Consider the following 136,684-nt stretch of genomic DNA (forward strand, 5'->3'; position numbering starts at 1 on the left):
TACTGCAAAGAATGAAGAAAGAGAGTGAGCTTAAAAAAAGCAAATGGTCATTCAACATTTATCCAAATGCAGAGTCACAGTATGTATTGAAACATATTTAAATCTTCCATCAAGGAAATTGCATCTGCTTGTTTATGTTTCATTGCTGCAACAGAATATTGTGTCAGTGATGTGAAGCGGCACAATGTGAGAGTACGTGTGTGTGTGTGTGTGTGTGTGTGCACCATAACACCTATGGTGCGCACACACACACACACACACACACACACACACACACACACACACACATGTATAGTGTATGTATAGTGTTGCAGACTGTAGGTAGGAGCACAATGGGAAATGTATACAGTGGCATCAGGTTACAATAGTTGATGCAGCTTAGGCTGTTAAGTTTGATCATGTCAGGCTCAACAGAACTAAATTTAGCGAGCTTTGCCAGTGACAATGGAAGAGGCAGGTATCATTGCAGTGGTGGGTGTGCCTATGAGACAATGTCATACCTTATCAGGGAATCCATCCTGATAAGGTATGACATTGTCTGTCTGGTTGAGCTCAACACATCCCTGTGTTGGATTTCCCAGTGGCACCTCAGTGGAAGTTAAAGCTGTAATGTTAATTTAAGTACTTTGGAGGAACACAAATATAACAAACATGATTTAAAACTTTACACACAAATTACACAGGAGAAAGGCAAACAGAATATGGGTTTAATATAAAGTTTTATTACGTTGTAAATACAGGAAGTATACTTTGAACAGTTCTTGTATAAAAAGACAAGCTCAGCAGAGAGTCCTTGAATGTATCCCTGACAGTGGAGACCAATATGGTGTTACTTATAAAAAGACTGGTCATGAAACTGACATGAAGACAGAGTTCAGAGCCTAACACAACCTGCTCGTTAATTGGGAAAATGATAATGGGCTGTAGTGAAAGAATGAACATGTGATGTTTGTTGGAATTCAATGAAAATTCATACGGTTAAGGCACAAACAAGACTATGGTTAATTTGCTGATCCAACACACACTGCAACTCCACAGGATCCATGTCGAGAGGCACTGGCCAGAGGAACATTTATGAAGCTGCTGCGTTTGATGCGCACTTGCTCTCGCTGACGGAGTTGGCCACGTAACCAATCAGAGACATGTATTCTGAGAAGCTGATGTTTCCATCGTGGTTTTCGTCCAGTCCCTTCCTCATCTCCTTTATTGCGGCAGAGCTGTCTGTATCCTGAATGAAATGGCGAGAGAAAGAAAGAGAGAGAGAAACAGAATAAGACAGTAGATGATGTAAGCATTAGGCTTAATATGATGCTTCATTTTGAAACAAGGTCAGTAAAATATGTGCTAATACACTGTTGGATTCCCTGTGTTAGACAGTAAGAGGAAAGATGGATTTAAAACTCTCCACAGCAGAGGACAGAGTGGTTATGGAGGTCCTTACAGACAAGATGTTGCCGAGCTGTTTCTTCACCAGATTCTGGAAGTCTTTCTCTCCTAGGTTGTCCTTCCCCCGGGAGGACTTCAGATACACAGTCACCAGCGACTTGATGGCTGACTCCATATCTAGGCAGAGAGAGGCAAGGAGAATTGAGCAGAGGACTGAAAAGGAGAGATAGGCCCATATCTTAGGCACTCACACTTCGTGTGGTCGGGGCGCTAATTCCTTAGACTAACATTTTTTTTATATTAACATGAGCATATATTTAGATTGGACACATGGATGGGTAAAACATTTTATTTTCAGACAGTTACTGAGCACATAAAATTGCTGGATGGCTAAATCCACTCCTATCTTCAAACAGGGTACTGGAGTCATAACCTGAAAATGTATTTGGATCTGTTGTATTTGACTGGCTCAGATTAGAGCCTCACCATTAATTGTATGCAATAATACTTCACTTAGGATGTCTGCTTTGGTGGTAAATAGCTGAGATCACAAGCAAAAAAAAAATGCTGTAAAATTAGATTGTTCCTCAAGTCATGAAGACTAACAATGGTGAGTAGAAATCATGACAACAATATCTGAAAATGCACACATGGACGCATCACATCAGCATCGATATGTGAGAAAGGTGAGACACGGGTGATGTCAGAATAGAGAAGAGGAAAGGGAGTGAGGGAGAGGAAGAGGCCTAGCCTGGAGGCTCTCAGAGGTAAACAGTGTGAGAGAGGGAGGGATGGAAGGATGAAGAGGAGGGGAGTCTCTGCAGGAAACACAATGGAGGCTGTGATCTTTGACGGTGGACATCTGATCCCTAGAAGCCAGCAGGAGGCCATAGGTTCAGATTACTGCCTGCTGCCCGTCTGCTGCCACACATGTCCCCTCACCTTGCGGGGATGTGTGCACATGGCACTAAACACATATTTATACTGCAACCTGAAAACAGCAGTCAGCACATCAGCCTATGTGTGATGTCTGCATACAGGCGCATGCACTGCAACAATGTCATTTTGTCTCACAGTCTTGACACACATGAAAAACCTGCTAGTGGAATGAGATTATTCCACTTATTACCAATGTTGTTTCAGAATATTTCCTGTGAACCAGCATAAATATGTTGAAACATGGCATAGTAATGCATATCACTAGTATGAAAAATACACTTGACTGAAAAAAAAATTCTGCAGATAAATTGATTAGTATTGGAAACAAGTGGGATTATCCAATCCCACTGGCAGACTTTTTCCATTTGCTTTATGAAAAGAAGATTTTAACCCTGAATATGAAACTAAATGGCTTATTAAAATGGATTTTTTTTTTCAACATACACCCAAATAAGCAAAATATACTGTGTAACCACTGAGGTTGTAGCTGTGTGTAACATTTTGCAGAAAGCCCATTTCAGAGGAATGCCAAGTCACTTCCTTGACTGCATCTTTGAGACACCCAGGTTTGAGTATTGGGATTTCTCTGTTGGTTCATTTCACCCACTGCTTATTGCCCACTGGACCTTGCAGGGACGGTAGGAAGGCAATGTAAACACATTTGTGCTTTCATCAAATGTCAAATCTAGCATAAAAATGGAAACCATGTTTGTGTCCCCTGGGATAGAGTTGAGGTTAAGCCCTCTGTTTCAGGAACTTCATGTGCCTGGAAGCTACCCTGTGCCTCCACTTCTGTCTGCACTCTGTTAGCTTTCTCATTGTCTCAACAAGCAAAAATGCTGCAGCAATTGGGCTACATGCAAAAAAAATAAATAGCAAAGAGTCTAGTATATCCCTTGTTATCTATGCAACAGTGTGTGGTGAAGCCTTGCTGCGGGTTTTCCAGTGGATATTGGACACTGTCCGTGGGTAGGCAGGAACGGAGGTAGGTACAGAACGGGTGGCGATGATGGGTGCCGGGGAGATGTCAGGGAACATTAGAGTTACCGTAGAACACAGTGAATCTCTTATCTGACACAGATGTCACACCTCAGTGCTCACAGTATGCACCCACATAAGTCCATACACAGAAACAGACAGGCAAAAACACCCGACCCCCACTCCAACACACACGCACACACACACACACACACACACACACACATCTATGGAAGGCCAACAGCAATTAGGACTTCTGTAGCATTAACCTAATTACAGGGTGAGTGAGAGCAGAACACACACACAGTCGGGCACCCGAGCCCAGGATTGTGTTTCATATGCCTCCCTGCGATGCCAGCACATACTCTCTCTCCCTCTCTCTCTCTCTCTCTCTCTCACACACACACACAAACACACACACTTCTCGACCTGCATACAAGTATCTGTCTTACAAGTACCTGTCATGAAAACACCTGTCATCATCATGTGTTATTCATCATTATTTAATAGGTGACCAGTTGTCCCAACACCTTCCTAACACCCTCAACATGATTAACACCGGCACGGGAGCAGGTGTGTGTGTGTGTGTGTGTGTGTCTGTGCCAGAGAGAGAGAGAGAGAAAGAGAGAGAGAGAGGCAGAGAGAGAGAGAGAGAGAAGAGACAGTGTGTCTAAGTATCTATATGTGGAAATGACTCGCATAAGTAAGTAGTCAAGTAAGTGTGTGCGTGTTTATCTGTGCCGGCAATACATCAAAATGACTGGCTGGTCACCGCCCATTTGTGTGTCATGCCGCTGTGAAGCTGTGTGTAATGAGATGAGCGTGAAACCAAGTCGGCTTCCGACAGAACTGGAGAAAACAGGAACACGGAATTACAAATGGGTAGGAAGGAGGGTTAGTCAGATAAGAGCAAGAAGGGTGCAGTGTGCACAGAGGCTCAGCCTAACAGCCTATCAGCAGATTCAATGCATGGAGAGCTGCTTTGTGATTGAAATGACTCAAGCGCTATGAATACTAACTAGGAGTTTATGTGTGGTTTGATTTGTCTGTTGGTCCATTTTACTGCATGTGGATGCGTCATGCAAAGGCGCTGGTTTCACTGTATAAACAAGAGTCAGTGCTGCAAATGGCTTCAAGGCTTTACATGTTTGAACCAGTTTTCAGGCAGACAGGTAACTCTTCCCCCCTCCCCACGACAAGGTGTGACAAGCAAGCTGAATCAAGCCAGCTCGTCCTCAGCTGAATCAAAAGTGTCCCCTCCCAATTTATGGACGTCCTGGAAAACGTGGCCCTCCGTTAGGTTGGCACAAAAAGCTGGCAAATCTCAGCCTCTAATTTTTGAATAGCTTTGGACAGGAGTGACTGCTGTCCAAATCACTGACATCATTGCGGCGCACTGGTCCTGACAGTCACACCAGCGGGTCACCTCGGTTCATGAGCACTGATTAATCCCTGCGGCCAATCAGCCCGGCCATGAGGTGTGACTGACTTCACCTAACGTCCCGTATAAACCTGTTACCTGTCATCGCCCAGGCGGCTGCTTCTCATTAACGTCATTAACTACACCAGGCTCGCCATTCGATTCGTGCTACCGGAATCTTATCATAATGTTAATTATTCAGACGTGAAAGAGCTGATTTGCGCGCCCCGACAATGCCTATGTGTGTTATTGTTGTTTATGGTGCGATAACGGCCTCGGCGCATATGCCAAATCTTGTCCACGCCGTGCGTAACGGAGAGATGGCAGGGGCTTGCCCGTGTCCCCCCGTTTACATTCAGACCTCACTAATCCTGACAGAGGCAGGGCTGACACACAGCAAATAAATAAGTAAACGTGACGACTCCGGTTTCTCCTGAAGTGTAAAGGGAATGGAGTTAGATTACCAATAGGGAGAACCCGATACCTGTGACCATCAGGCTGGGTAATGTTGATAGAGCTGCTCGCGAATGATACAATATTCATGGCACAGTGGAGGAAATGAGCTAACTGACACACATTTTCAAGAGTGTGGCCAGAAGACAATTTGGATCCATCAGCGCAAAGAACTAATGAACTATAATGGCCAGTGTCCAAATTCACTCCTAAGAGCCAGGCAGAGAGTCAGAATAAAATCTACTCACCGTTAGTGCAGGGAACAAAAGGCACGAAAAACTATCTCGGCAACTGTTGTCTCTCTTCGCCTAGCGGATTCTGCTCTCAAGGCTCAGACTAGATGAACCAGCAACACTTATCTTTTCCGTGATTTAATTTCTCTCTCCAGTGAACTTTTTTTTTCATTGTGTCATAGGGCGTGTGCCTGGGAGAGAAGGAATGTGGAAAGAGGTGCAGCTGCAGAGGCTGCTGCAGCACAAGTTTTTCAACCACCCTTCGACTAAAGTTTCAACAGTAAACAAGTGTGATAGACTTTCTCATCTTTATTAGCCTCTATTTACACATGCATTATGCACGTTAACTTTGTTTTCCTGGCGTACTGTCCTGCTCAACACGTAAGACCCAACGCGCGTGCATGCGTAGGCGTGCGCGTGCGGGCGTGTGTTTAAAAGCTTTCCCGATAGACACACGTTTCCAAGCCACACCCTGAAACTTGACTCAGTTGAGAAATGGTGAGTGGAGACAGTGCTCGCCAGTGAAGAAAACTTGTGAGCAAACTAACAGAATAAGAGCTGATCAACAACCACAGGCGTGTGTCACATTTTATCAAACATTGTGTCCACCCTTCAACATCAGAGTATGGTTTACCAGTGTTACAGCTCTCTCTCTCTCCCTTGCAGGGACTGATCAAACACATGAGACCAATTTTCCAAGAATAAGATAAACCACAAAGCCAAGAATACATTCTGCTCACACACACATTCTCAATTTTCACAGACAATGCATTCCAAGTCCAAAGCAACAGTACACACACCCCTAGTCTTTTAGTCTTTCAAGCACAAGCAGCCATCTGTGAGTGTGTGTGTGTGTGTGTGTGTGTGTGTGTGTGTTGTGAAATAGGTTTAGTTGCTATGGCTGGTTTGGTGCAGTGGCTGTATTTTGTGGAGTCAGTGTTGCTGCCAAACAGGGAGTTGTTTCTGGTGAAAGCGTGGAAAGGATGAGGTTAAACAAAGTACATCAGGACTGCATGCATCATATACAGAAAGTATAATGTTTCAAACTGGATGACACACAGAAAAGTCAGTGGTTGTCATGGTGGGGTCCGACGAATCTCTATTGGCTGAATCCCCCGTGCTGGCTTGCCAGACGTCCAATGAGCTGCCAGAACTCCAGGAAGGTGAGCTCCCCGTCACTGTTCTCGTCCAATGAGCTCATGAGTTGGTCAATAACAGCAGGATCACCAGCATTCTACAGGAAATTACAGCAAATTGTTAGATTAAGACACGTGGGAATCTACTGTTCAGTGTTCCTTGTACTCCTCCTCTTCAAATAATTGTCATATTTCAACTATGATCCAATACTTTGAGATTTCTGGCAGTGGACCCATCAGGGGAGGAGGCAAGCCCAAGACCAGCTGACACCACTGACATGTAGACCAGTTAACCAATCCATACAACATCAGCAGAGGTGGTTTGGCACGGGGATCTGCACCTCTGTCACCATCTAGCGACCGTTATGGCTAACTGCAACCTTTTTGTGCATGTGGAATTTTCCACATTTGGAGCAGTCATCCTGCCTTGGGCCTCAAGACTTGTTTATTGCCAGTTGTACTCTGGTCCAGCATGCAGAGTGCAGAAAACTCCACACAGAAACAGGATTAGATAAGACTGGAGCTAAAGAGGGAAGTTTGCACGTTGCCAATCCTGTTCTCAGACAGACTTGTGCATACTTAGTGCCTTATGTGTAAACATCAAACATTAAATTATGAATTTCACGCCATCGTGAAATGTAATCACTTATTGTTTGTCGGGCACACAGGGGGCTGCAGCCTATTACAGCGCATCCTGGGCAGAGGGTTTGGGGATGTTGGGATGAACCTCCACTCCCCAAAATGTCCACTGAAAAACCTTATCACTTATCACTGCAGTATTACCGTTCATTAAACCCAGCAGATCATACCTTGACAAAGTTCGGCAGCTGTGATGTCACCAGTTTGTGAAACTCCTCTCTGCTCAGCGTGTCGGAGGAACCATCACACCCAGCGTACGCCTTGAACTGGGACACCAGCACACCAATGGCAGACTCCATCACAAGCCTCAAGACAGATGGGAAGGAACTGGGGCCAATATTTCAGGAAAGTCGAAATGAGACATATTTTTAGTCGTGATCCTGAAGTATTTTGAGCGAACACAAATTGAGTATGGATGGTGTTCATTAAGTTTGGTTTGCAGGGAGAGGAGTGAATTAGATGTATTGTTAGATACATGGCATAACAAACGATGGCTCAAGGCAAACCAGAACTGTCATTACTTTCAACCACACATATGTATAATGCTCTTTGTCTTTTTCTATTTCTGTATTTGTATATTTATATTTGCACATAATTACATATATCACGTGTATTTTTGTTACCTGCCTAGGGATTACAGATGTAAATTAGAGTTCTTCCTAACGCCAGCATATTCACATCTTGTACTCTATGGTGATGCTCATTAATGTTCTCTGTCCCTATGAAATAAATACATAAATAAAAACGGCATGTTTTTAATGCAATATAGTCAGAGACAGAGACTCACCCACTCAGTAATGTCTATGAAGTCAGGAAGATGTGAGTGTGTAAGCCACCCTAGTTCTTTTTATACCTCTCTTAGTAACAAAATAAGATTATTCATTTACTTATTTCTCCTTATATATTCACAGCTTGTGTGTCTTTCTCTCCGTTCATGGCAGCCAGTAATAGTGTAAGCCATGTTACCTAAACCCTGCTGGAATACACACTGCTGACTTCTTTATTTCCTCTTTTTCTTTTTCTTGCAGAAGTTATTGATCACTGGGTGAATCACCTCCTTCAGGAAAGCCCCTGTCAAAATGTAGCTCAGACCGACCATTTGAGATGGCCAAAGGCACTGCAATGTGTCTGCACAAAGACAGTTTAATGTTTTGCTCATTTAATGCCATTCATTTTCCATTCCCATTTGTTCCCATTCAGGGCCACAAAGGAAGTGGAGCCTATCCCAGCATGCACTGGGCTGAAGGCTGCAGTCCATCACAGGGCTTTTGTCCTTTCACATAGAAAGGACCAGGGCACCTTCTTACTGTGAGACGACAGCGCTTAACAACTGAACCACCATGCCACCCTCGCTTAATGTCAGTGCATGGCAAGTAGCTTCACAGTTTTCATTTGCTCTGTTTTATATTCAAATCTGCAGTCTGATGCCACTTAAACATGAGGACAAAACAGTGCAGCGAGCAAATCAGTTACATGTGTACCAAATTTGTGATGCAAAAACAGACTAAAACTTTTTTTTTTTACTTGTCACCTACATTTGAGAATAAAGCACCACATAATGTAGCTTTGGTTTTACCTGAGAAATGTCATTATTTAAAACTCTAGGAGGTTGTGCACAATCAGCATATTAGAGCAGTCGACGGTCGTTGCTGCAAGCAGGCACAATGGCTTTATCATCCTAATATTCCCACACCTAGCCTTCTTATCTCAGCTATATAACAATGACACAGGCACATGCACTTACCCCCACACACCCCTCCACACTCCTCCACACTCCTGCATGCCTGATACAGCAGCCTACTGTTCTTCCATTCCCTCCGTCGTCATTGAGCGAGGAGAGTGTCATACAGCTTCTGTAATATGAAATAAATGGCTTACAGAGTGAAATCATGGTATTATATACTGCACATTAGTGTGAAAACAGCTGAGTTGTTTTCTTTCCATGTGGCTATTTGTGTGTCTCTCTCTCTTTGTGTAAATATCTATCTGTCTCTATTTTTAAAACATAATTCATAATCCATAAAATGTCATGATTCAGCAGCCCACAATCTCAACATTTGAAAGTGCACACATCCTCTTCAGCTGGATGTTCATGCGGTAAAATGTAGCTTAGTTTTTTTTTTTTTTTTTTTTTTTTTTTACAGTATAATAAAAACATAAGTAAGTAAGAATGCTATATGGATGGTTCTAGCAGATTTATTGGCAAGGTATTGGTTAAGGGGAAGTGGTAAATACTGGTAAATAACTAAACAGAATTTTTGATAATGTCTAGCTTGCATAATTAGATGTGTTTCTGGCCGAAACAGGATGTTGGAGTGGGACCTAACTCATGGATGGGCTGCTCAGAAGTGTTAAAAAATGCATTGATTGAGCAGTCAGAAACTGTGAATTTTTCCAAGTGAATAAATTCCACCACCTGGACCACAACCACTGTCCTAGAAAAACAAAAAAATGGCCTTTTACGGTCAACACCAAAAAAAAAAAAAAAAAAAAAAAAAAAAGAAAGAAAGAAAGAAAAAAAGCACTGCCATAGCATGTTGATACTTCTGACTTTGACACTTGCAGTTGCAGGTTTAATATGATAATGTCAGGGGTGGTGGGGGGGAATGCTCAAAAATATAAATGGCTTTGGGGTTGAAATATTTATCTACACATGGAAGCGATGCTAAAAGCATGTTTTTTCAAGAAATAAAAATGATGGTATTCTGATATTAAAAAATCTGATAATATAAACTGTCTTTTTTTATTTCACCTTTATTGTTAAATAGGTTTACATTATGACACAGAGAATTAGTGAGCAAGGTGAGAAGTCAATTTTCATTTCACAGAGACTTCTAAGTACAGAGTGGATGATATTTACAGATACTCCGCTCATCAGTTCATCTCAGACTCTCTCTGTGATGTTACAGTGCACACACTCCCCGGCATCCTCTCCCCGACCAACTCAGCCAGTCTGCAGCACACCACGCATTATTACAATTCACATTTACAATTCCAATTCGCATTTGGCAGATGCTTTTATCCAAAGCGACGTGCCATAAAGCTCTGGTTCTGGCATTATACACACCCAGCACACAAGCCACACGAACTCATTTCATTTTTGAAGTGCACTTGTCTACATATATGGATAGATTAAGGAATGTAATAGTGTGTACTTGTGTGTGTGTGTGTGTGTGCTCATACATGTGCCTCTCCATGACTGATGGAAGGCAGAGAGCTTGAATGATGAGAGGTGTTCCAGGAGGATGAGGATGAGTTCATGCCAGTGCTCAAAAAGTATGCTGTGTTTGTGCTCACCTTCAGCTCTAGACAATACAGCCACGATGTAAGTAGCTTCTGCTGAGCATGCACACTTTCTCCCTGCCACTGTAGTTCCTCTCAGAGATGTTGTCCGCAATGTCCTTGCCTACCAACTCACAGCGCACAGATTTACATCTATTTTCAGTTAGTGGGCGGATGGACAAATGAAGCAATAGATGATGGAGAGATGAATGTTTTCAGGAGTCAGAATAGCTTTTATTCACCACGTGCACCAGGGGCACAAGAAATTTGAGGTGGGTGATAACCAGTTTGTGATTACACTTTCAGGATTAGCAAACCAGATGTAGGGCAAGACATGACTGGATTTCACTGACAGCATGACAGCAGGATAAAAAACAAACTCAAGCATACATTCAGATGGAAAGAACTGTTCGTGTGAAGTGCCATGCATGTAACAGTGGACTGATAGGTGGGTGTATAGATGGTTAGATCAGAGCGAGAGATTTACACACTAACTCACTGGAAAAGAGTGAAATTAAATTTCTACTAGTGTTGGCTGAATATTTACTAGCCCAGTTTTGAAAACTAATTTTAAAAGCTTTGTAATGGGAATCTGTATCCAAAGTCCAAACTGTACAAAGTACAAAGTCCATTTTGTTCCATCACCAGATGCCTCCTTCCTCTCTTCTACTTTGAAATTAGATGTTGCTGTTTCCACTGGTCTCTTCTTGACTCAACTTGACTGGTGTGCTCAGCAAGCTAAAAAACATTTTATCAGACTGCCAGCTAGTCCTTCCAGAAGTCAACAAAATACAAACTCCAGTTCAGGATGATTTTTTTGGTGGATGGGACATGCTGGCCCAAAACTGATACAAACTGTTTTACAGTTCTTTGAGCAAATACAAAACGTTCACTGTCCCAATGCATTCACTTGATTTTTCCTCAGCTGAACTAAGCTGATATTCTCACTGAAGCTGCAGTACAGCATTTGGATTGACTGACAAAGTTTTTCCCACTGTGGGATTTTTTTTTTTTTTTTTTTTTTTTTACATTTTCAATCTCACATACATTATTTCAAAATACAAATCAAACTCCCTTGAGGAGAGCTTATGTATATATAAATAATATGTAATGCGATGTTCGTTTAATGTGATGTTCTGTACCTTCGGTTCTATCTTCTGTCCAATTAGACACTCAGGTGTTGGTATTCCAAGGTGAAATCCGGTTTCTTGTGACTGAGAATCACTTTCAGTTCTATACAATTTACATAAATATTGATTTAAGTTAAGAAAACCTCGCTGGCAGGCTGGGTTACAGTTCTATTTCTGGACTCAGTCTCACCTTGAAGTCTCTGTGGTGCAGAGTCAAAGTCATGGCTCTCCCTCCACCTCCAGCCTTGGGACCACCTCTCCCTGCACCGGGGCCTCATCACAACTACTGAGTGACACAAAACATCAGAGCCCCTTGTCTCCTTCCTCCTCTCCCCCCTCTCCTCCTCTTCCTCCACCACTTCCAGCCCAGATGTCACTTGACTTAGCCACACACACAGAAAAAGAGAGCAAGGAAGGGCCAGCAGAGGAAGCAGTACTTCAGGGAGGAACAGAGGAGGACAAACGTGGCTGATGCAGAGAGAGAAGTCAAAGTCAGTCATGCAAAGGAGCTCCTTTGTCGAGAGGAAGCTGATTCTTTGTTAGCAACACACAGTGCTGATGCTGCAGGGACTAGACCTGGTAACTAGTGAGTTATCATCAAAAGCAAACGTCATTAATAAAGAATAAACTGCATTTTACTTGTACTTATGTGGTAAACCTATGTACCTTTAGTACATATTAAAATTTATTTTCAATATTTAGGAGGAGTTTTACACATCACTGAGAACATAACTCTTTTGGCATGTTTCTGACATGGACCTTTGTACAGCAGACTCTCTCACACAGCTGATCCAGTTTGTGTCCAGGAGACTCGGACTTAACCTGGACAGGATCTGGACCACAAACAGAATCAGACTCTGGACTGGGTTTCCCTGCAGATCCAGATTATAGCTCCTGAAAATGACCTCAGTGAGCCAGACATCTGATCCAACCCTTGGTTTAAAAGGATAGGATAGGACTAACTTCAAATGTATATTATTAAATTGCCAATGTTTTACAAAATGGCATATTGGACAAGCAAGAATGCCACAATAGACCCCTAGTGAAAACATCTTAGGGTACAAAACTGTTTAGAATGTAAGACAAATGGAGTTGTAATACTTCAAAATACTAAATAGAAAATACTAAATGTATAGGGCTCTCATTCTTGCTAATTCTGATTTCAAGTCACAATAACTTCTTAAGTCAGCTTTTCAAAGCTATCCATCCTGACCTATATTGTCATATCCTTCCCACACAGTCCTAGGGCCAGGCCAGAGACACCAGACCTCATAATGTTCCCAGCCAATCCTCCATCCAAGCGTAGCATCACCAATAAGGGGAGGTGAGAGAATAGTGCCTGAGGCAGTAATGGGTCAGAGTGATGGATTCACAACATCTGAGGGTCAGGAAACACTTGAAACCAAAAGTTTCAACTGATTCTGAAACATCTAAGAATCAATTTACAAGAATAAAAGAAAATTTCATTTTAAGTTAACCCAAGTGTTTGGAAAAGCAGAAATGTGAATGTAAGGAAAAAGGATAGCTATGACTACACTTTTTAGGCATACACTATTTTTATTCACTGATTTAAATGTTGTTACTGAAAACTCAGCCCACTTTAAATTTGCATAGATTCCCCGGCCAGGCATGTGGTGACAGTGAATGGTGTCTCCAATGTCCTTCTGAACACTGTCATACGCCGAAAAATTGTCTGGAGAATTGTCAACACACACACTACACAGACAGGAGCAGCAGCACACTCACACATTATTTATAATATATAATAAATTCTTGCAACCATTTTATTTTCCTTGACTCTGGACAGAATCAAGTTTATTTATGAGTTGGACCTGGTTTATTTAACTGTCAGCATTTTAGCCTATCTTCCTTTACAGATTCCACTGAATTTCCAAGTCAACAGAAAAACTGTTAAGACTATTCTTCAAACAGCCATACCATTATCATTAATATTCAGTATAACGTAAGATCTCACCAGGTCTGTAAAACACATAATAAACAGTATACACCAGCTAATGTTGAAGGCTTGCAGGTGAGTGACAAGAAGACAAAATACAACATTTTTAACTACAGGGATATGCTAAATTTATTATACTGCTTTTATCACAATCTTATGGTCAAATATGAACATCCTAATGTACAAAGTTCTCTATGCTGCCATGAAGCCCATATATTATGCGATTTTGCATCAATACCCCCTGAAAAATATCTAAATGGCTATAGACTCTTAAATCACCAACTTTTTTCAAGTTAGCATGTAAACAGGGAACAGACAAATGTTTGCTTTAAGAAGTACGTACCATAAACAAAATGATTTGCATCAACAAATGCTGCATTTATAATACAAATTAAAGACTTTTTAGTGCACAAACATCTGTACCTGAAATGTCTGATGCATAACGAACAAGGTAATATTTTTGTGCCCAAAGAGACCTTTCTATATCTGTGATGCTGACCTCAATAAGTTAACTATATATTTATTCAGCATAGTTGTTTAACAAATGTGTTTAGTGCAATATGTACAAACATTCAAAAGGAAATCAATGCAGAACTTTCTACTTTCACACAACACATTCACTAACCCTTTAAAGTAGCCCAGGATTACTCCACCCTTCATTAAAACTATTCTTTAGTAATTTCAGCATCATCTGTCTGAAATTAAGAGTTAGGGATAAATAACAGAAAGTTGACAAAGGTACAGGTCTTGGCAGTGAAAAGGGGGACTCCTCCAGTGCACAGTGCTGTTTGAGCATGAAAAGTAAGACTGTACAGTGCCTTTTCTCAAATAGAGAATCAAAGCAAAATAACATCCAACTCAAACTAACACATTTGACCTCCCACTAGGTAAATATGTAAGGGAGACGGAGTAACCCTGCCTGCAGAAATGTCTGTCATGTGCGGTAATATTTTCACCATCAGCTGCAGGTACTCAGTCATGAATGAAAAGTTGCTGAGTTTGAGACTGGACATTAGAAGAGAAACCATGAAGGCTATGAGGATGTGTTGTCCTTCCCTGGTCTCTCTACCCTCTCATCATCCTCTCTCTGCTCCCCATCAACTTCTCACGAAATCATCATTTACATGTTGATGACAGTGCTTTGTGTATCAATGTATATAAACGTGCATGTATCTGTGCAGGTAAAATATAAAACAATGAGCACAGTGAAATAAAAATTTGAGCTGAGTGTCTCTATCAGGTTGTGGAGAGAACAAACAGAAAGACATAGGCCATCCTTTTTTAAAAGAGATAAAAAGGATGATACATATATATTTGCAAGCAAGTGTGGTCCAATATGAAGTGTCCCCACTCATGAATAGCCCCACTCATCCATCATTACTTGTCTCCTATTCTTTCTTTTGATGACAAATCCATCCATTATTTAATTCCCATCAGCCACGTCCTCTTGCACTCTCCTTCCTCCACTCCCCTTTCTTTCTCTCTTCCCTTTCTCCAGCCCCTGGCACTGCAAATTTATCCATGACCTCTCTTTCAAACCCCTCCATTTCTTCCTCTATGGCAGAATCCTCATCTCCCTCATCCTCATCTCCCTCTACCATATCTTCCAAAATGTCACCCACATCCTCCACAAAATCTCTGAAGCTCATCTGGTCATGAACAAAGACTCCATTCCTGAAGAACTCTGTGGCGAGCTTACTGAGCTCTTCGCTCTTTGAAGCCTCCACTCCTGCCTCCTCTGCCTTGGCCAGGTAACTTTGGAGGATGGCCTCGAACTCAGGTAAGGGGACAGGGAGCAAGCCCTCAGCCTGGGCGCACATCTCCACTGAGTCACAGCTGTCTGTCGGTCTCGGGTTGTGCTGCAGCCTGTCCCTCTGGTGGACCCAATAGTCCGGCTCCTCCAGCGAGGGTTGGTGATGCACATGTGATGGCTTCCTGTCTCCCGGGCCCTGCCACACATGCTCTTTATGGTGGTTGTGGTGATTCTCTTGTTGGCTATATTTGCGCTCACCTTTGTGCTTGTTTCCTCTATCCTTTTTCCAGTCTCCGCCATTCCTTTCCTCTTTCCAGTTTCCATCTTTGGACCACTCTCTCTTTACCCACTGTTTCCTCTCGTCCTTCTCCTTCCACTCTTTACCCTGATCTTTGCCATTTTTACTCTTCCGGTCAATGTCTCGCTTCCATTCATTTTTCTCTCCTTTCTCCTTCCAGTCTTTCTTCTCCCATTTCCCTTTCCGTTCATTGTCACTTTCCTTGTAGGCATCCTTCCCTTTCCTCCATTCTTTCTTTCCGCTCCAATCCTCCTTGCCTTTATGCCACTCTCCATGGTCTTTCCCTTCCTTCAAATGCTCCTTGCTTTTATGCCACTCTCCATGGTTGTTCCCTCCCCTCCACTGCTCCTTGTCTTTGTGCCTCTCTCCATGGTCATTTCTTCCCTTCCACTCCTTTTTCTCCTCCTTACCTCTCCACTGTTTTCCATCATTCAATTTCACATGCTTTCCTTTTTTCCAATCTTTGTCCTCCTTCCATTCTTTTCTCTCACCCTTTTCCTTAAATTCTTTCTTACCTTCCCTATCCTTCCATGGCTTTCCTTCATCCCCTCTGCTAGCCTTGTCTTTCTTCCAGTCTCCTCTCTCCTTCCATTCTTTTTTATCTTCACTTTGCCTCCATTTCTTACCTTCCTTGCCTTTCCCCTGGTCATATTTTACCTGCTCATGTTCCCCCTTTTTCCACTCCTTCTCCTTCCGTTCCATTTTACTTCCCTCTTTGCGCTCCTTTTTGTCTCCTTTCCACTCAGATTTCACTCTCTCCTTCCACTCCTTGTCACCCATGTCATATTTCTCCTTCTTCCACTCTTTCTTCTTTTCCACTTTCTCTTCCTTCTGTGGTTTCTTGTGCTGTGCCGCTGTGGTTTCAGCTGGGGCCGGCCTGCTATCCTTTGCCTGGCCAGGTGGGGGTGCTGCAGTAGGATGCACAGTTTCTGGAGCTGCTTCATTGGCTGATGAGAGAATAGAGGCAGAGTCAGTAAAAGAACAGAAATGGGAGGTAAACATTAAAGAGGGAATTAAAGGAAGAGGAAAAAAGGAAGAAACCTCTGCAATTCTCCTAGCTCTCCTTCTACCAACTATTATCTTTATGATCTTTCTACACCTCCTCTTTTCTTGCACCATTTTCCCTCCTCCATGTCTCCCTCCCTACCTCCCTCTGTCACTTTGTACCTGTGGGGAGTTTTAGTTCAGTCACAGTGGCTCTCAGTGTTTCTAGTTCTTTCTGAAGGGCCGAGACAGACTCCAGCTCTCTCTTCATCCTCTCGTTCTCTTTTTGAAGGACAGGGACAGACGCCATCTCTTTCTTCAGCCTACCGTTTTCCTTCTCCAACTCCTCCCTCCGCAGCCGCTCCTTTGCTCCCTCCGCTGCCTGTCCCTTGGCTACTTTTAGCTCATCTTTTTGTGCCTGATTAAAATAAGAGCAAAAAAAAGACAAACTAAGATCCTGTGAGAATAGCACACACTCAGTGACACGTGTTTAAGTACATGCTCATGTATCTGTCTGTCTATACACACAGAGACAGACAGACACGCACACGCACACACACACACACACACACAAAATGGAGTCATACCTGGAGTTGTGCTTGCAGCACGGCAATCTGCTGGTTTCCTTTGGCTAACTTATTCAGAAGCTCTGTATTGTCAGCATCTGCTGGGGGTGGGGGAACCTCCGTATTAAACCATTCCTGTGAACACACACACACACACACACACACACCACAACACAATAGCAAGACTGCCTTATCAAGTTTATCATTGCCAGACAGGATATTTGAGGGCTGAGCTAAGCTGAGCTAAGATTGTATGATGATGAGACAGGAAACAGTGAGGATCCCTGCAGCTCAGTGTGTAGTCAAAGGCACCAACACTGCGGCTGCCATGCTATCAACTGAAATCAGCTTTCTACAGCAATATCGTATCGACCCACCATTATCGCTACTGTCAATGATGGATGATTGAGAAAACCTTTTTTCTTGGTTAATAACACTGTAAAACTAACATAGTCTTTTGTTTAAAAATGATTATCTGAAGACATGTCTGTCTGAAAAGCTTAACATGTTTTGCACCTGCATTTGTATTACATTTCTCACACAAATCCATATCAGTATCAGCAGGTGGGCAGATATCCGTTTCAGCCTATGACAACCATATCAATGCATACTAGGATCATCATGCTCAAGATTTTTGTGGTTGTTTTCTTTGCACTTTAAAGTGGGTAACAGCATCCACACAATGTATTTTATTAACTAATATTAACAATAAAATTTAGAGTAGAGGGAAGAGAAATTGGGAGGAGAAAGTGAAATGAGGACCTGACTTGACACTGACCTGTTTTACAGGCACTTCTGCATCTCTGACCTCCCTTCCACCATAATCACTCTCTGCAAGAGATTATGCAAACTTTTACTTCCATGTGCATAATTCACTTGTCAAAGAACATGAGCAAAAAGCATGACACTGCAATGCATATTACTGCCAAATAAAAACAAAAAAGATGCACATAAATATCGAAGTGAAATGAGCAGAAATGCATCACAGCAAGCAACACTCAAAGCCCTTTTATTCCAAAAATGTGTATTTTTTAAATGAACACATAGATGGCATGCAGTATATATTACTCCAAAAATGAAAGTTTAGGTAAAAAATTGTTGGTGAATACCTTGTAGCTTCAGTATTGGTGAAGTTTAACATGAAACCTGAAAGAATAATTAAAATGCTCTAGCTGCTAGAGGACTATGCACCATATCAGCTGCTAGAATCTAGCAGCTGATAAAGTCTTTGGGCCTGTGGGCTTATAAAAAAAATTAAAACGCACTTGACAAAATAAAAAAAGTGTGTTCATCAAGCTAAAAAATAGGCTGTTTTTCTGAGTTCTTGAAAAGGTGAAATTTTGGAGATTTCACCTGACAACAGCAATAATATTAAGAAGAATCACTGCGTTTCTCTCACTCTCCCTGTGCCTCTCTCCCTCTCTCAAACACACACACACACACACTGAGTGTAAAAGCATTCAGTGCATACTGGGGAGGATACAAACAAGTGACAGATGCATGCAGAGACTCAAAAAACATGCATATTTTCACAAGCACAGTCACACCAGTTCCCCCCACCCGCACACACACACACACACACACACACACACACACACACACACCCTACCCTCATCCAGGTCCATGAAGACACCTGTAGGTATAACACACCTCATTTTCAGAGTGCCCTTTCAACTAAGGTACCTTAAAATAACAAAAGAAAGAAAGAAAGAAAGAAAGAAAGAAAGAAAGAAAGAAAGAAAGAAATCTGTCTTCTTAAGAGCACACATGGTGATGCCTACCTGAGAAGAAGATGGTCCCGAGGCCCAACAGAATAACAGCCCCCAGGATGCACTTGTTCACAGAAAACCCACTGTCTTCCTCCCTTTGTGGAGGCTGAAATTCTTCCTCTCCTTCCTCTTCCTCCTCCCTCCTTCCTATCCGTTCCAGAGCTGCCAAGAGAGACCTCCTCCTCCTCACCTCTGGCTCTCCCTCCTCTCCCTCCTTCTCAGTTCTGTCCTGTCCCACCTCTGAATCCACAGGAGAGTCTGGAGCAGGAGAAGGCGAGAGCTTGAACAACTGCAACAACAAGTCTATTTTAACAGTTGCTTTTTGTATTTTAGAAGTGGAATCTGTTTTATGGATATCATGAAGGCAAAGTTGAGAGAAACAGTGACTCACACACTTTTGAGATATGCATACATTTAATTTTTTGACGCATTTATTATTCAAAAAAAGGTACGGCACTTTATTAGAGCACAAATTCTTACACTTTCACTGCTTGTGTTAGATAGCACAGCTGCTGTGGCTAACTTTGGTCTAATGCTGCACTAAGAGACCAAACTCCTCATGGGAGGTGAGACTCGTCTCTTAATGTTTCTGCTGCGGCACATCTGGTTAATTTGCTCAATTGGCACACTGTAATTTACACCAATCTATGTAAGTAAGGATTAAATACCCGGTCTCGGAAGTCTGCAAAACGATTTAGCTCTCAAGTGCATCATTTTTGGAACGGCTAGCATCTGGAAACAACAATCTTTATAAGACATATTAAAGAGTCCAAACTACTCTCATCAATTTTTACCATTCAGGTGAAATGGTACTCTAAACAGGCACTCTTAAGAACCTAGTTACACTGGATTTTAGTGTGAAAATAAAAAACTAAATGGGAATGTTATGCACAATAGAGCAAAAGAAGACCATTTCAATGCTGAAGCGAGGCATAGAGCTGTAGACCAAAAACACCACACTGGAAAAAAAAAGAAACACTTTAGAGAAATGTCAGTCCCTCTGAAGCCAATTTATGCTGCAGGGTGTCATGCAACTAAAGAGTTTCTCTGTCACTTCATGCTCCCTTCCTCATACCGACCACAGCCTCTCCAGACAACCTCCTGGCCCAGATACTGAACAAGTCCATAACCAGCTGGTCCACCAAGTAAACTTAAAACACAAACATACAGTACAGAGCTTAGTCCTGGGAAATACACACAAACTCCCACACCCACAAACCATACAAAATTATGCATGCACTCTCCTGGTGTGATAAAAATCGCAGACAAGATATAAATTATAGACCCGCAGTCTCATGACCTTTGCCATACACACACCAAGATCATTACCAGCCATACAGACAGTAAGACTGATGCTGCAATTAACATAACGTAACGTAACTGTGCTCTGGCCAGAACAAGCTTGTCCTGTATGTAAAATATACTGGACTTCAGTTCCACAGAATTTGATTTAAGCCCCCAACCTATGGTAAAGTATTTAAAGTTTAATGTCCGAATCTCTTTTATGGTTCTTATTAAGGTTAAATAGGCTAAACAGACAATCACCAGACCAAAGTCACATGTTTTGGATTCTTGCTGTCTTACCTGCTTGCTTCCCTAAGTCAGCTGCCCGCTGAGACAGCTCTGACTCCTCCCCTTCCTGTTCTAGCCCCTCCTCATTTGTCGGATACAGCATTTCTTCCTGTGCATGCCTCTCCTCTTCCTCTGTGAGCTCCAGCCCTCCCAGGGTCTCTGTGGACAGCAGTGAGGCTGGCGGCTCATCAGGGGAGGGGCTCAAGTGGGTGTAGGAATCAGAAAAGGAATCAGGGTCAGGGCTATGTGGTGCTGGATCCTCAGGCAGGCCCTCTGATTGGCTGAGTCCATCACTACCAGGGACAGAGTGGGCGGAGACATCTAAAGTAGAGGGAAAGGTGACGTTGCCGGCAGGTGCAGGTGTGAGCATGGAGTGATCGGATGGACCACTGCTAGTGTCCCCACTATGCTCTGCTGTTTTGTCTTCCGATACCTGGAGACAGAAAGCAGGTCATTAAAATTCCTTGGGGTATTACATTGGGGAGGCACTGTGAGCAGTCACAAAATAATTCCTGAGGGATGGGAGATGGAAGGGTCTTGATAAACCTAAGGAGGGCTTTTATTTGCAAAAATGACTAGCCCCCTGTAAATACATGTTACATATTACATGGGACAAACAAACTGAGGCCTGCCAAAAACAGACAAAACAAACAAGCAAAACAGTTAAGCAGGACTGCAACCATAGAAATGTTGGCAGCTTAAATTATATTCTTGGCCTCCACTGTAGCAGAACTGCAGCAACAAAGCAAATCTGGTAAGACTGTGTTCAGCTCCTAACCAGCAATCCTTATTTTTGTGCTCTCGTTGAGTAAATGAAAACTAATACAGCAACATCTTCTTAAGTGTTGCTATAGTTAATTTGAGTATATTAACTGCACTTCTAGACTGCAGAATGATGTGATTTGATATGAAACATCTAAATGGAGAATTTAACAAAACCATAAAAACAAATAGTGCTACTATATAGCAGAAAATGATGTATTAGTGTCTGACCTGGTGGTCCTTCACTGCAGACATGGCAACCTCTGCAGGCTGGCTCTCTGCCCCACTGCCTGGCTCATCAGACACAGGCACAGGATGAAAATCGACAATCATTTAGCGCATTCAAGATGCTGTGAATTTCATTGTGTGTATTAGTGTGCATAAACACCTGTATGCTCTGCTGTTGATGTATTGCTTTCTTCGTGGTGCTCTGTCAGAGGCCGCAGGGTTTCAGCAGCAGACTCCTGAGACAAACAGACAGCAGTCACATGCACATACAGACAAGCACACAAATATAATACTATTCCGGTAGGCCTATCTGGCCACGTGGTGCCTCAGGCCATTGCTTAAAGTGAGACTTTTTAAGCCAACATGCCTGGTCAAATGAGATTTACATAAGAAAAAAAGAGGAGAAGAAAAATAGAGTAGCATGAATTTCAACTAATTTTCAAGTCTTATGTCAGAAACCTACTTCCTATTCAGGTGACCCAAAAGATAATCAGCTGGGACAAGGAGTTGTCATTTTTAACAACAATGCTTTTTTCTTTTGGTTCCAGTATAAGGGCAGTACATATTCTTGTGCTGTTTGGAGTCAGTGACATCCCCTCCCTAATAAAGACAGTTGGACACATGCATAAAGAATGACTTGATACCTCGGAAGTGAGGATGGTCCAGCTGTTGTTGGCACCGCTGCCTCCCGACATCGCCCCCTAGTGTCTCAGCCCAATTCCTGCAACACAAGAACAATGGTGAGAACAGTCAGTATAATGTATATTCATGTGAGTGTCCCTGGCAAGGTGATGCAACTGATGAAGGTGCTATGAAATCCTCCTCTTTCTATAGATAAGATCCTATATGAAATACCTGTCTGGATCAAAGCCTGCTGTCTGACTTTTCAAACATGGAGAAAAGTAGTTTTTTTTTTATGTGAAATTGCCTTCATTACCATGAAAACATAATCTTTCAGTCTTTAGATTTTCATCATATATATATGGTTTGAAAGAGATTCAAACCATATACTGTACATGAGCCCTTACCTCATGAGTGTTGGCCACAGACAGTGACAGTGACACACCCAGAAGAGCAACTAACCTACTACCAACCTACACAAATCATCATATGCTAGCACAATTAAGAATAGGAATGAATCCAGCAATGCAATCCAGAATTAATGAATAAATAAATAAGTTGTTGGAAAATAGCACACATGCATAGACTGAGTAAAAACCTGAATGAACAAATAAATAAATAATACACTCTTATAGAGGGCCTACTCTGGCAAGACCTGCATCAGTGCTGATATACTGATCATAAAATCAATCATAAAAATATTTCCAAAATAGCCAACATGATCAAAATCCATCCAAAGTATAAATGGATATATTATACAAAACATACACAGGAAACCGCCATTGCCACAGTGACTTTCCAACTAACTAAATCAAAGATCCTTATTATGGTAGAGTGGATAGAGCTCGTTTTTGGTACATGCACCACTCATTTACCAAGGAAGAGGCGGGCAATTGTAGTGAGCCCTGTATTGTGTAAAGGTCTGCCACTGGTTCGCTGTTAGAGTGACGCTGTCTATTCTGCAGCCTAAAGAAATTTACATCCTCTGTTTACACATGCACAGGATTTGCATACATGCCTGTTCTGCTTAGCCTCAATCATCCTGCTGATAAAAGATCTACTGTAATGTGTTGTTAACACATTACTCTGTGTGTGCAGGAAGTCTCAGTCTCAGGGAGCATTCAGTTCTTCATTAGTAGTTAGAGGGTGTTGTGGGCCTTTTGGTCACCCTGGCTTTTGACTAGCGGGGGGGATTCTTTTGCAGAGACGTGGGTAACTAAGGCTGGCGCCGTTCTAGAGATACAAGCTGCAGAATGGCCTGTACATCCCAAAGCTACTATTAATGACTGCTTAATGAGTGCCTACAAACCACCTATATTAAATATGCACACAATACAAAATGCACATTGCTTGGGAATAACAAGTTTTTCAGCTTAACTACAACTGGCAGGATCATTTTATCCTATTTACTCTACTTCTATGGTAATCTACTTGGCCAAGAAGACTCCATTTAGACTGGCATCACTGGAGCGGAAACACGCTTTAAGTGATTGACCAATGGATGCTCTTATACATGCACAGAGAAAAAACGCTTCACTTACTATACTATGCGGAAAGATACCTGCAAAGTGCAAGCTCTTAGCACTTTATAAAGCCTTGTCTTTCACAAGGTAGATAATGACACGACAAATATACATATTTATTGTGTGCTGTCTGACTCTCTTCTGTGGACGCAGAACAAACTAACCACTTAACTTTAACACCACTTTTCTATGTGTAACGACACACTTTGCTCCCCAAATTCAATTCTCTTCCAGCTTGGCAAATTAGGTCTTCTAATCGAGTGCCTCCCAAGAGATGTCTACTGAATGTAGCCTGGGGCCCGAGGAGCATTGTGGAGCATATAGCAGAATGGCTTAAATAGATACTGGCTAAATTTAGCAACGATGAGATTGACTGGAGAGAGGAAGAGAGCATGCAGAATATGGCCTTGGGGAGCACAGCAGAGGCAGCAATGTACTCTAACGACAGTTTTAAACGGAGGTTTTTGCAATTGCACCGTAAAAAAGCGACTTTCAGCTGAGAGAAAGAATAATTTTAGGAGGTTTTTTTTTTCTTTAGCGAGGAATCACTTAAACTTATCTTCTGACGCTGTAGTTTTGGTAGGCTGAGTGAGGTAGCTTGCGCATTTCATGCCTGAGTTTAGGTTAAACAAGTTAAATGATTGGTGTCCTCCCAGACTATCTCAATACATTGGACGCTCAGTCTTTGAACTAATGTTAGCAGCCAATAATAGTTTCTGCCATTAGTCTAAATTACATTAGGCAAATGATGGGCGCATGCTTTCTATACTGTTCACCATTAAATAGGTTATAGGGTTGAGAGTGAAAGCCTAATCTTTCTTATCTTGGCCACGGCAGAGAAAAATTTCCAAAAATGGTCAGGCAGTAACCCAGAGTACAGGCCATTCGGAGGGAAGTGTTATGCTCTTAGCTGTTGAACGTTTTCCTGTAAACAACACATTACTCAAAGCAGTTCACGGCATCATCGGCAAAGGCAGTTGGCAAATATTATTTGTGTGCAGTCTGTTTTGTGTGAAGGGGTGTGAAGCCTCTGACAGGAACCGTCAATGTGCTGAGAAGCTTTAAGCACGAGAATACGAATTACCTCTGAAGCACGAGTAAGTTAACCACATTAACAGCAAAACACGTCAACTTTTCAGGATTTTTTTTTTTTTTTTTACGGTAAACCTATTTGCTTCCCATTTCAGGTGAAAAAGTTACAACAGTAACTCGAGAAACCAGGAAAAGAGGGAGTCAGACGGAGTAGTTGCGACTATATAACAACTCATGTAACAAAGCAGTAGTTGCTACTTTGTATTAAACATGATTGTGCCGCCAAGTGCACGTCAATCTTACCTTGTTCCGTCGCTTTTCTTTAAACCCCACAGTCTGTACGGTGACACTTTCCAGCAGTCTGTTCTGCGTCTTTCCATCCAACTTCAGGACAACTTGAAACGTACCTCCTAACTTGCATGATCCTCGTGCTCCTCGTCCAACGACAGGCAACGTTTACGGTTGTCCCGCCCCTCGGCCACATCTCGGCCAATGGCAGTGCGACGTCACGCCAGCCCCACTGGAGCGCTTCCAAATTGATTGGCACAAGCAGGTGAGAGTGAGTATGTTGAGGGGCTGTCTCATATACGTTGTGTTGTTAAAGTCAGTAAGTGACACCGTGACTCACAGACATGTATGCTGATCTGCTGCAGGCTTACGGAATATCAGATGAAGTCCAGGCTGTGTAGTAGATATTTTTGGATAACAGTATGTAGAGCTCAGACAATGTAAATCTTAGATATTTTATCCAGTGGACTACAGTATAGACAGATGACAAGCTTTCACTGCAAAATTGGGTGTATTTTTTGTAATTAAATATAGGAAAGTAGACTATAGGTTTAAATGCCAAGAAAGGCACGTGAAAGCTATCACTGCACATGCATGACACAAGAGCTGGTGTCCCCTTCTCTCCATTTCAGTGGTTGCATCTAGACGATCAATTTTTGCCTCAGATCAATTCAGCTGAAATTAAGTTTCTTTCCACTTGAAACATTGCTGAGGGATTATAGCTCAGCATGCGAATACATCCAACTCCACCTGAGGACTTGAAAATGGTTTGAATGCACCTCTCCATCTTCAGGCTGGGGACATTTTGTAGTGCACACCATTTTCTGCAAGATTACCACAGCTTAAACTACAGCTAAACTAAACATGGTCAGAGTTTCTATAGCCTAAAGTGTAATCCAATAACACTAAGCTCTAATTAAATCAAATGGGAAAAGAATTCAGACATAAAGCTGAAACATTTCCATTCACTTGTTCTTTTATTCTTCATCACACCAGTTTGTCTTCTCAAGTCAACATCACAATCAGGGTTGTCATATCCCTGAAGATCTCACATCAACTGGGTTGAATTGAACCAGTCCCACAATGAACTTCTACGGCATCTGAAAGTACAACATTTAGGACTCCATGTTTGTTTCCTGAGAACCCAAGAAGAGCGTCTTAGAGGCACTGAAAAACTGAAAGAGATAATAATTTGAGTTAATCCATAAATTCATCACATAATAAACTTGTTACTCACTGAAATTGTAGCTTTGCAAAAATGTACTTTTGCCTTTAGGAATCAAAAATTGTTACATTGCTAATTATTATAAAGTTATAGCTTACTATGTGCAATAAGTTTGTCACGGAAGAGAGGAATCATACTTGCCAATGCTTTGCCAGCAATGCTGATCAAATATTCCATGTCTGATGAAATAAAAGCTGGAACAACCGTGGGTAGGAATTACACTAGAAGCTAATGGAGGAACATGGAAAAATTTATCTGTGATCATTTGATCTACTCTTGCTCTCAGTCTCTCAGTCCAGGATTTCTTTGATGCACCAGCAGCAGAGGAGGAAGTAAAGGCATTCCTTCACAGACTGGATAAAACCATAAGCGATGTTTCCTCCCAGGAAGTTCTTGCCTCGTCCCAGGCCCAGGGCCATGTCACGCAGATTCTGCCCCAGAGAGGAGGGCATGGCCTGGGGAAGAGGACGCTGGGGGTGCATGGCTTCACAGAGGAAAAGGAGTAATCTGGCGGAGGCAAGCAGGATGGCAAGCAGCAGCAGAACAAGAAATGGGACAAGTGAGGAAAGGAACCCGGGAACGACAATCAGGATTGGGCTAGGCCCGTGTAACAGTTGAGGTCTACTCCGCAAACCTGACACAGTCAGCTCCCCTACTTATAACCTCCTATACAAACTGCAGGCTCCATCCTTTCACATCCTGCTTTTTCTCTACTCTTCCCTGCTTTCAAACATAGTCTGATTGATTAAGGGCCTTGTTTACCTTTGCTGTACACTGTTCCCCTCTATTCTCTGGCTATCTGTGTTTTGCAGCCTCCCCCTGTCTCTCCCTGGGCTCTAATAATCCCTGAATCAGCCCCCTACTGTACAGACTCCAGCTATTCACAAACAGGAGAGTTCCAGCAGCTCCACTGCTCCCTCCCTCTCTCACCACATCTCTCTCCCTCCCCAACCAGCTCTTTGTTCAGGACAGTTTGGGCAGGTGATTGTTCTTACCTTCTAGCAGTGCGTGCTTTGTTTGCTTCAAAACAGGTTTTTAAAATGCACTTATATAGAAATGAAAGAATGCTGCCAGATCTATTAGACAAAGTCATTACCGGGGCTACATGCCAACAACATATCAAAAGACAAAGTCACAGAGAAACATTAATGATATATGTATTTATATATGCAATCTATATTTTCAGATACAGGTGTAAACAGAAATGTTTCCCTAAAAACAAAACAAGTAGTAAAACAGAAACATAAAAAGTAAAAATCAATATCTGTGCAGGCAATCAGAAAGGAACCTTTGGCTTCCAAAAACACAAATTAAAAAGTACAACAGCATTATCCACAATATCACCACCAACAACAACAATAATCTAGAAATTTAGAAAGGATTTTCATGCAACAAAGGCAACTGTGATGAACAATGATAATGCTCGACCAATTCACTAACGATACAGAGAGACAGATGGGTCCTTTTTGGGCACACATATTTTCACATACACCAAGCACACACACACGCACACACACACACACACAGGCTCAGGTTTTTCATCTCTGACCTGCATGACACACTAACACCTGAACAGACAGACAGTGTGAGTTTCTGTTCGACCCAACTGTCACTCTGCTGTGTATGTGTGTGTGTGTGTGCATGTTTGTGTATGTTGTGAGCCCACTGACAGGTCTTAAGACCTGGCGGTTATTCCACACAGCAGGATTAGCACATTAGCCAGATAATCTTATTAAGTGTTACAAAAAACAAACAAAAAAAAAGGCATATTTTAAAATTTTATTTTTTGGTAGCACTCATCAATATGGAGTGAATCATATTCCTTAATCTAGTACTTTGTCAAATTTTAAAAGTTTTGTTCTATAGATTCTATCACTTTCTCCAGATTATAGCGTGATACTTTCACCGTTATCTGGCTTATTTTGTAATCATGCTTTGTGGAACCCCGCCCTACTTAACAATTAAGGTTTAGGTTGAGAGATCCCTTCCCCTTGTCATACATAAAGTTTGGCCTCAATGTCAAATACTTTAACAAGTTTAACAAGTTTGCTATAAGAGCTACTTCAGTGCTGTGGTGTCTGGCTCTGTGTCACGAATCACTTAGTCATTAAATATACAGCTATGAAAACAATTATCCAGACCCGATATCAAGGTGACCAATTACGATGGATATTATTTACAGGTGGCCAGGAAATATTCCCCCCATAGGTGACATCAAGTATCTGTGATAACAAGCTAAACGCAAGAATGTGCATCAGAGGAGATTGCCATCACTGTATCTGTTTTTGTGTGTGTACTGGAGTGTCATTTTTGCAGAGTCTTTGTTTAACTGAGAGGCTTGTGTAGGATTCTCCTGTAGTCGACTACATTTGAATTAAGTACATAAGGTGACTGCAATGAAGTGACGTGACTGCATTGAAGAAACAAGGCACAATTAAAAGATATAAAAACCAACACCATGAACTAGAGGGAGGAGGAAGAGGAAAGGGGGAAAAGTATTCTGAATCTCTTCCCCAAATCCTCAGTTTGTGAAGACAGGACATCAGGGAGCAGAATTTGGCTTAACATTTGAATAATGTTTCAAACGCTCCAAAATACACTGATGCCAATGTGTTCAGTTGTCCCCACCCCTCTTCATCTGATACAAGGTTTTAGAAAAAGGATGTTATTCCCTCAAATGATTAAAAAAGCAACATCTTACATACACTAAAACTAATCAGCTACTCACTAGAACAAACTGTGCATCACATTTGCAGAGGGAAATTCATTGCTTAGACTGTTCAACATGTCTCATATCACCAGCATAAGGAGGGCCACCATATAAGGGGGCGTCCTTCAACTCTGCCATATAACTTTCTATCAAAATACTCTGGAAAGACATTTAGCCATAGATTGTCAATGCAAACACATACTAAACTTGACAGCCATTGAGAAGCAATAGTAGGTCTATGCTGCTCAAAATGTACTAGTTGCTGTGTTTTTGAATGACATCATTGCACAATTTGCTCTCAACTCTCCTTTTTATCATGTTGTATTCAGGCACAATGCCTAGATTAATCCTCTCTGAAACGGGCCTGTTTTTTCATTATGCATTTCCTTCCCTCTCAATTTGCTCTCTATGCAAGCACATAAGACAGATACACAAACATACAGGTGGCATTAAGTCTTTGCTGATAAGCCGTGTGGCTTCCACCCCACCTTAAGCAACCAAGTTCATGTTCTTTGGCATGATGACAGGGGTGGCATGTGTGGAGTGTAGACTGTGCCCTGTATAAATGTGTGTGTGGGTGTGTGACTGGATCTGTGTTTACAGGGAGATACAACTGACTGGACCATCCTCAACACAGAATGTCCAATATGAAATGAGTCCCAAGCCGACAGACAGACAGAAACCTGGATTAATGTCCTTCCAAAAAAAAAAAAAAAAAAAAAATTCAACACAAATGATGGTCATTGGCATAGCAGTCCCAGTTTTGCATACAGGCATACAGGCTGTCCTCCTTGACATGACCAGATATCACTCTTGGGGTCAAAGTTCAAAAGTCGTTAAAGGAGAGTGGTTGTCAGGAAAGGGTGCGGGTCCGGTTTAAATTGGAAGCATATTCACCAAGCAGATTGATTTAAGAGTCATGTTTGGCTGCTGAATTACTCCAGTGATACTTGAGGGGAGAATTTATATTTGAGCCAGATTGAGTCTTTTAAAGAAAGAACCATTATCATTGAGTTGAGATGTTGAGATGAATTGATTTGCTCCAGCAACAGTCCGAGGAGAGAAATCATTGTCCCAAATGGTGGGACACGCTCTTCAACACAGTGAAAATCTCATTCATTGTCCCATTTTTGTGGCCCTTTCCAAAAGCTCACTGTTAGCTCTTCAGCTCCAGAATTAATTTCTGCACGATTCCACGTATTCGTAATTGTTCTGTTATCATTTCAGAATCGCATGTTAAGGTTTTTCTTTTTTCTTTTTTCTTTTTTTTGCATTTAAAAATTGCATTTCTTTTCTGCCCTGGTCTGAAAATAGCTAGGGCTCCTCCCTGGTTCACAGTAGGCTGTTGAGAAATTGCAGCAGTGCTTCTCTGTGGTTGAGGGATGGTCTGATGGGATGGAGGAGGGATGGGAGAGGTCACAGTTTGGCTTGCAGAAGGGACAGGAATATGTGGCGACAGCAGCAAGCGAGTGATTTGGCAGAGTGACTTTTTTTCTTTTTTGGCTTTCTTTGCTGTGGTTTGTGTATCCTGTGTGTGAGTTGAATGTGTGATTGTGTAGTGTTGCTATGTGTACTGAGCGGAGCATATGACGGTGTGTATGTCTTGTTTTGCATTGGTGTACAGACATGGATTTGTTTGGGAGGGTTTCATAGGTGTATGAGATTGCATGTTCGTGGTATGTGTGTCCGTGTTTTTGTGTGTGTGTGTTCAGGCCCTGCGCTCCACTGGCTGTTGCAGGCACACTTCACTCCCCGCTGATACGATGGGCAGTCTGTTGTCCATGTGGTAACTGATCAGGTGGCTCACACTTTCAAACCGATGGTCTTTGGTACGGACCTAAGACAAAAAAAAAAAAAAAAAAGGAAAATCACTCATTAAAACAGTCCCTGTATAAGCTATTTAAAACTCTCCTTGCGTGATCTCTGACTCACCACTCCTTCTGGGTCAACCAGTAGCAGGTGTTTAGGCTGGCCCCCCTGCTGTCCGGTGAGGACGTACTGCCCAGGCGTGGTCCCAGACTCCCGCACTAGGAAGTCCCCGTCCCGGGTCAGCAACCTCTCGGCCTGTCTGCGGCTCAAGCTGCCATGGAACCAGGCCTCGCACTGTAACTGCTCCACCAGCGGGGGCGCTGCTGTTGCCAAGCTGGGGCCCACGGGCCCAGACACACCCAGGGCATCATCAAACGGCTCTGAAATAACAGAGGGTAATGGTAAGACTGCCATTTATCTGAATCCTGCAATTCTGCTTAGACCATAATATGTGTAGACAATTGTTATGTTGTAATTCTCTGTCCAAAACCCCAAACACTTAAAAGGACAGTATTTTTAGTTTTTTTTTTTTTTTTTTTTTTTTTTTAGGTTATATACACTTAGATGTTCTTTGTTTATCATATCAAATTGAATAAAAAATGACCTCTGAAAGGGAACATGGTCAGTTTGGTGGATATTAAGTTTTATGCAGTTGACCAATAATCTTACTTTTGGCACAGGAAGAGGGGTTGTACTGCCAGACAATCAAAGCAGTGGCTCTTTCTGGCTTCTAGAAACAGCCCTAAAGCTGGCAGAAGGCACTTTTGTTTCCTGAGTGAGGTCTGAAAGGCAGATGCCTGGTCCACGGCTGCCAGCAGCGGGCTGCCTCACTCTTCACTTAGTCAGTCATAAATGATGTGCACACTGTGCCTCGTTCATCTGTTCAGCCAGTCACTGAACCTTATTCTCCCCACTTGGTGAAAGAGTTGCATGTCGGAGTGAAAATTAACTCCATGTTGGAAGATACCCACTAATCATGTATATGGCCATTATTTTCTAATAATTTACCTTCCCAGCAAGCTAGTTGGCTATTAGCCTATGTATTTATTTATTCAGCCTTTACTGTACCTAGCTGGTCATTTCTTGTTTAGAATGACTACTGGGTGGAAAAGGGAAGGGATAAAATGAAAAACTCATTGAAGACATAGAAGCATTCAACATTAACGGGCATCACAGACAGACAACACTAAACCACAAACAACATTACCATGAAACAGGGAGTAAAAAGGAGAGAGTGGAGGTCAAAAAAACAACCCCCCCCCCCCCCACCCCCCCTCCACCCCCTCATTTGAGCTTGATTTATCAGGTTGACTTCATTTTCCCAACATAATTCATTCACTTCCATAAAAAAACCACTTTGGGGAAGTGTGATGCATGCAGACCAAATTGGCAAGAAAGGAACTCACTCATGTCAAAAGCATCTCTGTGAGCATTTCCATTGGTTGCAACTGCTGGGGGGCGGGGTTTATCCACATTGACATATGAAGGGTCATCAAAGAGTTCTCGTCCCCCTTCCTTGGCGCCCACTGAAAGAAAAACACACTCTAGAGATCAGTAACGCCTGCCCATCTCCTGACTTCCTCTGAGCCATGCATATTAAATGGCATTTTATCCGGTCAAGACAATGGACGTGCAGTTTAAATTGTCCGTCTTCTCTGTAACAGAAACATAAACCTCAGTTTGAGGTAAGGCTGTATTTTTGCGGGTTAAGACTGTTTCACCGTGCTGTTCCCGACTGGAGAGAAAAACATGCTGTGAGGCTTCTGGAGTGGCAGTGCTAACCTCAAGTACCCCTCTGTAATTGCCTAGCACAGACTCACATATGCATGCAGACATGGCTGAAAGGCAGAATGAGATACACTGACTCAAAATGTAAGACTGGCAGTTAAACAAAGATCCCTGCTGAGTCAGATTATTTGTTAACCTTGAAAGAGAGGCAGTTTTGTAATCTGCTCATTCCCTGTTTGAATGAAAAACCGAGGCCTTTCTTCAGAAAGCACATTGAATAAAGTGCAAGGAGAACAGAAACAGCGAGAGTGAATGAGAGAGAGACAGAGGGGGAGGGAGAGGGAGAGGGAGAGAGAGAGAAAACTCACCTGGTAGAGGAGGCAGTGGCTGCTTGTGTATGTCATTCTGACCTGGCTGTCCATAGGGCTGCAAATAAGAGCAAACACACACATCATTAGTCACTGAAACTCACCCCGGGTACATACGCATACACACATATACACTCACAGACAAAAAATTCACAGTGTTCCAGTAAAGGGGTGAGTCAGTGACTGCTGTAGGGGTTAAAAAAAGGTCAATGATTATCCACACCTTAAACAGAGCTGTGGAGAGCTACAGCTGGGCTATGTGCTTCAAAATTCTTCTTAGCCTTTCTCAAGATGTTTGAGCAGATTCTAATTCTAGTTTAAGCGTATCAATTCTGAACAGCAATTACTGCAGTATAATATCATATGTCTTCCTGCTACTGTGTTTATGTATACTTGTCTCACCAGCGTGGCTCCAGGGCGGGTCCTCATGTCGATCAGTCCACCAGGGGGAGGCTGTTTTCCAGGAAAATTATTATAGTAAGGAACCTCGGGAGGCGGAGCAGCCTCATCATCCTCTTCCTCCCACGCGGAGCCGTCAAAGGGAGCCATTCTAGTAGAAGATGGGGAGATACACACAAACATATACACATGATAGTTCGAAAGCATGGTCCTTGGAGGTGAAAAAAACAAACACATGCTGATGTTATAGCCTTACCTGTCATGTGGTGTGACCAGTTTGGGGGGGTTCTTCAGGTACTGTTTAAACCGCAGTTCAAAGGCCTGGCCGATGGTGCTAATGACTTCCTGGGCTAAGCCCTCTGAGCACTCCAGGATATGACACGCTGCAGGAGCAGAGGCAGCAAAGACAAATGAGGAAGCAGCAGCAGCATGTACTGGAAACACGCACACGACCAGATGAATGTATCGACCTGCAGGTAATGTATCCAGGGGAAGCTGACTGAGCATGCATGTGCATTTTCAGCCACATCACATACACCCACATTTGGAAACTGCCCAATTCAATCACAGCCCTCTACTGCTGGCTACAGAGTGGCTCCCCTGCAAACATGCCCCAGTGGGGCCCACGCAGGCTTTTTGCGGGCACTGTGGGCTAGGGCCAGCCAGACCAAACCTACACCGGCCCAGTGCTGGCTTGCCCAGGCAAGGCCCAAAGCTCTGAGCTCACCACGGGCTCTCCGTAAGCAGCCCATAATAGCGGACTGCCCACAGAAAGCCCATGTTGGCCCAGTGTGGGCCAGCCCATTTGGGTCCAGAGCAACTTTTGTACCGTTGGGCCCACGCAGGCTTTTTGCGGGCACTGTGGGCTAGGGCCAGCCCAGACCAAACCTACACCGGCCCAGTGCTGGCTTGCCCAGGCAAGGCCCAAAGCTCTGAGCTCACCACGGGCTCTCCGTAAGCAGCCCATAATAGCGGACTGCCCACAGAAAGCCCATGTTGGCCCAGTGTGGGCCAGCCCATTTGGGTCCAGAGCAACTTTTGTACCGTTGGGCCCACGCAGGCTTTTTGCGGGCACTGTGGGCTAGGGCCAGCCCAGACCAAACCTACACCGGCCCAGTGCTGGCTTGCCCAGGCAAGGCCCAAAGCTCTGAGCTCACCACGGGCTCTCCGTAAGCAGCCCATAATAGCGGACTGCCCACAGAAAGCCCATGTTGGCCCAGTGTGGGCCAGCCCATTTGGGTCCAGAGCAACTTTTGTACCGTTGGGCCCACGCAGGCTTTTTGCGGGCACTGTGGGCTAGGGCCAGCCCAGACCAAACCTACACCGGCCCAGTGCTGGCTTGCCCAGGCAAGGCCCAAAGCTCTGAGCTCACCACGGGCTCTCCGTAAGCAGCCCATAATAGCGGATTGCCCACAGAAAGCCCATGTTGGCCCAGTGTGGGCCAGCCCATTTGGGTCCAGAGCAACTTTTGTACCGTTGGGCCCATGCTGGTTTTGTGCAGGCAGCCCAAAGTCATTTCCCACGCTTTGGCGGCTTTTTTTTTTTTCTATGTAATTTGAAATTCAGAGAGACACAGCATTTATAGCCTCTGCACAGAAAGCATAAAACATCCATTATTTAAATTGGATTGTGTCTGCACATGATCACTTAAAAACTCATGAACAAATATTACTCTTTGTTTTTAACAAGAAAAGCCTATAATTTTTAATAGATAATTGATGTTTTAAAAGGTTTAGCAGGGTTCAAAATTAACAGTTTACCATTTTACAGTTGCTGGTAAAAATATGTCTGGCTTCCAACCATTGGCTCATAGTCATAAAAGAAAGAAAAAGAGAAAAATAAATAAAAAATTGAATTAAAATCAAAAAGACTCAAAGCTTTAAAAGAAATATATGACCCTGCATATTAGGAACAAAATTAAATGGTTTATTATTTTATTATTTTTATTTATTTATTTATTTATTTATTTATTTACGCTACAAATGTAAAGTTCAATGACTGCGACAGAGCGCTACATGCTTGGAACTATTTTTTGCTGAAGAGGTGCCATATATCACTACGCACTTGAGCCTCTTCACAACATGCCTCACCGGAACAGAACGCAACTGTTACGTCTCCTGGCTGAAGGTGGTGTTTTCCCGAGGTGAGTTTTAATTGTAATGTTTCATCTTAAAGTTTAATGTTACAGCAAATATTGTCATAGTGTGTGTTCTCCTGGGATTGTATTTGAATATGGTTTTAGTTGATTCCGACCATTCGCCATTTTTTCGAACTAGCTAGGTGACTGAGCAGGTGACTTCACTGATCACCTCACCTTGTATCAGAAAGGAGGAGCTAATCAGTGAAATCACCTGAGGCCTGTACCATAAAGCTGGATCTCGGCTTAGTGAGCTAACTTCAGGCTTAACCCTGGCTTTTCTGTACCATAAAGGTGGCTTACTTTTTATCGGGCTACGTTGCCGTGGTAACGTATGCTGAACACCTAACCTGCTCCGGAGCAGGCTAAGTTCAGGATAAGAGCTCAGCAGGTAGAAAAGCCCCACCTGCTGACCAGTCAGCTCTCTTGGAAAATGGCCTGCCCATTTTCCCTTTCTTCTTCTTTTATAAAATTCAAATTAATACATTTTACAATTCTTCTTGTATTTTTTTTAACTTATGACTCCGCACTGCCCAACCAATAATTTATCTTGTAGACTGATGTAATATTTTTTTATTTAAAAAAATGTTTTTGAAAATAAATGAGGAGAATTTAATTCAGAGGGTTAAATAAAAGTCTGATAAAATACACGGCAGCCTCTGGTCTCCTTTAGATTTCCATTAGTTTGCTCATATTTAGTATTTAGGGTGTCTGCCCTGAAAAGTCCACATGAGAGTTGGTGTCAAATGTTTCACAGTCTTTAAGTGACAGTGAAATAATATTTTAACCAGCAGAATAAACACGAGGCGTCAGATGGTTCATAAAATGAAATATCAAAACCAGTTGAATCAAAGTGACGATTCTGACGAAACTCAAACTGAAGGCAGCGGCCCAGCGAGGGTCGCCCCTCACTATGAGAGAGGGCCAGTTCCTCTGCAGGAGTGTACCGCTGAGTGGGAGACACATTCATTTACTGAACACACAAATGTTACTGTAGTCAGATCGACTCGTGCCGTCATGGTGGGGAAGTAATATTATAATCGCACTAATTTACGCATTGACACAGTCGGCGATTTTTGCCAGCATTCCTTGCGTCTTTTGGCTACTGCAACTGTGTTGCTTTTTGCCTGGATTATTGATGTCTGCTCCGCCGTTGTAAGGTATGCGGCTCAGGTAGATTTTTCCATGTCTGCGATTGGTCGCATGCAGCAAACACCGCCCTTTTTATGTGAGCGCACACAGATCTAGATAGGAAAAGCCTGGGTTGAATTAGCGAGTTGATAGCCGGCTTTATGGTACCGAAAATCTGGAGTGCGGATGTCTGGTTAAGTGAAGCCAGATAAGTAAGAGAAAGCCCGGCTATGTTAATCCAGCTTTATGGTACAGGCCTCTGGTGGAGGTCTTGGTTGGAATGAAAACCTGCAGCCTCTCGGCCCTCCATGGCACAGGATTGGACACCCCTGGGTTAGTGGTCCTTATTATCCTGTTTCTCACAGGGTTTCCGCTACATGTAGCCTAATTCATCGTGGCGAGCCGCCACACCTTCGGAATGATGATTTTTTTTTCTTCCAGATGTTAAAACAATTTTAAATGGATATATATACACAGATCTAGGCTATGTAGCCTTTATTTGTGCAAATATACTTATCATAATCAGTTTGAAATGATAATTTAAATATCATGAAATGTTACATTACACTGCAATTAACTTTAGTCATCACCCGCCTGTTTGATTATTACTGCTGTGCGCTCGCAGAGGGAGAGAAAAGGGCAAGAGAAAGGTACCTGGGCAAGATTAAATTTAATCCAATTTTTTGGTCAAGCCTGTGAAAACGACCCTAATGTTATCGTTAATGTTAACATTGTAGGGCCTATAATTTCCGTGATCACGAAATTTGCCAAATAAAAGGCAATCTATTTTTTAACGCGGAATATCACCGAATTTGACATAATTTGAATGAAATGCTATTTTGTGTGGAATATGGACGCATGTCTGGAGAAAATCACATGGAGGGAAGCAAATCTGGGAGGCACAACCCCTCCAGTGGTTTCACCTGTACCTGCACCACCAAGAAAAAAAACATTACAACAACTGCACCGGCACCGTACCAGTCCAACAGCAAAGAAACTTTCCAGCTACAGCAGCGCACTGACATAGATGTAACAAAGCAAAGAGTTCCCACTCCGCGCTATTTTCACTGGCTTACAGCAGCACACTGGCTTAGCTTGTCTATTCAGAGAAGAGGTATCACTTCGGCTTATTTTTCAATCTGTTATCACATGCATACTACTGCTTATTCATTGGTAGCTGAATTGTTAGGTCTGTTTGATAAGTAATTTACATTTAAAAATAAAATAATAATAATTTAATATATTGTTCAGTGGTGGGTGGGGGGGGGGGGGGGGGGGGGGTCAAAAATCCTAGAGGAAACCCTGCATATGGCATATAGATACTGCTTACTACTCACAGTATTTTATATAGGCCCCTTTACTTTTATGTTTCAGAGGCTGTAAGAAAATGCTCCCTCCAGCCAAGTCCTCAGGATTTTGAAGTTGAGGATGAGATTAAGGTGTGGCTACGGAATTCAAGAGACAGTGGGTGGACGAATGGAGCGCTACCATCGTCGGCTGACTACCCAAGAGACCTTGGGGGAAGAGTGAGCTTTGCCAATCAACACATCACCTCAACAGAAGTATGGACATGTTAGCAGCACACAAGAATATATTTTCAGCATCAGAGGTCAGAGTTTTTGCAGTTTTTGCTTTTTTTTTGTTTGAAGTATGGGCTGAAAAATGTGCCACTAGTAACTGAATTTGAATCATTCATATTTGAATTTTGACTGCAGTTCCTCTGATGTTCCGTTGACCATGTTTAGTAGGAAGAGTTAGGGGGTCACCAACAGTATGTAAGTCTCTACATATTCACCTTACTACCCCCTGCTGTCTGACACTCTCACCCCCACTCCCGAACGGACTGCAACTGCAACTGTTACACTACACAATACACTACTGATAGATAGCAACACGCAAAGACTGGAGGGGAAGGGCTGGATCAAGTCGGACAGTTCCTGAATCCCAGTACCGGGCGTCAGGTTCTGCCACTTGGTTCATGGTGTCATGCTGACCCTGGACCTCCGTCGGAGTGAGTTTCTCTTCATTGTATTGGCAGCTCAAATGGATGTGGGTCAGTGCCTTCACGTTCCCATCCATCCATTCATTTTCTATTTCCTTTCTTACTTCTATTTATTACTAATGCACACTTATGTTCATAATTGTAATTGTATATTGTATATAGGAGTTTATATATATTCTTTCTATTTTTATTTCTTTTTTATCCATTTTACTTGCACAGTGCTGGAGTTCTCACCGTTGCATTTCACTGCGACTGTACTTGTACATCAGGCATGTGACAAATCAAACTTGAACTTGAACGTGATGATGTCTTAAATGAATAAGGCTGTAATGTGCAGAGGAGAACATTTTTCATTCAGTGTAATGTGTTTGTATTTAATAAATGAATTGATTTGAATCCTTTTGACTATTGTACATTTTTGACAATGCATATATATCAATGATCGCATCCATTTTAGATGTATGGAACTCCCAAAGGAAACTACACTAGTAGCTGAGATACATTTATGTGTGGAACTGATTTGTTGTTGTAGATTAATTTAACTGCAAAATCAGTGTGGGCCTAGTGAGGGCAGTGAGGGCTTCCTGAAGGCTAGGTAAAGGCTGCCTGCTGTGCGCCCTGTAGCCAGCCCTAAGTGGGCCCATACAGGGCCAGTGCAGGCTTCCTTAGGGGTTAATGAGGGCTGCCCATGCGGGACCAGCACTGAGGGGCCAATGTTTTGCCAATGAGCAAATTCTCAGGGGGCCTGCGCGGGCAGCCCACTGGGGGCCCTTACGACTGCCCTAAGTGGGCCCATACAGGGCCAGTGCAGGCTTCCTTAGGGGTTAATGTGGGCTGCCCATGCGGGACCAGCACTGATGGGCCAACATTTTGCCAATGAGCAAATTCTCAGGGGGCCTGCGCAGGCAGCCCACTGGGGGCCCTTACGGCTGCCCAAAGTGGGCCCATACAGGGCCAGTGCAGGCTTCCTTAGGGGTTAATGTGGGCTGCCAATGCGGGACCAGCACTGACGGGCCAACGTTTTGCCAATGAGCAAATTCTCAGGGGACCTGCGCGGGCAGCCCACTGGGGGCCCTTACGGCTGCCCTAAGTGGGCCCATACAGGGCCAGTGCAGGCCTGTTTGCTGGGTCCACTGGATCTCCTGCTCAATGTTGAGTGCCTTGTTCATGGACACTTGGGCAGCAGTTGCTGAGGGAAGGGGGAATGAGATTCTCTTGCATCCTTAATTTGATGCTGAAGCAGGTGGTTGGGGCAGGGCTTTACATGGAGAGGCAGCTTTCAAAATTCCAAATAAAACCAATGGCGAATCAATATGGAAGAAAAAAGGCTGTTCAATTTGATGGGAGAGGTGTGACTGCTCAAAAGTATGCCATTTTTATTAACTGAAATTTTTGTTCACAGATAGTTATTTAGCACAAGATACACTGTGGCAAAGTAAGTGGCAAAGTTGAAAACTATTTTTGGCAGTTTTGGCAGGCCAAAACTGACAGACGTTGCCTGAGTGAGGGTGTCATTTTGCTTGTCCTGCTCACCTCTCTGGTTGACTGGGTCTTTGGCCACATATGCTACATACTCAGCCGTATCCTGAAGGAAAGAGGGGAAAACAATGAGGGGAGGAGGGGAGGACAATCAACGGGAGGGAAATATGAAGGGCAAGTTGAGGATAAAAAGGTTGAAAAGAGGACAGACAAAGGGAGAAAATGACAATCTTTCAGTTATAGGAGGTGTTAAAAACACACAGCGAGCTAAAAAAGAGAGATGACAGGAAGCAAAGATAAAGCTGGGAAGAGAAGGACAGTAAACCAGTGAAAGTGGTGGGTTGAGTGGCACTGGTTGGAACAGAAACTGACAACAGACAAGAGGGAAGGATGTGCAGGCAGAAGAAAGAGAGTGGAAAGACAAGAAAGAGAAGATCATGGGTAGAGAGCAGAGTTGGGCAAAGAGAGCGTTGGGTGACTCACTGGGTCTCCTCCAGAGGCGAAGGAGATGGACTGCATGTGATGATTGGCGATTATCTGTGGAGAAAAAGAAATGACAGAGAGAGGGAGATAGAAAGAGGAAGTGTGTGTGTGTGTGTGTGTGTGTGTGTGTGTGTGCGTGTGTGTGTGTGTGTGTGTGTGTGTGTGCAAGAGAGAGTGAGAGAAAGAGTGAGAGAGAGAGAGAGAGAGAACATGTGGGTGAAATGAAGGATGTGGGAAGTGAGATGAAAGCATGTGGATGGAGATACAGAAACCATGGAATCATTACTGAGAAAGGTGCTTTTTCCTCTATTTCACAACCATCGACAGCAGCAGAGATAAAAAACTAAGTAGGGAGGACAGATGGAACACCTTTTTAACAGTCTGCAATAACAACCCATGTTGGATCAATAACAACATCAACACTTGCTAATGCTCTCTGCACAATGTGTGGTCTGTATCTGAGGCTTTTTTCTCCCCTTTGCAATCGGGTGTATGTACTCTGCTGTATGTTTCTACGCGCCACATGTTAATGTGTGCATTGCCCTGTATACCTCCCCACAGAAATGCACATCATTCACCAGCCATTAGCTCATTAGAGGACTAGCAGGCAGAGGATCATATCTTGCCCCATGGCATTGCGGGAATCAGAGAGATTTGTGCAGCACCCGTGATAAATGAAGGCAACAAAGTTGAATGGTTCTGTGTTTATCTGGGGATGCCCTCAATGTCTCATAGGATCCTTATTCATTAAAGCTGCCTATGCACAGATTGTGTGCTGATGACTGAATCACACAAATGTTGAGCTTGTGATTTATTAAAATGATTCCCTGATGTAAAAATCAAGAGTTCAACTGACTCCAATTTTCTGCGAAATACCAAAAGGTGAAACTACTTTATATCATTGCTCAGACGATTAATGCACAAGCGTTTTTAATCATATTCTTTTAAACAATCACATAATAAAAACTTTATAAAATGAATCCCCTGGACCCCAGGTTGACAACTGCTGGCAAACCATTAGCATGGGAGCCACTAGCTAACGTTTGTCAGACAGAGGAAGCGCAGGTTAGTAGATGGACCTTTAACCCCTTAAACTCTTGATTTTAAATGTCCCCTTAAGGACTTTCAAAGTTAGGTTTCTTTTTTCAGTACTGAACAAGACTGGCACCTGCATATTGTGTATCTACCGGTTGCAACACTTCATTGAAGCTACCTCATGCTTAAATTGAGTGGAATAATCAAACCCAACATGCCAATGTTTTACGGCTGTCTTATTATGTTGAAAAGAAAATATTGTGCATAATAATGCGCATACACATTTCCCTGTAATTCAACAGGACATATGTGGTATCTTTGGAAACCCTGGGACCTCTGCTATTCAAAATAACGTTCTGGGTTTGGACAAAGCCCAGCTGCACAGCATTTGTAATGATGAACCCACTGATGGGACCAATAGAGCTGAGGAGATTTAATAACCTTTAATAACACAAATTTCCTCAAGCATGAAGATTTGTCCAAGTTTATTCTACTTCGACAAACATAGCACAGACTACCCGACCACACACTGGTAAATGGTCTCACCTGTTTGCAGTCTGAGGCCAGCAGGTTGAGGCTGCTGGTTGAGACAGTAAGGCTGATTGTCATGCCAGCAAACTGCAGATTACTCTTTCCAAGGATAGATGACAGACAGCGAGAGGAAGGCTGTAGAGGAGAGCAATGTTTGGAGGAATATACAAGCAAGGTGTACACACAGAGAACAATAAAGCATTTTATTTCAGAAACTAGGACCTATTGTCTGGTGTAAGCACACTGTCTACAAATCTGTGGGTGTGCGTGTGGAAATGCCTGTGTGTGTGGGAGTCGGAGAACAGCTGCGTGGTGAAAGTGATCCTATCTCTTAGGCCAACTGTGACCAATGGAGACTTGAGAGCACAGTCCGCATACTACTGGCTTGGCCAAGAGCATCACACTGACCATGCCAGTGTTATTGTGCCAGCCAATTAGTCCCAGTCCTCCTCCTGTTCTCATGACTACATCTGAGCCATGGCTGCTACAGTATATTTGGAGTACACAGTGAGAACAACAACAGAATGAGGACAGGAGGCAGACATCCTCAGTCGTGTTAACCTCAGTCCAGCCTCAAAATGGCCAGACTAGTTTGGTCTATTCTAGTCTCAATCCTATGACTGTATTTTGTCTAGAGTGTGGCACAGCGAGACATTCCTTGGCCAACCCCGCTACGGCAGGAGGCTGCTGGATTTAGCCACCTGTTTTATGGACTGTTTGGGTGGATGTTTTTAGTTTTACAGGAATACTGTGTGTGCGCACACAGCCATTGAATGGCAGATTGGAGGCACAGTCTACCAATCTGAAGTGGCTATTTGGCCTGACATAGGCTCCACACAACCTACTGCTCCACCTCTTCTGCCTCCCCTGTGACAAGAGGGAGGGAGAAGAGAGAGAGGAAAGAGCGACTGGTAATTACCTGCGAGTAGCCCACTAACCACAGGAGTGTACAATCAACCTAAATCCAGATCTGTGTGTGTGGGTGTGTGTGTGTGTGTGTGTGTGTGTGTGAAAGCGAGAGTGTGTCTGAGTAGCCAACTGACCACAGAGTGGACAATCAAGCTAAAACTAGCTCTTATCCAGAGAACCCTTCCAACTGCTGCCCACTTAAGCTGTATAAATAAATAATGCCCTGTAAGGGTGTGTGCTAGTGTGTACCTTTCTCCTGCGTTGGGCTCCTTTGGCTCCGGGCACTGCCTCGCACACCACTGAGATAGCCTCTCTGAAACATGAACAGTACATACAAATGTTACAATAACCTGTCTTTAACCCTCACGCTCCCTCCTCTCAGGATTCACACTGTGAATCAAACGAAATCGGGCAGCAGATGATTGAGTTTATCGTCCCTGGCAACCGTACTTGTCCTTGCCAGAGACAAACATCACTACGGAAACCAGAGGAAAACCACCAGGATTCCAGCACATTCTAAATTAGGGGCTGCGAGAGCAGGAGAAGTGTATACACACACATGCCCATATGAACAGACACACACAGACACAAACCACACAAAGAAAAGTGAGCAGGCAAGCAAAAGAGAGCGGAAGAGGGAGAGAAAGCGAACAAGAGGAGAAAGAAACAGATTAGAGGTGGGTGGTGTGTGAGCGTTTGTGAGCAGCTTTCCTAATTCTGCACCACACTTTCGCCATCCTGCCTCCACATGCACAAACCCGCGAAGACGGGCTGTAACAAAGAGAATGGCGAGTCAGGAGATGAGTAGTAAATGATCTCACCTGGTGACCTGAGTTCTGGTGTTGAAGTCCAGCGCTCGCATTGACTGCAGCACCTCCACACAACCCATATACTGCACAGGAAACAGGAAGGCAACACATTAATGACAGACATTTCCTACATTGCAATCCCACTGGTCAGATGAAACACAATACTGACAAGAGGAAGAAAGCAACCGTGCTTTCCCTCATTTCAGTTTCTCTCTAAATGTATGTGCAGGGGGAGGTAAGCAAATTTCTTAAATGCAACACCATAGACAGTGGTGTTGAAGTAGCCACGTACCCGTACACTGTAGGAGACGCCGGTGGTGCTGACTACGTTGTCGGAGTGCAGCCAACCACGGATGGGCTTGTTGACGAAGGAGCCATGCCGTGTCCATTCGTCCCCCCCTAGCTGCCCTCCTTCCACCCGTGCCCTCCTGGACGCCCCTCCCAGCCGGTTCATGTCCTGCAGGGGAGGTCGGGGAGGAGGAGAAGGAGCCGTTAGACGGGGAGTGAGGTGATGAGGGGGAGGGGAGGAGCTGGAGCTGCTCCTTTCGTCCCCAGACGACTCAACAGGGGCCTGAGGCTGCTGAGGCCTGCTGGAGGCTTTCAGACCCGGGAGGAGAGTGGCAGATACACCCAAGCGAAGTGCTCCCATCCTGGGGAAGAAGGAGCAGAGCGTGGTGGGGCTGTTCTCGGCCGGGCGAGGGGAAGAGGGGGGCAAGATAGGTGTGAGAGAAGAGGAGGAAAGAGAGGATGGTAAACCAGGGGAGGGAGTGAGGGGGCTGACAGGCGTAGAAGGAGGGAGTGATGATGGATTAGAGTTTGTCTCATCAGTTGAGCTTAGTGATTCACTCCGGAAGTGGGTGTACTTGGTTTTTGGGACAAGCTCCATGATAAATCTGCAGTGTCAGTTTTTGTAGCTGCACAAGTCCACACAGGCTCTAGTGATTCAATCAAAGTCTCTTTGTCTCAGTATTCAAAGTTCCTCTCTGAAAGGACACACAGCCATCTGACTGTCTCCCTCAGTGTCAGGCCTGCATCCATCTGTGTGGCTGTCTGTCGTCCACTCATTACTAGGCAGCCAAAACAAAACTGCTTCAAAAACGGCTTCGTCCACAGTGAAAGTAGAATAGCAAAAAGAGCACAAAGCAATGGAGTGTCCCAGTTAATGGCAGAATGCATATGGACAGAGTTTGCATTTAGTGCACCAGAGCAGATCATGTTGTCATCAGTTCAGTTTTAATCTGCATCGATGTTCATTGTGTTCCCAGGGACTGATGATGAGATGTTTTCTTAGCTCTCCAAGAAGAATTCATCTTGGTATAGTGTTTTTTTCCATGATGTAAAACAATATCTGTGAGTTTCTTGTCTCAGCTTGCTAACCGCTCAGTGAGGGCCAGTCAACCAGCTGTCAGGAGCACCATGAAGAATCAACACAAGTGGCTGTCCCTCAACGACCCCGCACACGTGTGTTACTGCATTGAGGGGTGCACTCGTGTGTGCTGTGTGTTTGTATGTGACTGAGTATAAACCTTTCTTGCACACACTGGTTCTTTTATGTGTATGTGTGTGCTGGTGTGTGCACATGTGTGTATGTCTGTAGTAGCTTCTTTTTTCAGCGTTTTCCAGCCTGACACAGGCCCATAAAAATCCTATTAGCAGCCAATGAGAGTATCACAAGGGGGCTGCACGCAGTAACACAGCAGCAATACACACAATACAGACACTAGCACAGCTCCAACCGCTCAATACTCCAGCAAGCACCTGCAGAGCTCTATGGAGCCCTGCACTGCTAAAGAAGAGAAGGCTTTGTGATGTATGGCTAGCCTGCAACTTCTGGTGGCAACACACTTTCTCAAACACCTACTTTTAAAGCTCACCCTATTTTGGACTTTTTTTTGCCGAGTTCCTCTTTCACTCCCTCTGTCTCTTCCTCCAAATGATTTCATGTCCTCTCTGAATACTCGCTCTGTCCCTCTCTGTCTCTGCCTCCTCTTCTCTCCTCCTCCAAATGACTTCTGGCACAGTCTCCTTCCCTTTCTCTGTACTCCTGTCTCCCTTCTCTCTGTCTCCCCTCTTCTCCTGGAAGTCCTCTCTCTTCCTCCACACAATGTACTCCGCCAACCTCTGTCTCTCCAGGGCCTCCGCCCTCTCCCGCTCCACCACTTCCTCTCTCCTCTTCCAGATGATCTCTCGCTCCCCCTCTCCCCCTCCCTCGTCTGCTCTACCGTTCTCCAGGCTGTCCTGTTTAAGAGTTCCTATCTAATATATTAATGGTGAGCCCTATCGCTCTTCCTCACTCACTCCAACACTAGCAATGGCTAGAGGTTAGGCATGGTCACCTATTTAGACACCAGTAGAAAGAGAAAAATAAAGTTAGAAGTTAAGACTGGGCAGGCGGAGTTGGGCCCGTTCCTGATATGGCTAAAACAAGTGAGGCCGCCCTGGTTCAAGTGTGTAAAAACGGCCACCTCGGTTTAAATATGTTTTTTTCTAGAGCACCATTAGATTGGTTGAGTCTGAGATGTTGTCTATGTCTCGTACAGTGACACACACTGCAGTAGCACGGAGGTGATGTAACACTGGAGAATGTAGGTCATTGGCTGATGACGACTACCGGTGGGCTTGTTGTGACGGTAATGAGCCCTGATTGGTCCAGTTTGAACTCCTAACCCAGGGTTCCCTGAATGGTGCTGGAGGCTCATGAGAGCTGAACATGAACTCACTCACCCAGCCACAAACACTCAATTAAAACTATACTCTATCATGCTGCTGATCTTTGTCCACCACTGGTATATCCCTGTTGCTTTATTACTGCCACACAAACAAACAGTCTAGTGAAAATAACAAGCCCAAATTATAGTCAGTTACCTGAGAGAAGAGCACTAATGCAGCCCCATATGATAGTCAAGCCGAGCCATATGGTAGACAAGCCAAGTGCTGTATTCTGGATCTGCTTTCTCCCTTATCTAAGGCAGGGCTTATCAAAACAGCAGTTTGCAGGTTAGCTCTCAGTTCTACTAAAAACTACTGTGTAGAAACACACATACACACACAAAAATCTTGTATTCTGCATAGTCCAACCTAAAAGGCAAACAAAAGCCTCTTTAACAGTCTCCGGCTTCCAGAAGTCCCACAAAAACAGTTTCCAATGATTCAACTCAATAGGAGGCACGGCTTAATCTACACCTCTGTAGCTAGCTAGCTGGCCCAAACCTCAGTGTTATTGAGGCACTTGTCATATTTACACTTTCTTGACCTTTACTCTCTCTTGGAGGATAACAGTGTTTTACACACACCTGGCCCGACCTGTTTACATAAGGTTGTACATTTGGCACCAATGTTTAAGTGATGACAAAAGAGAAGAGTTGATTTTTCCACATGCAAACATTTCAGAACTGAACTGTGTCTGAAGTACAGAGCACCAGCTTGTAGTGGGTGTTGGATGCATGGCAAAGGAACAGTCGCCTACACCAGTCTAGCACCACAGTGGGATTGTCTAGCAAGGCTAGCTAGTCATCCAACTGGTCTTGGCTAAAAAGCACCATGGAGGATCCAATCGTGCTCAAACACTGCCAGACAGCTTGGATAGTCTCCAGAAAGCTGTAAGTATGCTCTAAGAAGTATGGCTAGAAAAGTCACATTATGGACAATCAAAGACCATGCAGAACAAACAGAACAGTCTGGTGCACCTCTAATAAATCCAAAGGTCTGGAGGGAATTAGCACTTATAAAAAGGCAAACAATCCAAAATAACTGGACTTCTGAAAAGTAGAGTGGACAGTACAGGTGTTGTTCCAATGCACAGGGGTATTGAAATATTTGATTAGCAGAGTTAACCCTTGCCCTGCCTGAGGGTGATTTTGGTGCACAGCACACAGTGTAGGTCAGGTGAGTGCACAAGAGATGACCCTCTACATGAGGAGAAATCCTGAGTCACCTACACAGACAATAAAAAGAACAGACTGTCACAACCATAGCACTCAATAAATCTGTGATTGGTGACCTCAAGGCTGAGCAGCTGCACAGAATGATATGTAAAAGTGAAAGCAGTATAATAATCTGATTTATCCAGTCATTTCTGATAATGGCACATCAATTTTTTTGACGGAGGTGGTACTTGCCGGTGATTAGAGCAGACGTTGCTGAGCTGGCTGGCACAAGACGAAAAAACAGAAGGGGTAGGGGGGGGAGACAGGTGACCTGAAACAACCCTGATTCCCTCAGACAACCCCACTCCAGCTAGACCGAGACTGTCTGATACGAGAACAAAGAAATAAATAATAAAAAAAATCTAAAATTACACACAAACATGGTCTAGTTCAGTCTACTGCTTCTTATCAACTAATACATATAATTAACTAATGGAACAGCACCAATTTTAAAAGATTAGGAATGAATAAAGAACTTTTACATCTTGCTCTGTCTGCAGCTGCCGCCCGTTGCTATGGTAACAGACATTAAAAAGGATGCCTGCAGAAGATATATACTGAGAAGTCCTGACAACGGCAGAAATCTTCAGACAAAGAGATAACAGCTTCCTCAAATCACATGGCAACAGTGCCTTGCTGCATCACAGACTCCACATTAGTTTTTTTTTCAAGCAACAAAGGGAACAAACTACACACTCCTGGAGAGATCAATAGGGTTCAGGAAATGATCAAAGTTTGGCGTGCGTCGCGCCAGCCATAAAACCCAATCAATGTTGACGTCCCATGCTGGCTGCATGCACCGACTCCAACTGGGACACGTGAAAATTTACGTCAGATATTATTTCACTCACTTTGATAACAACAGAATAAATTACAAAACTGCAACAACCATTCACTAATAGCTAAAGAACAATGCTGATGTTTAGAAAACTTGCATAAAAACAACCTGATTATTCTGTACAGCAGCTAACATCAAAGGTTATGATTGTATAACATCCTGCAGAACAGGTCTTATGTTTATAAAGAATAGAAAAAGCATAAGTCACAGATTAATTTTATATTTACAAACAACATGTATTTCTGATTATTCCGGGTGAAGAAAGTCTGATCAGTTCCCTAGGTCTGTCTTTTTTTTTTTTTAAATGAGACACAAAACATTAATAGTTCCTTTTTTTGGTTTAAAAAGCATAAAGTTGATCATCGTTGCTGATCCATCTATAACTGGGCTCCAAATTCAAGAGAACCATATTACTGTTTAAACAGCCACAAACTGTCCGGTCATTCCTCCTCTCCTTCCTCTTCCTGGCTCTTCCTCCGTCCACTCCCTGAAAAACGTGCTTCTGTGATCCGCTCTTCCACTCGATTAATTCACAAAGTCACTGCCGGCAGCTTCTCTCCATCTATGCTCTCCCCTGTTTGGCTGTGTCCTCTTCTTCCCTCTTCTCTCTCTCTCCCTCCCTCTCTCTCTCTCTCTCTCTCTCAACAGACGGCGAAATGGCAGAGCTGTGGGGTTGGACAGCGACACTTCTTCATTATGCTCCTCTCCTCCTCACGTCTGTCTCTCATTGCCACTTTCCCTCCACCTTTGTGTGTGTTGGAGGGATGAGCATGCTGTCTGTCCTCCCCTCCTCCCCGTCTGGGTGGGTGATGCTGCCTCCCATTCTCTCTCTCTCCCTCTCTGTGTTTCTCTCTCTCTTACACACACACGCGGTTGCTGGCTCTGCCCTCCCTGCTCCTTTTCTCCCATGCTGCCTCCTTCCTGTTTCCTCCCCTTCCCCCCTCCTCGCTGCAGCTTCAATCATTTAACAGTGTATATGTGTATGCACAGCAAGCTGCCTTGCTCCAACACATTAATGCACATACTCTGGGGGAAGACGGAGATATGGAAGAGAGAGAAAGCAGGGAGGGAAGAAGGAAGTGGGGGGATGCATGCGTCTATGTGTATATGTGTGTGTGTGTGTGTGTGTGTGTGTGTGTGTGTGGAGAGGGTGAGGAGGGGGGGGTCCATGAGGGCTATTCAAGGCTCCTCCCTTATTCATGTTTAGTAACCTGAGAAACAGGGTGGAAGAGAAAAAGAGAGGGAGGATGGAGACAGACAGAGGAAAAAAGCGAAGGGAGGGGAGAGTCTCCCCTCACCTCAAATCCCCCCTCTCTCTCTGGGCTATACAGATGGAGTGTGATTTGAGGGCAATGTGAATAACCTTCATAGAAGTGGACAAATTAAAAAAAAAAAAAAAAAAAGAGAGACAGAGAGAGAGAGACTGGCATTCACACAATAAACCATTCCGATGTTACTACATCGGCAGAGCTCTCTGAGGGGGAAGGACAGGTTATTAACAGACAACAGCACAATAACAACTCAGTGATTCTGGAGAGCAGACAGAAAGCAGAGATCCAAGAGATTGGCCCCGACGTTCGGGAGCATATCTGATGAGAAGGCAGCGTTGCAGAGAGCAGACAGAACCACCCAAAGACAGCCAGAGGAACCCAGCAGAGTGGATAGTAAGAAGTCCTCAAATGACACTCCGCGTGCTGCGCCGTGCCTGCAGTGCCACTTTCTACCACAATGCCACCATCATGCACTCTCTAATAGTATAATCCAAGAGGGATGTGAGGGATCAAAAGGAGGAAACTACAGAGAGCTAGGGTGCCATTTAAAAGACAATAACCATCACCAGACACCAGAGTGATAATATAGATTGGTGAACACACACCCCCAGGCGCCCACAGCCTACCCTACAACATGCCCGCGACCATAACCAGTGAAACACATGACACACTGTGGCTTGGGAATGTCAGCAAGACCTTCTTATTTCTTTAAAAAAAAGTTTGAAGATTGTTAACTTGTGAACATATTCTTTCTGTGCTGTCCTTTCATTAAAAAAGGTCTGGTGCATATGGTTTATAATAAAATTTATAGTCACCACTCACAAAGCACAACAAATGTACATAGGGCTGCGCAATTAATTATGCATAATATTGTATCTAGGGTTGTGAATGTTTGTCTTGACGGAGATTTAATGAAATTAAATCTTTTCCTTTTTGTAATGTGAACAATTTGAGTCAACAATATAGTGCTTTTTAGCCAAAATCTCCATTCAGTAAAATAAGCATGTGAAATAATGTAAGGCTACCCTGAAACATGAAAAAGACAACAGAAATACTTAAATATTACTTACTGACCAAACGTTTCTAATATTTTATGAGATCATCACAATGTTGACAATGATGTTATTATCAGCATTATTATTGTTGTTGTTTTAGAATCATGTATAACTTGATTCACAGCATTTCATATCAATTCAGGACGTCAGATCAATTAATTTCATGAATTTATTTTAGCAGACAGTGCATCAGTGCAATAAATGAACTGCTGAAGTCTTAATTATATCAGAATTTTAGTTTCCACTACTCATAACCGTAGAATATTGGATATATTTACATGATTTGTCTGCTAAAGGTGAAAACATTCAAAATGCCAATATAAGGTGCTAAAAGTAAATAACTGGTTCCTAAAATCACCATGATTAATAACTATGTGATAAACATCATGTTCACAGTAATAGAAAGATAACTGATTGTTTCTTGCCATAATCATACAGCCCTAAATTTACAGTGAACTCTTCGAATAGACCAAGGTTTTCGATTATCCTGTTGGGTAGTACTTTTGTTAAATGATTGAGTTCACTTATTTTATTCTATTTTTCAATCAATTTCTCTTTACGCCATTATTTCACACACAAAGGTTTACAGATCTCAGTTTTGACCGTGCTATTTGACATTACAGTGAAGGTAAATTTACAGTGTGGTCAGAAGAATCAACCCCTTGCCATTGTGTCATTGTGTTTTGTGATTAGATGTGTGTATCATCTGAACTTCTTACCACATATTCCATTGGACAACACTGGCTGTCACAGTCTGTAACCCTAAAAACACCAAAGTGCACATCAGCACGCTGTACACTCACACACACAATCGCACACAAATACATACACACAAATCAAGGAGCCAATCACAGTAATGCCTCCCCTGCAGCCAATTGACTCCCAGCAAGCTTTGCTCCCAGGATCAGCTGCAGAAATCGTCATGAGATCTCCTTGATATAAAACAGTCCAGTCAATTAAGCACACAGAAAACACAACTGTGACTTTAGATGTGGAGGGAGAGAAGGGGAAAGTAAAAGAAAAAGAGATTATAAGAGAGCATGAGTGATACAGAGAGAATGATCCAGTGTACATGTTGAAACACACACTATGGAATGAAAGGAATTAACTGAGGGGACGGCATGTGTAGGATGTTTGTGTTTCGGCTTGCCCGACACAAGTTAGTGAGCATGTGTTTCCTTTTCTTCGCATGCAGTAGATGTATAAATCTGAACACAAGCGGCACCTAGTCAGGACATGTTGAACGTAACAGTAAGAAACGGACTGAGGCAGGGCTTGAGATCTAATGAAAAAGCTGCAGGGCCGCATCTGCTGTCTGCTCTTATACTAGCTCTGTGTGTGTCTATGTGTGTTTGTGTGTAATCTGATTTGACCCGCCTTACTCACCCACTCACATATGCTAGGCCAAAAAATTTAGTGTAGATGTGTAGATGAGTGACGGAACCCAGCGAATGACCTTTTCCCTACTGGACTACTGCCAGCCTGAAGGCTGTCTAACATCAGCTCACATTATGAAGACAAGGATGACGATAATGAGGATGATGACTGTAGAAGGAGCAGTGGGAGAAAGCGTAACTGAGAAGGGATCACAAACTGAAGCCTCTGAGGATTTAGGATTGTAAAGGCACACACAAACAGACAGCCACAAGACAATCAAACCCAGACTATGTCTCTCTAATGTGGTGGGACAGGTCTAGAAATAGGCAAGGAATTGAATTGGGGGTAAAAATCAATGTGATTAAGGGGTGATAGTGAGCATTAGATTAGCTAGGCATTCAGCAGTGGGCTGGCCTGCCTGTTTCGCAGCTCACCACACACACAGCAAACATGTGAGCCGGCTATTTCGGGTTGCCCTCCTCCCTCCCTCCTCCATCATTCCCTTCCTGCTGTCATTCTCTGCCTCTCTCTCCCTCTACTTGCAAGTTCCCCCTGTCTGTAACATTCTTATTTGTCATAGAGTGGCTTCCTCAATAACCAGGCTGCTCCCACATAGCTGATTATCACCCAGTCTTTCTGTCATGGGGCTGAGGTGAGCATTAACCCAACTCAAGACCTGTTACTGCACAAGGAAGACCTGCAGTAATAACCAAATGGAAGTCGTCTCACACAGACATATAACAGCTCAATCATCATGACTGGTAAGAGTGGACAGTCCTATCTCTGCTAGCAGAGCTGCAACTATTTTATGAATGTCATTGTTACTGTACTGTTTTGCCATTTTCCACAATGTTGTTCTGTAGAGCTGTAATGATACCAGAATTTTTAGTAGCTGATACCAATAAAAGTGAAATTCCACAATTCTTGATAACTGATTCAATACCACGGCAAAAACAGAAATCCCATTCAGTGCACACTCCTTCATTAAAAAAAAAAAAACAAAACTTTGTATGGTTAAAAATGAACTTTGTGCATTTTCAAGTATTTAAATGGCTACATGAGAACATCAACACTGAGTTACATCAGCCTGTAGCCCTCAAGTAGGAAACAAAACAGCCCAGCAAAAGAGTATTTTCAAATTATAGGAACTATATAAAATGTTCTTCTGTAAAAATAAATATAATGGCATGATTAAGTGTTCTCATTCTGATATACAGTTCTGTTAGCATGGCTGCAGCTTTAAGTGTTTCAGTATTTAAACATACAGCCTAGGGCTACATTAGAAAAAAGACTAAGTTACAGAGTCAGGAATCAACTTGTGTCAGCTGTTTCAAAACTTCTTGTGTTGACGTAGCACCAGAGTAGTGATTCATGCAGCATCTAGTTCTTTCGATCAATTAAACTCTTTACTGTGCATCTAAGCTTGACTTTTTTGTTTATTTTGCTTCCAATTAAGATGTCCCTATTTTCCTCATCTGTACAAATATGTAATAGGTGTTAATTTTATCTAGGTGTTTCTATGCATTTCAATATGGAAATAAATTAAACTTACACACTTTGTCTAAAAGTCCTCTGATGTCATTCACTGCCTTCTGATCAGTAAACTGTATGAAAATCTCTCTTTGTTGAAATTTGTTTCCTCCAAAATCTCACTGGGAATGGGGACAAAGCAAAGCATTAAACAACTATAACAGCTGTTAGACGGACTCACCAGGAAGCGAGATTTACTTCAGGCCTGATATTTACCTGACCCAAACGTGACCCTGCTTGGCAGAGGAAGACTTTTGACCTCACCCATACCACACAACCTCAGGAGGAATGGAGGGGGTGGAGGGCCCAGAGCCGCTGCAAAACTAGGTGAATTGTGGCTTTTTTTTTTTTTTTTTTTATCCTTACTGTCTGTGGAGAGTGGATGACCATGACGGCGACATTTTCCAAGTTTCAAGCCTTTTAAATCTGATAAGTACATTATATAACTTTATTAGGTCCAGCAGCCACTTTATTAGGTCCATCTGTACAATCTAATGCAGTTCAATGCAACAGCTCTGCCATAAAGTCAGCTTTTACGAATGTTCATAACGCTCAGTTTTGTTGACACTGTCGAGAATGTGTAAATTTAATTCTGTGTTTATTATTGAGGTTGTAGTTTGGAGAGGTCTACATTATATTGAGAGGTGTTTCAATTTTTTTGTCCTCCCTATTTATATACATGAGAGGGACAGAATAGTAGATACACCTCTCAGTAAAATGCAGTCGAGTACAACAGCACCACTAACTATGATCTCAATGCCAAACATAGAATTCAATGAACACCTCTATTACTGTGACAAAAAGAAAACCTGAGCATTATAGGGATCATAAAACAAAACTTTAGGGCAGAACGGTTGTATTGGATTGTGCAGGTGTGCATAATAAAGTGGCCACTGAGTGTATTTGTATGCTGATATGCTAATTAATTCTGATGTATAGCCAATGTATTGTTCAGGCCTAATTATATAGAATCCAAAAATAATGTTACTGAGATTGCAGGGTGTGTACATTATACTGAAATCTAGCCTCATTTCTCATTTGAACATGGTCAAGCACTTGGCTGTCATTATGAGTGAGCGCTGCGGTTCACTACAGCATGTTGTGCACGCTGCATATGGCAGCAGTGCAGGAGGAAACACAGCTCAGACTCAGTCCCATTGTGTGGAAACGGACAACCACACGCTACGACCTAGAAAAGAAACTCCCACAGTTTGTTTCCAGAACACAGACACACAGGCACACACACACACACACACACACACACACACACACACACACACACACACACCAGACACAGACACAAAGGCGCAGGCAATCACACCCCCACACAGACACAGAAAACTGCATTATGTTCTGTTGATGTGGGCCAACGTCTGAGGTAGCCTTGACAAGTTCACAGTAGCTGAATACCTTGCTGCTGGTTTACAGCAAAGTTTCAAGCATTATGCTGCTACTTCACTAGATCAAGCACTAGTGACAACAGAAGATATTAGGACTGATATTTAGTGCTTACAAAAAACCTACTGTAAGTTTATGTCTATCATGACTGTGAGTGTGCAGATACGGGTGTGTGTTAGCACCTGTCAGAGTCAGGATGTGACAATCACAGGTGTCACACTCCCCTGTCACTCAGGACTAAAGCTTTCACTGTTGAGTGATAGGGTTTGAGTTGGATTGGACAGATCCAATTTTAATCGAGTGGATTTTGGATTGTGCTGCGCTGTGATAGAACGGCTGAGATGCTGCGCTTTGATTGACAGATTGTTTCTTGGACTGTCCACTTTAATGTGTCTGCCTGTTTGGGTTTTTGTCCTTGTATGTGTGTGCGTGTGCGTGTGTGTGTGCGTGTATGTGCGTGTCGTATTTGTCTGGCCTCTGACAATTTGTCCAAATCTACCATTTCCCGGATCAGTTGCCGATCAACCCCTCCTGCCCTCCTCTTCATCAGTGGAGATAACTTCGCCATATAATACCATGTCAGAGGCTGCTGGTCTGAGGAGTGTGGCTGACCCTGATAAGAGAACTGAGCACACGACTCTCAGAGCCCTCAATCATCTCACAAACCCTTGAGTCTGTTTCCATCAGTCTGTCTGTCCTTCACTCTTTCATGATGAACTTTCATTCGGACACAGTGACCCTGTCTCACCAGATCTGAGGTTGTTTCACTGATCAGCTAAACAGTCTCCATGGATATGCCTGACACACAGATGAACTGGTAGACCATAACTATAACTTTGAGTGTGTAAAGATTTGAGTGTGTCTGCGCTGATAAACTCCAGTCTTTCCTACTGGCAGTCAACCTGAACCATTAACACATATTAAAGAAAAAAGAAAGTTTAGGAGTACTCTGTCTCTCATGGGTTATAAAAGACACATAAAAAGCTGTTTTAGTGACCTGCTCTCTATTCAAAAAGGCATCTGCCTGGGGCTACTGGGTTGACTGCTCACTGACAGGCGCTGTAGTTCCTCACTGTTTCTCAACTTGTACTTTCTCGCACTTGGAGCGTCAGCGCAAACAACAGAACAACAAAAACTTCCACCATGTCGACTGACAGCGCGAGCACGGCAGCCCACGGCCCTGACAATGTATCGTGACTAACATTTGTGTGTTACAGTAACCAACAGCAGTGTGTGTCGTCCCAACATGAGCAGACAACTGTTCACAAGGAGAACAATGCTCCCCGCTGGCCACGGTGAAGACAGTATGTGTGTGTGGCCTATTTCCTGAAAGTTTGAGAAAATGCTACAGCGTGCACAACACAGAAAAAAAAACACGAAACACTGCGGGTATTGCAGCACCGTAGAGCTCCCAGGCCAAACCATGCCCCCCCAAAAAGTGTGGTCAACTTTGACGAACAACTTACCAGCTCTCTTCCTCCCCTCCCTTGTGCTGCCCCTCCTTTCCACACAAGCTGCTAGTGAACAAACTTCAACTTTATTTCACCTAGCAGGACCAGTGTCGGTAGTTTTGTCCGCCTGCCGCCTCCCAGTGTGTACTAACTTCATAAGAAATGGGTCTAAACTTCTCTTCTTCGTCTTCCTCTGCCTTCCCTTCCCTTCCTCCTCCCCCTGCCGCCCCCTCCACGGTCACGAAAGAAGCCACTTCCGCGAACTGGCAACGTCATTTGGCCGCTGAGCCTCTGTACAGTGTGTGTGTGTGTGTGTGTGTGTGTGTGTGTGTGTGTGTGTGTGTGTGTGTGTGTGTGTGTGTGTGTGTGTGTGTGTGTGTGTGTGTGTGTAAGCACCATTGCTTTTGCACCTGGTCCATGCGGTGGGCCCACCAGATATTGCACCGAAGTAGAAATCCCCTCAAAGAAACCAATCAAGTTGTTGACAAAACAAGTCTGTGAGATTCTTCCGACCTCATCCCCCCTTGCAACACACCATCATAATATTTCTGAAACTATCTTATAATGTACAATAATAATTGTAGGTGGGCCCAAAGTTTATATTAACTTTATCACAACCTAGTTATTTTTAATCTCATGTATCTCTGTTATATTCCTTATGGTGCTTTGTGGCATTTTATAATCTGTTGTTGTATCAGTGTAATAATCATGTAATGTGTCATAATGTGTGTTTACAGTGAATGAACTCCTGTTGAGATTTGACTTTTTCAATAGTTTCCCTTCCCCAAAAAAAAAAAAAAAAAACTTTTTTCTGTTTTTTTTTTGTTTTTTTTTTTTCCCCTTCCACTTTAAACCGTGTGTCTTTATTTCATACAGTCTATGGTGTGGTCACATTCAGTCCCCACTGTTTCACATGATCATCAGAAGTGCTTGGAAGAGACCGGTGCCTGGAGAAAAAAAAAAAAAAGATTTTTACAGCAGCTCCATAAACTCTCAATAGTACGGACTAACATCTTAGAGGAGGGGGTGTGAGTAAGTTCTCCCTCCACCCCAAGCAAGTCTGCAGTGAAAATGCCAATAATTATAAACGTCCTTGAGCAAGACAGGCAACCGCCAGCTGCTCCAGTGGAGTTGCTCATATGCACTCAGTCTCAGTCTGTGTCAATTGTGTGTGTGTGTGTGTGTGTGTGTGTGTGTGTGTGTGTGTGTGTGTGTGTCAGAAAGAGAGAGAGAGATGCACATGAGACTGAAAAAACGCGCAGATAATGGATATTTTATTGGATAATGTAAATAATGTAGATAATGGATATTTTATGGATATTTTATTGTTTATGAATGATGCCGACAAAAGTATGCAATGAAGACCACCAAACCGCCAACACATTCCATGTTTCATTATTTGGCTCTTTTGATATAAAAATTACCTTCGAATGTTGATCTGTCCTCAGGCAAAAACAGTCAAAGTAATTTGATTTACACCGCAATGCAGGTTTTAAGTCAACATGTTCTGCACAGATAATTTTAAGGACAAAAGCCAGTGTATTTTACCCACTTTGTCTCATAAAGGCGATTATCTATTCCCACCAGCAGGGGCAGACCAGGCACTGTGTCGTCTCGATTACATTGGACAGAAGAAGAACTGTCTCAGCAGCAGCTGCTTAGCATGCTATCCGAGTGCAGCTAACACAAACTATCATTTGGCAGACAAAGACATGTTTGCGCTTATTGCTCAGTGCCAGCCTCATTCACCTTAGTAAACAGATCGTTTTTGCTTCATAGAGCCTTTTTTGTACGGTTGATGCTTTTGTGTCGATAAGATAATTTCCTCCATGATTATTTCTTCCGCATAGTCAAAGGCCTGGCTTGTAGAGCCCGCCTCCTTACACCCGATTGGCCATGTTCTTTGTCATTAAACATTTTCTCTTTTGTGATTGGGTAGCTGGAGGTCGCGGCTTTTGATTGGCACGCACTTAAAAATGTAATACGTAACGAGGACATATGCGGCTCGGGGGTAAGGTTAGCGATGTACGTTAGTTTTAACATTGCTTTTGGCTACGAAACACACGATTACAAATATTTATTTTGGCTCAGTTAACAGCGATAGGTAGTCTAAATGAAACGGCTTCGTGAGGCAGGGCTAGTAAAATGCAAACTACTAGCTAGCTGCTGCTGCGGCGGTAGTTGCCGGTCAGCTAGGTTTCTCTCGCACGGAGGAAACTGTCAATTAGTAGCTAATGTGAAGCATTGAATGACATTGAGCCTGTAGTTATGTGTTTCCTGACACTACCAGCGAACAAATGTGCATGGTTACCTCTCCAATCTAACCGTACTAACACTTAATACACCTATATGTTGTCAGGTTAATTGAAACTCTGGTGGCGGCTTCACATTAAGCTTGTCTGGTCAGGTGGTCCATCTCTTTTGCTCTTCTCTTTGCTTGTCATTTCCTTCACTAATTGTCTCACACGCCACTGTCAGCCAATTTGTTTGTCGTCCCCATAAGCACGGCTATTCACACATTTTCCCTCAATGTTTTGGCACCTTGCCTTAAACGCTGTCTGTTCCTTTGATTGGATAAAAATACACACTTGTTTAACTACAGTCACTCATTTCCCTGCCAAGCCAGCTATGTGAGGTGATACTAGAATATTAGCACAGATACATCCAATCAAAAATAGCATCTCCAGTCTTATCCTGTTGATCATTTTGCTATTTTGTCATCTCATTATTTTTGCTTGTGTCCACTTATGGAGGAGATGAGGTGTTTCAAAGCTGCTTCAGACAGGATACACAGAATTATCTGACATGCAGCCTGGCTTGTTCAGTTGGTAGGAGCATGAACCTCGATCTCAGAGTTGTGTGTTCAAGCCCCAAGCTGGCCACTGACACTGGCATGGCAGGAGGTCTATACAGTAGTCAAGTGTGACCATCCCATTATGTGGAACTGAGGTGTATATTGATAGGACGTAAATGGCGTCATTAGTTTGCTTGGCTGCTGTGAAAAGAAGAAAAAGGAAAAAATTAATCTCTCAGACAGTTGAATTTAAAACACTCAGTGCAGTGTCTTAAATATGGATGAACATCTATTATTTCAAACTCTAACAATAGTTCATTTTAGGACAACTGATGCAAGACTATCCTTAATTGACCCCCTATCTGTGATGCTGAGATGCCTAAGCCGTTCACAGTTTCAGCTGCTCCCTTTCCTTTTCTTGTCTCTTTTGCTCCCTCCTGTGTCTGTTCCAAGATTCGTCCTGCTGAGAGACGAGTTGCTATGAAAAAGAAGGAGAAGTGAGCCGCCGTGCAAAATTTTGGGATGCACCATATGGAGTCTTCTTTTTCTAGTAAGATGCATTTTTGTAATCTGACAGAAGATACATAGAGTGGCAACACCAGATAGATAATATTTAAAATTTAAAATGCACTCTCTTCATTGTGTTAGAACACAGTTTCTAGTGGCTAGGAAAAGGTCTGGGTATGTTAACTTGACAGATCTACATATTTGCAATTGAGCACATGAACAGATGCTTTGGAGATGTGCAAATGCTTTTATGACCAGTGTCATATTGTGCTCTCCCTTCTCTGTCTCCCAGTAGATGCAGGCTATTCCCAAATTGAGTAGAGCAGTGGTGCGTGTTAGGAGAGTCGCAGCTCAGGTCACCAAAGCAAGCATGGCGAATAACCAGCCGTGCTCCAATCTGTCCTCTGCAGTGAAGGCGGATGCAACCACTGCAGCCATTCTCATCATAGGAGATGAGATTCTCAAGGTGGGATACAGGGTGATTCAGTGTGGATATTTCTTGTTTGTACCACTCAAAAATCCTTGAAAGTTTGTGGAGTTGAGAAAAATAAGTCCTCAAAAGTTTTTCAGAGCAGCCAGGAAAGGACTTAATTGTATTTACGTAAATATATAGACCCCAAATTCATAAGTGCACCTGAGCTATCTGGATCTGTTTCCATCCTAGAATCAACACACAGGAGCAGCTCTTCCAAAATATGACAAAATATATTTTCCCCACTAACCTCCAGTGCACTCTATTCATCCAGATAGGTTCTGTGTTATTCAGGGAGGTTTCCAGTCTCATGCAATGTTATTTTGTCAGTGATTACAAATTTGGGGCAGATAGATAGAGTTTGCTGGCGTGCTTTATCGGGAAATAGTTCCCAGCTAAATTCTTGGCCCCAGAGAACAGTGGATTATGCTGGGTACTCATGTCGTTGTTTTTGGAAAGAGCGGTTGAGTTTTCCATGAAAATTTTTGATAGTTTAAGCTCCACAAAAGAAAAAAAAAAATCAAATGGGTGGATAGAGTGCACTAGGGGTAATTAGGGTAAATATATGCTGTATTTTGGGTGAACTATTCCTTTAACATCCTGAGGAAAACATTCTGATGGGTCTTCGATTAGCAGCAGTATGCTGGTCTCAAATGATTTCAGCATGATTTCTTGACGTGATAGGATCATAACTAAAAAATAAAGCCTCTGAGATTTTGACCCAAGTCATGCATCACGTCTCAAAATGACAGTGAAAAACCCTTGAATGTGATCCATTCTTAAATTTGATGTCCACGTGAGTATGGGAACCGTGGATAAAAGATCTAGATGTTTTTTGTCCCCTGTCTCTCAGGGTCACACAGTGGACACCAACAGTGCCTTTCTGACTCGAGCACTGAGGAAGCTGGGAGTTTCTGTGCAGCGTATAACTGTAGTACCAGACGTACAGGACGTCATTGCCAAAGAGGTGTCCCTCCTTTCACCTCAATATACACACATCATCACCTCAGGGGGCATAGGCCCCACCCACGACGATGTCACCTTCGAGAGCATTGCCATGGCGTTTCAGGAGGAGTTGTATGCCCACCCCGAGCTAACCCGGCTGGTTGAGGAGTTCTTTGGGGTGGTGGATAAGGACAGTGCTGCTATGAAGCTGGCTATGGTGCCTCGCTCAGCCAACCTCAACTATGGGAGGGATCCTCAGACCGGCCAGCCTCTTCGATACCCACTGGTTAGTGACCTCAGGACCAGGAGGTTTGGTTCACTTGTTTCATCAAACTTCGCTCATCTCAGACATTGCACAATGAACCGCACCAGAGCTCCAATTTACATCAGGTTATTTACAGCCTGTGATGTGTTAGAACCTCCTATTGTGTCCCAAAAGGATTTAGAGTTGTGTATTACCTGCTCAGCAATAGACAGTGTTCACAAATTGTTTAGGTGACAAAAAATCAGAAAGTGACATAATGCTCAGTTGTTTTGTGGCAGTGTAAACCAAATATCACAATATCTTTGACCAGATATTTCTATCAATATTGTGATCATATTGTAGCAATGGCAGTTGGTGCCTTTATAAGATATTTCCACACCACATTTTTGATAAACAATCATTACTAATATGGATATGATGACCAAGCAGGTAGAGGCAAATAACAGAACAGCTAGAACAGCTTAATAAGTTAAGAAAACTCCATCACTTTACTGTAATGCAGCTTTTAAAACCATAAGAAGATAACACCTATGCAAAATCATTACATTACAGTATCCAGAATCTCAGACAATGTCTTACTGCCTGTCTCATATCATAGTATCGATAAAATACTGATATATATAACCCAGTCCTAATATCAACTATTAACCAGATGCATAAGGAAAAAAGACAGCTTCCCATAATACTGTGAAGAATAAATATTTAAATTTTACATTCACAGAAAACAGCAATGTAAGATAATAGTCACATGCAAATATTCAGACTGCAGTATGAACAGAACACAGTTTGTTAGTATGTATGTTACTGAACAGGTTCAGGATAGTGCGAGGGGTCTGATAATGTGTCTGTCCTCTTTTCTCAGGTCAGTGTGCGTAACGTGTATATCTTTCCTGGCATCCCGTCTCTCATGGAAAGGGCCTTTAATGGGCTGGAGCACCTCTTCGCTGGTTCAGGGACCACCTTTCACACTCGTGAGGTAACACCATGACCATGTCTAACATGCACACATCCTTACAAACACCTTATTTCCATAGAGCCGCAACGGAAAGCAGATTTGTGAACTGACATCTTTATCATTGTGGTAGGTGTTTGTGGATGCAGATGAAGCAGCAATCGCCCCTGTGCTGACCAAACTGCAGGCGGGCTGGGGCCGGAGGGTAGCACTGGGTTCCTACCCTGACTGGTTGAGTAACTACCACCGAGTCAAGCTAGTCCTGGACTCAGACAGCCAGGAGGAGGTGGACAACGCCCGGGCGCAGCTGCTGGACGAGCTGCCCAAGGGCAGTGTGGTGCCTTTAGTCACCGACCCGGTGTCCATCGCCACTGCAGAGGTTTACACGCTTGCCAACAATGGTGAGGGGAGGGCAGAGGGAAGTGGCAAAGTTGATTTTGAAGATGGTTATATCACATCAAGTTAATGTCAAGTGAACTTTGCACAGCACTGTCATGAACATTGCACAGACACTGAAACCAGTAAAGGAAGGACGCAGAGAGGTTACAGTAATGATAATCGGAAAATCACAATAGATCATACAAAAAAATGAATACAAGTTCACAATAGAGCGGACCGTAGAACAGCCAATAACAGCAAATGTAACATATTTAAACGACAAGCAAAGATTTTGACTTTGAATCGGACGTAGGAAGAAGGCAGTTCAATATCATACCCAACAAAAATTGACAACGTTTCCTATAAAATATCTTCTTGGTGCTGACTTTGTTTCCCACAGGAACACCGTTGGGTGACAAAGTAATGTCTGCACTGAAAACAATAGAGACTGCACTGGATCAGTATTCGACAGAGGAGGTCTGTGTTGGCTTCAACGGAGGCAAGGACTGCACAGCGCTGCTGCATCTGTACTACGCAGCGCTGAAAAGGTAACGGGAGGGCAACAGAGGACAGCACAAATAGACTGTTTTGAGATGAGAATGAATGTACCAGGACAAAAGAAATAACCTGAAAGATGGGAGATGAAAAGGTTCTCCAGAGAAAAAGGTAAATTAAAAACATAACAAAACTGTTTTACTGGGATAGAAGTGCGGCCAGAAAATGAGACGGAGAGCAACAACCAGACAGAATAGAGGAAAACAAGACGAATCCTAGCAGAGTTCTTTTGTTGCTTCGTCCTGACCTGCATTGGATACAGAGTGGGAGATATGATAATGGCAGAGTTATCTAATCTTCTTTTCCTTTTCTCCTTTCCTTTATCTCCTAACCTCTTCCTCCTACTCTCAGGCGGTATCCAGACAGTAAAGACAAGTTGAAGGCTCTGTACATCCGCATTGTCTCTCCATTCCCAGAAATGGAGAGATTCCTCCAGGACACGATCAAGAGGTGAGCCATCAGTCCATCCTCTAAAATGTGTGCATCAAATGTAGAGCTGCACACTCCTACCTCTAATGTGAATCTTTATTAATACACACATACTAGCAGACTGTCTGTGGAATTTATGGAATGATCTAATATCCATTTAGTATATTTTCTTATCTTGTGAATTCCCAGACTTTAGCAGGCACATTGCTAATCCAAGTGGGAGTTTCTTAGTTGGCTTTCCTAGAAGAATATTTTGGAATGCAGTATTCAAAATGTGTCCATCCACTCTGTGTGTTGTCATGCTGCAATTTAGTGTTTGCTGGTCTCACAGAGTCCTGAAAACCCTGGAAAAGTCAGTTTAGTTCAGTTCATTTAAGTTCAGACTTTACTTATTTCCGAAGGCAGTTTGGATCCCTCCATGTATGAATGCAATGTCAATAAATACCAGTAAGATAAAGTACCAGTAAGATACCAGAAAGTGCAAGTGCCTAAAAGTGCAGGGGATGTTTGGTCACACTGTTTGAAGAGGAAACACCCGAGTGTATTGAATTCTTGCAATGTGTCAGTGTCGTGATTCACTGAAGCATAGACTCGGGTGGATCAAAGTCACCTGGATGAATGCAGCTGTCACTTCCAATTGAAATAGTCAGTAAGCAACTTTCGATAGACCTAACAGTCAATGATTGACTTAAAGGTCGACAAAACAAGATTTTACACTTTTACTCAACAAGCACATAAAACAGAGAGCCACAAAGAAACAAACACACATGATGTAAAAGTGGCTGCTAGTCACTGCAGGGAAAGCACCCTTACTTACCATTATTACTGTTACTACCATCAGTAAATTTGATAATTGTATTTTCAAGATCGATTGATTAGGAAGAAAAGGAGATGGAACCATTGTGGTGGCATGGGCGTGTCAGGATTTCTGTTGTGTTTGTTCATGCATCAGTTTGTCTCGGTCTTAAAAAAAAAGTCGGAAATGACTAATTTTTACCCATGTGAGTAAATACTACTCACATTGTTTGTCAAACTGATTTCGGCTTGGACTGAAATGAAAAATAAAAAAATTGATCTAAACCTGTTATTCATTTGTTCTAGAGTGGCTTATGTGTAGCATTTAAAATATAGGTTGACTTTCACAACACCCATATATAGTGTTAAAACACACCTTCTCAGTCACAACTCAAAGTGTCTTTTGGTCATGGAAATTTAGCTAAAATTTTTCGGAAAAGCCACTGAAAACCACTGGTTAAAAAGCTGTTTGAACCCAATGCTGGGCGATGTGTTTCCCACAGATATGACCTGGAGCTGTTCTCTGTGGAGGGCAGTATTCGTCAGGCGCTGAGCGAGGTGCAGGAGAGGAGGCCCGAGCTCAGAGCAGTGCTGATGGGAACCAGGAGGAGTGACCCATACTCACACACACTCACACCCATGTGTCCCACTGACCCAGGTTGGCCAGACTACATGAGAGTCAACCCACTACTGGTGAGACAGACACACACATACACACTTTTATGTAGAATGCCTTATTGCTCATCGCTCTCTCTATATAATTATATTTTCTAACTGTGATGGTAGAGAAGAAGAAAGCCAACATGTAGGTGGGTTTGGGGGCATTCTCCCCCTGGAAATTAAATTGAATTGGGAAAAAAGTTTACCTTCATATCAGTGTTATAAGTCAGAAAATTACAAGGAAATATGACTTGAGAGTCAGAATGATTTGAGATTAAGGTGACTCAACCGCTGTGTGGAAAACACACAAGACCGGAACACAATTTATAGCTAAAGTAGAGTTAAAGTAGATTTGTCGCTGGGAGAGAGGTTGTTTTTCACTGGAAATACAAATCTGTTTCCATAGCTCTAGTCAAGACATTTCCCCTTGCTAGACTTAACGTTATTAGTCATTTTGACCGAGGTTTTAGAGTGTGAATCTTGATAGCTAGCTAATGTCAACATATGCTTACCTCTGACGTTGTTGTTGCTCACATATTTGTCTGACTGAAAAGCAGAGTTGAATTTGAGGAGATGATGAGGAAGCGTGCTGCCTGTGGTGTTTACAGTGCCGCCTGCAGCTTTATATCACCGGTCTCTTTACTGAAGGGGCTGATGCAGTAAATATAAAATCCTATTATTGCTGACAGCGATTAGTTGATTAATCGATCAGTCAATCAACAAATCATTTTTTTATTATCATTTATCAAGTAAGTTTATCAAGTAAAAAACATTTGCTGATTACAGGTTCACTAAGATCACTAAGATCACCAAGATGTTTTGGATTTGTTTACTTTTCTTCATATGTCATTATCAAAAAAAAAAAAAAAAATCGGTTTTCCACTGGTCAGATTAAAGAAACTGTGAAGAAATAACTTGGGGCTCTGCTAAATTCCATTGAGCATTTGTCATTGTTTTTGACACTTTGTAAATGTAATTTATAGGTTATCAAAAAATTGATAGATTAATCAGCAATGAAAGTAACTAGTTGCAGCCCAGAATTATATATCAGCTATTGTTAGTTTGGACTGAATATCGGAAATATTTTTAGCTTGGTGGATGGTGATTTACATGGTGGCTTGCTGTGGCGGAGAGCACAGAGGGGAAATGATGGTGTGACTACCAGTGTGCCTCTGATACAATTTCCTGTCTTCTGTCTCTCTACAGGACTGGACGTATCATGATATCTGGTCATTCTTGAGGACGTTATATGTGCCCTACTGTATTCTTTATGATAAAGGGTAAGACAGCATCTGTCCTCCCTCCCCATCTGTTGTGTCCTCCTTTTTTTATTTGTGCCTGAACATCACAACTATACAGTAGAATCCTTATCTTCATATCTGCGTGTTTTGTTGGTTCCTCTTTTCTTTGTTCCTCTTTCATTAGGTACACCTCATTGGGCAGTATGGACAACACTTGTCGAAACCAGTCGCTGCAGACAGTGGATGGCAGGGGTGTGACACGGTACAAGCCAGCGTACCAGCTGGAGAACGAGGAGGAGGAGCGCAACTCACGTGCCTGATGTCGTCACTTCTGTCGTCTAGGTCACCTGTTGCAGATATAAAGGCAGACTTTTCCTGTTGCCACAGATGTAGGATCATCTAGGACCACCTCCACTTAAATATTAGTGGACAACACAAAGCTGACGGACAGTTTTATCCCCGGCAGAAAAGAGGAAACGGTGACTGTCTGCAGAAGAGGCCCAACGCCACTCTGATCACAGAATGAGATTGTGAAGGAAATGTGTGGTTGTTGTGTGCTGCTGGGCATGTGTGTGTGCGTGTGTGTGTGTGTGTGTGTGCGTGTGCGTGTGCGTGTGCGTGTGTGTGTGTGTGTGTTGTTACATGTGTATACATGTGAGTCTAAAACAAATGTATGGCTCTCTGTGGTGTTCAATAAAACATCAGTCTGTCACCTGTTTATAAGGCTTTTTGTTAATACTTTAAAAAGCACTACATCTTCACTGTTGTAGCAGCAAATTAGTTCTTGCTTTAGCTCATGCATGTGTCCATTTATCTTACTTGTAAATCCAATGGCAGCAGGCTGTCCAGAGAGGCGGTGTATATCAAAATACAGCCTATAGGTAAATAATGTGAATAGGATTTCTGTCAAGGTGAGAAAATCACAGATTAGAATCTCAGTCTGCAGAGGCATGTACAGACTCCTCAAGGTCAACCGGCGCACTCCTATTGATTTATCTTTGTTCACAGTGAATATCAATAATTGTAGAGTCGGTGTAGCCGAGCGTCTTCAGCCTCACTTACCTCCAGGCCCGTCAGGAAGCCTCGGCCCTGCTGTAGTTCTCGCTGCGGACCTCACGGGCGCGTTGTTCTCACGTTTTCCATTTAGCACCATGATTACAATAAATTACCTTCTCTGTTTTCAGACATGATTGAATCCAGGCTCATCGATCTCCTCTCTCTCTCCCCGCCAGGAGATTAGTCAACACCGCGCAGCCTGGATCGATACCGGCCGATCTAATAAAGCGGGTCGCTTACGAGGCCACCGCGGGGCTGCACACACAGTTACACCAGCAATTACCACCTCCGCCCTGCCTCCATACCCCCTAACTTGTCTGTCCGGGCTTCACGGCTTGCTTGATTTATTAATAATAACAGTAATAAAAGGGAGCAATGAAAAGAAGCTTCATAATCAGAGCAAAATGTAATGGTGTGTGTGTTTGGTTGGTGAAATAAACAGACCGGGACATTGTCTGGAATTATGATGTACTTCTGTGAAAAATCACTGTAACAGTCCCATGATATAACTACAGAGAGCTGAGGTGTGTCTGTGGTACTCAAATGTGAGTATATATGGCAACCTTGCCATTCGTAAAGAGATTTTTTTCTCTTGCAGTATCACTAAAATATTGCTGTGGGGACTTGTAGTTTTTCAGTGGTGTCCTTCTAAAATGACTTATAGGATCACTATACAGTCCTTTTATTGCAGTATCCTGTCTATATGGGCTATATATCCCACAGTTCTGTTGAAAAGTGAGTTAATAATGACCCTATCATACTTATTTTTCTGTCCTACAGTTACCACTGTTGTAGCCAAGTAATGGTACTAAAGGGACTTCCAGCCTTTTACTATTGTTTTGTGCCCTAATAGGCCTGCTTTTGTTGTTTTGTCCATATAGCTTGAACAGTTTGGCCTCCATGCCCCCTTTCATTTTTTTTTTCACCCCATCATTCTCACTCATTACATTTTACCCCTCATGCCTGCCTCTTAGCTCACCTGTCCACTTACTTTCCAGACATACCGCTTTGACTATCTTGTTATGTTTCCTTTGTACTACAACCCCAGCAATTTATACAGCTCTGCTTTACAGAGCAATTAAACTAGAAAACTGGATTGGAAAACTACTTATCAAAGTCTGGGGGGACCGCAATGGGGAGAATAAGGGGTACTGACTACCCTTAGTCTTGTTTTACACTGTTCTGGTTTGGCTTGGTTGAAATATACAAGACTGCAAACAAAACTCTCTCAAAAACCTGACACAGCATGTCTTGTTCCGTCTGAGACAAACAATATTGACTTGCACAGACAGATAATGAACTGGGGTCTGCTGGTGAAAGTATGGTTATGACAGCCCATTAGCGCTGTCAGGGTGTAGTGCTCAAAGCCCATCCTTTAAATTAGGGCTGTGTCTGATAATTGATGAATAAATGAACATTATTTCATTGTAGCATTCCTGTAATGCTTAATAGAAACTTATGAGTTAATTGCTTTGCGGCGTCCTATCCTTCTCTGTCCACACTTCTTGCACAAATACACCTCCATTCTTTTCAGCTCTCGCTCTTTCATTCTCACTCCATTTCATTAGTTTTTACCCCTTTATGTCTGATCTCTTGAAGAGTAATCACAGTTTCCAGTTCTGACCTCCTGATCAGATCACTGATTTTGGCTGTTTCATCATGTTTCCTGCATCCTGTAACCCTGGCCACCTGCCTTGTCCTGCTTTTCAGAAAGACGCAACGAGGAACAACTGGGAAACTGCCTCTCAAAGTTTGGGGTGCTATAGTGGGGAAAATGTCCAGACCGAAATGTCTTTTGTGGTCCTCAATTGGACATTTATAAATAACTTGGACTTTTATTTTTGCGCTGCTCTGGTTTGGTTGAAATATTCAAAACTGCAAGCAAAACAAAACTCTCCCCACAATCTGACACAGCAACTCTTGTACTGTCTGAGAGAAAAAAAAAAAACATTGACCTGCACAGACAGATAATGAACTGGGGTTTAGTGGTGAAAGTATGGTTATGACAGTCCATTAGTGCTGTCAGGTTAGTGCCCAAAATCCATCATTTCAATTAGAGCTGTGTCCGATAATTGATGAATAAATGAATGCGAGGAGATGTGTTTAAGTTGTGGATGGGTAGAGACAGATGTAGAGAGGAGATGAGGGAACAGAGTCACATCCTGTGCACAGGGACCATAATTCCTTGCTGCACCCCAGATCAATGTTTTCCTCCAGATTTCCAAGGTGGGGCTCTTACTTATGGTAGAATCGACAGAGCTAATGGCGTGTAATATGGACTCAGCATGACTTAAGATCACTGTTATACTCTTGGCATAACTTTGTATGAAAACATCTGACAAACTTTGATATTGGAGTGAACTATCCTTTTCAGATTCTCAGATGTGAGCCTGCCTTGGTGAATGTGATGGTTTTCTCTAAAGGAATATGTTCCTAATCCAATTCCTCAGCAGTTCCTGCAGTGTAAAACGAGACTTGAAGCAGCATGAGACAGCAATTCAGTCGATGTCCTAGGAGGGATGCTTAACACAGAGGATGAATAGACACTCCGTTGTCAGAAAGCATCAGGAGAGAAGGGAGACCTTTGAGTCTATGCAAATTACCAACCCATCTGCATGTAAAGCCAACCGACCAGAACACGGGAAATAGGATGTTCAGTATCAAAGTGTCACACATTAAAAGTGGATGAAAGTAAGAGAGAGAGAAAGGGAGGGAGGGAGTGGGAGGGAGGAGGAGGAACGAGGCTGCTTTGCTTGCTGTCATGTGAAGTGTGACTGAGTGAGGTCGTTTGTGTCTGGTTTTGGTGCGTTCGCATAAAAGGCAGTCTCATAATCCTAAGTTTGTCACACTTCTCAGTCTGGTACACAGAACCAAGACCCCCCGCTCGTGTCCGCACACATGGGATAGATTCAGAAATGCCTTCACACAGCGGGTTCACTTTAATGTAAAGGCCCACAGCCTGTGAAGCTTCAGCCTCCATGCTGAAAACTGATGAAAAAAATATAACTCAACTCAACTGGAGTTCATTTGCACCCGATACCCACAGCATAAACATGGTGCGGGGACGTTGAAAAAATATTGAGAGATGTTTAACACTAGAAAGGCCGCGCCAGTGTCAACCGATTGCTGTTTTTTTTATCATTCAGAAGTGAAATCTCAGCATTCAAAACGTCCCTCCGAGACTTTTCTGAGAGCCGCTTTCCCTGCAAACCAGTGCTGTTAGATGTTCAAAATCAAGCATGACTTTTAGAATTAATGGATGATAATTAAAAAAGTATGGTATCAAGCTATCAAAATGACAAATAAGGCTACCACATTTAGCCGGTATATCTATTCACAAATGCTCTTTGCTCAGCTAGACGCCAAGACAGCTGATGTGCATTTTTTTTCTCCTTTGTCATATCTGGCCCGTCCACATTTATCACTGTTTGTGTGACACGCTGATGCCGGCTTTGTGAGCATACGGTAGAGATAATTACACTATTATTGGCTACCTGACACGTGTAAAGGATGTGATAAAGAATGTGAGTAAAACAAGAAGACCCAGTTTAGACTTTATTTAGATCAAACAAAATCTCCTTGCGCAGAAGAGTAAATAAAACCCCCGACAATTTATCTTTACCTGAAAATGAAATAATGCATCCATTTATCAAGACTAGAAAATTATTCAAAGATAATCCGTAGGGGCTTTCACAAAAGTATCCGCCGCTCTCATACAAGAAACACCGAGCATCACATGAAACCTGGTTGTGGACCTTGTGATTATTTCTGTCACTGACCGGACACTGATTGTACACAATGCTGTAGGTCAGCTCTGATTAAACATATGGAATTATACTAGAGGGCAATTTTTATTTTTTTTATTTTTTTTTATTTTTTTAAGAAATAGCATATTAATAAAACAAGGAGTGAGGAGCTGCAATGGTGTTGTAGCAAATATGGGTTTGAGAATCCATATTACCAGACATTCATCACCTTCCCATTCTTGGGACCTTTGTGACCTTTGCATTAAAGAACCTTAATACACACAAAAGATAAGCAACTTCAGTATATATACATCAGTACATCAGTATATATACATGTGGTAAATACAATTAAATGAGATATATAGTGGACTGGGTTGGAGATAGCACATACATCCTCCTGGTGGAAGTCAACCGGCTGGAACAACACTAGGTGGGAGAGCAAGATGTGATCAGTGACAGAGCCAACGCAGATGGAACAATCCTGACTTCAGTAACGTTCACTCAGACCTACAGATCAACTATATGGCTCTATAGTGATGCACAGATGCCTCTGGTGACCTGGAAGTCAGCAGACGGTCCGGCTGAAGGTTGGTCATTCTGTCTCTTCAGGGTCGGAGCGGGTCGGCGGCTTGTGGAGCTGATTTAGGAAGCTGCGTTTGCTTCCGGGTGTTCCACTGGACCAGGATGCAGGTAACAAGGGTGTGGGAGACAGTTTTGGGCAAATCCCACACTGTGGAATTTAAGTCTTGGTATTTCTCTATTGTTTATACTGTACAGTTTCACATGACTGGCATAAACTCAATGCACTTCAAGATAAAAAAAAAAGGAACCTCATCACCTCAATAATCTCTATAATATTCATAATACATATTACAAACTTCATTCAGACACAACTCAGAGTAAACTAAAACTGTGGGATGTATTGGAGCACCTATTATAATGCTATTTCCAATGTTACTGTCTTTTGAGTTCCTTGTGTAAAAGTTGAATGGACAGTCTGCTGATGATGCTGCTGGTATGAGCCCAAGGAATGCTTTTAGGGAGGCAGGATGGAGGGGGGTTAGGTCATAAAAGTGTCACTGGATGTTCTGGACAGTCATATGAATTGGGGAGTCAGTAGAGATGCATGAGAGAAGATGATTTCGGATCCGCAGGCCTCCATCATTGCTACTGTCTCATGGACTCCAAGATCTCAGGTGAATGGATTTGGAATGAATGTGAAAAATATGTGGAAAATACTTCATAGCTTTTCTCTATTTTGTTTGGGCTCTCTTTGCAAGTGTAATCATCAGATTTGACATTTAAAGCATTAATTAAAACAAAAGGTAGATCATTGTCACAGCCTTAAATACCTCTTGAGAGATACATTTCAAAGTAAAACTTGTACTGTCTTTACTGCACATTATGGCACTGTGAGCAATGATGATGTTTTCCATAACGTAAAGTGACTGCTGTCAATTCCTGTTTTATTTCTTTAAGAATGCTTCTAGTTACAGTGATTGACAAGTATTGATTAACCTTTTCAACTCCACAGCATTTATCAGTGGGTTTGTCATTGCTGTGCAGTCAAACTTTATTCAAACCCACAGAACTTTACTTTCATTTCTAGTGGAGTCCCAAGGTTTCCAAAGGCACCAAAAATATCCTGCTGAATTTACAGGGAAATGTAGATAAAATAATGCACAAAAATCTAGATGTTTTCCATTTTATATAAGATGCCACTGTTTCAAAGTTACACTATGAAAGAATGGCATCTTAGCTTTGTGTATTTGACTCAATATAAGTAGCTTAAACGAAGTGTTGCAACCAGCAGGTACAGGATGTGACATTGTCATACAGTATGGAAATATATTTTTTTCTAATTCTGAAACTAGTGAGGGGAAATTTAAGGGAACATTGGTGTTCAAAGAGTTAACTTTGTCACTGGAAACTGAGACAGTGGAGTTAAATTTCACAGAAAGCACCCACAAGTATTCTGAATGATCTAAAGAAGACTGAGCTGCCTGTCTGCTCCTCGCAAGGGACGCACAGTGTCTGTGAAGCGATTTTGTTATATCAACTCTTCATAAAAGGGCATCATAGTGATAATCAAGAATGCAAAACTGCACAATTCTCTTCTGTTAGGTCTTCTCCATGGTCAAATATTCACTCTGGGAAATGTATATTAACAGAAAAGCTCTGCTGCAGACCTCAGACAGCACACACCACTAAAATGTTAGCTTGAGGAGTAAATACTGTCACCGCAGCTTGCAGACGTCTGGGCAAGACTGAACCCAACAGTAAAACATTTTTCCATTTACAGAACAACAGCTGCTTCTCCAGGGTAGACAGGCTCCTCATTCTGGAGGAGACAATGTCCAAAGCTGCGAGACGGAGCGGTCAAGAGATTTCAGACTGTGACTCGGTGTCACTCACACTCCTATTTCCTGCACCAAAAGGCAATCCTGTTTTGAAGATGGCAGATGTGCCTTCAGTTGTGGAGAGAGATGACAACTAAAGATTAGATTGGCGAGCTGGAAAGATCAGTGGAGCTTAAGTTTTGGCACCTGTGAAATCTCTGACTCGCTCAGGACATCAATTACATTCAGAGACTGTCGAGGTGACAACAGAGAAAACATTACTTTTTATGGCACGGCTATCAAATATTACCTTCAGCAAATCCCGTAAAACGAATCTCAACAGAGTAAGCTTGTGTAAAATAACAGATGATAGGCACGGTTTCAGTTCTGACTATATAATATTCTCCTCGCTAGTCATTTACAAATGTACCTGCATGATGAGGGGTTTTCAGAAGAAAGGGCTCTGAGCCAAAATAAAGCCAGCTTAACTTCGTATAAATGCGATGCCCTGAGGAGACGTAGTGTTCATTCTTGATGGATGCTGTGACTTGAATTAAAAAATAAATAAATAAATGAATAAATAAATAAATAAAATCCAGTCACCACCTGAAAAAAAAAATGATATTCTTGAAAGAAATGATTTCCAAGGACCCGATGAGGCATGGAGGCATTTAATTCAAAAGAAAGGAAGGACATTCCCTGCTGCAGGGTGCCCCTTCACCCCCACAAAACTAATCTTGCTACTCAAGTGTCTGGAATATGATCAGGATTAATAACCAGTGTGTACCGGCTTGATTATACCTCGTGGGATTGGTCAGATGTGGAAAACATTTAAAAATTCAGGGAAAGATCTGGATTTGGGTTGAAAATCCTGCGACTGAGACATCCACACCGTACCGAACAGTAGATAAGAAATGCATTTATTCCTGCAATGATCTGGGGTAATTGGGTCAAAGTGGAATTACACTTGCTCAAGATGGATCACTATAGCTAAAGTACATCTCTGGATTAATTTCCTATCTGTTGCTCTTGTTCGGTGAAGTTTCTCATTCTTTATTTTTATTATTAGTTATTTTTAAATAGAATCACACGAATGACATATATTTCCATAAACTATTAAATATTCCTTTTTCCAATAATTACAAATTAATTAAATGAACGAGCATAGACTGTAGGTAGGAATAGTTATGCAGCAAGTAATGATCAGTGGGAAAAAAAGAAAAAAGGAAAGGAGAGGAAAGACGTTTTCCTCGTCAGCAGTAGACAAATTCTAACGGTGTAATTAACACTTTGAGACTTTGGAAACAAGTGAACCAACTATGTTGAATTTTGACACTGTCTAATTATATGGTACTTGCCGAAAAAACAGAGAGCTGCAATGTGTTAATGTGTTTTTTCCCCATTAGGCTGGGAAATAAGGAATGAAATTTGACAACATTGTCCTTTCAAAGAACTCCAAATTTATTCAACACACCATCACTTGGCCGTATTTATGCAGTTTATTTCTGAAGTTCAGTCCCAGTCGTGTAACACACTCTCACATACTGTGAAAGCACCACATTTCATTACTGTCCAGCACAATAATATTATGAAAATGTCACAATAATTGCAGGTGTTACTATATATTATCAGTGTTAGCCGCATACAACGTTGAATCGTTACATATTTCAGCATTAACAAATACAGATAAACTGTGAAAATTACTTAAGAATAACATCACCTCTAAATAGAAAATATATGTGGGTGGTGTTATCGCACATCTTCAGCTGAGTGTGACATACTGTAAGAGTCTGGCAAGTGAGAAAACAACAGGCGATATAAAGTGTAACACCCAGATTGTAATCAAATTGTGTAATGAATTATGGTTCATTAAATGAAGATAAGTAACAAAAATGAATTACTATTATTATTGTGGAAGAATGCCCCCCTCTGAAATCAAGTTAAAAGCATAAAACACCATTACGAGAGAGCTTTTTGCCTGTACCAGCTCCTGCTATGATAAGTAACCATACAACATTGGTACATTGTCAGGCTGGCGGTGGGCAGGCACGGCGCTCTGGGAATGGTTCAAAGTCCTTTTCCCATTTACACCAATCCAAAAATATTCCCCACTTACCACTGAATTCCACAATGCTTATTTCATCACACACAAACGGAAAAAGAATGAAAACACGGGCTTAGGAAATTTATATGTGAAGGTCAGAATCAAAGCCGGTTCAAAACAACATGCCTCAACAGTGACAAACGTGTCATCAGAAGAGATCATAAACCATGAAATAGCAGCATTAGCCCTATTATCCAGGAAATTGCCTTTCTGGCTTCACAAGAGGCTATACATTACAGCCTATATAAATGGAAATGCATTTACAGCTTATTTGAGTGTACATTTGTATCTTTAAAAAAAAATGTTGCATTGAACTTCAGCCCTGTTTTGATAGACTGAAAATAAATCTGAATACTTTAAGGTCAATGTATTGGCAATGAGGGTTCAGGGTCTATTAATAATTGGAGTCTATTGGGTATCTGGGTCTTATCAGGCATTGGTTGCTCATACACTGTAGATAAAAGCTGAGCTCAATATTCCACTAGGTTACTCACATTACAATGGCTGCTTACACCACAAGGTCATTTCAAGTCCCTGAAGTCTCCTTATCTCTGCACTCCTGTGTATTACACTTGATATGTGTCTGCTCCTCAAATAAAGTTGTGTGTACGTTGTCACTGAGACCTGCGGTTACAGAACGTATGAGTATTTAAAAAAAGATCAGTGGCAATCGACTTACAATTGTTTCAACGCAATCGTATTTATTTTGTTGTCTTGCCATGTAAAAAAGGCTCAGATTGCAGTTTGGCTCTTCACAGAAGACGCGACATTCTTCACAAAAATGTGAAAAAGCAAACAGGAGAAATTACACACAAAGCAAAAAAAAAAAAAAAAAAAAAAAAAAAAAAAATCCTACTAATAAATGATTGTAAAGTTCGACATCAGGCATCTCTGAAGTTATTAAACAAGGTTTCAGACAGCAGTTTTCTTTGTCACCCATGAAGGGAATGAACAGCATAAAACAGAGATGAGATGAATGGTATGATTTACAGCATTTTGAGATCCATATGTGTTGAGAAAAAAAAAAAACAACAAAAAAAACATACTGAGTAAGTGCTAACCAAGTATTTTTTTTTTTTTTTTTTTAATGAGAAATAAACGGCAAAATTTATGATGGCTGAATTTTGTGAGCACAAGTCAATCATACTTACTGTTTAATACGGTGGCTGAATAGTTATTCATTTTCATAAATATCAGATTTAATTTAATGGCAATGAAAAATACACACTTTGATGTACATCTATATTATCTCCAATTTTTACACAAAACAAAATTTAATGATATTAAATCGATTGTTAATAAATCTATTAAAAATGACAGATGGAGATATTATTTCTAAATAACTGAGAGCCAATTCCAGCAATAATTATAAACCAAAAAACACAAATTAAAAAAGAAATAAAAATCCTCAGTTCCAAATGTATTATACTCCATATTCAAAACATTTGATGCATGAAAACTGACATTTTGCAACAGAGAATATTCAGAACACATCAATATACAGTATGAATATAAATCCAGGATATATGTATATATATAATCTGATGTTTATCTATGCCAAAATTTATTTGCTTGTTGTCTGATTTTTGCCATTAAATAACAGAAAGTTGCCAGAAAAACATTGCATATGAAACTTAAAACTGAGGATCATGTGTTTTACAAATAATTAATTAAAAAAAAAAAGTTGGTGGGCTCCCATTATTAAATGGTTAAGTACTCAGCAGACATTTTGGATATCTGCACACCTGGTTTGTCAGCAGGAGCACTGACCAACCAGCCTCAGCGGTCGGCAGCCTGCTCAGTGGGGTGAGATGAGTTGATGCCCTCTGTTTATCCATAATCCCCTCTCTCCTGCTTTTCAGTCTGAAGGAGAGAGAGGGCTGGCGAGGCAGAACAACAGGGGGTCCAGTCAAAAAGCGCTAAACCCGCTCCCAGGTCCAGTTAGAGACAGTTTGCATCACCATATGGCACCAGAGTGTAGTGTCCAGTTTGTGAGCAGCTGGTTTTACGGCCAGCCCAGTCCAGACTCCAGTACAACCAGTTTGATCCCAGTAGGGGGCGCAGCAGCCCTGCCTGACTCTTCCAGATCATTCCTAATTTCTTCCAGATTGCTTTTATTTCCTAATTCTATCTGATTTACAAAAGTCAGACAACATATTTGTGGCACTCAGATGCACATGAGACAGTTAGAAAAAAGAAAAAAAAAAAAGCCAGAAACTATCTCAGTTCAGTAGCATGTGTCTGCTTGGCCACTTTTCAGCTGCAGGCAGGTAGAGGACAGGACAGAGGTTGTTTGGAAGTAAAGAAAACTTGCAAGTAAGGGACACAGAAAAAAAATGAGAAAGCTTAGATGAAATAAATCTAAAAGGACTCTTTGTTCTGCAGCTGGAGAGGAACATGGATCGTACGACTGTGTATAATTGTGTAATACTTAGTGTGCATTACTTCTGACAAACAGCTTACACAACAGGTGAGGGGAGTGTGGGATTGGGGCGGGAGGGGTGGGGGGAGCCAGGAAAACAACAAGAAATGATTCACAGTGATTCGGTGCATCAGTCCCTGAGTCACTGTGGCTCGGTTTCAAGAAGACGCCCGATTCTTTATGGAGAATCACAAGTAGACAGCCACACACACTGTACTGTAGGTATTATGTGTCATTTTGCAATAGCTTAGCATAGATTGCATTGTGCAGTTCAATGTCTGAGTAATATCCCCCGATCCCGCAGAGAGCGGCTGCGAGAGTGGAAGAGGCAAGTCAGACAGGCAGCTGGAGGAAGATGAAGAAGATGAGGAGGAGTGGAGGCGATGCTTTCCTCAACGAACACGCAATACTGCGAGGCGCTACAGTTTCTGCGAGAGAGGGAGAGAGAGAGAGAGGGGGAGAAATTAGTGATCAAATTAATCTGCACATACATGTACCCATGCAGACACAATTCATTCATACATTTTGATGACTTGGTTTATTTTGATGTATTTTGAGTTTATAACGTTGAAATTCACCTTGTTTCTGTTTTGATCCCTCTGATGCTGTAGCAGAAAATAGAGAGCAGAGAGAAAGAGGGTGAGAAAGAGAGAGAGAGAGAGAGAAAGAAAGTGAGAGAAAAAGGGAGAGAGAGAGAGAGACAGTTAAGATAAAGTTGAGGAAAAGAAACAAGTTGCTGATTAGTCATTTCTGCATACTTAACTTTCTCAATAAAACTACTGATGTAGAGTGTTCTCCTATGGAACAAAAGCAGAGAGAAACAGACAAATGACCACGGGAAGGTATTTACCATTACTCAAAGCCTAATGCCATGAAAAATGACTACTGACTGGCTGTGCAACCCTAAATACGTCCCCTATGCAAATTCTCTTAAAGGTCGGATAAAAAAAGGGCTTGAGAAGCATGGCAACAGGGAGAGAGTGTGTTATGTAAATTAGGAAGACTAGGAATGATCGAGATTATACAAAGGGGAACAGGAAATGAAAAAGGAAAAAAAAAAACCAAAAACAAAATCCGAAATGACAGAGCGAAACCAAGAAGTGGACAGAAGATGAAAGGAAGAGAGGTATAAACAGCAGTGAGTGAGAAAGTGAGGAGGGGGGGAAAACGGGAGGGTGGAAAGACTGAAAGAAGGTCAGACAGAAGAAAGAGAGAGAGAGAGAGAGACAGAGAGTGAGCGAGACAGAGAGATACAGAAATCAAGAGAGGGACAGAAGAGGGGGGTGTTTGTGTCTGGGCGTCACTTTCTCAGCAGGGGGCAGACTAAAAGGAAATAATGGAGGGAACGATGAAGGGATGGGAGGATGGAGAGACGGGGAGGGGTATGACAGCAGGTGAAAAGGGGGGGGGTGCAGATAGTAACGGTGAAAAGCGTGGCGAGCCAAAAATCCACAGAGAAAGAACAGGTATGCAACATCGGTGAAAAGGTGGAGAGGGAAAAAAAAGGGAGAGAGAGAGAAGGGGTCAGGAGGTAGAGATGACACTGCAGAATTGCAACCATTATTAAACTGGTTACAGCATCGAGTCCCCTTCTGACACTTCAGGCTGAAAGACTTTCTCTCTCTCTCACACACACACACACACACACACACACATTCAGACATGCACATGCACGCCGACAAGCAAGTGTGTATCCATCTCGCCCAGAAAACTAATACTGATCCACACAGCGCAGCGGCTGACTGAGATTATCAGAGGGGAAATGGGCCACACAAAACTCATCTGTTTTGGAGTCACAGGTTGGCAGGCTGGATCCATTAAGCGAGGGCGTCACAGAAAACTCTATTTGTCTGCACTATCCCTCTAATGTTGACGGGTCCCCGACCTCTGCAGCGACATGTCGGTCCCAAAGACATGAACCACTAAATTACTCACATGTTCTGTACAACTAACGACCATCTAAGAGCTAACGAAGCATTAAATAGCATGCTGGGTCTGGGCCTCTCACTGTGTGATTTTGTGTGTGTGTGTGTGAGTGTGTGTGAGTGTGTGTCTGTGTCTGCGAGATAGCTGGTGAGTGTGCTTGTAAGAGAAATCGCTTACTATTTGCACCGTATAGTTTCTCCATAAGTGCACACACACACACACACACACACACTGATAAATGAAGTAAAAAATTGCACTAATGATTTTGTAATTTTGCGTTCAAAATTATTACCGCTTGTAATGACACATGCGATGCATTTCTGCTTTCAAAATATGTTGTCATGTAGTTTAATTAGTATTTATTTATTAATGTGTAATCTTGCATGTCACGTTCACTGCATGGGAAAAAAAAAAAAAACACAAAAAGCAAGATTAAAAAATGTGTGACGTTTTATCAATTAATTCTCCAACATCAAATCAACAAAATAAACTAATATATTTACATCAAACAAACAAGAAAAAACACTCTTAAAGCCTCAAAATATATTTGGTTATTACTTGGTTTTTCACACTAAACCTGTTTAGGAAGCGTGATGTTTTGAATGTCGCAAACTTGCATGGGGCAAGGGGAATTTCTTTATTTCAGTTTTGAGCCGTTTTCAAAATTTTCTGTGTGAGTAAAGAGGGAAAACGCTGGAGCGTGCACGAAGATTTAGCATCGCACATAACGTTGCATCAGTATCCTTAACTAAAATGTGCTCCTGCAGAATGGCTTGTGTGCACCTGACTGTGTTTGACATGTGTTTTAGTGCGGTTTAAGCGAGGACACGCGTGCACGTGCCGGACACGAACACACTTGTTTATGTCAGCATCGTATTTTTGGTCATGGCGAGCTCTGCCACAAAATGGCGTCCACGGTGGCGTGTCTGCAAGAACAGTGCTGTCTCTGCAGTGCAGTCAGAAGCACGCAGTATGTGTAACTATACAACCGTGCCTGTGTGTGTGTGTGTGTGTGTGCACGCGCGTGTGTGCACGTGCGTGTCTGTGACGGTGTGTGTGTGTGTGTCTCCAGTCGGCAGAACGCCCCACTGCAGAGACAGACATTGCTCCACCATCCCACCTCTTCTCTCCATGCCGCCATTTTATACACACGGCTGCTAATGCTAACCAACCGGACTGTTTGCGCTTTACTGAAAAACGAATAATTGCGAAAAAAAAAAGAAGAGAGCGAAAACACAAATCACGACGAAAGCGGTTAAAGTCAAATTTTCACTGCCGAGTTCGGAATCAGAGAGAGCCGGGCTGGGTATGCGGTGTGTGTGTGTGTGTGTGTGTGTGTGTGTGTGTGCGACTGAGTTGGTGCTTGTGTGTATCGGGTTCAGGGGGTACAAAGGTATTTGGGAGAGTGGAGGGGGTGGAGGGCAGCGATGTAAGAAAATTCTTTAAAAAAAAAAACGTGGAAAAAAGAAGAAAGAAGTGGGGAAAATGGTGAAGCTCTGCAAACTGAAATGACTGCAACGGACTGCTCACAGCAGGTGAAAGCCCGAAAAAAAAAAAAAAAAAGGAACGGAGACCGAGAGAGAAAGGGAATCAATTAGAGAGAGGGAAGTTGGTCTATAATGGCTTCTCACAGTGGGACAGCAGGAAAAGAGAAAGGAGGAGAGACAGAGCGACAAAGAGAATAAGGGAGATAAACACAACAGGAGGAGTATTTTGGAGAAGTTGCAGTAAAAAAAAAAAAAAAAAAAAAAAAAAAAAGGTGGGCATGGAGCGCGAGGCGAAGAGAGCCAGCGAGAGATGTTATAAAAGAGAAGGCTGCAGGGCGCCATAGATTTAACATAACACCACTCTGCTGCCGAAGCCGATTCAAAGCCTTGTTTCTGATGCAACGCCGGCTCAAGTACCTATCAGCAAAGCCTTTCCCCGGCACGATTCGTGACAGTGCTACGTTCGAATAAACACTGCTGCCAAACATGCGACGGGAAAAAAAGCCTTCAAAAGAGTTGTTAAAAGATGCTTTACGCCGCTCTAAGTGCCAACAAGGACGAGCTCGGGAGAGAAATGAGGAACAAGAAGACATTAGGGTCACACTCGCACACAGGACATCATTAGGCGCTGGCCGCGTCACATGAATCCGTGGCCTGCCTGGCATCCATTGCGCATTTGGGTTAAATTAAGGCGATAAACACACACGTTCACACAGCGGAGAGGAGACCGAGGGACTGGTGAGTGCTCGCTGACCTTGGCCCAATGACGGCGTACCTGACGGACCCTCACACTGTCACCACTCTGTCCTTCAGGCCGGTATGAGGTGGGTATGTGTGTGTGGGCGAGCGTGTTATCTGATAATTAACTCACGCACCCACAACAGGGTATCCCCACATGGAACTACCTTTTAATCACACAGTCTGTTCTCTGAAAAAGTTTGGGGAGAGAACGAGAGAGAGACCGAGAGAGAGAGAGAGAAAGGGGGAGGAAGAAAGACGTGCCCGGTTTGAAGTTTAAATAAAGCACGATGAGCCGGAGAGACAGAAGAGGGATGCAGCTGAAGGACAAGGGGCTGCCATCACCGAGGGCCACACACACACACACACACACACACACACACACACGCGCGCGCTCATAGAGAGAATATGTAGACACGGTGCGCCCTGCTGCCATGCTACCTGTCAGATAAAAGGGAACCTGAGCAGGAAGGAACCAGAGAGAGTGTGTGAGGCGTTACCACAGGGGAACAAGACAACAACAGATGTGGTAAACCACCACTAATGGACAGCCAGAGAGAGAGAGAGAGAGAGCGAGAGAACGAGTGAGAGAGAGAGAGAGAGAGGGGGAGAAAGAGCGAGAGATAGAGACCCTCCAACTCTCCTTCATCTCTCCTCTCATCCATCTCGTTCCCTCTCCTCTCTCCGGCCTCATGTATCCTCATCCCAACGCACTCGCTGAACAGCATGCACACGACAGAGATAGAGCACGGTGGAGGAAGGAGGGAAGGAGGGAGGGATGAGGGTAAAAAAAAACAAAAAAAACAAAAAAAAAAACAAAAAAACAAGAGGGGAGTCCGTGAATAAGTAACTGTATTGTAGATATGGAGATACAACAAAGAGATGGAGGAGATACACGAAAGGGAGGGCGGGGGGCGGGCGGGAGGAGGGTGGGGTGGCGGAGGGAGGGAAGGAGGGAGGGAGGGAGGAGGAAGTATAAGAGACTGCCATGGATGGTGCCTAGATTAGTTTTGCTCCAGTAGCGAAAGATCATAAAAAATGAGGAAGGGAGGAGAGAGCTGAGGAGACAGAGAGAAGGGGAGGATTAGTGCCACTTCAGGAATGACAGGAGACTAGAAAGAAAAGAGCGGGAGGTTGGGGTTGGGGTGGGGGGAGGAGTGGAGATGGAGCGTGCGTTTGAGTGTGTGTGTGTGTGTGTATGCGTGTGTGTGTGTGTGTGTCTAAAAGACAAGGAGAGAGAGATCCTGAAATTTAGTCGGGATTAGTTTTGGTTAAGGAACAGGATGAGAGGGAACAGAGAGGGAGCGCAGAGACAAACCACCCCCCTCCAAAAAAAAAAAAAAAAAAACGGAAACCGTAGAGGGAAGTAAGTGTGTGTTGACGGGTGAAAGAGAAGTCAATACTCTTTCTAATTTATTGTAATAGACTTGATAATATGTTGTGTGTGTGTGGCGCCCGTGTCTCTCTCTCAGCATGCATAATCCACAGACAAATATTTTGAATATTTCTGTCACAGGAAAGCCTGATAAGGGAATTCTCCGCCAGAAGGTCAAGGCTACATTAGCTTTTCCCTACTGAACAACTATCTGTGGTATTTCTAATTAATGACTTCAGGATAATTAACGTGTAAAAAAGTCATCAGCCCTCGCTCTCGTCATAACACAGCGAATTAGTCCCCATCTCTCGCTGGAATAGCGATGGCATTTAAGAATTCATTTGAGACTGAGAGGGTCTTTTTTTTTTTCTTTTTTCCTTTCCATTTTTATGTATTTATTTTCTGCATGAATCACACATCTTTTCATTGAGGATGCATGATTGGAAAGTATTCATCTGAGGATATGTGGGAATTTAGGGAACGGTTCATGCACACGCCCGCGCGCGCACACACACACACACACACACACACACACACACAGGCTACTGCTGGAAATCCCGGTTACCAGTTTCCATCGCAAGACTGTATGTTGGTGCGGCCTGGGACAGCACAACAAGCCCCCTGCAGACAGCACTGGGATGGGAACTGGGACAGACGTCTCAAGCACGCACATGAGGGGGCGCACACACACACACACACACACACACACACATGCACCAAAAGACACACAAATGCCACCCTTCTCCGTGCATGAACATACACACAAAGTGCAAAGACACGGAAAAAAGTGGTCAAACACAGAGAAACACCCTAACACAGACAGCCACACACACACACACACACACACACACACAAGCACATCGACAACTGTACAGGGATTCCCACAGTGACTGGGCAACATTCCCAACCGGAATGGGCAGCTCACTGGACTGGAAGACTAACATTACTCCAGGCGGGCTCTGGGTTAGATCAACTCTGGGAATTTCACACTGGGAGAGAGTGATGGAGAGCGGGAGAATGAGGGAGACGGGACGGAGGGGAAAAAAAAAAAAGAGGGAATGGCAGCGTGGAGGGGAAGGTGCATGTGCTTTAGAAGGCACTAACGCTTATGAGACCCTCAACCCAATTAATTCAAAAAGCTGACAGAGAGCGAAGGAAGGAGTTTGCTTTGGCTTGTGTGGTTTGTAAGAAGGAGAGCTGTCTCATCTAAGGCTTGTTTTCACCGGATTACCCGGGGACAAGGCAAGGTTATCACTCCGAACAGTAAGGAGAGATTTAACTTCATTGATAAGAATGAAAAGCTACTGGAAAAAAAAAAGAAAAAAAGAAGACGAAATGGAGGGAGTGGTGAGGGTGGAGCGGGGTGGTGTGGGTGAGTGGCAATGTGAACACCAGCGTCATGCTATACAGCCTATATAGTAGAGATGTGAGAGGCAGACAGACGAGTTTGTTAGCACAGTGGAGAGGGATGAAAGGAAGAAAGGATGAAAAGAGGAGTGCACTCACTGGGAGCACAGCACACGGTGACACGCAACTTCATACATGGCAGAGGAGGGCCTTCATCTGTAGGCAGAGCTGGAGAGAGAGAGAGAGAGAGAGAGAGAGAGGGAGAGAGAGAGAGAGAGAGATTTAAATGCGCTGTTTACTTGTTAAGCTCAATAAACAGTGAAATTCAGCATCCCAAATACTAACATGTCAAATAAAAGGGAGAATTTAGCATAGCACTGAATGATATCCTTCCATCACTGCTATATTCTCAAGCTGCTCTTGGTGCTCTTCCTGCGGTCTGTAGCATGGTCGAAAAGAAGAGCAAGGCTGGTTTTTCTACTGATCCAAACCGAGGAGTTTTAAAATGATATAACGTACAGACATTTGAATTCATATACAGTAATAAATGACATCGCAATTAAGAGTTATGCCTTGTTACCGTGTTGCAGAGAGTAACACATATTTATCTATTTAACTGCACAATTTAAAGTGCAAAAATTAAAGAACACAGGACATAAAAGAGGCCAGTTGCTCCGATATCAACGCTGAGACGGCTCACCTGGGAAAACTGGCACACCTCAACTGTTTTACCTGCTCGTTCTGCATCGATTCCATGAAACAAATGTGTTACAGTTAAAGGCTGTGGGCCTGTTTGAATAATTCACAAACAGCAGCTCACCAAAAAGGGCGTGTGTGTGTGTGTGTGTGTGTGTGTGTGTGTGAGCCTTGGCTTTATCTCACTCTATCAGCAGTAACAGCACAGAAAAAAAACCCAAAAACAATACACCAGTTCAGTACAGTATATTATCAGGCTCTGCACTCTCAGTCGGTCACATGCTGTGAGCAACTGAGTGTCTGAGGATGTCAAGGTGCTTCCTGTTTGGCTGTCGCTGTCTGAGCTGTGAGTCTACTACCATATCAGCACATGAAAGTCCAATGGGGGCGCTGGGAGGACAATATCGGTAAAATTGGTATTACCATAATACTACAGTTTTGGATTTTGGATATCGTAACACTGTGATTTGGCATTTTTAAAGTGATAGTTTGGTCTTTTACCAGTATAGTGGTACTTTCTACTCGATACAAGTGAAACAGATCCTTCGAGTTTGTCCCATCAACTCGTTCGCTGTCGTGACAATGAGCACCTCTCTGAGTGTTGTTAAATGAATACAAGTGGATTTCGCTCAGCAAATGCAATTTTGAGTGGCGACCCAAAGCTGTAAAAAAAAAAAAAACACGGGGGCACCTCAGTGGCTCATCTGGAGAGTGCGTACTATGTACCGAGGCCAAGTCTTTCCCCGCAGAAGCCGGGGTTCGAATCCAACTCAGGCCCTTTGGCTGCTTGTTACCCCCTCCCTCTACTGCCACTATCAAATAAAGGAGAAATGCCGTAAAAACAAAGATAAAAAATATTCCCAAGCTCAAAAAATGTTTTGAAGAATGCACAACAACACACACACACACACACCATATTCATTCACCCTCCTGGAGTGTGTACTTACAGTGAATGATTATGGCACTGAAACAGAGCGGGAGTTCTAGGACAGAAAGTAGTTCCACCAGTTTGGAGGTTAAGGCGTTGATAGCGACTCCCAAACAAACATGTGTTGTCGTGCCTACTTTCAAACATTTTTTCCCGTTTTGGGTCGCCCCTCGAAATCATGTTGTTTGCTGGGCCAGATCCATTTCATTCATTTTGAAGAAGAACACTCTGGGTAAAGCGCTCACTCTCATGAAAGGGAAGGAGTTGACTCGGAGGATCCGTTACACTTTAGTAGCAAATACCTTTATATGTTGAAGAACCCCACCTATCTCTTTAATAGCTGCATTACAGTAAAGTGGTGCAGTTTTCTGAAGTCATTAGAGCTGTTCTATTATTTACCTCTACCTGCTTCATATCCACATTACTAATTACTGTCTCTAAAATGTGTCTTATGAAAGATCTCATGGAAGCACCAATAATATCATCACAATATTGTCATCTGGGTATTCGGTGAAAGATATCATGATGTGTGATTTTGTCCATATCGTTGAGCTCTAGGTGCTGGGGTGCTGGTTCTGTCAGAGACCCACAGACGGCGGGGTTGTGTTGTCAGTGTTGTCAGTGTCTTCAGCTGTGGGAGCCAGAGAGAGGAGCTGAGCCCGGCTCAGACTGAGCCAACTAATACCATTAGTGTTTCTAATACTATTGTACTGTCCTCCCGGGATAATGCCATTATACTGTCTCCATTGCTCTGGGCCCATTCAGCGCACAGCCCTAGAGCCAGACATTTGGACCAACTTTACGCCTTATCTTTGATGTGGACAAAACACACACAATTGCTCTGAGCCCGATGTGGCACAATCGGGAGGGGGGGGGGGGACCCATTGTTGCTTTTCTCTGAACTGGCCTGCACAACCACAATAGCCCAGTGTGTGTGCATGTATATGTGTGTGTGTGTGTGAGTGCGTTAGCGTGTGTAGAATCACGCTCTCATTCTTTGACAATGCCCCATTGTCCCACCGCCCGCAACAGTAATTTATGTAAAGATTCTTTCTTTCCCTTCGTCTCATCCATGCCTTCACTCCCGTCGCTTTTGTTGCTCTCCCTTTTCTTTCTCCTGCGTGGATCCCACTCATCCGGCCTTTCTCGCCACTCTCTCTCCCTCTCACCCCTCCCTTCCTGTACTGTCAGACTGTGTCCATCTTTGCTCTTTCTCTCTCTCTGTCACTCCTCCACGCTTCTCTACCTCCGTCTGCTTTTCTCCCTGCCTTTTTTTCTCTCTCTCTGTCGTTCTGTATTGATCTCCATTTCTTCCTCCTACTCTTCGCGGTCCCTCTGTCTCTTTGTTGTCACCCTTCCATTCCATGCATTCACTTGACTCTTTCATTCTCTGTGTTGTTTCATGTCACCCCCCACCCGCCTCCCCCCGTCTCCTCCCTCTTGGTTGGGCCGCCACCAGAAGTTGTAAAAAGTAAGAAAAAAAAAACTGTCATCTGATTTTACAGCCACTAAGCCATCTTCTCTCTTCCTCCTTCCCTCCCTCTTTCCCCCTCCAGTGGTTTGAAATAAACGAGAGAAGGAGCATGGGAGGATGTAATGGAAAGAGAGGAAACCATCACTAAAATTGTGTAACAGCCCACAGGTTTAAGGAAACATCATATTAATGTAATTCAGCATGCATTTATGGAAAACATTAATGCTAAAAGCTGCAGTTGGCCAACACTCAAAGCCTCATGAAAAACACATTGGGCTAAAGCTCTCAACCTTTTTCACTCTCATCCTCCTCAAAATGAAGGGCTGCGTCGCCGACACACTCCCACCAACACAGGTGCCTATGCACACAATGATGAGCTGTGACAAATCAAATATTTACATTTTCTCTTTTGAGGCTTTTGAGTGTGGGGAGCCTGGAGGCAGCAAATATTCATTATTTCATGAGAAAACAGCATTTCTCAATTTTTGTTAAATGTAGTCATGTATTTTGCATGTGAGAAACGTATATTTAACCGAGGGATATACCAAAATTGAGGCCGAGCCGATATCCGATATCCTCCTACCCATCATGATCAATATCAATATGCATTTTTGTAAGACTCCTGATACAATTATGATAAGTATGTTAGTTTTACTCCTTTGCTAACTGTACAGTTATATTAAATGTCACACTGCTTGAAAAAAAAAAAGGGTCACACACTGCCAATTTCATAATCAGATAAATATCTTCAGTAAAACGGATATTGGACCATTATAGATATTGCTTTTTAACACATTTTCCCTTAAATTTCCCCTTAAGTAGCTACAAAGTTGTAAAAAACACATATTCCATATTGTGCGACAATGGCACATGTATATTCTGTTGGTTGCAACACTTCACTGGAGCTACATCCCACTTAACGCAAGTCAAATATTTAGTGTGTGCAGCAGATACAAAATATCTAAATATCTGTTTTGAGCATTATTGTATACACATTGCCTCCGCATAGGATATATTTGGTTTCTCTGGAAATCCTGGGATTGCCATTAGAATTTAAAATAAAGTTCTGTGGGTTTGAATAAAGCTCGGCCGAGCAGCAACGACAAACCCGCCGCGGGGCAAGAGTTGAAGAGGTTAAAGCTGTTATTAGCAGATATTGATTGCCTGCTGATATATTTGTCCGTCGTTAGTTTTTCTCATTCTATAAATCCACCCACACATGCAAATGCTCACGCATACACACATGCATCCCTTACAGCTGTAGTAGTAGTGGTGCCCAGGAAGAAACTCAAATCCCAGGGAGAACGGCGTGAAGCGCTGGATCTTCTCGGAGAACCGCACTGGTCCAAAGGGAGCGTGGGGGGTGTTACACTCCCACCTCTTGATGGCCCCCCTGGTCTCCACACAGCCCTGGAAGGACTTCTCTGCCACCAGGTAGAGGGCCAGGGTCTCCGGCTGTCCCGGGCCCTGAGCCTCCTCAGCAGGGTAGTGGGGACAGTAGATGTCCAGGTAATCATTCAAATTCACCTGGACGGACAGATCGCCCGCTGTTAACCTAGAGAGAGAGCGACACCGGTATTAATATTTCACACCACAATTAGATAGAGTAATATATGACTGAAAAGGAAACATAGTTAGAGATAGACCACACAGAGAGAGAGAGAGAAAGAAAGAGAGAGAAGAGATGGATGACAGGTATTCCATAATTCCTTTCTGCCTGGAGGAGTGTGGATGGTTCCAGCAGATGGATACTTCATCAATATTACACATAACGATTACACGGGATGATAAAGCAAAGTTGTGCGGCTATTTTTTAAATTTGTTTGAGATTTGATACATTGTAGTGATAAAATTCCACTTTATTGCCGGGGAAATCATCAGACCGACAAAGGAGAGGTGTCGAGAGACAAAGAGAGAGAACAACAATTCCTCATATGCTAATTAAGGCCAGTGAGAAGACTGCAGCACAAAATAAACCAGCTTCTCTCACTTCCACCGCCCAATAGAGATGTGCAAACACAGGCAAGTATACACTTGTGCTCATGCACATGTACAAGGTTGGCTGGTTTTAGGAATGATAACGACTCCGGGCAAGACAGTAGCACTAGCACAGAACAGAAGGGTGGCTTAATGTGCACTCTTATGAATGACAGATTCTGAGCTGGCCTGTAATACCATTTTATAACAAGCAAGTGAGTTTTACAGTTTTGTTTTAAAAACAAAAACAAAAAAAAAATGCAACTATCCATTAAAAAAAAAAAAAAAGCACATGACACTTTTTAGATTAGTAGATTGTCCTTGTTTGTCCAGTGTTTGACGGTGATCTCTCATTACAACTATGAAAACAAGTAGGAAGTTACACTGAGGTTAGGATTGCCTATGTAAAAAAAGGAAAGTATGTCCTGCATCACCACTTCTATGCGGGACACAAATTAGCAGCTGACCTTTTAACACCTCTGTCAATGGGAGCAGAGGCCGATAATTACCAAGGACTGTTGCTGGGACCACAACACAGGACTAAAATGCCAGGTTAACCAGTTTACGCTGAGCTCAAGTCCCGTATGGTAGTGGGATTTTAGGTCAGCGCAAAAGGGGTGTTAGCAAAAGTATAGAGAGTTGCCCTTGTACAAACTAGCACAGACTAAAAGGGGGAGAGAGGAGACAAGGCAGAAAAAAGACTGAATGAGGGAGATGAAAAAAGAAGATGTTCCTTATAAGTAAACTTAGGAGGACAAAAATGGCTTCCTGGGAATCATAACAGCATGAAAAGATGGGCAAATAAAACAGGAAACCAGAAATGAGGAGAGAAAGGTGTGACAAATGGAGAAAGGGGATGTGAGTGATGGAGTGACATGAAACGCGGCCCAGAGAGAGACAGCAGGAGATTGATGAAAAGACAGTTGTTGAGACAGGTTGGGGCCGAGAAATGGAACAACAAAAAAAGACTACCAAAATAAAGCCAAAGAAAGCAGAGAGTAGGATGAACAGGTGGGAAAAAACGGAAAGAGAAAAGGAAGTAAAGAGAAAGTGTTTTAATTAGTGACCCCAGAGAGTCTGACTGCAGACACACAGAGAGAGGAGAACAACTGAGTGGAGGAGGAAAAGAGATGGACTTTAATTGGTCTCCCCTTCACATGGAGTGCAGGAGAGAAAGATGAGTGTTGGTGGTGGGGGGGGCCGAATGTGGCTCGGTGCAGCACGTTCAGGTCCGTCAGTGGGAGTCTTTATAGAGGGGCGACAGAGCGAACGAGAGAGGAAAGGAGTGCTGGGAGTCAGTGAAGAGGAACAAGGGAGGGGAGAAAAAAGAGCACGGGAGGGGAGGAGGGGGGGTGCACACGGACAGCGGAGTGGTCTCAAGTTAACTAGGCGCACAGAGAACAGCCGAAAAGAATAAATGAGAGAAAAAATGACTGTGCTATCAGAGGTGGAGGGGAGGAGATGAAACTGATGAAAACTGAAATGAAACAGAAAGACGTGACAGGAAGCAGGGAGACTAAGATGGTCCAGCAAATCTGCAGAGGATGTCGAAGATGGATGGAGCAATGAAGAGAGGAATGACACAAAACCATTGGAGAGCAGGGGGGCCCATATGGTGAAACTACGCAAAAAAAAAAAAAAAAAAAAAAAAAAGAAATGAAATGGAAATTCCCATTTTCTGTTAAATCTGAACCTGAGCGATCCACGGGTGGCAATGCCAGAATAAATGAAAGTGGACACAGCCGCGTGCATTTCTAAGGCGAGATAATGGAGCAGAAAGCAACGAGTGTGTGCCGCGGGGCTGCAGGTGAGACCCTGGAGGCCGGCCTCACTAAAGCTGCTTCCTGCTCAATACTGCTGCACGGGATTGGTGATCTATCAGCAAGACAGGACACCATCGATCAGAATCCCTCGCACGGGACACACACACATTCCTCTGATCAATATCCCCTCCCAGTGAGTCTCTCTGTGTGTGTGTGTGTGTGTGTGTGTGTGTGTGTGTGTGTGTGTGTGTGGGTGTGGGTCATGTCCAATAGCTTTATTACCTGCGTGCACTAATCACAGCCTCACAAAGGCATGTGATTGTCAGTTAATACAGCACAAATGCACACACACACCAGCATAAGCATGCACAGGTATTCAAGTTCCAGCCCCCAACATGCAAACACACACACACACACACACACACACCAGCACATTTACTCATGGTACTACCTGTGGCTTTCTCTGAGGCTTTGACGGAGAAATGTTTGCTTAGGTGCACCAGCTGTGGTAGTGTGTGTGCATGTGTGTGTGTAGTAATAGAAGTGTGCTGTGTCAACATGCATACCCCCCTGCAATACATGTCAGTCACCACAAGCTTCTCAAGCTACTCCAGTCCTGTCAACGCTTCTCCCCACCCACCCCACTCACACACACACACACACACACACCCCACCCCATCCCTTCCTTCCTTACTCCCCAACCTCCATCCTACATGCCTTCTCTCCTCTTTCTCTTCAATCCTCTCTGCTTTCTTCTTCTTTCACGATCTCCACTCCCTCTCAATGACATGCACCCATCCCCATCCATGGCTGAGGCCTCTGCTGCTTCCCCCTCCACTCTCCTCGTATTTCTGTTTCCTCCCTATCCTACATTGCACCTCCCTTTCCCAAAAAGCCTCCAACCTCGGCCTGCACCATATGCACGCTGGCAATTACAGAGAAGGTGTGCTCCACTGATGTCAAACTGTCAGCCCTCTTTCTCTTCTCTTCCTCTTTTCCCTCTCTCTGGCCCTGGTAGGCTTGGGTACGCCCTAATTACACTCGGCATCCTCCCCTCCTGCCAGCCACCATGCAGCAGAGCAGTGACAGCACAGGGCATCATGGGAGCATTGCGGAGCAGTGGGTGTCAAAGAACAGAGCGCCAGAGCAGCCTATCAGCAAGAGAAGCAGGGATGAGGCTTGGTTTGGTCCGACACTGAAGCAGGGTAGAGGGCAAGGCAGCAGCAGCACGCACTCACTCGCACTCATGTATGTTTAAGCACGCATGAATGGATATGTGCGTGCACATGCACACACGTACACAAAACTGCACAAACACATCACATACACAGGCGTGTAAACATGAAACGGGTTCAAGAATAAAAAAAAAAATACTCCGTCCCCCAGGCCAGAGGGTGATCAGTGACACCCTCCTGAGGTTTGGTGCAAGCTCTTGGCTGATAAAGAAAAATCTCACTGAGGAGCCGAATTAAAAATAACATGCTGGGCTCTTCAATGGGAAACTTAACAAGGCCAAAATGTATTCCTTTTACAATTACAGCAAATCAGATTCAAATTCAAAACTGAACGTAACTGATGTCCTCAAGATATGTATGCGAGTATCCATGTTAATGTGCATGTGCACACACGTGCACACACGCGCGCACACACACTCACTCTCACATACAGTAGCGTACACATGCTACTGTGTATATGTGTGTGTAGTTATAATGAAAAGCAGGGGGTTGACTGTGGCAGAGACCTTTGATCCTTTAATATGAGAGAATAATTAAAGGAGCAACAATCCCACAACACGGCTTCAGGAATACAGAATAGATACTCTACCACATGAGCTGCTACATACTATGCATACGCAATACACTGGGGCGCTTATACAAGTAGTATACATAATCAGTATAGTGGATAAGAATATTCTACTACAATGAAAATGCTAATAGCATGCTTACGCTACACGATGCATGCCAAATTAATGCAGAATTACATACAGAATGTCATTTAACGTGTTGCATGTAAGGGAGGCTAATCAGTCCAAAGTAAACACCAGCGCTGCCTTCTCTCAGTGGCTGTGGGAGGCCGAAAGGCTTGGTGGAGCCCTAGTTCTTCCGTGGCCAATCACAGCAGGGCAACCGCTAACTCTGGTCACTATCCTGACTGGACACAGCATGCTGTGGCCGCTCTGCCTTGGCTGGGCATAGCATGCCACAGCTACAGCCTCTACGGCGCGGTGCTCTGGGAATGCCTTTGGCGCGCTACAAGAATGCCTTGGTCAAATGGTATTGTTTATTTCAATTTACTTGGAGAACCAGATGGGTGGGGTTTTACCGCATAGGAACAAATGAGTAGGTGTTGGGTGAGTCATAAATCTCAATAAACTGCACTAAATTAACTTTCAGATACTATCCTCTGATTGTTTTAGCACTCTGGCTCTGGTTGTATTGTCATCTGTGCAAAACACCACCAATTTAGTATTCCCCACGTGCTAAGAATTATTTGGAAATACTATTCGACCCAGATTTGACTGGAGGAGGGACAATGGTGCGTAGCCTCAACATGAAGACCACCAAAGGAAAACAAATAAGTGGAGGTTTCTTGTATGGGTGCATACCGTAACTCAGCTCTGTTTTCATCTGAAAAGCCACACAAAAATCAGGATACTGGGCAGCTGAATAAAACTAGTCTTCATAGACGCCCTTCTAGGAAGAGCAGAAGTGTAGGGAGGAATTGAGAAACTGATGGAAAAGTGGGAGAAGTGAACAAAGAGACCCTGCAGACAGGAGGACAGGAGGAGAGAGGGAACGAGGCAGAGAACAAAAGAGACAGAACATTCTTTCCTGAAGGTCTCCATAGCTTTGGTGACCTCTTGCTCCACAGGCTATCCCCATGATCAGAGCCAAAAAAAAAAAAAAATCACACAACTGTACTAGCGCACCCATGAGACTCAGAGAGCGAGGTGAGAGAGAGAGATTCTGACACTTATACCTACTCGTCATTGCACTGCTTCCAAAACTGTACAGTGCTTCGACTCCTTTTTCTTCATCCACTCCCTTCTCAACTATTTCTCTCTCCAACTTCATCTTTCACGATGGAGAGTATGTTTGTAAAATGGACCCGTATTAAGACAACCCCCGCCACCCCCTTCCATTAACCGCTGCCCCTCCCCGCCCACACAAAGCCATGCTGTGTCCAAACGCCAATGTTGTGTCTAACCTGGTGCTTACTCCCCTCAATGCGCACAAACAAGGACTTTACCCCCCACCTCTGACCATCTGGGGCCCCCCACCACCCTGCCTGCCCAGCTGGCCCAAAAATCCCTCTACCCCCCGAGATGCCCCGAGCCCCGCCTCTCCAAATTCTCAGTGATTTCCTCTGAGTCCTCAAACCATGAGCCATGATCATGATCAGGCCCTCCTCACGAAAAGGAAAGAGGGATTTAAGGGAAACAAGCTGTTGCTCTTATCTACTCTTTCCTGTTTGGTATGCCTGTGTGTGTGTGTGTGTGTCCATGTGTGTGTGTGTGTGTATGTAAAAGATATGCTTCCTGCTAACCTTCAAGGTTAGCAGGAAGCATATCTCTCCTCCACACTGGACCTTTTCCCTTCTGGCCTGTGACTTTTCATCTACAAATATGTGGAGTATGTCTGGAATGAATTTTCCCTTCGTTTTGTCTTTCTTTTCTTCCATCCACTGGGTTTTGTGATTTCTTTCGGTAAATCCTTGAATAGTTCAACAGATGTACACACACATACACACACAAACACACACACACAGAGATACATGTGAGACCCTTCCATGGACCTTGACCTTCACTGTAACCCAAGCCAATCTTACAATGTTCACACTTTGGAGGATTTTCCTCATCTTTCAATCCTTGGTCTTTATAAGGATACAGGTGCAACAATGAGTACATGCATGAGTGCACACAGACACACACACACACAAAATGCAGAAGGCCTCGTGCATTGATATGAATTCAGTGCATGAATGTGGGTGAGTGTGGCGGTGGGTGTATGTCCATAAACTAGATGAAGCGATTGGTTGCACCTCTCTTACCCTGCAGGCTGCACTAAATGACCAGAAGGCACAGACCACTCCACTTCACATTCAGAGTGTGTGGATCAGCAGGCTGCCTCATGGACCCACATCCCCTATCAATTTACAGACACAGATAAAACACACAAACACACACACACACACACAGACACAGACACATGTCCACACACCTGCGGCTTCAGGCCCTGAAGATTCTAAGCCTCAAGCAAAGACAGAACAGACCCTATTTTCTGCCTGTTAGGGCCTCAGTGGTACTGTGTGTGTGTGTGTGTGTGTGTGTGTGTATTTGTGTGTGCACGCATGTGTGTCCATTCTGTGGGACTCAGCAGAGCAGCAGAACAGGATGTATAGCTATGACCCTGAGAGCTGAGGAGAATTGTGTGACTCGTGCCCACAGAAGCCATCAGTATGGAAACCAGTCCATTGGAACCAGTTTGATACGGCTGCAGGCCTGTGGACGCTGTCGCTCCTCTCGGCAGCGGGCTGCTGTCACACACAGGCACAGCTCTCCGTGTGTGGGCTAGTTTGCTCTTTGAGTAAGCTTCCTATTGCTATGAAATGACTGTCCTGTCCGCAACAGAAATGGACAGTCCCGAATTCTTGAATGGCTCATTTTGTTGCTGCTCCATCAAACACACCATGCCAAAACACTGCCTCACTACCGCCCACTAGCACAGCAGAAGCTAACAGTATTGACTTGCTCACCTGCACCGTGCGGAGGTGGCCAGACTTGTAAGAAGAATTCAGTGTTCGCATTCACACATGGAGAAGGGTAACGGAGGAAGCGAGTGTGCTTTCTGGCAGAAGAAGTGTGCGTCGGCGGGAGTGGAGTGCGTGTTCGGAGAGGGTGTGCAGGGGGGGTGGGGGGTGGGGGGGGGGGGGGGCAAATAAGGTCAGACGTGCCGTTGCCAGGACAACAACCAATCCCAAGCTGGGACTGGTGCCAAGCCTATGCCCCACCCATCCATCCTTCCATCCATCTTTTTCCCCTGCATCCCTCCGTACAGCACCCTAAACCTCAGAGTAATGAGTGCTCTCCATGTTTCTGCAGTCTAAATGGAGCGGCAGTGTAAATACAGGGCTGATGTGTACTGGTGCCAAGCCTGAATATATGAACCTGAATATAGCTACAGTACCTCACTGCTCAGACGCTGACAGAGATGGAGCGAGGAGACGGCGGTGAGGGCTGTGATGGGTGGATTTAAACAAAAAAAAAAACAAAAAAAAAAAAGTCATGCTAGGAAAACATTTATGAAATCTATCAAAGTGCATTGCTACAATGTGTCAGCTAGCCTGATGCTGTGCCAACATCATTTGTCTATGTATCGGCACTAACTTGTTCACGCTCTTGGGTTTTGGACCTGCTGCGAGAAGGTACAAGTCTCACAAAACCAGTGTCGTTTCTTAAATCACTTCTTGAACACTTCTTTCAGATACGCGCGCGATCGTTTTTTTTTATTATTCTTGCATTTTGCTGTGTCATCTTGATGAAATCTGTTCATTTCAAGTTAAATTACGCTGTATGTGATTGTAAGTAAAGTACTTTGTTTTTAAAAAGTACACTCATCTTTAAGGAATCCCTCAAGTTAACAGTATAGGGTCTACACTCTCATCTGTTATATTACCTATACTTAACTACACTTATCTGTGTCTCAGGTCTTTCAGCAAGGCCCACCTGTGTAAGTGGGTTAAGGAGTACATGCGAGCAACACCCCCTAAAAGCACACATACACACACACACACTCACTCAGATACACTCTTCACCATAGTGAAAAGAGAGCTCGCTAAGCAAATACACACAACCAATAAATCAGACTTGGCTTTGAGAATCCATCATTTACTAAGTGGGTCACACTTCTGATGGGGTAGACGCTCTTTCCTTCCTGTTCTACTCTTTGTCTCTCCCTCTCTTCTTTTTTTTCTCCTTTCTCTTCCTCTTTGTTGCTCTCTCACTGTCTCGCTCTTCCCCTGATGTGAAGATCAGTGCTGGATGGGCGGCAAATAATACCCATCCCAGGTGTGCTTTCTCTTTCTTCTTCCTCTCTGGTGCCTTGGCAGTTGTTAGTGGAGAAATGGGCAGTTGGCCTGGGCTCTGGAAGCCCTTCTGCACTCACTCACTCATTCACACACTCACACACACACACGCACGCACACACACAGTTAAGACATGTCAAGACAACTACAGTAGGATCCTGCTGCAATACATCCAACAGGATTGAATTATTTATGCAGATAGAGGGAGAGGAAAGGAGAAGATGGAGAGCAAAGACTGGAGAGGCACGGAAGGAGCAAATAGAGTGAGCTGGCCCCTTTCAGTCCCTTTGACTTTCGGTGAACTTATTTAAAAACTTCTTTGCTTGGTTTCATTCCTGGTCGCCTTCTCTCACCCCATCTACAGTGGGTCTCATTTCCTTCCCCTGTCAACGTGTCTTCACCTTCTCCTACTCTTCTCTTTTCCTCCGTCGCTCCATCTACACCCCTCCTCACTCTCTCTTTTCGCCTCCCCCCTCCTCCTCCCTCCCTCTCCTTCTTTCTCTCTGTTTATCTAAGCACTTTCACGGTCACTGCTTTGGAATCCCTGGAGTCTAAACTGCCCCTTCCCTCTCCCTCTCGCTCTCTCGCAGCCTATCCATGCCTCTCTGTCTCTCTCCATCTTTGTCCGTCAGAATGGTTAAGATTCATATCGCTCTGTGCATCAGGGGTATGGAATGGTCTCCCCTATTCCCCCTCAAGGCAGCCAGCTTTGTCCTGCTCTAGTCACGCACATACCCCCCCCCCTTAACACCACACGCCACCCTTAAACACACACATGTAGAAACACATTTATATCAATGTCTAACAACCCGATTAGGTGACACTCACGTTAAGGAGCTTGAACCAAACCAAAGAGTTTTATAAATTGTGTTGATTATCAAAATTAATAACGAATAACCCTACCTACATGCATCACACATACATACACATTCAGTGACGTTAAATAAAACACATTTTTCCAGGGATAATCAGTGACTTTGATCATTTGAAATAACATGAACCATCCACATTTGGGATGTGATGGCATCGCCAGCTTCGCAGCTGGATGCCCCTGATTTCTTAGAAAGGCTAGTTTGGTTCCGCAACACTGCTGAAGGGGTTAGACACAATAAGAGAGAAGGAAGGAGGGAGGGAGGGAGGGAGAGGGGGCTTTAGGAGGAAGGAGGAAGGATTGGGGTGTGTGTGTGTAGACGCCTGTCTCACTGAGTGCCACAACAGCCTGGGACTGGACTGGGATTATCTGATTATTTCAGGATTAAAAATGACGAGCTACTACTTAAAGTAATAACCCCAAATTACTGTATTAACATACAGGAGGCATATGTCAGTGCAGGTGCATGTGTGTGTTTCTTCGATAATACAAGCACAAACCCTGTTGAGTCCACTGTAAATCCGCTACAAAGTTAGGAAGCAAATAACGTAACACACGAGGAAAAAAAATACAACTTATTTCGGCATCGAATACGTAACTTTGATGAAGTATAACACCGCTCAGAGCAATTTTCTGTTCTGAAAGGAAATAAACCAGGGAACCTCCTTAATTTAAAAAATATGCAGTGAGTAAGGGATTTTTTTTTTGACTTTCGTGACAAGGCATTTGTCATTGGGTATGTTAGAAGTGCACAGATTAATTCCACAATCATAAACACAGGAGCGTCTGCTCTTGTGTTTTGAGAAGCGTGGTGCGTACAAGAACTCCATTTCCAGTTGAATAGGAGAGCAATGAGATTCATGAGTTCTCCTGCTACAAGGCCATAGCTATGGAGATTCAGGACACGGCTATTTCCCCCTTTTCCATTCAGCACAAAATAGCACTACAACTCTGGATGCTTTTGGACTGTGAATGACAACCAGCTGATCATTCTGGATGAATATAACAAAACATACTTTTGTATGGTGACAGAAACCAGTTCATTTGAAATAGGTGAAATCTGAATACAAAATAACAAATCAATACAATAAAATGATTCAAACTGTTTGACAATACTGAGTTTAATCAGCTAGCAGTATGGAAAGATCATTAGCGCTGGTGTTAGTCTAATATAGCTCCATACTCAGCGCAATGTATTTCAGCAGACTCTGTGTTTATCGTAGATGGTTTCAGCTAACATGGCATGCACTTGTGCAATAAATTGTGAATATATAGGGGTGAAACTGATACCATCCTCTAGCCGCACATCAGTAGGTTGATCAAAGAACATATCTGGAGGAAAGTCTGCATTCCTTTAACTCATAAATAAAGGATTTGATTGGAACAAAATGTTGAGAAAGAGAGTGAAAGGCAGCGAAAAGAACAAGTCAAGGCAGAGAGAAAAAAAAAATAGCAGCCAGAGCACCAAGAGAGAGGGATCAAGCTGCGCATTACTGCAAACCCGAAAATCATGTGGTACTGGTTATTGCTACAAAAATAACACATCCAAATATGCTCTCCCACACATACCAGTGCTATATCTCATCATCTCACTGTAAGCCTCAAAACATTTGTGCTCCTGCGCTGCATAAGACTGATGTTTGAATAAGTATATGAGAGGGCATTCCTTTCATATTTTGTCCAAGAAGCCCCTTTGCACAGGTACAGTGCCGTGGAGAAAAAAAAAAAAAAAAGTGCACACTGCCGTCAACACACAACATGCATAACTACATCCAGCATAAGCCTGCTTACTCATCGCACACACAGCGGTGACACACACACTCACACAAACGAGAGAGCAGTGTCAGTTCTAAATGGGGTGTGATTCCTACTCTGGCTCTCCCCAGAGTCCAGGCAGCCATGTGTGTGAGAGTGTATGGAGGCAGAGGGTGATGGTAGTGGTGGTGGTGGTGTGTGCACGCGTCTTCACCACACCTGTATGCGAGTGTGTGTGATGGAGTGTGTGTGTACGTGTGCGTGTGGGCGCGCGTGTTGGCAGCAGGGAAGGGTGGGGTGCGGGGGGGCTCCTCACGCTTCCTTGTGACAGTGATAGTAATACCTGCTGACATCCTTTCTTCCCTCTCTCCTTCTCTCCCTCTCACCTCATCCCTCTATCCCTTGGGGCCTTCCCGTGCTGTTTTGGGACTTGAAATCTGTTGACTCTTTCCCTACCATCCTCTCCTTAACGCATTCTCCATCCCTCGCTCCCTCCACTGCAGGTCTAATGTTTTTACCATCTCTGGGGGATGAAGAGAAAGAGAAACAGAGAGGGAGAGTGTGTGTGTGTGTGTGCGCACGCGCGTGCGTATGCATGTGGTGTGTGTGACACAGGGAAAGAAAAAGAGAAGAAGAATGTGTGTTTCACATCATTGGGGGCTAGAAAGTAGGCTGTGCTGCCATACTTCTGGGAGGCAATGCCAAAATAATATTAGTTTTTGTTCCGCTGTATAAAAAATCTCTGAAAAAAAAAATAATAATAAAAAAACATAGAGCACTCCAGGATCCAAAATATCTACATTGTGCAAGATTTGTCATGTGATCCATCTCCTCCACTTGAGCAGGAATCAAAAAGTACAGGATAAAAGGTGTTTTTTAGGACAGACTATCAAACAGGGAATATCGCGAGCAAAAAGCATTTCTGAAGCCTTTTCACAACTCCGAGAAGGCAATTCTGATAAGCAGAATGGCTATAAAGGTGCAATTCACAAAAGATGCCCACCCCAAAGCACGAGTACACACCCCCTAAACACACACATGTTGAAGTGGTGTTATCGAACTGTCCCTTTGTTGTGGCTAGATAAAGTGTAAGGGAGCTGTGCTTTCTGGGAGGAGGTTTATTAGTCCATAAAGTTTGTTCTGGTGTGAAGACGGCCGCTCCTATCTCTCCTCCACATCATCATACCGAGACGCACCGCAGTGACCTTTACTGAAACACGCACGTGGCATCTCCAACATGTATGCAAGCTCACAGGACAGACAGCGAACACATGACCCGCACAAGAAAAAAACTAATAACTGAGGGGAGACAGGCAGACGGGTCATAGATAATGGCTTACGGAAGCAAAAAGTGAGAATGCATCTGGTGTATTCTCTTTGGCTAAGCTTTTTACTATTTATGGCTTGTTCCATTTCCTCCGCTGAGTGCAAAGCTGTAATAGAATTCATATGATTTCGTCAGCAGTGATACAGAGCATTTTTGTTTCGTCTCGTGCCTTTCAACGAGAAAATGCCAGACCATGTTATTATTATTACGAAGCCATGTCACGCAGGTTTACACTACGCCTGCAACATCAAATTTTAATAAATGTCACTGAAAACCATTTCTACATGCCCATGTGGTTATTCTACACCTGTGAATTTTCAGGAGACACTTCGCCACCTCTCTGTAATTTAAAATAAAGCATTCCACGAGTTGCCGTCTATACCCATTGATATTGGGCGTCATTTAATACAGACTAAAGCTAAACTAATTCTAAATAAATAAATAAATGAGGACATTGTTTTCGGAATGCGCCAACCCCAATAATTATTAAGTATTGTATTGTTATTTTGCAACCTATTGATCATCTCCGGGCTGCAGAACTGCTACGCGATGGTCAGCTGCAAATCCAATTTTTAAAGATTTTTGAGGCCATTTAGAGATTTTTCCTAAAAACTGAAAAACTGGATTTTTAAATCAATTAACAGACAGCTTCTTTTACGGGAACAGAATCTTAGGTTTCACTCACAAAAAAAAAAAAAAAAAAAAAAAGAGTCAACAAATAGTTACACATCACATACACCTCGTGCAATTTCTTGGCAATGTAATAAAAATGATAGTTGCCATAGCGACGATTGTACTGTTGATGATATGATATGTTTTAGAATTGTGGCGGGAATGCGAATGGGGTAAAAAAAAAAAAAAAAAAAAAAAAAAAGAAAAAGAAAAGAAAGTGCTTTTTTTCAGATTTGTAAAGTGAAACTGGTGGGTTTTAAACACCTTTGCAGAGCCGTGGCACAGTGGCAAACACGTCTCTGTGCTCTGCTGGCATTGAGGGCCTCGCATGGTACAATAATCCAGGTTCCTGCTACAGCCTTTTGCTCTGCCTGGGTCAATACTAATTCAATTTCTGTCTCAAGGAATTCCCTGGTCGCCTCTTGGCAGGATTTCTGAGATGAGTGAGAGAGCACTGTGTGGAGTGTGCATATGTGTGTGTGTGTGTGTGTGTGTGTGTGTGTGTGAGAGAGAGAGAGAGAGAGAGGGGGGAGAGAGAGCGAGAGAGGGAGAGTGAGAAAGGGGGAATTCTGAGAGATGCACATAGTGGTTAACAATGCAATAAGTGGATTGCATTATTTTGGTCAAGCTTAAGTTGATACAGCGTTTTCCCACATTTTTTAAGCTTAGCTATTGTTACAACACGATTTAAATGCTGTTTTGTGTGGCAAGAAATACTTAGCTGGCCCGAATCACCCAACAATACCAGTTCATTGTGTTGCATGAATGAATGCACTCCTGCACAGCCCTCATCAACAGCCTCTAACCACCATGGATCTCTCCACACGCATACGGTGCAGCAGCCATTTTGTGCCAAAGCCAGGCAGCATTGTGCCAACCAAGAGGCAGACAACACTGAACCTCATTTCATTCCACAGCTGTTACACCCCACTTGGAGACATTCATATAATACAACTTATTACAGCTTAATAGAACCTAATATTGATGTATGTGTGTACACAGAGAAACGGGGCGGCGTGGGGAGAGAAAACGAGAGAAATTGGGAAAGAGATGGGTCCATATGCAGCCTAGTGATAATGCGAGAAGCTGGCGATAATATCTGGGTGTTAAATTGGTATCGATTGACTAAATATCCTGACCAGGAGGAGAGAGCGGCCGTCCTTTCATGCTTGTACACCATGTCTGCTCCGACGGCTCCAAGCAGCACTGTGACTATCTGATCCATTTTAATACAGACATCCTCACTGCTAGGCCTCTGCCCAAACCTCATTTTCAACACAGTGTGTTTGACAGAGAAAGAGTCTGACTGACTGTGTGCGTGTGTCTGCACGTGTTTGCATGTCTGTGTGTGTGTGTGTCTGTGTGTGTGTGTACCTCAGCTGCTTTCACTTCAATTGCAGCAAGGATTATTTCTGTGCGCAACATGTTTATATAAGATTTTATTGTAAGGTGTAATGTAACACCGATCTAAGGCGCCTCTCTTTCTTAGTAAAATCGAGGATTACTGATTTCACGCATGCCTGAGCACACACAAAAAAACCTAACAGTGTCAATTCTGACCTATGCCTACTTTTGCAGAAATCCACACCAAACCTGAAATGGCACACAGAATGAGGCCACATGACATTTTAGCGCAAGAGACGTGGTTGCACAATACCGCTCCTTCTACAAAACCAAGCATCTAAAGGCAACAACACACCTTTTTCCCACTAACACTTCAGTCACACCTAAATGAAGTAGCAAGTGGAAACAAAACAATGACCTATTTAGATGAGAAGCCAACACAGCGGTTGGTAAATGTTCCCACAGACACACACCAATGGCTGGAGGTGAGGATTTTTCCAGTAAGAGCCACTCTCACTCCTTGCTGTGAGCGGAACAGACTTCTGTGTAGCAGTAAAAAACATTGTTCTTATTCGAGCTCGCAAATGAATCATAAGTGTGAGTGTTTTAATAGGGTTGGGTATCCTGGTGGATTTCTGGGTTTTGTTTTTCCAGTCTGAACTTTATCACACTCCATCGCTGCTCAAGGAAACAAAGACTTCCTTTTAACACAAACCCAACAGGTCAGTTCCAAAAGAACAGCAAGCACACATACTCTTGCACTCAATCACACACACACGCACACACATGCGCACACACACACACACACACACACACACACACAAACCTTTGGCAGGGCCATTGTTCCTCTGAAATGAACTTCAACCAAACACAATGGCAGCAAACGTCAATTCGCAGGCGCACAAAATCACTAAAAATCACTGCCACACATTGTTTTCCTCCAGAGATGAAGAAGCTTGAATGTACACAGGCTAACTCATCCACAGTTTACTTCCAGATAATGCACTCAATACCACAAACAAACAGACAAAGCACATTTACAAAAGGCAGACAAGGTACACAATCACAAGCACACACACACACAAACACATCTCAAGGATCTACATAGGACCACAACACTTTGCACAGCAGCATGTGAGACAATAGGCATTGACATAGATAGTATACAGAGGGACAGTGATAGATCTAGATTCTAGATGTGGGGAATGAGAGAGAGGGACAGAGAGAGAGAGAGAGAGAGAGAGGGACAGAGAGACAGAGAAAGAGAGAGAGGGACAGAGGGAGAGAGAGAGATTGCATTGTTAGCAGGACAGGGAATAAAGTGGTAATTACCTCACTGTGGGTTTGTTGATTATAGTTCAGCCAGGTTCTCCATGTTAATCATTTACCAGGGGAAGACAGAGATTAGCACAGAGACAGACACAGACTGAGATATAACACAGAGCGAGAGAAACACGTTCATTTACATGCACACACATGGCAGAGGAGCAATAGACACAGAGACTGGAGGGTAAAAAAAAAAAAAAAAAACATCAGTTTAGAGGTGCAATCATCTCCCCTGACAAGACACAATTACAACCACCGTCGGCTTTCATTTCACTGTATATTGTATGTGCAGCTGCGGATTTGTGTCTATGTGCGAATCTGCATCTGCTTCCCTACACGTGTGCGTGTGTGTGCATGTGTGTGTGTGTGCGCGCGCGTGCAAGTGTGTGAGTGATGGTAAGGTATGCGGAATGTGATTTACTTTGGTATTTACGCGCGATCATTCATGAGTGCACACAGAGGGAAATGATGCATAAACAGAGCAGAGATTACACGGAAGACTTATGAGGGGTGCTTTCAATAAAGATACAGAAAACCAATACAAATATTCATCTCCTAGCGCACCATTTAAACATGCTTCACTGGCTTGCACCTCACCCTCAGCCGTCATCAGAGAGGGAGAGAGAGAGAGGAGCTGTCTGGACTTATGGTATTGTTACACATGCTGCTATAAGTCCCGCGTCCAAACTTGCTGAGTGAGTTACTTGCAAACACTGATTGCACGAGCGAGAGAGAGAGAGAGAGAGAGACAGAGCGTCAGCAAGAGAGGAGACGTGCCAGCGAGAGAGGCATATGTAAGGGAAATGAGTTGAAGTAGTCCTGTTGTAAATGTTGTAAATGCATGTAAATGGTAAACACTGTTATCTCCAATTAAAACCCTGCTGGTCCGCCATTCTGTGGGAGGCAGGGAGACAGAATGGGGAAAGAGATGTAGCGAGGAAACAGAGAGTCTGAAGTTTGAGCTCTAAAACCAGAGGAACTGTTGCAACAAGTTTGGCTCCGCTCACTCACGACGGGGGGAAGAGGGAGAGAGCAAAAAGAGAGGTGTGAGCCAAGACCAAGGGTAAGACAGAGGACATGGAAATGGAGCGCTTGATTTAAAGCCGAGGTTCGGGTGACATTTACTCCCGTTACAAATTTATGAGCAGCCCTATAGATGTTAAAAGCCTCTTTCATGCCATCATGCCATCTCTTGCAAAAAGGTAATTCTGCTCTGAAGGTTTTGGGTGCTCCAAGTAAACGACCTGACCTCAGTGTGTTTATGAGGAGGAATGTAGACAGCACCGTAGCAGAGAGTAGGGCTGGTCAACTGGGTGATAATCTGGTTTGGTCCAACAGGTTCTAAAGTAAACCATGCCAAATGGGAGGGGTCTGAGTATACCCATAAATCAGTTTGAGCTTGTCACTTTGATGGGCGCTGAGTACATTTGAACACACACACACACATTATGTTTTGCAATCTTTTATTAACCTTTATCTATTCCACAAAGTGTAACATAATTTCTCTTCTAATAAGGAGCTATAGCTCTGGGAGGAACACGGTTATAAAATCAGAACAATCATAAACTCTGTTCATAAAATCATAAAACAGGGCAATCGAAGCGATTCAGCCCCACAAAGAAAGTGGCCCGGTGTATTGGACTCTGAGATGTTCAACACTGACCCTGCAGTCAGTCTATCACTTTCATTTCAGAGTTCCATTTTTCAATCTGGAGGGTGCTAAATGTGTGCCAGTTAAAGTGTTTGACTGAGCCTTTGTTACAGCCATATTAACCAGCAAAGAACAGAGCAACGAGGCCCCCCTCAGTCTCCACTTCACTGCCCCTGCTTCATTAAAACCATAAATCTAGATGTCGAAGGAAAGGTGACGGCCAGTGAATGTCCTCTGTCATCCACATTAAGGAGAGGCTGTGTGCTCTGCAGCTACATTGATATTATATACTTGCTAAGCCTTTTATGCACAGGAGTGTCAGACATTCCTCCTCTTTGGTGGTTTTGTCAGTGTCAGAGAAGGCAGGAATAATGCAGGCATAATAAATAATAAACATGAGCCCACACAAGTCTTTGGATTTGAATTACATTTTAGGCATTCAGCTGTCACTCTTAAAGAGAGCAACCTGCAGTTAGCACAAGTAATCACCAAAATTTGCAGGCAAAAATCTAGGGAGCGCTAGGATCAAAGCCTCTGATAATGGATGGAACAAATATCCCCTCTCCTTGTAAACTTTAGAGGTTACACTCACCAAAAAAATAAAAGCAATGCCAACTTTTTTAAAATAATTTTTCAGACCTATGAATTATAGCACAATATAAAACAGTTATAAAACTGAGGACAAATACAAACAGAAACCACAGTGATTATTTTGTGATCAAGAGTGCCCTCTGCACAATGACCGGCTAGAAGTGCCTGGAACCTGCAGTGCAGCGTCGTGCCAACAAACGCATCGCCCTCCAGTCCCCCGTGCTCCGCTCCCCTCGCCTGGCTACATTTATGGGCCTCAGGACAACCTGGCTTGCTGGCTGGCACCTAATGGAAAATATGGTATGGGAAAATGACTGAACCTCAACTAATCACACAGCCAATATCCATCACTGGGCAGGAGGGAGTTGTGAAAGAAAGGTGGGGAGAGGATGGGGGAGTGCAGAAAAAAATGAAAAGGATGAAGCAAGGGAGGTAATGAAGAGTGTGGAAAGGAGAGGAGAGAAGAAGAGAGGAGAGGAGACACAGGAAAACACAGAGAGGGAGGAGTGGAGGAATGAGTGAGAGCCCCAGTGGTCAACCCAAGGGATTGCGGGCCGGGTGCAGCATCGCGGCTTCACTGATAGCTTTGTGATTGGGTGGTGTTGCTGATGAGAGCGATTCTCTGCCACAGTGGGTTACCCTCCGCCGTGATGCTGATGGCATTGTGATTGTGTGGTGTTGCAGCCGACTGTGTGGCCCTGCCACAGGCTGTGACCATTCATCCCTGAATCTCCAGGGAACAAGAAGGTGCTTCCTAATCCTCACAGTGTTCCACCCCAGCACAATTCTGGTGGCTCCCAATTACAGGACTGGGCTTTACGCGCCTGGACACACTGGATTTAACCTCGGCTAACTCAACACAGGATGAGTCCCGCAGATCTGCCAATGGAGCCCTGGGGGAAATCAAGTCCCTGGCGTAATATATTTCTGTCACATTTTCTGCATCTATGTAAAACACTAGGCCAAATTGTGAGTGACAAAGAGGTCTCCACGGCCAATGGCTATTAAGGCCATTCATCTGAGTGAATATTTAGGGAATCAGGCTTCACAGACAGCCAGGGCTTCTAAATAAGTGGGTGAGTGAATGGCGGATGTGGTTTTTTGGACAGTCGCCCTACTGCCCCTGCAGCTCTCCCAACTCAACCCCTCAATTAACAAGACTGGAACACCTGGATCAGCAGGTGAGCCTCACTCTGCCTTGCTAATAGCCCCAATCAACCCATTACACACACACACAAACACACACACCTTCCCATTACCCGACTACACATTCGCTTACGCACAGCAGCACTTTAGACTTTAATATACACCTGTGTTCGCAGAAAGCTATCTAGGGCACTATTCAGAACAAACACTTAGGAAGAAACCCTTACTTCTGGTCTTCTATAAGTAGCCTAATCACTAACCGCAAAACTCAGTGGATTGGTGAAAGCCAGGGTTAGTGTGTAGTCATTATGACAGAGATAACTGGGAAGGGGAAGGTGACATCAGGCCTCTCAGACTCACACCGGCCTATCACTCCTGTGTATACCCACAGCTCTGACCTCCTTCTCTGAGTAACAGACAGGTCTGATAGCTTTTGAGTTAGGGCAGGTTTGAAGCAATCATACCTGTCATGCACCATCCTTCAATCAGGCAAACATGTGCGTAAACCACAGCATAGCAGAGATTCTTTAACCCAGCTTAAGCCTGAGTCATTTAGTAGGAATTATTGTTGTCTTTGCGCAATAGTACGTGTGAGAACACGGGGTGCAAGTTCAGACCAGCTGCGTTTGTCCTGTGCTGAGCAATTTTCCCCACTGATTTATGAAATGCAAGAATTTTCGCTCTCTAAACGTTATCATGCACCACAGTCTTTTGCCTGGTAGTGAGATTGAGCTCAGGACAGAGAAATACACGAGCGACTGTCTCCCTTTGTCCCGGAAAAAAAGAGCGTCACCACACACCGCTGTGCCCACCACTTTCCTCACCTTGTGTTTGTAGAGTTCCAGTAGACGACGTGTCTTTTGGCCATGGCAGTGGATATGATGTTGAAGAGGAACAGTGTGGCTTTCCATGCACTGATAGCTCCCGGTGTCCACAGAGACCCCATCACTGCTGCCTGAGGGCGGCGGGGAGGCTCAGCCAGCACCGGGTGGGAGTGGTGTGAAGGTCGGTGACAGGTAAGGGGCTCCCGGTGCAGCAACTTCCAGGATCCCAAAAGTTCCTCCGTCAAGTGAGCGGATACAACCTCTTTACGTTGTCAGCATTAATTTCTGCATGATGCCTCAAAATAAATGGAGTAAAGTCGCTCAAACAACAACAACAAAAAAAGTTAATTGCCCCAGGCTGCAGAATGAAACGTATTAACTTCCACAGTGAAAAGTTGGTCCAGGTTCCGCATGATGCTGCTGGGATGGGATGTCGTCACTGAGGAAAAAAAAAAAAAAGGAATTTAAAAAATAAAGTCCAAATCTGAGTTTAAAGGTCAGGATTGTGCATACACTGATAGGGTTAGATAATCAATTGAGAGGTGCCATCTGGTTTGGCAGCAACAGGCTGTGCGGAGCTCCGGCAGGGCGGATCCACATGGGACGAGGGCGGTGCCGGGGAAACTTTGGACCAATCAGAGCAGAAGGGTGTGGTGATAATAGTGCATAGTTTTTCCTTGTGAGGTGCGCCGACTGGTGTGAGTAGGCAGCCTGTTCCAGTTATTCAAGAAAGCATCTGACCCACTTCCGTCCGCTCTTCTCCCGACTGAAATGACTGATCTGGGAATTACTTTTCTAACTTTTATTTTGTCCAGGCGATACAGTTGCCTAGACAGTCGCACCTGCAGGCTTCTGCTCTTGTAGCTCCACTGCACCTGCTGGATGTTTGCTCAAGGGCTCCTCAGCAGATGCTGTCAATAGTGTTTTGTAATCCCTCTTCCCAATCCAAACTGTCTAAGCTGGCTCAGGGATTTGAGCTGGCCAACAGCCAGAGACAGAGAGAGCCTGCTCCTCCACAATCTATGCCACAAACCTGCTTCTATCACAGCGAACACACGAGCGGCTCGTCTTAGAGTGATTAAACCATGTGTTGCTCCAAATAGGACAACTTGCCATGGACTTCACATGGAAAACTGGTGCACTGAGGTACAACATGCTGTAATCACACAGCAGGAGGCCCCGCCACCCCTTTGATTGTTGTCTGCAAGATCCCAATTTAGTTCATCTTCATTTGCCTGCTTGGTGTGTGTGTGTGTGTGTGTGTGTCTGTGTGTGTGTGTGTGTGGCAGTAGGGTTGTAGGTATGTATTAATTCTCCGGTTGTTGTCAGCCACCCCAGGGGAGAGTGTAGTGACAGTAATCACCGCACCTCCATGAGTGAAAGCCACTGGTGGTCCTGTCTAATTACCTGATTCCCTCTGTGTGTGTGTGTGTGTGTGTGTGTGTGTGTGCGTGTGTGCGTGTGTGTCATTTCAAACCCTGCTATTATGCTCGGACCATCACTCATCCAGACAGAGTTACATGGCTAGGTCGGTGTTATTAGCTGCAACTGCACGTTTGGCTAATTCCTTTATGGAAGACCCCCGCCTTTCTCTCTTTCTATCTCTATCTCTTTCCTTGTGTGTGTGTTGTGTGTGTGTGTGGCACGAGGACTCATTAGCTCACTTCCTGGAGGTCCTGATCATTAATTTCCCATGATGCCTCAGTGCTCCTGTGTGGTTAATTTGTCCCTGGTGAGATGTAGCACTCCCTCAGCAAACATGAAGAAGACCACAGCAGAGTAACTCCATACACAGGGGTCTGTGTCTCTCTCTCTTTTTCTCTCTCTTGTTTTTGATTGATCACAAAATCTATAAGGATAGCTAATTATGCTTTTTCATTCATTTCTCTCAATCTCTCTTTTAGCCTTCATCACTTTTTATCACTTGTCCTTAAAACATGACGATTAAACTTTTCCGAGGCCCTTTAGTTCAAACTTTCCCTCCAAACTAGTGTCACAGATTTTGGATTGGCCAGAGTTTGTAGCCTCGACTCTGTGTGGCCAGAGATAAAAGTGATCTAATTTACGCTATGGGAGCGCTGATTGAAATCTACAGTTATGACACACTCAATTATGAGCCATGTTGATTGCAAGACTGATGGATTTCACGCCTTGTAATGGGCGCTTTAACTAACCTGACAGAAAAATTAATCTTAACTCCAGCTTTGCCTTCTTCTCGTCTGCCTCCAATTTTCTTCTCCTCTTTAATATTTCTTTCATCTTTTGAATCGGTCCTCAGCTCTCTCTCTCGCGTGTGTCTGCTATTCATCCTTATCAATACTCTCTTTCAAACCTGTTGTTTTCCCTTTTTCTCAGTCTCTATCCATCATCCTTCCTCATCTTTCCTCTCATTGATTCTCTCATTACTGGTCAAATATGTTTTTCCTGTCCCCTTGGACAGTTTATCTTAGTAAACATTCTCTATTATCCCATAGAGTTTGTCCTAGCCGAGCAAACTTGCATCCAGTGAATTACAGGATGAGCAGCTTCATTTATAAAAGATTGTTATGCACAGATTTGTTACTTAAAGCCCAAACACAAACAAGCCAAAATTGATGGGCCAAGATATTGATCCGAGGTCAAAATCCAGGCATTGCAGCTATTTTCTCCTTTCCTGAGGCATGTCAATAACGAAAGCTGATTTCTGTCGATGTGCATGCAGTAGCTATCACTTCCATCTTTTTAAAATTATAATGTATTTGCTAAATTCTGGTGCTGCCTACATGATGTCAAAAGATATTTTTAAGAACTCCCCAGTGCCTGTGTTTTCCTCTGGGATGCAGGAATTAGAATTAACTACCATTTTCTTGCAAACAGGCTGCAGGACATCACCCTTAGGATCAAAGTGTCTATTGAAAGGGCACAAAGGGAAACTAGTGGACTATAAATAAGCTAAGTTTATGAGTATTTTTCCAGGTGTAAATTCATTACATACTAATAGGGACAGATACTGTATATGAATATAGGACATTTTTAGAAACTAGTCTGATGCCACATGTGATAACATTTATAGCCATGAGGTAATTTACGATGTGTGTCCCTAGATTGGCCTTTGATAAAACATGTATTTACAATGTATATGTATTATATTCTACTATACACCTGTTACACTGGCTGTCTTGATTTGTTCAGCTACTGCATTAACTACTGCTACAGGCATAGAGATAAGTTAATGATTATAATGAGTTACGGTTGGTTAGAAAAAAAATGTGTGTGGTCTTGTTTGATGTATTTTAAAGTGTTAAATAGACCAATTTCCTGCCCTATCTTTGTGTTAATGCTGATATGCAGCTCTATTATGGATGGATTTGAATCAAGTTGATGCAAAAGAATGAGTAGATGTGACTGACATTTTTGAATTATAATCATTTCAACAGTCTTTCATTCTTCTGTCAGTGGAGGAGATTCGGGACGAGATTTCGAGACACAGGAAAAGCGTGTGAATTCAGAATTTGAGGGGTCTATTCCTTTAAGTGCCTCTCATTTCTCCTTTCTCCTTTTTTCCCCCACTTTCCTGCTCTTCCCCTTCTCTCACTCGCTCGCTCTTTCTCCCCATTGCTGTTGTACAGTAGTGTCAGTAGCCTCTTAATCCTGTTATCTCCACACATACAGGCTGACACCAAGCCACTCGCCAGAGCTGTAATCAACTACCCTATACACACAGACACACACGCTTTCTCTTAACTCTCACACACACGCGCACACACATACATCCATCCACACAGACACACACACTGCCCGCTTTCTCCCTCCTCTCTGTAATCCCTCTATTTTTGGTCTATTTCTATTTTTGATAGGCCATATGCCTGCACGTTTCCTGCACATCTTGGCCTGTCTATCACTCATCATTGCAGTGCAGCTCCACATACACAAGACATGTCCTCTTTGGCTGTCACTCTTCTTTCTCCTCACTTTTCCTCTGCTCATCGCCATCCTCTTCCTCCTCCTTCTTCTTCTCTTTGCGTCCCAGCATTTCTCTCTGCGGTACCGGTAACATTAATGCGTCCTGCCACTCAAACTGGTGCGCAGACCTATTCTGCTGTTTCCGCTGTGATGTTAATGCCGGGATGCGGCTGACTTCTAACGTGTAATGATGTAGCAGTCTCGGAGGATTGTTCAGTCTTGTCACTGCTTTTGCCTGTGATGGCTGCAGGCACAAATACATGCATGCACACATGTATGTGCATGCAACTACCCTCCCTGTCCCTGACATACACAGTCACACACACACACACACACACACATACACACACACACACACATCCTGTTTACTCAATACGAAGGATGTTCTTTCAGCAACTTTTACCTTTTGTTATATCTTGCTCAAATTTTTACTTTTTCGAACTGTTTTTCTCCCCTGCCTCTCTTGCAGCAGCACCGATTTTATGGGGTCATCATTTTACTTTGTGTGTTTTTCATTCTCACCTTTTGCTTTTGTGGAGTACATTGCATGCGACTCTTTCTTGTGCGCGCCTCCTTCTTTTCCTCCCCCCTTTCTTTCTGCCTCTCAGTTCCGTAATTACAGCTCTGGACTCAAGCAGTGATGGTAAATGCTTTTCTATTCCCCTCTCTCCATCGCACTCCCTCAATCTCTGTCGTTCCCTCTTTCTCACCAAGCAAATTACATCTTGGTTACTATAGAGACGTGTTTATTAAACGCTTTTTGCCTCTCTTTCTCACCTCACCTTAAGCCACCCTGCCTTGCCTCCTCTCCTCTCTCTTTTTTCTTCCCTATCTGCCTTCCACTTTGTTGACTCTCTTCATGTACACTTGTGTATTGACCATCCTCTGTGTCTTTTTTTCTCATTCCATTCCTTTCTTTTGTTGTTTAGGTGGCTACTCTAACTTCTTCGGTAACTAATAGTTGTTATTTGTAAAGGAGCGAAGAGGATTGGATATGTCGAATAGATTTTCAATGCAGTGGACGGGGCCATTGTTGTAGCCATGTACCTCATGTAAGCAGATAAAGAAGGCAAAGTCTTTCATTGTACTGATACGCTTTGTGCTATCCATTACTATTGACAGTGTAAGTGGCCCCCACTGAATACAACACTCAGAGATGCGCACAATCTGATTGTGCCTCTTCTTTCCCCTCATCATCACTGATAGTGTCCAATCTCCATTCCTCTCCCTTGGTCTGTTTTTTTTTTTTATTTGTTCATCCTTCTTCAAGAGCTGTTAAACTTGTTTTTCTCATGTGCCACCTCTGTTCAACATAGTTCACTCCCATTCCTTTTTTCACACAGTAAAAAAATCTCCATCTTAGCAAGTAGTTTAGCCTCACATTCAGTGTTAAAGTCTTGTTTTTCTTTTCTTTTTTTTTTTAAAAAAAAAAGTGAAAAAAATCTGCCTGGGCGATTACATAACCTCCTTTGTTTCCCATGCAGTTTCACTTCTTTCAGTCATTTTTCTGGGGAACAAGTATGAATACGTTGAAACAAGGCAGAATAAGACATATCGTACTAGTATCAAGAAAATAGCACTCGCTTCAATAAAATTCTGGAAATTCGTTGATTGCCACTGAAAGCAAGAGGGATTATCTCACCCCACTGGTGGATTCTCTCTTGTTCTCTCTTGATTCTCTCTTGTTTTAAGAAAAACACTGAGTATTAGACTCGATGATGATAAAATTGAGATCTCTTTTCGCAGTCCATGTTGCCCCTCTTCCCTTGCTGCTCTCCTACTTTCCATCTCTCCTGCCCTCCCTGGTCCCCCTCTCAGCACATGTGGATGATTAGTGTAGTCAGATGGAAGCGAGACGAGGACACACGGCCCGCTCTACATATTCATCTGTCCTTCTGTTGCCTCCGCTCGCAGGGCCGCTCGCTCACTCACCGCAGTCCCTCCCTCCCTCTCGCTGCTCTCTGTCCGCTAACACTCTGTCCACTCTGTGTGCCAGCACTCATCCTCTCCCCTGAATACCTGCACAATCTATCCTCTCCTCTGCCTTTCTGTCCCCAATTGTATCGCCCTCTCTCCTCCCCGTTGTCCCAAATGGATTGAGCCAACCCTCTGTAGTAAAATTGACCTTGAGATGAATGAGGCTGTGGCTGTTTGCGCATGCAGTGTGATAGTCTGCCAAATATGTGGTGAAGGTTATATCTTGATCCATTTAGTGGCAAGAACTGCACTTTTGTGACTTGCCTTCACACCCTCCTCGGTTTGTGCTCTTTCTATCTAAAAACAAACGATTCTTTTTAGTAACACAACTTCCTTGTAATTACAGCCAAGGAACCTCAGGCGGAAGCTTCAGGGTGGGCTCATGGTTATTGTGGCTATCCTTTACACACGTTTTTGTTTTGCACCATAACAGCCATGAGTCATGTCGAAGTACCTTTGAGCAAGGCACCAATGCCTCATCTGATCATGTGTGGCTCTGAATAAAATGTAAATGAACATCAATCTTTTTTTTTTTTTTTTTTTTGCAACTATTTAGCAGCCACTTTAAAAGAAAAGCCCACTCACACAACCGCTGATTTAAGTGGATTCACCTTTCGTCTGCTAACTCTGCTAAGCTTTTATCTGCTTAAACCTGAATAAAGCAATTCATTTCTCACTGTTAATTTCTGTTATTATTTTTTTTTTTTTTCCAGCGTATGAGCAAGTGTGAATGTTTGTCAGTGTGTGCCTTTGTGTCTCTAATCTCTGACTGTCAGTGTGTGTTTTTGCAGGCGGTGATGGGATGGGATTTTGGCAGACATGCTTATGTGGTAGTAACTAAAAGCAAGTTAATTGTTCCCTCAGGATATGTTCAAACAGACCGGACCACTTAAAATTATGGGCTGGAGATAAAAATGCAGATTTTTTTCCTGTCAATGACTTTTTCCCCATCAACGATTTTTCCTGTGAGTTATTACTGCGGAATCAGACACCAGCACTTTGCGTGTGTCTCTGTGTGTGTTAGTAGGAGGGAGAGAGTTAGAGGAAAACAAAGGGAGAGGTTGTGCACCCATGTATTTATTTATTTGTGTGTCACACAAACGTCTGTTTCTGCTGCTTTTACATCACAGTGATTGACGTGCTTAAAATGAGTACCTGAAAGCATTTAATTAAATTGAAAATGCAGCATGTTTTCCAATAATCCCACTTTATGTTCACTAATTAACTCTACATATGCTTTAAGTTAATTGCTCTTGGAAGAGATGTGATGTAAATACACAGACAGTGCGCTTAGGCTGGAGCTAAGACTACACAATTACCTTGATCAAATATATTTATCGCCGATGCAGACGCTGAAAACTCAAGAGTGTATGATGCAACAAACGGGTTTTGCAACTCCCACGAGTCGACGTGACGACGGCCTCGCCGCCATTTTAATTATTCATCCCTGTTATTGTCTTAATGCTGTGGGATGTGGACTTCTCGAACTGTGCGTCTGTCTGCTCGTCCTCCTCTGCCGTTCCTCGACTCATCACAAGACGGGTGAAAGTGATATCTCCTAATGATTGCCCTCTCATTCTCCCCTCACCCCCACTTCTTCGCTCTCTTTCAGTAAATGAGGGAAAGTGATATCGTTCTCTAATGACCACTGTGAATAATTGCCATCTAAATAAAGGCCCTGTTTGGTGCTAGAAATCTCCCAGTCTGTCTCTCACTATCTTTCACCCCCCCCCACACACACACACCCTCCTCCCATCCCCACCGTCTTTTCTCTTTCTGTCTCTCCACTGGCCCATTAGCTGATGACTGTACATTTCCAGTCTCATCTCTCTGTTGATTTCACCCCTCCACCTCTCTTGCTTTTTTTGTCTCTTTACTGTCGCCGCGCATCTCATGGCCAGCACGTTGTCCTTCTTTCAACATTGGTAAAAGTCATCTTTCAGGTACCATGTTTTCCTGTACCATAACCAGCTGTTTTTTTCTCTGTTTTATGTGGCTGTCAGGGCTCACATCCCTAGTCCATAATGGCTCTTGGCTGTGTGTGTGTGTGTGTATGTGTGTGCGCGCGCTTTTTTTTTTTCTTCTACAGATCAGAGAGGAGCTCAAATTGACATCCATTTCGTCTGCACGTTTAGCTTTTATATCCTCAGCCGGAGTGAATGGAGAGCGAGGAACCAGAACACATGAAAGAGAAGAGAGAGAGCTGGAGAGATAAAAGAAAAGCAGCAGAAAACCTTGCAGCCTGTCCACACGTTTATTTTGTGCTTACTAAAGTTCTTCTCTCCCTCACATTCTCTCTCATTCGGGTGAGGAGGAGCTGAGTTATTAAAACGCCAACCTTTCCAACAAGAGGCAATAAATCAAACTAAATATCCAGGGGAGAGAGGGGGAAAGGCAGGGGGAGGGAGGGATAGAGAGAGAGAGAAAGAGGGAACGTGAAAATGAAAAATAGGGAATATATAAGAATAGGAGGGGGATTTGATGAGCAGAAGGCATGGGAAAGAGGGAGAGGAGACAGAATGAGAGAGAGCGGTATTATAAATTGGAGGAGAGGAGAAGAAAGTGACAAAAAAGATTTTTAATGAGAGTCACATCCGGTCAGTCTTCCGTCTCTTTGCCTCATCCACTTTGATTACAGACAGGCAGGCTGGCCAATGTGGGTTAACTCACCGATCACCATGGATCAATCAATCACAGAGCAGCTGATATGCACGCAACGAAACCTTTCAGTCGCTCATGGCATGCAAAGATGACGTCCCCTCAAAACGGTCTGAGTCATGGAGGCGAAGGAGTTGATGGATGGATGTTAAAAGGCCAGTTGGGACGGATGGTCCTAATTGGTTGATGAAGATAAGCAGATGATTATTGAGCCAGAGGGAGGGAGGGAAAGAGCCAGTGTGGAGGAGAGAGCGAGGACAGAGGAAGGAAGTGTGACATTGTGAGGGCTTTGAGGTTAAATGGTTAAATGGTTTAGTCCCCTATTAAGTGGCTGCCCCCCCCCCCCCCCCCCCCCCCCCCCCCAAGCAGCCCTCTCCTATCTCTGTTCCCGCTGTCTTTATCCCATGCTCCCCCTCTCCACCCCATTCGTCTTTAAATGCCTAATGCGAGGAGAGAGACATCAATCATAACTCAGACACACACAAATACACACAGAGAAACACACACATGCACATGCATGCAAATGCACACACACAGTGCATATATACTGCAGCTTGTGGATAAGAATAAGGATTGTGTGTGTGTGTGTGTGTGTGTGTGTGTGCACGCGCATGCATCTTGGAGACTTCTAGGATAATAGAGACATTCAGAGAGCGTGAAAGAGAGATGGAGCAATAAAGAGCAACACTCTTGTTCTCTCTGCTCTGTCTCTTCCCCCACTGGACCATAAGATGGACTGTAGACTTCACTGCACGTATTTGAGGTACACAATTACTATTTGCCAAGTCTGAGAGTCATTATGTAATTTTTTAACAAGATGCCTCTGAGGACAGTGTTATTGTGTCTTAAAAGTGCTGAAATATTGTTTTTTTTTTGGTCGAGATCTGACTTCATAATGGGTAAAAATAGAATTTATGTATCCTATTACACTACAGAGAGCTAATTTAGGTTACTGAAGTAAGACAGAATCGACTGATGACAACAATATATTGCAAGGCCTCGTGGTGGAATTGGGAACTCCAGTCATGGGTCTTATTTAGTCTGCTACAGTCGCACATTTGACAGCTTGACATGGAATTTGTAAAAGATTTTCTTTTTTGATTTTCTCTGAAATGTTGCCTTAAATTAGATCTATGAGAGAAAGAATATTAGCTGCTTAGTTGGTAATGTAGTTATTTCTTTTTCAGAATTAAGATATCAGTTTGAAAAATGTAATGCCTGCTAACATCAGAGTCAAACTCGTTATGAAATACCACTGACAGCAAGTTGCTGACTTGTTATTCACTGACATTGACTTTGCAAAATTAAGGATGAACTCTACTGCACTATTTTTTTTTTTTTTTTTTTTTTTTTGAGCAAAGAAAATCAGGAAAATTTCTTGTAGAGAAAAATATAGAGACTTTGAAACAATGCAGTTAGTGCTGAGTTTGGCCTGAGCTTGAACTCCGGGGGATGATTTGAACTTGACCCTTGAAAACTGACTTGAAATGTGTGACATCATCCTGTGACTGTGTGTGTAGAAAAAAAAAAAGATAAATAATGAAAAAGCAGAGAGATCATTTGAACAGACCACAAACAGGAAAGTGGGAGGGACATTGTTTGCTCAGATATCAATTTTTAAAGATGGATTTTCTGTATTTTAAATAAAAATGCACATAGTTTGACTCAGTATTTCTTCCCAACGAATATCTTGATGTATTTGTAATTTAGGGAAAGATACATTTTCATATTGCATTTTACTGTGTGACTATCTCCAGGTCTCTCGCTGCGATATTTCAATTTTTCCTCTCCACACTCTAGGACCTGGAAGAGATGTGTGAAAGCACCGTACATTAATAAACGGTCTTAGTTCAGCTGTGAACCTAAAGTGCTGCTACACACACACACACACACACTAACATGCCATACACCAAGTGAAGCTGGCACTATAGTCATGCTGCTACTAATTGAATCACGTAATACGTTTCCTGGAGGATTAGCTCAGCCTGAGAGGCTGGTGACTGCATGGGCTGTAAGACACTAGGTGTTTGCGTGTCTGTGTTTGTGTGTCCTTGTGTTTGTGCATCTGTGTGTTTGTGTGTTTTCTGTGTATTCATTGGGATGGCGGACCAACATATCAATTATTCATCTAGTGCTGCTCAATCAGATACTCAGGAATCCATCTCTCTCTCTCTCTCTCCCACTCTCTCTCTCTCTCTCTCTCTCTCTCTCACTCACTCACCTGCAGGGATTACAGGAGTTGCAATGATGGGACACACTATGGTGGGTTCACACTAAATTAGCATGCTGCTGTTGTGCTGGCCAGGTACAACTCTGAATGTGCTGTGATGGATACTGATGGAAGAAAGGAGACTGGACAGTGTTTGAATGTAGTAAAAAAATGGAACTGGTTTAACGGTGTTGCAATCGAGTCCCAGATGACTGTGAATAGTTTAAGGAATTTCAGTCTTTGAGGCCCTGTCAAGGAGTGTATGTATATATGTATGTGTAAAAACAACCTTGGCAAGGCATACAAACTGCCCCTGCCAAAGAATTATAGTTACTGGCACAGGGCTAGCTTTGCTTCTTGGGTGAACTGAGAGTTTGGGAACCAAGCCGGCTTGACAAATCAGCTTGTTAGCATTGGATCTGGCAGAGCAGGACCTGCAGATGGAAATGATGCTTTCTGAAAATGCCTCGTGCCGCTGTAACTGGAACCTATCTGTTTTACTCAATGCAAATGTAATCTTTAGCACCTGTGAATCATACTTCGCCTAAAATGATTGCTTCTGAAATTCCCTCCATCAATCCTTCCATTCTGATACGTGAACCAACTTCATGCAAGGAATGTTTAAAGGAAGGAAAGGACATGATGTCAGTACATAAGCACAGCACATGAGCCCAAACTGGTAGCACGGTTGACTTTGTGATGAGTGGGTTTGCCACCCCTCCGTTTATGCCGTAGGCTACCAGTAAATCAAGATAGATTAGCAGCTTATTACCCAGGACAGGTGTCAGAATTATTGGTATTTTTAGACTGTTAATTAGTTCACATGTTATATCTTAGTTTATGTAAATTTCTTAGATTGTACAGTTAAAAACTTTTTTGTATATGGCTAACATCAACATCAGCTATGTCCCAATTTAGGAGCTGTCTCCTTCGAAGGATGTGGTTCAAGAATGTGGTTTCGCTGTTGCCATTATTAAACTACCATTCTTGAAATGATTGTATTCTGAAGAAACATTATGTCAACATTATGTCAAACTATGGCCATTTGCTTGTGTAACTTTTGGACACAGCAGTCCTAGAGCTGGGCTTTTTTTGGGCTATATGCGGCTGCTGGACAGAGTCCCAGTGTTTTGAGAATAATAAGGACAACTAATGTGCACAGTGGATAAAAAAATCACCAGTCTGCATTATGTAAAGTGTGTTCTGTTATGTAATCGAATCTCTTTCCAAGGTTCAAATGACATAGTTACTGTAAAGTGCTTTGTAGTGGGATTTGCCCGTCCTGTCCCATGAGTGTGCCCATGCCCATCGCATTGAATTTAATATTAGCACCAAAGTTTGGTACCAGTGGAATTGGGAATATACCTATGATCCACTGCCCATTCCATCTTTTATACATTCCTTGTGGTGGGGCTACTCCTTTGTTTATGCTGTGAATTTAAGGGTTAGTTGAGGTATTACATCTCTAAGAACCCCCAGTAAATTTAGGAGTTGTTGCTAGCTCTGCTCAATCTCCTGTGTGACTCAGTGGTGTAAGCTGAAAGTGTGGATGGTCCATTACCATGCTTTAGGTGTTCTGAGGTCACCTGAATGTGACAGGCAGGTGGACAGTAAGCTTGTTAGTAGGCTCCAGCTGTGAGCGTGTTGTGACCTTTGACCTGAGCTCGGAGCTGCAAACAGCGGGGAGTCGCTCCGCTGTGTCTGCTTCCTCTCTCTGTGAACCGGCGGTGAGGAGATACAAAGTTCAGGCTGGGGTCTAAGGTTTGGAGGCAGGGCGTAAATAATAAATATTCAGACAAGGTGTCTTAAGGAAAAGAGACTGTATTGCTGAGTAAATTTTTTACAGTATTTATGTATTGTCCTGCTGTTAACAGTGATGTTGACTGCTAGTAGCCTTCAGGCTCACTTCTGCAAAGAATGCTGTCACAGCTACTGAATACTTAATTTATTCCAATACAGTAGAGATTTCTCTGACAGATGTCACAAGCCTTTGCCCTAATATGGAAATGCAGATCAAAAACTGTTTTGTTATGGAAAAAATACTACATAGAGTTTTCATATAATCATCTCTCTCAAAGTCTGTGATATAAGCAGGCATTTAAAACTTTTTTTTGCACCTGAGTAGAGCATGTACCACATATCAAGTCCTTAACACAGCGGCCTGGATTCGAATCTGGCCCAGGCCCTTTGCTGCATGCCATCCCTTCTCTCTCCCCTGCCTCTCCTGTCTACTGTCTCTCTCTACTGTCACTGTCAAATAAAGAAAAAAACTCTCAAACTTGTTTCAACTTGTTTTAATCTGCAAGTTTCTCTCTTAAATGGGACGGAATCCACTGAGTTCTGCTGCCACTTTCAACCAAAATAATTATTTTTTCAAACAAAAAGCATGTTAAATAACCACCTGCCTGCAATTTGTGTTTTTAAATTACACTGACTTTAAATTATACTGACTATTTTATTAAACATCCAAATGTTTTGCAGCAATTTGGAAAACCCCATTCATGTCTCCCACTGACAACTGATTTTTTTTTTTTAAACGGTGAGGCCTTGAAAATTCTGCCAATTAACAACATGAATTTTTCAGTCTATTTCAAATTGCTGCACTGTATCTCAGTACATGGTTCAAGAGATATTATTAACCTCTGTTATGCTATGTGGGAATGCGTGTGTATGAGCATGTATGCCACCCTCTGCTTCATCCAAATGTATCCCTCCATGACTCCATTCATCTCTGCAGTCTGATGAAGGAAAGCAGAGGGATGCAGATGACAACAGTGTGAGGCAGATCTGCTCCTCTATTAGAGCAGGGAATGAGAGATGAGACGGTGTAGGACAGTGAAATGATAAGAGATGTGCTGAGAGACAGGGTGTAAAAAAGAAAGTGAAGAGGAGAGACACATAGAGTGAAGGCATTAAAAGATAAGACGAGGTAAGTGGTTTACAGCACTGTGTGTACAGTGCTGCATGTAGGAGGACAGGAGCAGGAGCAGAAAGGCTAGAAGAGGCATTTACTGGCTTGGAGAGACAATAAAAATAGTGCTGACATGGTACAGTTAATGTGTGTGTGTTTGTCAGCATGTATAACGGGGAAGTGGGAGACAGAGTGTGGAAATGAAATCCTTCCTGGAGCAGTGATAAAAAAAGAAGGGATGATGCGAGAGGAGAGAACAGCAATCAGAGTGAAGGAGAGGGAGAGAGGACGGGTCGCTTCGATTACGATCCCCAAATGTTAAATCGCGCCTATTTAGTTAACGGCTGATCGGATCGATAGGGAAAATTGAGGAGAGGAGGAAGCAGGAGGGAGGGAGATGGTGGAATGAAAAGTGGCAGAGGAGGATTGGAGGGAGGAGGTGGGGGCCGTGGGGAGAATAGTGAGAGGAAATATGGTTGCCATGCAAAAGCAAGAGCAGTGGAGAATATAAGTAAAGAAGGAGGGAGTAAAGAGGGATGGAGGGTTGAGATGATGGATGTGCTGCTCTCGTTTCGTGCCCCCTAACGAAGACTCTAATTAGTGTTTGTGTAATTCCACACTGTCTCCTCCGCCTGCTCGTCTTAATTAACTACATTCATCTTCCCCTCCCTCCATCCATCCCTTTCTCTCTGCCTCCCTCCCTCTGCCCTCCTAAAATAACATACTGACTGTCTGAACCCCACCTGGACCAGACCTGCTTTTACTTACTCACTATCTCTCCCTCTCTCTCCCTCCTTTCCTTTCTGCCACCCGCTCTTACACACACACACACACACACACACACACACCCTTCTTTCCATCCTTTACTTTTCCTGTATACATTCTTCTGCCATCTGATGTCTTTCTCCCTCTATTTTCTCTCCACCTTCCTATCTCTCTCTAAAAAAAAACTCTCTAGTCCTCTTTTTTCCCCCCTTCTCTGTCTCTCTTGCAGCTGACTGTGTTAGTGCTTGGCCGGCATAAAAGCCTGCCCACCCTGTGAGTCTCCGGAGCCATGTATTGTGACGGCCCATTTAGTCACTCTGGTCATTAATTTCATCAATAGGCTCAGAAGTAGCGCCGACACCACCAGAAATACATGGCTCCTCCAAGTGAGTCATACATTAAAGCCAAGTGACATTTCCGCCGCCAAAACAACAAGCCAATAAATTCAGCAGCAACTCCAAAACAAATTGAGGGCGACAAAAGACAAACAAAACAAGGAAACAAGGGAAAAAGACCCGCACAAATGACCGCGCAGAAGCTGGCTCGGTTATACAAAGTCCAATTGGGTTTAGGGGACAGTTACACAAGCGTTTGAATGGCAGTCGGTGGAAAAGGAGGTGTAGGGGAGCGGTGAGAAGTGCATTTACAGATGGAGATGACAGGGCTGTAGATGGCTGGTCTGTATTGTGTTATTGTAGGGAGCTGCGGGTGGATCGGAGTACCTGCCATCATTTAGTCCCACAGTCTGAAATAGCTTTCCTGCTTTCAGCCTTTCAGCAGTCAGTCAGTGTGACAAAGGACTGCTGGGAGTCAGAGCCTGTGTTTCACAGCATCCCATCTTTGTACACACATGAACACTCACGGTGCACACACATGCGCGCGCTCACAAATACATGTGCGCACACAGTCGCGCAAGTGCACGCAGATGCACGAACGCACACACATGCACAGGTCTACTCCACAATTAATATACTGTGCACACACAGGCAAGCACATGGGCAACCATGCACGGAAACACAACAAGACAAGTACAGGAGGGCGCTTACCACCCACCGATGTGCAAATCAGGTGTCATTCAAAAAGTGGTGCCAGAGAAAAGAGTATTATATATGTAAGCTGCTGATTTCTTGTGTTTGCATGTGTGTGTGTGTGTGTGTGTGTGTGTGTGTGTGTGTGTGTTCACTGCAAAAAAATCCATCTAAACAACTCATTTAGTCTCATATTCAGTGTTAAAATCTGTCTCTTTGTCTCTCTCTCTCTCTTTTAACAAGTGAAAAAAATCTGCCAGCGGGATGAGATAATGCCACTCATTTCCCATACTGATCAACTTGTTTCCACAATTTTCTTGAATCAAGTGTCATTTTCCAATACCTTGGTGCCTTATTGTGCCTTGTTTCAACATTACTTTTCACTTGTTCCAAGAAAAAAAAAAGCTTGAAATATGAGACATTATATGACTATGAGGCTAAACGACTCGTTAAGATGGAGACTTTCCTGTTGCGGTGTGTGTTTATGTGTCTGTGTATATGGGTGCTCTGGACATTGCAGTAGGCTCCAGTTTGCTGAGAGCAGCAGAGATGGTTTTTCATCCTCTTTGGTATGGACACCAAAGACCCACTTACACCCATAATGCACCATCACAGCCCAGAATGCATTTCACCCTTTAATGTTCCTGGCTGCCTGTGCTCGGCCAGATAACCATCATACTGTCCAAATGGAGGGAAAAAAAAAGAGAGAAATACACACACACACTGTCTCTCTCTCCCTCTCTCTCTGTATCTCTCTCTCTCACACACACACACACACACACACACACACACACACACACTACATTGATAGCAATTACAAGCCAATCGGTCCCACCTCCTGCTGCGGGTCAGAGGGTAATCTACTCACCAGGGTTTCACCTGACAGCACTTCCTCACAGCAGCCAAGCAGAGGAAAGAGAGGCAGGCCGAGAGCAATAGGGAAATAGAGATAGAGGCAGAGAAGAGGAAGTCAGGAGCAATAGGGCGATAGAGATAGCAGTGGAGACAGAAATGAGCGGATTGAGATAAAATGACAAAGAAAACGCTACAGGCAAGAGGAAGGGGGTAAGATATGGAAAGAGAGGAGAAGAGAGAGACAAAAAGAACGAGCAAGACAGAGAGCAAAAGGAGTGGAGGACACCGACTGTTTCCCTAACTGTCTACCAATCACGTTGCTCCAAATAGGCAAAAATCACCCGCCGTCCACTCAGCTTCCTGCACCCAAGCTTGAAGAAGGGACTGCTAGATATGATGTCATCACCGAGCGCTCCAAGGTGCAGCCCCTCTGGGTGGACGGTGCCTTCAGGCATTGATCTCAGATCAGCTTAGCCGCCCAAATATCTAACCTTTAACAATAAAAGGAAAATGCAAATCTGACCTTAGATGACAGCCTAAGTTAAACCTCTTCCCACTCTCCTAATCTCAGTACCCACTGGGCGCGGCGTCACCCGAGCTGCTGCTGTTGCTGATGAAATGTAGATGTTACAAAGACTGGGTGGCAGCTGGCTTTTTCAACCTGCACCTGTTCCCTTTTTTCCTGCGTGTATGTGTGTGCGCATGTGTGTGTTCGTGCATGCATGTGGGTGTGCATACAGGTGCGTGTGCGTGTGTGAGTGTGAGTGTGTTTTGTCAGTGTGTGAGTATGTACCTGCTGTCTTCAGTATTTCTGTGCTGTCTGCAGAAGCACACTCACGGGGGATGATACAGTACTGAGACTTGTGATATATGAGGAGTCAGGAACATTTGTCTAAATAGCCCCCAAAGCCCAAAGACGCTCATACACAAGGTTGTAGGCAGGCACATAGACACACACACACACACACACACACTTGCTTGCACATAGATAGACACACACACACACAAACGCACATTGCTAAAACCGGCAATTTAAGTGGCATGAAGTTACTTTCTTGCCAGGTCTGTATACGTGTATGTGTCGTACATTTGGTGTGATCGATCACATTATCTCTTTGCTAAGAAAAAAGACATTCAGATGAGATGACTAAATGAATGTTATCACAGTGATGTAATTGTTAATGGGATGTTAACCTTGTTAAAAATGTAGATTTTTTTATTTAGTGTTATTCTTGAGTACAGTCCTAACTCTCCACCAAGGTTTGAGAGTTCTCAGTGTAGGTGTTTAAATGTTTCAGAGGTAGTTTCTACAGTAACGCATTAAAGCAAGGCTGAACTGGCTTTATTTCCCTGTCTAAGGTAGCAATATTGTCTCGACCCTGGTAAGACCAACTAAGTGTTCAGCAGGGTGGAAATATCCTCCTTGTTCGAACTGCAAGAGTTTGAACTGCAAAAGTTTTTGCAGCTCACATTACTGTAGGACTCACTTGCTAAAAAAATCCACTTTGGAGGCTTGTAGTGGTAGAGCTGATGTGAGAAAGGCCACGTCTGACACCATTGCCAGCTAAAGCTCCATATCAGATTGAAGAGCTTTGCAAGCTCTTACCTCTTCTGATATAACTGCAGATTGGTGAAAAAAATCTGTGGTAAAATGAGGGATTTTTATTCAGGAAAAACACAAAATTTGCATGCTGTGCTAATGACCTCACAGTTCCTGTTACTGCCATCTGTTAAAAGGGGTGAACTATGATGTTGAGTCATCACACACTAAAAAGAAACATGTCCACCATATATTTAGCCTTTATTTCATTGAAAAGAGACTATTTTCATGTAACTAACGTCACTCTAATATTTTGCATTTCATAAAGATCTGTACTGCAATTTGTTAAGTAAATTCCTCTGTTTCAAAGCTGGGTCAAATGTGTAAAGGTGGATTTACTACATCACCTTTTCCTCTTCTCTGTCCTTTTTCATCTGCTACTGAAACCCCCCTCGCCCCCTCCCTGTAGCTCTCTATCTGATTTATGTGACGACCTTTGGTAAAAAATGCAGAGTAAGTAAATACAGGCCTTTGTGTGTGAGAGAGAGTGAGAGAGGAGATGCTATTGTGTGTCATTCTCTGTGTGCAGTGTGTCATGCCGGTCAGATATTCTCTATCAAATCCTGTTGTTAAAACGATAGACCTCTCTGGGATGTTAACACTCCCTGCACAGTTGCACCGTGTGATTTATCTGAAAAACACTGATAATTGTCCAATAAATAAATAAATAAATAAAAATAACATGGAAATTAATCTTGAGAAGATGACATGCTTTAGAGTGCTACCATATGACTGAGGTAAAGAATGTCAACTCATCACCTTAAGTGGAAATCTGTGTGTGTGTGTGTGTGTGTGTGTGTGTGTGTGAGTTTGAGTCTGGTGGTAAGTAATGTCTTTTTAATCTGACTAAACTTTTTCTTACTTTTTCCATTAACTGCTAAATGAATTGTTCATGTTCCAGCTTTGGTTTTTCCTCAGAAATCCATCGACAGAGAGGCCCTGCATTAATAAAAAAAAAAAAAAAAAAAAAAAAATGTACGAAATAGGAAACTCAGCAGATTCCAGTTTTCCGGATTGGAGCCGGTCTCCTCTTGTTGGAATTTGGGATCATCCCAGCAGAGCTACTGACATTGACTTCTGATGTGGAGTTAAATAAATAAAATCATTTCTCCATGGTAATTTTCGTCAAACCTGCCAAACGCAGCCTAAATATTTGACGTGGAAGGAGAGAAAGATCAGTGAGAAGAGAGATCAAAGTAGGGGGGGGGGTGGGGGTGCGGTGGTGGTGGTGGTGGTGGTGGTGATGGGTGGGGGTGGAGGTGGGGAGGGGGGGGCAAGTAGTGATGAAACGTATTCTGCAGTGTGATATTTTCAACACCACCAAATTCCCCTCCATCTCCTCCACACACATGGGAGTAATTTAAACTCAAAGCAACGTCAGTTCAGTGTGTGCATGTGCGTGTGTGTGTGTGTGTGTGTGTGTGTGTGTGTGCGCGCGTGTGTGTGTGTGTGTTTGTCTCCAGCCACCAGTAACTATTCTTCATATTCCTGTCACCTACTCTTCTTCTCTCTCATCTTCCTCTGTCTCCAAAACATCACACACACACACACACACACACACACACACACTCACACATACACACACACACATACACACACAACGCAACACAACACACAAACATGCGCGCGCACACACACACACACACACACACACACACACACACACACACACAAAACGATTGTATTTGTCTTTATCAGTCCCTCCATTTTCCTCGCCCCTCCTTGTGTTCAGTCTCCTTCGTTCAATATTTCATGCTGTTGAGAGCGTATCTATTCTGAGCTCTCTCTCTCTCTCTCTCTCCACCCTCTCCTCCCTCTCTCCCACCATCCCTCCTGTCTTCTTAAAAAAAATCCCTTCTCCCCACACATCACTCTTTCTGTCCTCTCCCTCTCTCTCTGTACCTCTATAAATCTCTCTCTCCCCCTCACTCTCTATATCTCATTGCACTCCTAATGTTCTGTGCCCCATCTAACTCTTTCTCCCAACCCTGGCTCGCTCTTATTCTCTCTCGCTCTCCCTCTCTCTCTCTCTCCTTTTCTCCCTTTCTCTCCTCCTCTCTCTCTCTTCCCACCCTTTCCTTGCAATTTCCTTTCCTTTCACCTTCCCCTCCCTGCGCCTCCGTCCCCTTCGCTGGCTCAGTTTGCGTGACTGTTCAAAAGTATCAGCTCCTCTTCTACTTCCCCTTAACCCCTCTCTCTCTCTCTCCTCTCTTCTCTCTCCCCCATGGATTCCTCTCCAACCAAAACACAGAGAAAGCCCTGTTCTCTCTTTTTGCACCTCTGTCATTTTTGCATCCCCTCCCCACCCCTCTCTCTTCTCCCATCCGTTCTTAGTGGCACCTCTCCTCCTACTCCTCTCCCTCTTCCTTTTCCGCCTCCTCCTCCTCCCCCTCTTCATCCTCCTCCGCCACTCTGTCGTATTCAGCTCAACTCCCCTCCACCCCTCCAGCCCCCACCCCCATCTCTCTCTCTCTCTCTCTCTCTCCCCCGTCTCCTCCTTGCTCTTAGTCTGTAGCAGTGTTGTTTTAGGCGCAGCAGTGAAAGGTAAACAGAGAGATTGAAAATTCGTGTCAGTCAGTCGGGTGAGAGAGGGACAGGGAGGGAGGGAGAGCAACAGAGGCGGTGAGGGAGAGAGAGGAGGCGGGGGGAGTGTCAGTACAATTTACTAACACAACAGTGAACAGCGAAGCAGGCCAAGACACAGAGCGAGCGGGAGGCGGAGTGAGAAAGAGACTCCTGAGTTCAAGAATGCCATTGAAATGCAGTGTACAAGCAAGCCTGCAAAAATATAAAGTATGCTGTGCATACACAACATGTCCATGTGTGTTTGTGTGTGTGTGTGTTTATATGCCACGGTTCTGGTGAATTCATACATGTACTGATGACTTCCCGGGCTGAGAAGCGGATGCGAGTCATATATATAGGGGCCTAATATCCAATTATCAGTGCTATGAGAAAACTCCGATTAGATTTGGGGGTTGGAGAAAGCAGCAGTTGACAGATGTGTTGTTGGCCAGTTCTGGGTTGGAAATGTCATAAGAGCCTCGGTGTCACCGCATGCAGTCAGCCCCGAGGTCGTTTCTCATAATAACCCCAATACAAAAGTAATCCAATAGCACTGCAACCCACGCCTGGAAACTCTAACCTGGATGATTAAAATTGACAGGGGCGTTTGCTGAAACAGGACATGTGTGCGTGTGAAGTGGAAAGGCGGGGAAATGGAGTTTGTATTATTCAAAAATATCATTCCTAGATGTTGGATTTTGAACCTTGCCTTGGTACAAATGATTTTACAGTGTATCTACCCTCCAACGCTGTGTATACACTGTGAATCATCCATGCTCTACAGCTTGGAAAATAAGGGTAGAAAGAAAGAGCATACATGTATATGTTCATATGTGGTATGCAGTATGTATGCATGTATATTTAATTTTGCCAGGTGCCTCTCCGTGCACACCATTGAGTTCACGGTGCTCTCTCTCTGCTGTGATAGTACACGGTGCAGTGTAGTGATAAACAGAGAGTGAGACAAAATAGAGAGACTGAGGAGAAAATGATAGACAGAGGCACGTGGAGAGGAGAGGAGGAGTGCTCATTAAAAAAGTTGCATGGCTGCTGTAACACAGAGCGATGGAGAGAGAGAGAGAGGCAGAGGCACAGGGAGAGAAGACAGGTAGACCACCAGAGACAAAGTCGGCAAAAGACTGAGGCAAAATAGGAGAGCCATGGAGCAGGAATCACAGAGTGGAAATAAGGGAGGAGGGGAGAGAAGGGGGTGGAGAAAAAAAAGAGAATATAATAAAAGTTTGTGTTGGAAACAGGAGAGTAAGGCCAGCCAAAGAGGAAGAGAGAGGTAGAGGGAGGATTAAATGGACAGCTTGTGAGAGAGAATGAAGGAAGAGAAAAGACAGAGGGATTCCCTGATGACATCTCATCTCTCCCTCTTTCTTGCTCTCCTTCTCCCTATTTCCCTCCTTTTTTCTCCCAATAAATCATTCTGACTTCTCCTTAACCAACTCATTCCCAGCAGGCAAGAAGAAAACTGTAACAATCTTTCTCTCATCCACTATTGCTCTCTTTCTTTCCCTCCCACCCCCCACCCCCTCCATGTCTCCTTCTCTGTCTAGTCTCTCTCTCTCTCTCTCTCTCTCTCTCTCACACACACACACACACACACACACACACACACACATGCACAGTTTGTGGCAGGGGAGGTGACAGAGGGGGGCAAATTACAGAACATTTTACCGTCTCTCTGCAGGACAGAGCAACTACATTAATTTCTGACTCAGAAGGATATTAAACACATCACGTTTTCGTGAAAAGCATTATAAATCATTGTCTCTAACAAATTTTAGAGGGTATCACAGCAAGTCCCCATGGGGGATGTTGCAGAAATATCATAGTAATGCCTATCATATGGAAATAAAACACCGATAAAGTCACTGTGAACCGCTGAATGTCACGGACACACTTCAGCTCCCCATAGGGATATTATATTTTAAATCTATATAAAATTTTTATGGTAGATAAAAATGAAGGGAGAGGATGTCATGTGTGCGTGCATGTGTGCATGTGTGCATACGTGCGATGGTGTTTATGTGCTGCAGCTATAAGAGGATTGTAGATGATAATAAGGCTGAATTAGTGTAACTTACAGTGTCTGGGTTCGCAATCCGACAGATCAAGCATTAAGGGGGTGTGTGCATGTGCGTGTGCGTGTGTGTGTATGTGTGCGCGCGCGCGTGTGTGTGTGAGGGGGGCGTAAAAGGGCACCAAATGTGGAAGAGTAGGCTGCAGATGGTGGCTGCAGACCATAGGCCTGGCTGGCAGGGATTTCTGAAGCATGTTGCTTCACGGCGGCGCGGAGGTCGAACAGTTGACCAAAAAAAAAAAAAAAAAAAAAAAAAAAAAAACTTGAAGTCGCAGTGATGCCTGATGTGCTGAGACTTGGGCACAACATTGGAGGAATGCGCTTTTGTCGCTCGCAGGGGGTGGAGTTAGAAAGTGAACGAGCGCTGCCTACCAAACAGAGAGAGAGAGAGAGAGAGAGAGAGAGAGAGAGAGAGAGAGAGAGAGAGAGAGAGAGAGAGAGAGAGAGAGAGACGGATGGGCAGACTGTTCACAGTAACGATGCTTGTCGGATAGAGTCTTGAAGACCTAATGAAATTGGCTGGGTGAATTGTTTGCAACGATTATAGAGCTCAATAGCTCGCATCCTCCGCCACTCACGGATTCTGTGAAGGCACAACAGCGGCGGCGGCAGCGCGCAAATAACAATCTTAAGAAACATTAAGAAGCGTTTATTTTTCTTTTCAGCGCTGAAGAAACAAGAGCGGGACTTCTTTCTTCTCCAGTTTATTGCCTTCGTTTTCTATCTTCTTACCAGTGAGCAGCAGAGCAGGCGGCTTTTTCCCTCCACCAGCACACAACTCTTTTCCGAGCCGCTGGTGAGGAGCGTTTTATTCCCGGGGAGAAAGACCGTCCTCCCGCTTGGACCCGGTACCGGCTGCGCTCACTCCTCTGGCGGGCTCCGGAGCTGCTGTTCCCGGTGTGAGAGGACCAGGCACCGATCACTGATAAGGGGCCCGCTCACAAGGACTTGTCCCAGCGAGGCATCCACAAACCCCCCGTGTTTGCAGCCCAGGATTTGTTAGGGGGGGACGCAGTATCTGGGTATGGGGGAGGGGGGACCTCAGTCACTTCACATCACAATAGACTTTGAGTTTTACAACACTTCCCCAGTGCATTATTAACCAAAGCAACTATAGCCTTTTCTCTGCACCTATCCGTTTTGTATGCATGCATGAAGCTTTTTTATCCCCCCTTTCGTTTGTCAGGCAATTGCTGGGATGTTTGAGCCGCGTTGTTTGGTGGGGTGAAGGGACCGAGAGAGTGGCCGGAGAGACCGAGGGACGGAGGCCGAGAGAGGGAGAGCATGGCTCTGGTAGCGCTGTCTCTCTGGGTGCTAACAAGTCTCACCTGGGCGAACCTCCTCCAGGTGTCAGCCAACAGGCATGCCGTGCACTGGAACAGCTCCAACATACAGTAAGACCCCCCTCTCCTCCTGTGTGTGGTGTATGTGTGTGTGTGTGCGCGTGCGTGTGTGCGTACACCCATTCCTTTGATCTCTCTATTCCACACCTGTTAAAAAGCCAGGTAAATGTCCTGATTTGCACTCTCTCCTCATGTGTTTGAGCTGTCAGCTCCAGGTCCTTGCCTTGGACATTCAGTTCACTTTAATGTTTTGCCATCTAAGCTTTGCTTGTGTGGCTCTCTGCTGCTTCGTCAGGGTTGCAGCAGTCAGCTCCCTTGCCTGTATCTATGCCTCTCTAAGGTGGCACTTGTGATTTAGATTCCTTGGCACTGTTAGAGCATGCCTCCTCCTCCTCCTCCTCTTCCTCCTCCTGCCTGCAGTAAGACCACCTCTGCACGGTAAAGCTTAGCTTGTCTTAGGGCATGGGGACGAGCCTCAGACCGAGAGGGACTCCTGCCATGAAAACAGGGCTTGAAACAGCCTTCGCTGTACTTTTGGCTGCGCAGTAGGCCCCAGACATTTATTGTCTGTTCTTCGGTCCAACACCACTTTGCGTATGGTACGAATTACTCCGCTGCTCCCCTGCTTTTCCCTCCTCTCTTCCACCCTCCATCATGTGATCCTCTTGCTTTCCTCCTCTCCACTGTCTGTCATGTGGCTCTCAGTCTTTCAGGGCCCCTCTGTCTTCTCTATCTGGTTCAATTAGGAGCACTTCTTCATCCTGACCCCATTGTGTTCCAGCAGTGTCACTATTCAATCTCTCCTTCTCGCTCCCTCTCCAACTTGCTCGCGCTTTCTATCCCTCTCTAACCCCCTTTCTTGTTTACACTCAGTCCGTTGGCCTTTTTGTTATCCTCCTAATCCCTCGCTCCTCACCCCTATCTCGATTCTAGTGAAAAGGCTTTCTTTTTTTTAAAGCTGCCTTTTTAATACTGTCCATAGTGAGTCCGAGGCTCTGCTGCTGCTGGATCTTTAAGAATGTAGCGTCAGTCTGCAGCAACACACTGAAGACTTATCTCTCCTCTTACTGTTCACTGTAAAATATTGTTTTTCTTTAAACTTCTACACACATTTGTGTTCACACACATACAGGTACTTACTCTCGTACTCTCAAAACAGGTCGATGACAGTTTATTAATCTACAACCAAGGGTAAAATTTGACAAGAATTACTGGCTGACTTTGAAGTTTTCATTTTAGCGAGTGCCTCAGCGAGTTTTGTGATAAGGTCACAGGATAATGCAACTATCCACCTAGATTTTAGGACATAGACATACACACACATGCATAAAAGTGCAGGTCATGCTGACACACACTTGCTTCCTCATTCTCCATCTAGGAAAGAATCGTGCAGTACTTACTTCTTTGCCAATGTTTTCTTGGCTTGTCAAATGAGCAGTAACGTACACAGCGTCATGACTCACATTTTATGCCCACACTTATTAAAGTCGTAAACAATAGCAGAAGTCAGAAAATACGCTATTGTTTTCGCAGGAGGGGGATGCATTATATTGACACCGACAGTAACTCCAGGCTCACGATTTTAGTTTACAATCTGAAATAAAACTATGAGAGGCAAGTGAATTTATGCCTCCCAACAGAATTATAATACAAGAAGTACTGCATGAAGTAATAGAACAAAACAAACTCATCATTTGTGGGATGACACTGTAAACAACATCAGTTTTCCTGAATGTGAGAAAACAATATTTTTGCACATTGCAGAGAAACTAATATTCTGTGCACAGTCGCTAATCCATCTCAGTATTTTAACCAATGCATCTCGGCATTTTTTTTTTTTTTTTTTTTTTGGGGCGGCTCTCAATGATGAGCATACTCATTTGAAGTTTCTACTTTTTTGCTCTGTAATAATTTGATAATAAATGCAAATGAAATTCCGCCTTCGGGTTTCATATCAGAGACGCAAGTAGATTTAGATAAAGTTTGGAGACAACAGAAAGGCAAGACGGAGGAGGAAAGAAGTGAACTCAGGATTTTCGAGACAGTCAGCCCGACAGAAAGACCTGAGTGGCGTTAGACAAATTTCCGACACTATTAACGTTCAAAACTAGATTTAATTACGCGTTACGCAACATGTTGCTTCTTTTTGCGGTATATGCAGATGAAATGTGTTGGCATTGTTACCATAAAGTTAATGACATTTTCAAGCTGCAGTCAGCCGTTCAGAAAAAGCAGAGGGAAGACTAAAGCAGTGTAAGATCAGTCTAACCTTTAACCTGGTTGTCCAATACTGCGGAGTCCTGCAGTGTCCCATCACCTCTCTCTCTCTCACTCTCACTCTCTCACTCTCACTCTCTCTCTCTCTCTCTCCACACACTCACTGCCAATACTGTTTCATTCCAGCGGCGGAATATTCTTAGCCCCCGCAGTATGAGTCTTTGTGTGTGTGTGTCTTATATAAAAGACTGTGGTTAATTAAAGAACACAGCATCTCAGTGGACCTGCCTCATCCCTGATCTCCCTATCTCTCTCTCTCTCTCTCCCTCTCTCTCTCTCTCTCTCTTTCTCTCTCTCTCAACACACACATGCACAGTGACAGTGTAGGAGCAAGATAACTTTGGCCTCTCAGCCTAGTTAGTGAATTAAGAGACAAAAGGGGCCTGTGGATGGCGGTGCACATAGGAGAGATAAACTTCAGTATAATCTATCTGTCTTATCTACCCTTTCATCTATGTCTCTTGGCCATTTTTTATACCCCATAGATCATATTTTCAGCATTTATTGCCCTTTACTTTAATCTCTGGACCGAAATCTACTGCATCTGAAATTTGTGGGGTTGGCCTGCTCGTCCCTGGCCGATGGCAACCGGCCTCTGTGGAGTTTCTTCAACTCCTAGAGCGCTGTGGTGGTTCAGAAGGCCAATAATAAGCTGTAGTGTAGCAGTCAGTTTGAGTGGTAAACACATTGTAAAGCCTCAGGACCCTGCAGTTTCTCAGCCAGCTTCTGACCCCAAGCCACTCATCAACCATAGGAGACAGGCTGAGACTTTTACCATGGATTAACACACATGCAAGCACCCCCCCACCACACATACATATATATATATACCTACATCGGTATGTATAAACATGATTGCACACTTACATTATGTATATGCATGTGCACATGTGCCTATTGCGTTTTTTTTTTTTTTACTTTAGTTGGATGATTTCTTGTCTCTCTGTTTTGCA

At 43.5% G+C, this 136,684-nt stretch overlaps 8 protein-coding genes across 18 annotated transcripts in view; 2 read left to right on the forward strand and 6 right to left on the reverse strand.

Annotated features, from left to right (window-relative positions):
* Positions 1-702: 702 nt before the first annotated feature.
* Positions 703-5,589, reverse strand: LOC115374518 (protein S100-A16). 2 transcript variants are annotated; one of them, XM_030073492.1, is made up of 3 exons: positions 5,425-5,589; positions 1,442-1,563; positions 703-1,228 (listed from the first exon to the last, which is right to left on the reverse strand). In XM_030073492.1, the coding sequence occupies exons 2-3, from the start codon at positions 1,559-1,561 to the stop codon at positions 1,073-1,075; spliced, it is 276 nt and encodes a 91-aa protein (XP_029929352.1). In that variant the 5' UTR covers positions 1,562-1,563; positions 5,425-5,589; the 3' UTR covers positions 703-1,072. The 2 variants fall into 2 exon arrangements, with proteins under 2 accessions (XP_029929352.1, XP_029929351.1); XM_030073491.1 differs by lacking the exon at positions 5,425-5,589 and adding an exon at positions 2,867-2,955.
* A 919-nt stretch (positions 5,590-6,508) lies between these two features.
* Positions 6,509-7,483, reverse strand: LOC115373998 (protein S100-A11-like). Its single transcript, XM_030072680.1, has 2 exons — positions 7,355-7,483; positions 6,509-6,643 (listed from the first exon to the last, which is right to left on the reverse strand). The coding sequence occupies exons 1-2, from the start codon at positions 7,481-7,483 to the stop codon at positions 6,509-6,511; spliced, it is 264 nt and encodes an 87-aa protein (XP_029928540.1).
* A 5,701-nt stretch (positions 7,484-13,184) lies between these two features.
* pbxip1b (pre-B-cell leukemia homeobox interacting protein 1b) lies at positions 13,185-25,097 on the reverse strand. 4 transcript variants are annotated; one of them, XM_030071565.1, is made up of 11 exons: positions 24,965-25,097; positions 22,130-22,214; positions 21,646-21,721; positions 21,489-21,547; positions 20,508-20,928; positions 18,936-19,181; positions 18,764-18,787; positions 17,933-17,985; positions 17,176-17,289; positions 16,772-17,006; positions 13,185-16,551 (listed from the first exon to the last, which is right to left on the reverse strand). In XM_030071565.1, the coding sequence occupies exons 2-11, from the start codon at positions 22,178-22,180 to the stop codon at positions 14,987-14,989; spliced, it is 2,844 nt and encodes a 947-aa protein (XP_029927425.1). In that variant the 5' UTR covers positions 22,181-22,214; positions 24,965-25,097; the 3' UTR covers positions 13,185-14,986. The 4 variants fall into 4 exon arrangements, with proteins under 4 accessions (XP_029927425.1, XP_029927427.1, XP_029927424.1 ...); XM_030071567.1 differs by having other exon boundaries at positions 16,916-17,006; positions 22,130-22,206; positions 24,965-25,089; XM_030071564.1 differs by having other exon boundaries at positions 22,130-22,206; positions 24,965-25,089.
* A 1,229-nt stretch (positions 25,098-26,326) lies between these two features.
* lenep (lens epithelial protein) lies at positions 26,327-26,876 on the reverse strand. Its single transcript, XM_030071571.1, has one exon. The coding sequence runs from the start codon at positions 26,654-26,656 to the stop codon at positions 26,465-26,467; it is 192 nt and encodes a 63-aa protein (XP_029927431.1). The 5' UTR covers positions 26,657-26,876; the 3' UTR covers positions 26,327-26,464.
* Positions 26,877-27,306: 430 nt separating this feature from the next.
* Positions 27,307-56,779, reverse strand: shc1 (SHC (Src homology 2 domain containing) transforming protein 1). 3 transcript variants are annotated; one of them, XM_030071569.1, is made up of 14 exons: positions 56,566-56,779; positions 51,514-51,556; positions 43,997-44,161; positions 43,717-43,787; positions 43,145-43,208; positions 42,002-42,121; positions 40,421-40,474; positions 39,992-40,043; positions 33,445-33,571; positions 33,192-33,339; positions 32,790-32,847; positions 32,100-32,219; positions 30,817-31,073; positions 27,307-30,721 (listed from the first exon to the last, which is right to left on the reverse strand). In XM_030071569.1, the coding sequence occupies exons 2-14, from the start codon at positions 51,523-51,525 to the stop codon at positions 30,593-30,595; spliced, it is 1,377 nt and encodes a 458-aa protein (XP_029927429.1). In that variant the 5' UTR covers positions 51,526-51,556; positions 56,566-56,779; the 3' UTR covers positions 27,307-30,592. The 3 variants fall into 3 exon arrangements, with proteins under 3 accessions (XP_029927429.1, XP_029927430.1, XP_029927428.1); XM_030071570.1 differs by lacking the exon at positions 51,514-51,556; XM_030071568.1 differs by lacking the exons at positions 51,514-51,556; positions 56,566-56,779 and having other exon boundaries at positions 43,997-45,236.
* Positions 56,780-58,474: 1,695 nt separating this feature from the next.
* flad1 (flavin adenine dinucleotide synthetase 1) lies at positions 58,475-67,261 on the forward strand. 5 transcript variants are annotated; one of them, XM_030072715.1, is made up of 11 exons: positions 58,475-58,575; positions 59,798-59,894; positions 60,144-60,317; positions 61,177-61,554; positions 62,396-62,509; positions 62,619-62,886; positions 63,264-63,411; positions 63,770-63,868; positions 65,146-65,335; positions 66,509-66,582; positions 66,728-67,261. In XM_030072715.1, the coding sequence occupies exons 3-11, from the start codon at positions 60,147-60,149 to the stop codon at positions 66,861-66,863; spliced, it is 1,578 nt and encodes a 525-aa protein (XP_029928575.1). In that variant the 5' UTR covers positions 58,475-58,575; positions 59,798-59,894; positions 60,144-60,146; the 3' UTR covers positions 66,864-67,261. The 5 variants fall into 5 exon arrangements, with proteins under 5 accessions (XP_029928575.1, XP_029928578.1, XP_029928580.1 ...); XM_030072718.1 differs by having other exon boundaries at positions 60,147-60,317; XM_030072720.1 differs by having other exon boundaries at positions 58,487-58,561; positions 60,147-60,317.
* A 9,202-nt stretch (positions 67,262-76,463) lies between these two features.
* Positions 76,464-110,064, reverse strand: efna4 (ephrin A4). The gene is made up of 5 exons (XM_030072722.1): positions 109,513-110,064; positions 89,438-89,736; positions 85,243-85,311; positions 78,789-78,815; positions 76,464-78,638 (listed from the first exon to the last, which is right to left on the reverse strand). Exons 1-5 carry the CDS (start codon positions 109,632-109,634, stop codon positions 78,544-78,546), a joined length of 612 nt encoding a protein of 203 aa, XP_029928582.1. The 5' UTR covers positions 109,635-110,064; the 3' UTR covers positions 76,464-78,543.
* Positions 110,065-132,646: 22,582 nt separating this feature from the next.
* efna3b (ephrin-A3b) overlaps positions 132,647-136,684 on the forward strand; it is a 54,364-nt gene continuing 50,326 nt past the window's right edge. Inside the window, exons 1-2 of the mRNA XM_030071470.1 lie at positions 132,647-133,133; positions 133,298-133,505. Of these exons, the coding sequence (XP_029927330.1) occupies positions 133,396-133,505 (110 nt within the window). The 5' untranslated portion in view covers positions 132,647-133,133; positions 133,298-133,395. The remainder of the gene's footprint in view (positions 133,134-133,297; positions 133,506-136,684) is intronic.

The sequence above is a fragment of the Myripristis murdjan genome, chromosome 16 (assembly GCF_902150065.1).
Source record: "Myripristis murdjan chromosome 16, fMyrMur1.1, whole genome shotgun sequence".
In the NCBI taxonomy this organism is placed as follows: Eukaryota; Metazoa; Chordata; class Actinopteri; order Holocentriformes; family Holocentridae; genus Myripristis; species Myripristis murdjan.

Coding starts and splice junctions, on each gene's coding strand:
- LOC115374518 (XM_030073491.1), bottom strand. Junction 1,229..1,441: donor AGCTCGGCAACATCTTGTCT/GTAAGGACCTCC, acceptor CATTTCATTCAG/GATACAGACAGCTCTGCCGC.
- LOC115373998 (XM_030072680.1), bottom strand. CDS start 7,483: ATGGAGTCTGCCATTGGTGTGCTGGTGTCCCAGTTCAAGGCGTACGCT. Junction 6,644..7,354: donor AGCTGCCGAACTTTGTCAAG/GTATGATCTGCT, acceptor AATTTCCTGTAG/AATGCTGGTGATCCTGCTGT.
- pbxip1b (XM_030071565.1), bottom strand. CDS start 22,180: ATGTCGGGAGGCAGCGGTGCCAACAACAGCTGGACCATCCTCACTTCC. Junction 21,722..22,129: donor GGACCATCCTCACTTCCGAG/GTATCAAGTCAT, acceptor TGTTTGTCTCAG/GAGTCTGCTGCTGAAACCCT. Junction 21,548..21,645: donor ATCAACAGCAGAGCATACAG/GTGTTTATGCAC, acceptor CTGATGAGCCAG/GCAGTGGGGCAGAGAGCCAG.
- lenep (XM_030071571.1), bottom strand. CDS start 26,656: ATGCACCCCCAGCGTCCTCTTCCCCAGGCCATGCCCTCCTCTCTGGGG.
- shc1 (XM_030071568.1), bottom strand. CDS start 44,590: ATGGAGCTTGTCCCAAAAACCAAGTACACCCACTTCCGGAGTGAATCA. Junction 32,848..33,191: donor CCCGCCCTGGAGCCACGCTG/GTGAGACAAGTA, acceptor TCTTATTTGCAG/CCCTATGGACAGCCAGGTCA. Junction 31,074..32,099: donor CAGAGATGCTTTTGACATGA/GTGAGTTCCTTT, acceptor CTGTTATTTCAG/AGCCGTTTGATGATGCCCTG.
- flad1 (XM_030072715.1), top strand. CDS start 60,147: ATGCAGGCTATTCCCAAATTGAGTAGAGCAGTGGTGCGTGTTAGGAGA. Junction 60,318..61,176: donor TAGGAGATGAGATTCTCAAG/GTGGGATACAGG, acceptor CCTGTCTCTCAG/GGTCACACAGTGGACACCAA. Junction 65,336..66,508: donor TGAGAGTCAACCCACTACTG/GTGAGACAGACA, acceptor GTCTCTCTACAG/GACTGGACGTATCATGATAT.
- efna4 (XM_030072722.1), bottom strand. CDS start 109,634: ATGGGGTCTCTGTGGACACCGGGAGCTATCAGTGCATGGAAAGCCACA. Junction 85,312..89,437: donor GCACCACTACTACTACAGCT/GTAAGGGATGCA, acceptor CTCTCTCTCCAG/CTCTGCCTACAGATGAAGGC. Junction 78,816..85,242: donor CACCGTGTGCTGTGCTCCCA/GTGAGTGCACTC, acceptor TTTCTGCTACAG/CATCAGAGGGATCAAAACAG.